This window comes from Parasteatoda tepidariorum, chromosome 7 (genome assembly GCF_982258835.1).
Source record: "Parasteatoda tepidariorum strain Cologne lab strain chromosome 7, Ptep-v5.0, whole genome shotgun sequence".
Classification (NCBI taxonomy): Eukaryota; Metazoa; Arthropoda; class Arachnida; order Araneae; family Theridiidae; genus Parasteatoda; species Parasteatoda tepidariorum.
The window spans coordinates 99,448,343-99,568,954 of record NC_141761.1 but is presented as its reverse complement, the minus strand read 5'-3'; the positions used below and the strand labels follow the sequence as shown (position 1 = coordinate 99,568,954).

The 120,612-nt window shown below is 28.8% G+C and overlaps 4 protein-coding genes across 5 annotated transcripts; 3 read left to right on the top strand and 1 right to left on the bottom strand.

Moving 5' to 3' along the window:
- The first annotated feature begins 2,844 nt into the window (after positions 1–2,844).
- Positions 2,845–4,068, top strand: LOC122269428 (uncharacterized). The gene has a single exon (XM_043042574.3). The coding sequence runs from the start codon at positions 2,845–2,847 to the stop codon at positions 4,066–4,068; it is 1,224 nt and encodes a 407-aa protein (XP_042898508.3).
- A 237-nt stretch (positions 4,069–4,305) lies between these two features.
- On the top strand, positions 4,306–5,316 carry LOC122269429 (uncharacterized). Its single transcript, XM_043042575.2, has one exon. It carries the CDS (start codon positions 4,306–4,308, stop codon positions 5,314–5,316), a length of 1,011 nt encoding a protein of 336 aa, XP_042898509.2.
- A 75-nt stretch (positions 5,317–5,391) lies between these two features.
- On the top strand, positions 5,392–6,237 carry LOC107457343 (uncharacterized). The gene has a single exon (XM_016075485.3). It carries the CDS (start codon positions 5,392–5,394, stop codon positions 6,235–6,237), a length of 846 nt encoding a protein of 281 aa, XP_015930971.3.
- A 13,647-nt stretch (positions 6,238–19,884) lies between these two features.
- On the bottom strand, positions 19,885–106,153 carry LOC107457341 (sodium/potassium/calcium exchanger 2-like). 2 transcript variants are annotated; one of them, XM_043042568.3, is made up of 9 exons: positions 106,055–106,153; positions 70,134–71,193; positions 40,235–40,337; positions 39,472–39,776; positions 32,788–33,000; positions 29,754–29,903; positions 27,114–27,233; positions 23,604–23,740; positions 19,885–21,086 (listed from the first exon to the last, which is right to left on the bottom strand). In XM_043042568.3, the coding sequence occupies exons 2-9, from the start codon at positions 70,983–70,985 to the stop codon at positions 20,837–20,839; spliced, it is 2,130 nt and encodes a 709-aa protein (XP_042898502.2). In that variant the 5' UTR covers positions 70,986–71,193; positions 106,055–106,153; the 3' UTR covers positions 19,885–20,836. The 2 variants fall into 2 exon arrangements, with proteins under 2 accessions (XP_042898502.2, XP_087024480.1); XM_087168354.1 differs by having other exon boundaries at positions 20,693–21,086; positions 39,481–39,776.
- Positions 106,154–120,612: the final 14,459 nt, after the last annotated feature.

Below are 120,612 nucleotides of genomic sequence, written 5' to 3'. Positions count from 1 at the left end.
ATAGACATATGAAAAAAAAGGGGGAAAAAATTAGTAAAAAAATAACAAACAACAGTTCAAAAAAAGAAAAAAAAGAAGATGAAATTTTATTTAAAATTCGGAAAAAAAGATATAATCTTTTCTTCAGCCCACACAATTATATCCGCAAAACAGAGTGCTTTCTGATATTGTATCAATAAAGCCAAATCAAAATATATTAATACAATAGTGTGAGGAGCACTCAAAATTTTTTTTAATTAAAATAACAACAAATAAAATAGATCACAAAAAGTAAAAATAACATGTAAAAACAGAAAATAAAATAAAATAAAAAGAAAAAACATTAAAAAGGGACTATAAAGCGAGTAGCAAAATCAGATCAATTTACATGGACAGAAAATTTTTCAAGAATGATTTAAAAATGTTTTCGCAGAAAGATTGCCAGATCGCAAAATATGGAAACAAATGATGAAATCAAAAGCGCAAATAAAATTTAATCCTTTTTTTTTTGGTATGTTATTTTTTTACTCTTATTTTTCCCCCTTTTTTTTCATATGTCTATTATTTTTCTTTGTTTTATTCTTCATTTTCAACTTATATATATATATATATATATATATATATATATATATATATATATATATATATATATATATATATATATATATATATATATATATATATATATATATATATATATATATATATATATATATATATATATATATATATATATATATATATATATATATATATATATATATATATATTTGCGTGTAATTTAATTTGTTTATATTGAAAACTGATCTAAATTTCGATTTTTGATCAGTTTAATTTCACTATTTATATTACAATTTAGCATCAGTTCAAGTTTAAATTTGAGAACTCCGGTTTCGGAAATTTGATTAACACTCAATTCAATTCGGTGATTAAATCACTGTATAAATTCTGCCTGTAGTGGTCAGGCTCTAGTTTCCAGCTAGTTGAAAATCATCGATATTTCGGTTGTATGATTCCTAGAGAGATCGAGGTTGCGTGTTGCAAAGCTTCGAATTTTGCACGTGCAAACATGTAAGCACACTGCCCCCTGTGCCGCCTTAGTTTTCAGAGGCTAACTTATCGCAAATACATTCGCAATGTTAGGCGGGATGAGTCTATTATTAGATTTCGATTCATTGATTCAAAGATGGCCGTCTGAGACTACAACTAATCCGTTTTGATTTTTTTAAACTACATAATCTTTTTATGTTAGTTCTTTTCTGAATGTCCCTTTATTTTATTTTATTATTCTAATCGAAATACTTTCTCTCACTTTTAAAAGCCACATCACGTTCTTACATTTATTTTTGGCTCAACTATGCATTAATTAAAAGCAGGACATTTTCCCCTTTATTCTTCGTGGGAATCACTCGACCTATTTCATAAACCAATCGTAATTTCTAAGGTTTCCCTCTTTTCCCTAAATAGAGACATTTACGGATTTTACTTTGCAAGATTTTGCCTAACATATAACCGAGGGGCGCAACTTTTCATGCACACTTTCCTGACTGTTCTGTTCTGTCTAATAATTAATAAATAAATTTTGTACCCTCCTTCCCTGCCTAAGACCTGTTTTAATCCTTCCACTCGCTAACGACGCTATATATATATATATATATATATATATATATATATATATATATATATATATATATATATATATATATATATATATATATATATATGTTTCTGTTTAAAGAACTGTGTGCTGCCATCTATATTTCATTTTAATAAGTCACGTGATTAGTGAATGTTTAATGCAGTTTAGTTCGCTTTAAAATGTCGTACAAATAGGTTTTGTGTTTGTCGTGTTAGTATTTTGTGTATGTTTTTATTTTGTGTTCATCATTAAATTATGTCAGTTTTAGGGGGTCGTTTTCAATTATTTAGTATCCATTTTTTGGTGTCAGTTAGCGGGATATATTAGCGAGCAATGAAATTTTGAGTTGTCGAATCGATGCTTCAATGTTGAGTTCCAGCACGAGGTTGATACTATGTTCTTGATACTAATGAGGATAGTTCCAGTGTGAAGGTTAGTGTTATTTTCTTGATCTGATTTATTGTGCTTTTATTGTCAATTTATTAAAATGTCGGAAATTGAAAAGTTAAAGGCTAGGCGTAAAGGTTTTAGAAATAAGGTCACCAAATTAATTGCTAAAATTGAAACGTATCTCAATGAGTGTGATGATTCGGCTGATACAGATAAAACTAATGCTTTAAAAGAGTTTTGAGAACAATTAATTCGCAAAGAAAGCGAGCTTATAAGTTTAAATAGCAAGGTTGAAGATTTGTGCGACATTAGTGAAATCGAAAATGAGGTTTCGATTTCAGATGAATATAATGAGAAAATTGTTCTATGGAAACAAAAGATTATAAATGTAATTGATAATTTGAGCGCAAAAGAAAGGGAAGTATTTCAATTGATTTAAGTATGAGAGAAAGTAGAGAAAATACACCCCCTTTAGCTAATTCAAGTAGTAACGCGCAGTTAATAAAAACTGTTAAACTTCCCAAGTTGTATATAAATAAATATTATGGTAACCCCGCTCATTGGTTAGAATTTTTTAATCAATTCGAAAGTGCTATACATAACAATAACAGTTTAATCAAAGTAGATAAATTTAACTATTTAAAGTCTGATGCATGTTCGCATGTTTAGCTGATGCATGTTCGAATTTCAATCAAGGTTTAGATATTTTAATCGGGGCTGATTTATTTTGGGAGATTGTTGATAATTCTAAAGCAGAGAAAATAAATAAATCTTTATATTGTATTCCCACTATATTCGGTTATACGGTACAGGGAATTCAAGAGGTAAATAAAGAGATGTCGAGCCGTGCTACTTCGACAAATTTAAGTTCAGTAACGGATGTTCAGGTACTATGGGATTTAGAATTGTTAGGCATTCGAGATGAAAATGAGATAGCTATTGAGGATAAGCATTTAATAAACAAATTCGAAAATAATCTTAAGTTTGTTAATGGCAGGTACGAAACTTCATTATTATGGAAAAGGTCACCTAAGGATCTTGCGAAAAATTTTTGGATAGCAAAAAAGAGATTCGATAATTTAAAAACTAATTTTGAGAAGAATGATTGGGTTGCGAGGGAATATAAACTTACGATACAAGAGCAACAAAACAAGGGAATAGTCGAGGAATGTACTAGAGATAATGAGGAATATTTTATGCCTCACAGAGCAGTTGTGCGAAATGATAAAGATACTACTAAAGTGCGAGTTGTTTTTAACTGTAGCTCAAAAACTAAGCAAAATTTATCTTTAAATGATTATTTAGAAATTGGGCCAAATTTAAATCCTAATGTGTTGGACATTATTCTTAAATTTAGAAAATTTAAAGCAGCGTTCAGTGCAGATATAGAAAAGGCTTTTCTCATGATAGGCATCTCTGAAAAGGATAGGAAATTTTTAAAGTTTTTATGGCTTTCAGATAATTTAAGTAATAGCTTTAAAATTTTGCGAATGACTCGCCTTCCTTTCGTTTGCACATCATCTCCGTTTATTCTTAGCGCAACAATTAAAAAGCACATTAAACAGTATCTTGAAAATGCACCTAAATGTGTTGAAATGCTGGACACTTCACTTTATGTGGATGATCTTTATTTTGGTGCTGATGATGGTGAGGAGGCGTTTGATTTATCGACTGAAGCTGTTCATATTTTGGGAGATGAAGGAATGAATTTACGAAAGCTGAATTCTAATTCGGAAGAATTGAAGTCATTGTGGATAGAAAAGGGTTTTAGTGATGTTAGTGAGAGTTCTAGTGGTAGTTTGAAAGTTTTAGGTTTGAATTGGAACCCTATAGGAGATATTCTGTCGTTGGAAATTTCCCCGTTATTGAAAAGTTTAAATAATTCGGCAAATACGAAAAGGTTTGTGTTACACGCTGCTGTAATGGTGTTCGATCCAGTTGGTATTGTTAGTCCTTTCGTTCTTAAGATCAAGTGTCTGTTGCAAGAGATATGGAAAAGAGGTTTAGATTGGGACGAAGAGTTGTCAGTAGATTTAAAAATTAAATGGACTGAATGGTGAGTAGAAGTTAAGCATTTAAAAGACATAGTCATTCCAAGGTATTGTTTTTTGTCATGCAGAAATCCAGGAAGTCGAAGAGTAGAGGTACACATATTTTGTGATGCGTCACTCGTTGCATATGGGACGGTTTCCTATGTTTGGTATATCAATGATGAGGGGAAAATCATAGTGTCGTTTTTGATGTTCAAGAGTCTTGTTTCCCCCTTGAAAAAATTAACTTTGCCACGCTTAGAATTAATGGCGACAGTTATAGGAGCTAGACTAGGTAATTATATTAATGGTATTTTTGGGGAAATGGTTTCTGATTATATATATTGGACGGACTCATTCATTGTTTTTTATTGGATCAGGGGAAGGGCTGAACGATGGAAGCAATTTGTTTGCAATGGGGTCCGTGAAGTTCAGGATAAGTCAAATCCAAAATCTTGGCATCATTGCAAAGGTATTGATAATCCTGCTGATTTGCTGACACGTGGATGCAATGCAAGCAAATTGAAAGAAGGAGAGAAATGGTTCCATGGCCCTTCATGGCTGAGACTTGAAGAATCAGAATGGAATAATGATAAAGGTTTCAGCTCTTTGAATAGCGAAAACTTGGACGAGGAAATTCGTATTGAGAAACGAAACAAGCCCGTGAACATCAACATGAATGTTTGCAAGGAAGAAAACCAGCCTGATATTATGAACGTCGTAAATAAAATTTCCTCATGGACTAAATTGCAAAGAGTTTTTGCCTGGTGTAGAAGATTTATTCTAAATTGCAAGTTTCCAGCTGCAAAGGCTAGTGGTTGTTTAACAACTGCAGAGATTCAGAGTACTAGAAATTCCCTTGTGAAGATGGTTCAAAAATATGCTTTTGGTACTGAGATGGAATATCTGCAAAAGGAGAAGACACTTCCAAAAAATAGCAATCTGTTGCCTTTGGCACCCTTCCTTGACTCATCCGGACTTCTCCGAGTTGGTGGAAGATTGAAGAATTCCAATCTTTCTGATCGTCGAAAACATCCAATATTTATCCCAAAGGGTCATCATTTATCAACGATAATTGTGAGATATTTTCATGAAATCCATCTACATGGAACTATTCAAATGACATTATCAGCATTAACGCAAGAATATTGGATAATTGGAGTAAAGAATCTTGTTAGAAAGATAATTTCCAGGTGTGTAAAATGTCATAGACAAAATGCCAAATTTTTTACCCAATTTATGTCCGATTTACCTTCAGTAAGAGTCACACCTTCTTGAGTTTTCTCTGTTGTTGGAACTGATTACGCTGGACCTTTCCTAGTGAAGCCCAGAAAAGGAAGAGGTGTGAAGACTATGAAATGCTATGTTTGTTTATTTGTGTGTTTATCCACAAAAGCCGTTCACTTAGAACTCGTAAGTGATCTGACTTCTGATGCTTTCCTTGCCACGCTAAGAAGATTTACTTCTCGACGAGGAAAACCTGATCAGATACACAGTGACTGTGGGACGAATTATGTTGGTGCATATAGAGAGTTGAAACGTTTAATGGCATCACTCTCTTCAGATGAAAGATTACAGGGTTATCTTGCAAAGGAAAATATCATTTGGAAATTCAATCCTCCTGCGGCACCTCATCATGGTGGATTGTGGGAATCCACTGTCAAATCTATGAAGTCTCACATTAAAAAAACTGTCGGTGAACAAATACTCACCTACGAAGAATTCCTAACTCTGATTGCAGAAGTAGAAGCTTGCCTTAATTCTCGACCACTCACTCCTTTGTCTGATGATCCTGCTGATTGTGAGGCATTGACACCTGGTCATTTCCTCATTGGTACTTCACTGACATCAGTGCCTAATTCTGATATTTCAAAGGAAGTGATAACACCTTTACAAGGATGGAAGTTAATGCGAAGAATGATCAAAGAATTCTGGAAACGATGGTCAACTGACTATCTTTCCACTCTTCAAAGGCGTGCCAAATGGCTCCAAGTAAAGGGAAATCTTGCTGTAAATGAACTAGTGCTAATCAAAGACGATGATTTGCCACCATTGAAGTGGAAGTTGGGACATGTGCTAGAGACCTTTCCAGGAGCAGACGGTAAAATCAGAGTGGTAAGGTTAAAAACTGCAAATGGTGAGTTAAAACGTCCTATTGTTAAACTTTGCCCACTACCAATAATAGACTTCAAACATTGAACTCATACGAACTTTGAACTCTTAATTACAATTTTCTGTGAATTCAAAATTTTTTGATGGTTTAATATTTGTCTTTTAGTACATTTCATTTGATTAATTTTGTTTATTGTTTGATTACGATTCACATATATTTCATATAAGGTTGTTTTAATTTTTGTGTACAGATTCTTAAACTGAAAATTTTCAGTAATTGATTTATTGCTGCATTACTTATGAAATTAAAGTTTGAATGAATGTAATAACATTTTATGAACCTCCTAAGTGTTCATAGTGGGGGAGGATGTTTCTGTTTAAAGAACTGTGTGCTGCCATCTATATTTCATTTTAATAAGTCGCGTGATTAGTGAATGTTTAATGCAGTTTAGTTCGCTTTAAAATGTCGTACACATAGGTTTTGTGTTTGTCGTGTTAGTATTTTGTGTATGTTTTTATTTTGTGTTCGTCATTAAATTATGTCAGTTTAAAGGGGTCGTTAGTTTCAATTATTTAGTATCCAATATATATATATATATTGGATTCACTGGCATATATATATATATATATATATATATATATATATATATATATATATATATATATATATATATATATATATATATATATATATATATATATATATATATATATATATATATATATATATATATATATATTAGTGCTAGTCTAGCCCTTTTTTTTGTTGATCTAACCTCATGCGATGCCTCATATATAAGAGTTGCGTTTAATGTTGTGTGATCAATATTGCATATGAGATATAACATTTTGCTGCTAACCATAATGCATTAATCTAAGGTCAATAAGATGCTTTTTTTCTATCATTTTTAGCAGTTTCAAATGCTAGTCAAGCCCTTTTGCTTGATCTAATCTCATGTGATATGTTTTTAAAGTGGCAACAGAAATTCTGCGGTTATCTTCATTTTGAGCGTATTCTTTGGCAGCTGGACCTACATTAATTTCTAATTGTTTCAAAGCTGTCAATAACCCTTTGTAATTTTTATTAAAAATTATTACAGTTAAATAAGTTGTAATTTCAACTATTTATTATTGTGTGCATGGTGCGTAGTCGCCAAAGGAATCAGCTGGATGTCGTGCACAGGATCGACAACCTTGTACCTTTCTTCAGTATTTAAGAAGCTTCGAACATATGGCATGATATTCTCTCTGTCCACACTTACACTTAACTTCTACTTTACTGTTTTTAGTTTATTGTTATGTTTCAGTTGGTAATAAATGTTTGTTTGATTTTGTCATAGTTGACCTCAACTTAATACGAGAGGGTTCCTCCCCCTCAATTGAAAGTACTGTTAATTATTTTTCTTACATAATTTAAACAAATTATTTTAATAAAATAGTTAAAATAATAATATTTTACTTTTATGTTTTAATTGGAACGAGCACATCCTTTAATCAACTAAGCGCACAAGTTCACAAGATAATGCAATGCATGACATAGCGCGTTCTGCGTCGCCTGTCGCTCTCTATATATTATGCTATAACATTAAAAAAATTTTCGAAAATCATTTCAGTATTTTTATACAGTAAAGGATAAACTATAGAAAAAAGCAATTTATTTTCAATTTTTTAAAATTTTACTGTGTTATTCCTATTTAAATGAACACAATTTTATGAACAACATTTGGAAGACATTTTCTAGTGTATTTTTTCTTAAATAAATCCAATAGTCAGGTTTAAAAAGAAGTTTTATTAAAAATGACAAAAAATTTCAATAATCTCTTTCGACAAGATATCATCATTCAGTTAACAATGATAAACTTTCTTTGACATCTCATTCTGTGAATCTATAACATCAAGATGTTTTAAGAATAAAGAATAAGAGTTCAATAACTTCTATTTCGTAGTTGTACAATAATAAGAAAAATATAACGAGGATATCTATTATTTCTGTTCTTCGATAACCTTGGCAAGACTTCTTCATTTATTTCTAAAACTAGTTAAATAAAATTGCGCATCACCGTAGTTATATTTAAATGAGTTCTTTTAAATAGTCTTTAATGTGACTTTTTTTCTATTATCATAAAGTATAATCAGCAAAAAGTTTCAAATTTTTTTTTTAAAAAAGCGACTTTAAAATAAATACTACTTTTAATTTTGATAAAAAACTTCAGAGTAAAAAGAAAAGTGTATGAGAGGAAAATGATTAGCTAATTATTATTTTCCGTATTGACTCGTATTATTTATTGATTTCAGAGATTTATAACACCTATAGTTCGTTTAAAGAAACTAAATAATCAGCAAACACAAAGTGGTGATATTAACATTGACATCATCCCTGAATATCCAAATTCTATTTATTTTTATAATTATTATAATTAATTTAAGTTTTGAAAATATTTCTTTGAACTATTTGCTACTTCGCAATAGAGTTGGAAGAGGTAACAATATTTTTTTTAATCCTCTAAAACATCCCTTCTTTCTTTTTTTTGCGAATAATTAAAAAGTTTACATTTCAGAAATGTGTCTTTACATAATGGGAAAAGAAACTTATTTCAGAACTGTTTTAGCTGTTCGTGATATTACATTTCAGTGTTAAAATTTTACTAAATTTTCACTTACACTAAATTCAACATGCAATTCAATCTACTGAGTCTAAGTTTACTTGAACTCTGTGGATTGAATTAAATGTTCATATATATTCCATTAATGCATTAAATGTGCACATCATTATCATCTAATTTTTTTGAATGTGTTTAATATATTTTATAAAAGGAAATAAATATTTTATTGCAGTGAAGATTTTTTTTAGCTTCTTGCACAAATTTTACTTTTTCTTTATCGTTTCTGGAATGTGTCTTTGCAAAATGAAAAACTCTCTGAAATGTTTCAAATATTTCAGATGCTAAATTTCAGCATCAGAATTTTACTAATTTTTAAAATTAACAAATTGTGTAGATTGAATTTAATGCTCAAAAATTCCATTAGTGCACTAATTGTTGACGTCATGAACATTAGAAACTTTTTAAAAAATGTTTTTTAAACATTTTATGTTCACCATCTTTGTAAAGATATATTTCAGAAGCATAAGAGCAAGATTTTTATAATGTTTATAGAAACTAGAAGTTTTAGAAATTGAAAATAAACGTTTCTGTTCTCTTAAAAAGTTTAAAAAAAAAAAAAAACTTGCTCGAAAACTGTTGGGTTGGCGCTATTATTTCAGTTTACAGCTACCAAAAAATTATGCGACTTTCTTTCAGTTAGTATCTGCTGTTGTGTGACATGATAACTGACAATAACCTGCTGATTTGCTAATATCCGTTTGTCTGACCAAGGTGTAGTTTATTGCTAATTAATGCACACTACGGTACAGATGAATGAGTAAACATTAAAATGCCTTCAATATGCAAAGCGCATACGTGATAATAAGTATAAAGAATGTAGCGTATAGAAATATTAATTGCTATTTATTTTGAAATAGGCTATAGATCTTGCCAAGTTTACACAACCATAAAACTTTAACAAAATTTATATTTAAACCAGTCTAGCAATATCTAATTCACGTTAGAAGATAGCTCAAGTTTACACACATAGAGTTAATCGTTTGTGAAAGTCAATTATGAAAAATGGCTTTTAAGTATATTGCCATTTTCACAAAATATATCTATTAATTTACAATTAACTTGACATTTAATCACAGTATTATCCATAAAAGTGTATCACACTTGATAATATACACTTTTTTAAACTGTTTTCCTTCTAACTTGTGGTCCACTTTCGATGCTTTTTAACAAAATTTGGGGGCGTTTGGTTTCAAAGCCAGCTCGAATTTTATCTTGGGTCCCTGTAGGGTTTATAATTGTCTGACCAATGGTCCTTTAAGAATGCGCACATACAGACATGACCATCCAAATTTCTCCGATAGGGATGGAAAGTTAAATACATCTCGACTTAATATAGGTTGAATCTTGCAGTTCTATAGAATAGAGGTGCATAGGAGCTGAGTGATGAAAATATTGGTTGTGGTTTAAAATTCGATTATATTGAATAAAAATGGTTAGACAGAAATTCTTGAAAATCGGTCCTATTATGGCCCAAGTCATACAGTTACTATAGTATATTTATTAATTTTCTGAAATAGGGCTCTTAATATATTTTATTTATGTTTTTTTCCTGGTAATTGTCATGCATGTTTTGTAACATCTTAGAAGTTCTGCGACAAAAACCAATCGCAATTCTGATTTCTTTTTTAATACGTATATTGGATTTTTTTTTAAATTTTCACTGAATATTTTTCATAAAACATGTTAAAAAATTAATTATACATATACTCCAAAAAATTTATAATAAAGTTATTTGGACTAAGTTTTTGCTGATAAGGATGGAAAACTAAATATAGGTTCTATATCCAGGGCCCCCTCTGAGGATTTAAAATTATTAGCCAGTAAATTAGCCAATTATAAAAAAAAATCCGTCAATTATCAAAAGTATTCGCCAAATACAAGTCTTAAAAATTTTTTTGATTAATTTCTTTCCCATAGAAAACTATTTTACGGTAGTTTGTTTCAGGCTTATATTATTTGGACCCAATTCTAATTGGTTCTGCGGTGCATCTACCGAAAATCACTGTAATCGAATGAAAAATACTGATTTGTTAAGCAAAATTCATTTTGACATAATTTTGAGAATCGAGTTAAATATACATTTTCCTTAGCAGTAGAAAAAATCATTCCCCAAAACACAATTTTATTCGCCGAATTTACGATTTTATCGCATTTGGCGAGGTGGTCAATGCTTAGGGCGGGCCCTGTATGTCTATGCATAGACTTAATATTGACTGAATTGGGCTGTACAATATAATAGACGCCTCCATGGGCTGAGTGATGGCTGTAAAATATCGATTGAAAAAAAGAATTCGGTTTAAGGCCTGTATAGGCAAAATAGTTTTTGATAATGGACTCGGGCCAAAATCTAGAAAATTGATCCTTTGATGGTCTGAGTCATATTACTACTATAGTATATTTGTCAATTTTCGAAAATAAGTTCTTTTTTTGGGGATTGCTTTGCCTATTTTGTAAATTCATTGAAGTTCTGTGGCAATAACCATTCGAAATTCGAAATAATGCTGTCGGACTAACTGTGGGAAGTTTTTATAGTTTTCCTCTTCATGTTACACAAATTTAACTAAAAGTCCACCTCAAAGTCTAGTTTGTCCTAATGTTTGATTCAAGAGTTTCCTTGTCTTCCGCATTAGGCTCAAAATTACAACACTACCGAGGTGAACATTGATAATCGTAAACTCAGAATTGTGTCGGCTGTTCAACATGGGTTATAAAATTCATGTATTTTATTCTAAACTCCAAAAAAATTTAAAAGTGTTTCTATGATAATAACTGTCTTAAAATAATCATAGATCTCAGATGTTTCGTGAAAAAAATCAAGTATCTGCTCTAATTTAAATGCCTTGAATATACATGCATTAAGTGTTACTTTCCCCTCCAATATTTCTGAAAATGATTCGAACATATTTTGAAACCAAATGCCGCTTTGATTACTATTTAGTTTAACGAAAGTAGTGAATAATAAATATTTAAATTAGATCGGTCACGCAATAAATAAATGTTACCCTCCATTCAATGAATCTTAATCTTTAGATACTTTAGAAATAAAATATAGATGATAGCAATATTTACAAAAACATAAAAAAAAACATATAAAAAAAGCATGTAAAATACATAAATCTTTGAATGCAATTTTCAAACTTTAGACAGATATTTCATTTTTAAATTACGATTAATTTAAAATGCAATTATTGGTAACACTGGAGAACAATTTTTTTTTTGCCGCATGAGATTTTTGTGAACGGATAGTGTTGCGTCAATGATTTTGAATCTGCAATTGCCTTCTTTCTACAAGCGGCAGTTTTATGCATTTCAAAGGAATTTTATGCTATTAGGAAAGATCAAATGCAGCAAGAAATTTGTTCCCCAGGGTAATTATGAAAAATAAAAATACTCAATGTTTACAAATTTTTAAAGTGTCATATCACTTCGTATTATACACATGATTATTATCAAATTAAAATTCAAAGTTAAGGCTATATATCAGTTTGCATTACCTTCACAAGAACGATCAAACTGAGATTAAATTTTATCTAAAATTTCAATAAATAACAGTGTTCAAAAAAGTGGTGCAAAAATTTTGAAAATAGCAAGGAAAAAAATCGCAGTTTCATATCTTTAAAATAGTGTATAAATTAAAATGTTCTTACTATCATAAGAAATTTAATTTCAAGCGATAGGAGAGTTTTTTGTAACAAAATTTACTCACTAAGTAATTAATTTGAAATTAGAACTAAAAAAACGGAAGAAAAGATATTTATTTATTAAAGATTTGAAAATACTAAATAATTCCAGTAGTTCTTTACTTAAACAGTTTGTTCTTAATACTTTAAATAAATGAATTGGAGTTTCGAGATTCCAAATTGAAATATAATTCATTATTTTATATTCCAGTTTTGTATTTAAATTTTTTATCTATATATAATAATAAAGAAGAGGTAAACTAAAGGAATCGAGTGAATGAAATAATATAATAAAATATATATTATTAAAAAGGAAATGCAAACTATACACGGAATTGAACACATTCAAAAAATAAACTAGGTTTACAAGTATGAGTCATTGTATACTAGTATACAAACCTTTGTTAACACTTACAAATGCAAAATCAATTGAACATTAGTACATTATATACTATACTAATTAGGTGAAAATGAAAAAAAAATATTCATAAAAGGTAAAATATTAATTCTTGCAGCAATTTCTATATGGTTAATGCAAAACTATTTAGAAATTGTCATTATTCATGATGTCTATTGTATGTGATATCTTATGTTTAAAGAATCAGATTTTCATAAGATTTATTTCAAAGATATTTCAGACAATAAACTATAAATTTTAATTTATCTGAGTACTTATTTTTATATCGAGTTGAACCTAGGTTTTTACTTAATCTATATTTGCAAATGTCTTGCTTATGGTTGGTTTCAGTAAGCGGATCAAAATGACTTCATCATGCTAAGTGCCATAAGCAAAAGCTTAATGTAAATTTGGAGCTTTTCTCTCAATGATTTTGAAATCCCTAAACAATTAATTGAACTATACAAAATAATGAAATTTTTTTTTGCCTTATACATAAAAAAATATTCAGCCATATAAATTTATAGTTTTATGTCAATTGATGTTGAATAATTTCGTTACTGTTTAAAGAAGTCATAATCATTGTAAAAAAATGGATAGGTATTTTATATGAATTTAACTATCACCATTCAATAATGAAGTACAGGATTTGTTTTTTTTAAATCTAATTGCTCTCTACTAAAAGATAAAATGTGAAATACGCACTTAAATAAGCGAAATATTTATGAAAGGTAAAATAGAAATAAGTAGAAAGGTGATAATAAAGGAACTTCGCCTATACATGACTTCTTGTCAAGAGAAGGAAAATTTTATGTAAATGTATTATAAATGTTGCACTCAAGAAAAAGAAAAGTGATGGATCAGCTCTCACAGTTATAGTTACAGGGATTGAATTTCAAGAATTTCTTTTCATCAAAATGTAATCTTCTCTTAAAATGTTTTTTGAATGGAGTTCAAACGATATTAATTGCATAAGCAAGGGTGGCGTCAAGCAGAGAGGAAGAAAAGAGTATTTTATCAATTATTGACGTTTCATTGGTTCAGTTCTAATGAACTGAACCAATGAAACTACAGGAAGGGGAAAGATAGTATTTTCATCACTGCCTGGCGTCGCCACTGCTTAAAATAGTATTCTAACTTCATCTTCAGTTTTTTATTGTAAAAATCATGTTGTCATGTTAAAAAGTAGATGTTGCTTTATGAAAATTTTGAAATTCTTTCTCTGCAATCATAGTCCTTAAAATTGGACAATGAGGTAACTTAACACAAAATTTTATTATTTTCCCTCCACCAATATACTTGCAAGAAGTTCATATGTTCGCAAAGTTATTTTTTTTAAAAATCATCTAGCATGAAAGACACACTAAAATTTCGTTGCGTTTAATTATTTTAACAAACTTTTTAAAACACTTAGAAAAGCGCATAAGATGAATAATTTCCCCATTCAGTTAATGAACCAGTCAGAATAAGGCATACAATATCCCTATTTCCTTCTCAGTGAATATCACACAATAAAGTATGTTCAACATTACAATCTACAGTGCTTTTCTAATATTGCTAAGTTATGCGAAAATATAAAATTCTAAAAGCCGCTACGAGATATCGGCTTAAATATCATACATTTCTAGTAATTGACTAGTATATAAATGATATAATTCTCTCAGCTATCAACATTTCTTTTAACATATGTTTAATTATATGTTATACTTTCATATGTTAGGATCTTCGTGAAAAGACTGATCATTTTATTCTAATTTAATCATCATAAAAAACGTCAAACTGATAAATCATAAATGTTGGAATTCCACTTTTTAGAGCCTAGATATAAAAGATCATAGACATCAAAACGATAATCATCATCAATTTTAGAATTCCATATTTTAGAACTTAGATTAAAAAACATAGATATATTAAAGCGATAATCGTCATAGTTATTGGAATTCCCTATTTTAGAGCTTAGATATAAAAGGTCATAGACATTAAAACAATAATCATAAGTGTTGGATTTCTGTATTTTAAAGCTTAATCAAAAAAGATCCTAGCCGGTTAATCAATAATCGTCATAAATGTTAGAATTCTATATTTAGAGATTAGAATTAAAAGCTGTCGAATTTGAAAAAAAGTAAAAAATAGAAGAAAATAAAAAAAATACTCTTGAAACTAAACTGTAAACTTTTTTTCCCTAGTGTCGTAAATATATCTAAATTCCTCTTTCCTAATTATAGAATATTAATGCCAGACACAAATTTCGAAATTTAATTTTTGATTTCTGATGGATTTTGCTAATTTTATGATATTATTTTTGTTAAAGTTTGGCTAAATATATTTACTTTTGCTCAAAACTAGATCAAAATTAGTTCAAAACTATATAAATTTAGCTTGATCTATACAGATAAATTCGTATAGTTAGTAAAAGTAGCACAGCTAAATTTTGTTAAGAAAATTAACTAGTTTTTTTGTTGCTTTTTTTTTCCTAAAATTTAATGATGACTAAATTATACTTTTTTTCTATTTTTGCCAAATTATGAGATTGGTATGAATTATGAGAATTCTGTAATGCTTAAATCTGTTTATTTCATTTGAATGAGGTGTAATTATTTTTGAAATATTTATATATATATACTTATGGTAATCATAGATGTTTATTTCACATATTTAGATCACTTTATCTATAAAATTTATAAGTATTTACAAATATTTATCTTTTTTGCATTGCCATTAAACTCTATATAGTTCAACCGTTATAATTACACTTAGATACACACATAATTATTATTTATAAACAAATTTCGAGGCTTTGCATTGCATTTAAAATTTTAATAATATGCTAAAAGTTTTAATAAAAAAATAAAATAGTTTATTTTAAATAGTTGCTAAGTTTCCATTTTGGAATCCATATTTTCAATAAATTTTTATCCAGTTGAGCTAAATAAAATAACTAAAAAATCTGGATACATTAATTATGCTTTTAATAGCATAATAAATTAATTTTAATGCATAGTTTTTTTGACAATGCAAATGCCATATGAAAAGCATCGTTTTCATTCTAGGACTGTTTGCTATTTTGTCAATGACTAGACTTTTATTTTTAAACTTTATAATTTTAAGTTTTTGTTATATACATAAATAAATATAACTTATTTTTAATTAATTGCTAATTTTTTTTAAATCCTCATTTTCTATAAATTTTAATTTTGTAAATAAATTTTTATTTCATAAAATTTTTTATTTAAATTAATTTTAATTTTGTAATAATAAAAACGATCGTTATCGTTTTTATTATTGTAATTTTTTTCATTTTATAGATGACTAGACTTTTATTTTATAACTTTATAATTTTCAGTTTCTATAAATACCGATATACATAAATAAATATAACTTATTTTTAATAAATTGCTAATCTTGCGTTTTGAAATCCTCATTTCCAATAAATTTTAATTTTGTAAATATAAAAAAATAATCCCATGCTCTAAATACATTTATAATCTTTGACATAGTGAGATATTTTTTATATCAACGCAAAATTTCTTTGACAAACCAAAGAACACATAGAAAGTATCGTTATCGTTTTCATTAATAGAATATTTTTCATTTTATAAATGACTAGACTTTTATAATTTTCAGTTTTTATAAATACTGATATATATAAATAAATATAACTTATTCTTAATTAGTTGCTAAGTTTGCATTTTGAAATCCACAAGTTCAATACATTTTAATTATGTAAATATAAAAAATGATCACCTGTTCTAAATACATTTATCATGTTTTACATATCGTGATATTTTTTATATCAATGCAAAATTTCTTTGATAGCATAAGTAATGCGAAGAAAGTATCGTTATCTTTTTCATTAATGGAATGTTTTTTCATTTCATGAATGACTGCACTTTATTTTTAAATTTTATAATTTTCAAGTTTTATAACTACTGATATACATAAGTAGATATAACTTATTTATCATTAATTGCTAAGTTTCCATTTTAAAGTCCACAATTTCAATCAATTTTAATAGTGATAATATCAATAATCTAAATAAATAATCACGTGTTCTTTATTAATAATATGTTATCCACAGCGGTATAATATGTTTAATATGTAATAATATGTTTTTTATATCAATATATAATTTTTTTGACAACACAAATACTATGTAAAAAGTATTGTTATTGGTTTCATTATTGGAACATTTTTCATTTCATAAATGACTATACTTTTCTGGAAGACCCAATATTTGTACTCAGTAATATCTTATACGACATTCTTCGGTTACTAAATTACGCTACTTTTATCATTGTACAAATTAATCTGTTTGAAATTAGAATAATTAACCAAAACCCCACACAGCACAAAAGTTATTTTTGTGTTTCAAGAAATAAACAGTCAGTAAATCGATTCAAATTTGAGCCATAATACCATTCAAATTTGCTGCAACCTAAATAAGGTAATAAATTGAACATCGTTTCTGTTCAAGTTGAACTTTATAATATAATCAAGTTTAAGATGTAGGATAATATAGTTCAACTTGGCAATCTATCTGTTTAAGATGAATTAAAGCATCATGTACTCAAGTTTAACATCTAAGACAATATGGTTCAACTTGGAAATGTTTCTGATCAAGTCGAACTAGAGTATCATATAATCAAGTTTAAGATGCAGTATAATATGCTTAAATTCGTAATGTATATTTTCAAGTTGAACTAAAGTATCATGTTATCAAGTTTAAGATGTAATATAATATGGTTAAATTTTCAACTTATCTGTTCAAGTTGAATTAAAGTATCATGTAATCAAATTTAAGATGTAAGATGATATGGTTCAACTTGGCTGTTTATGTATAATTTGAACTGAGTATCATATAATAAAGTTTAAGAAGTAAGATAATATATCCAAATTTGTCAAGTTTTGAAGTTCCAGCAAATTTGAAAGACATTATGAAATATCATTCAGCTTCTAGTAAAGTATAAAATAAAATTGAAACTTATCATAATGAATTTTTGAAACATAATTTTGTGCAGCATTTTATCTTCAACAGATTAAGTTAATCTCTAAATTGATGATAATACAATATAAAATATTTCTCACCATAGCATTTGAAATCACTTAAAGTGTTTTTTCGAAAATTTGAAGATAAAAAAATATAAGTAACAATAATAATATTAATCAGTTTCGAAAATAGTACATTTCTGCTTTTTGTATTGTAAGTAAAACACTGCTGGATCTGCTTGCATTTTTTTAATATATATGTTGCACATGTTACAAATGTTATATGTTATTGTATTTCCGTGTCACTTCATTTGTGCTGTGTTGGTAGTTAACAGAAGATACGTAAACACATAATATGTAAACATGATTAACACATATATAAATATATAATAGTGTTAAACAAATTTACAAAAATAAATTTAAAATTGCGAATGAATCAATTTAGTTTAACGTATGAAAAGTCATACCTAAGAAACAAAGATGAATTAATTCACAGACAAAAATTGATAACTAATGAATGGAGATGAATTAATTTACAGAAATAAAATTATGAGTAAGGAACGGGCACGAACTTATTTACAGAAAGTAATATTACAAATTTGTTGTAATTAAATGCTTGTTGATTAAATAAAGACAATTACTGGTCAGTATAAATTGATTACAATTGATTTCATTCAAGTTAATATCATGCAATTATTTTAAGCTTACTTAAATGTAACAACTATTTAAAATGTTACTTGAATGGTGCAATCATTTTAGATATTACTGTTTACTACAATTGAAAAAGTTATTTTTTATTGATTTTAAATGTTTTAACGTAGAGAAAATGCAGCATTAAAATAAAACCTTCAAAGTAAATTTGATATTTTTAGACTAATAATTATTAATTTGTTTGGATAATCAGTTTTAGAATTTTTACTTCAAATATTTTTAATAATTTATGTTTGATTAAATTCCCCTAATCAAGTTAACTTACAAATCAAAGCTGTTTTTCAGTAAAGACTTATTCAGTATTAATATTCTAAAATGTTAACCTTTTGTTTATAATTTTAATTAAAAAAGAACATTTATCTCGATTTTTCAGTTTTTTTACATAAACGTTGCTATTTTTCAAATTAATTAACATAATGAATTCATATAATCTAAGATGTAAAAATATACGTAAACTTTATGTGAAATGCAAAGGCTATGAAAAATCCTGCTTTAACTTATCATAGTACTGAGTTTTTATACGCAAAAATTATCGTTAAACTAGAGAGATGAAACTATTTAATAGCAAAACTACTTTAAAAACGAGCTGTTTCATGCGTTGTTTTATTAAGGCAATATTCTTTTGTTAAAACAATTAATATTTTAATTGGCTTATTTCGTTTGTGGTTCGTAAAAAAACTGCAACATAGAAAATTTCTACTATTACAATGCATAAAATAATATTACCAAATAAATACATTAAAACAAATCAATCGACAAATCAAATAAATCTAAATAAATTTTTTATTCGAATCAACTTAGTGTTTAAGAAGTATAAAATATGATATTTTAAATAAACTATGTTTATTAATATTTAAGTAATAAAGAATTTAATAAAAAATTAAAGATTAATAATTGAATTTAGTAATTAATATTTGAAATTTTAAATAATTTAAACTACTGTTTTAACCAAATTTACAATAGTTATTATCGGAAAAGATCAAATTTCATAAAATAGAAGTAATTTTCACATATTTAGGTAGAATCAATTTTGCTAATAACCATTAAATGGATTGCAAAATATATATTAATTGTAAATACAATTTTTCTCATATATATGTATTCTTTCCAATTTCACAATATTATACATATTTTTAAATAATGAATTTTTAGATATATTCTGACTTATTTACAATTATTTAACATTTATGGAAGATTTAATTTTAGACTTAGATGTATATTCTAGTGGTTTGTTTAAATTTACTACCACTGTAATGCTTTAAAATTGGAACCACATAATGCTATTCAAGTTGAAAGATTGAGAAAGTTATCGTTTAAAAAAGTGATTATTTTCTATAAAATTCGAAAGTTTCATTCAATAAACAAACGAATGGCAATGATAATTTAATTATATTTTTGCTATAAAACAAATTTATCAACACCGTAAATTTATATATACACTGTTAGAAATTTTAAAATGCGTTGAGCCGTATTATCGCTCAAATTTGTTACAACCTTAATACAGTGTCAAGTAAAACCATATTATCGTACAGATCAGAGCACGTGAAATAATTTATACGATAATATGGTTCAACTTGAAATTAAAGACGGTTCTGCTTAACATCTTACTGAGGTTGCAGCAAATTTACACGGCATTATGGTTCAGAGTGCCTATGATGAACCAGTTTTGAGAGTGTATAGATAAATTGAAACTTAACATATGTTTGATAAATCACTGAATAAGCTGTAATATATATAACTAACATGGTGTGTAATGTAGTTAATATATGAATTATTTAGCTTAACATACACTATATATATTTCTTCTAATATTCAAATAAATATATTATAGCGAGTAAGTCAATGCACGGAATACTTGGAAGGCACATTATCTGTTATTGACTACATTGTATCTGTAAGCACAGCATTGGTTAAAAATAAACAAAAAAAAAAAAAAGTGAAACTAAAAGCAACAAAGTTGCTAACTCCTCAACGGGGGTAGTAGCTTCTTTACTTCTTCATATTTGAAAGTTCGAGATTCTTCTGTTAACTAACAATGTACCATCCCAAATTGGAACTAACTATTTCATATATAAATAAGGTTTCAAGAAGAGCACGTAATTTAGAAATTGGCACAGCATTTCGAGTCACGCAGTCAAGTTGTCTGTTGACTTGAACCACCCTGCTCTATTAACCATCATTAGTGTACAGCACACTTTTTAGAGTATATCCACTTGGAGGAAGATGATCAACTTATTTGCCAGTGTCTTTCACCGTCCAAGAAGGGTATCGCAGTTGACCACGCCGTACTCGAGTAGGAGACTGCAGGCGATGAAGACGAAGTATAAACCGAACATCACCATTGCTAAACCGACGTTCATTCTCCACTTGAAAGCTGCAATAGATATTATGACGAACAGCAACATGAGGAAGAGCAACAGGAGAGAACATGCCATGCCGGAACTGCTGACTTCTACTGGGCCAAAAATGAGGCAAGAAAGAAACCAGGGTAAAGGCAACCTGAGAAAAGAAGTTGAGAAGTTATCTAACAAATTTAACAGTATAGAAATGTAACACCACGTAGAAAATAAACTGCGAAGCTAAGATAAGCGTTCTAATTTTTCTTTAGTTGAAAATATTTTGAATTTTACAGATACTTATTTTTCTGAAATTAAAGGTGTAATATATATATATATATATATATAAGCATCACTGGCTGCTGTCGGTGTGGGCGATCACTTTGTTTAGTCTGTGTAGGGACCAAGGGTACGCGGTATCGGTCCTCGTTAAACTGTGCTACCGTAAAGTGCTAAACATTTCAACAAAAAAATAGACTGAAAACGTAATTTTCAAAAAGAATTCCGTAGCTTTTTAAGCCAAACTAACTTCAGATTTGAAATTCCCACACCCGATTAAGGCAAGATCAAGTATTCGCAAAAATGCAACAGAAAATTTGTTTCTAAGTATAATCAACTCAATTTTATACTCAGCAAAAAAAAATCGATATTTTTTTTTTTGCTGAGTTATTCCATTTTCCAGTAAAGTAACTTTCATCTTCTAGTAAAGTATAAAACAAAATTGAAGCATCTTTATAATGGATATTTGAAACATAATTTTCTGCAGCTTTTTCTCTTCACCATAGCACATGATTTTTCATCATAGAATTTTGAAAACCAGAATTTCCGGTAAACAGTAACCATACGAGCAGAAAAATTACCAATTAAATGGTTTAAATATCGTATATTTTGGTTTTATTTCCAGGAATATGTTTTTGTTTTTTTAAACCAGAAATTTTACACAAGTGCAATAACTTTAACAGAATTTTTTCTCCGTGTATAATTGTGAATAACGAAACAAATTTAAATACATAAAAAATATATTTTTCGTATCATGTTTTTTTTAAATTCTTATTTTAGCTTTTATCAACCACCAGGATATTTCCAAAGAAAAATAGGAATAATATCTTGAAAAACTAAAAATAGATTTTAATGTCTCAGATTTCAAAATTGTTTTTATTTTTTTCTAAATTTCAATCTGACTAATTTGGATCAGTATTGATGAATTATTCTTTTAAAATGTATTACATCACTAACTTTTAGATACAGGAAAAGAAACTCCGCCTTTTATGTCAAAGCAGCCAATCGATAACATTGAATTACATGCGGCGCATAGCTCATTTTAGATAATGGATGACGTATTTGGTTGCCATAGGTCAAGGCCTAAAGCTATGAAAGTAAAATACCTACATATACCTTCAAATTTTTCATTAAAAAAATGCTAACTATCAAAGGCTGCCAAAGTTTGATAAGGTCCACTGATTTATTTGAATATTCCTTTCCATTTACAACGCGAATTTTAAAATGTGAAATATGTCCTTGTCATTTTGAAAAATGGTAGTATAAAATTTATTAATTTTTAAAGAATACTTAAACTTATTGTTGATGGAATAGGATATATTGGATAATATGTCATGTGCTTTTGATTAATAAAAAGGATGTAATTTAACTATTTGTACTAATTTTACTATAAATGGATGATTAACATTAAATCTTGATTTTCAAGCATTCAACATTTTTTAATTGAAAATTACTCGTGAATTTTCAAGGTTGTAAACAGTTAAATCATATTGTAGTTAGCTGTAGGTTAATTACTGTATTTAATTTAAATATTCATTACTTTAGTAAATGAAGCATAATTACAGCAAAAATATGTAACAACAAAAGTGAAAAATAGTAAATAAAAAATAAAAATTTCGAGATTTCAGTTTGGTTGATGACGTCACATAATAGTTTGAAAACTTATTAGTCCTGTAATCACAAATAAGTAAAAAATAAATAAATACTGCCCGACCTTTTCCCTTACTGCTATTCTCCCTGAGTCATAAAACGGTGGAGAGCAATTAGTTATTATATCTTAGGAACGTGGAGCCACGTATGGAAAATCTTTTAAGGGAAAAAAAACTTAACCATCCCATTAATTACATTGATAACACGTAATGTAACAATTACATGTGCTGCAATTTCTTTCAAATATATGTTTCTGGTTTGAGTCTGCGAAAAAGCGTGATTTTTTATTTATAAGCTGGTTATTTTTAATTCTGCAGCCTCCCTGATTTGTTTTTGCGAACCCCAAAGGGGTCGCAATGCCCTGATTTAAAAGTGCTGCTGAAGCATTTCACTAATGAGTTATTGTTGATGATCTGTGATTTATCTTTAAAAAAAAATCCGGAGCAATTACTGGTGCATGGGCGCATAACATTACCACATTTAAGGTCGGAGGGCAGAAAATTTTAATCAACCTGCCTCCGCACCACACAGCCCAACCACCTACTGATGCATGTATTTTTCTAGCCAGATTTGATCAGTTACTCAACCGAATACATCACCCGCATGTGGAATCGTAGCTCGTTTCAAGATATGGTAGTTGAAGGCTTGGGTGAATCAACACTTGGGATGGGTTCGATTCTCAGTGCTATAATCTAAGGCCATGTTACGGTCCTTAAAATAAAAATAATGCATAGTAAATTTTTTTAGTTACCCAACAGAGACGTCGAATATATTACTGCCGACAGAACTCGATACGGCCATATCTCCAAAGCCTTTTCTGGCCACCAAAACACTCGTTATTAAATCAGGTATGCTGGTTCCGGCAGCTAAAAATGTCAGTCCCATAACCTACGACAAAAAAACAATTCAATGTCTATAAATAAGTAACTTAAAAGAAATTTTTTTCAAAAACAATTAAGTAAATATAGGTTTTTTCTCGGAGAAAAAAACATTCTCAAAAATACAGAATTCGGTAAAATTTACTGCATTCCTTTATAAGAACAACAGAAAGCTCGGTAATTTTTACCGAAGTGCTTTGGTTATGATTTTGGGAAAATTTACAATAAAATATTATTTTATAATAAGTAATAAAATTTGGTAAATATTCTATTTTCAGAAATAAAGTGGTTAATCCTGGTACTTCTTTAATATTTCTTTAACTTAACAAAGGTATAAATACATAAAGTAATGCATAAAATATTAACTACTTTTATGTATCGCTTCTTCATTTAACAGAAAACCAGGCTATCTTTGCTACACTCGTAATCCTGTCTATTACTATATTGCTTTCTGAACTACACGTGAAAACTGACCAGCGGGAGACAAATTTGGTTTCCCGCACTTTGGGACACTTAATTTTTTTTTTAAATTAACACAATTTAAACACTCACATGTTTTCAATTTTCTGTCCAAGTATGCAAAACATGGATGTCATTGTAATCTTCAAGTAATCGTTAATTAAGCTGCTTTCATCCATTTAAAAAGGGTAAAAACATCTTTTTGGCATGGTTGTAAATTTCGTCACTTTTGTGGTCACTTTTTATCCCATCCCTTTGCGGGGGGGGGGGCAAGCAGTGCTTTTGAAATTGGGATCTGTAGTGTATTGTCCATTATATATACTATAGGTATACTTAAAATATATTTTAATAATTTTGCCGATGCATAAAATAATGCAAGAAATTTACCAATCTTAAAAGTGACCACTTCGTTCGTCCTTCCACTACTTGGTATCTTCACTTTAATAGTAACGTATATGCAATCGATTTGTAACAAATCTAGGTTAATAGGACACCAAAAATAAGAGATGATATGGATGATTTAATGCCGTCCTGAAATACTACATCATTTAGCAAATAAAAGTTCCCCCGAAGATATTATTGAGAGCTTTTTCTTTTGTGATGGAAGTAAAACGATAAGAATTATAATCATATTTGAGTCTGATATGCCAGAAAAAAAAAACTTTCGAGTATTCGCCTATGACATGTTAGTAAAGAAAGTAACGAAAAGATTTTTATTGTTCTATGCTAGAATATTCGAAATAAAAGAAGAAGAAACACAATATTAGGTGGTTGTCCATTTTTCAGGCTATGTTAAAGATAGATTTTTTTGATATTGTTCCACTCTCCTAAAATAGTTTTAATGCTTATTTTTTTACTAAAACTAATTCTATACCATAAGTTAAGATAATTAAATTATCTTTTTTCATAATATTTTAAAAAGCATTTGTAACTTAATTTTATATTAAATAAAAAAGATTCTTTTTTCAAAATTGACAATAAGCCATTTAAAAAACCAAACATTTAAAAAGTTTTAAAAAAGAGTAACAAATAAAATAATTAAAATTAAATAGAAAAAAAGTAAATTAACGGGCGGAATAGTCCACTTGGAAAAACAATGGTAAACCTGGTAGCGTAACCAGCTTTCATTAGAATTTACGAAAAACTTGACTATGAACTATTCGATAAAGATGCGACATCAACGGCAATGTCAACTATAATGATGTTTAAAAAATAAATAGTTTACGGTAGTGTTTACGGAATTTTTTTTTCAAAATATCGGCTACTATAGAAAAAAAGCAGGAAGGAAATGGCATAAGAAAATGGAACAAGCACCGTATTCTCAATCAAGATATATGTGAAATAAAATACACAAGAGTATCATCATTTCACACAGCATAGTACTTGAGGAACTAATTTATTATAAAGGAGTGGTCACAACAAGGATAACCATTATAAATCTGACTTTTATGTTCACAATTATCATAATATTGACTTTGCAACCTCGATAACCACCTTAGATAAGACTTTCACGTATTTAGTCCCCACGTGACTGATTCTGTAACCTGGATAATCAATAGATATGACTTTTGCATTCACTGTAACCAAAAACACTGTCTCTTGTTAGCAAGAGTCACAGCAATAATGTAGGTGGTTATCTTGAATAACCACCATAGACAGTGTTTCTGTCATTGCGATAATCGTCTTAATCGTAACTTTTAAGTTTATAGTCATCCTGACGAAATTACACTGTTAAAAATGCCGGATCTAATTACCGAATAAAGTACCGGAACTCTGTGTGCGACATTCATAGTACCCATTTTACCGTAAAATATACATAGTAATTTTTACAGTAATATTTAGTTAAATGAAGTGATTTAGTGATTTTAAGGTAGTTATTATTTTTGTGGTAATAAGATATATAAGATTTTTTGTTCCGGAACATGTAAAGGTAAAGATGGGTTTTTGGGTAAAAAGTACCGGTGCTCTGAATAGAGGCATTTTTTACCACAAATTGAACCGGAAATTTTTACAATGAAATTCGAAATAGTAGGGGTGGTTACAACAAGGATAGTCACTAGAGGCCCGGCAGTTATATCCACAATATTGATTCCGTAACCTGGAAAACCACCTTAGAAAAGACTTTTTTCGTTTATAAACATTACAATATTGCTTCTCTGATCTGGATAACCAACATACGTCATTTTTACATTTAGAGTAACCAAAACATTGAATTTTGTTTGTAAAAGCCACCACAATATTGAAGGTGGTTATCTTAGATAACCACCTTAGGTAGTGTTCTAGTGACTGCGATAATCTTCTTAGACATAACTTTTAAGTTTATAATCATCACTCTTTCTGACAAAAAGAGTCATTATATATTGAGGGTTTTACATATTTTTCGTCAGACATTCATTACGAATTTCATTATAGAAGTATAAGTACAAACAACTTTATTTTTACTATTTTAATGATATTTAGCCTTATAATTATTTGAGTACCTAATTTATAATTTTCTTACATTATTTTTATCTTCTGTTAAAGTTTTATTTTATAACCGGCGTTAAACACCCTACCCATTTTTTTTTAGTTTATGACTAACGTTCAACTTCATAGTCTTGTAAATTTGAACCCAATTCAGAAGACAAGCAATCTCCTGGATCAAGTAACGGGAAAAATTTAACTTCATGCAGGAATTTTTGATGGAACTAATTCACATTTGCGTTGCATTGAGAGGAAAACCACGTGAACCTTCCATGGTAAGCCAGATCCGTCCCCTAGCGGATATTTTTCATCAGCACTGTGGTCGGTGCGAACGAGTATGGAATTCGTATCGTCCAGCACTTGTTGAGATTTGAACCAGGATCACCTCAATGGTAGACGAACGCTATGTCCCCTGAGTTACCTAAACTCTACGCAATTGATCAAAAAAAAATGCAACCTACCTCATTTGGAATGCCCGCTGTTTGCCCAACAAGGGAAGCCCACCACACCATCAGGTAAGAAAAAACAGCAATCCAGCAGATACTGCCTATGAATGTCATATAGAAGAATTTTCTTTTTTCCTAAAATGACAGTAAAGGAAAATGCTTCACTTTAATGACATGATCTAAAGTATAATGCAATAAGTTTCGGATATTTCATATTTTTTAATTATTAATTGATGTAGTGTAATACTACATTCTTTAATAATGATGTTACGATTGTCCTTTAACTATACAATATGCGTGTTTTTAGTACTGCTTATGTTTCTGATACATATTCTGATACATACATGCATATTTCTCTTCACTCCTAATGGGAGCATAGAGCTTTTATTGTAGCTCTCCATTTCACTCTATTTGTGAACAAATGTTTTGCCTCTATACATGTCTTTCCTTATTGTTTTCAATTCACTTATAATCTCCCTGTGCCAAGCAATTTTAGGTCTTCCTCTTTTTCTATTTCCCAGAGGATTCCAATCAAACGCTGGTTTTACTTGTTTCCAATTGACTTTTCCAACCAGGGTTCTTATTAACTGGTGGGGACACATTTGGTAGAAGGCTTTCATCCACTTCAGAGATATGGATCCCTCAACCCCCAACTTGGAGGGCCAGGGTGTTACTCTTAGTATGGTGCCTCCCCACTGACCTGTACGGTTTGGAAGGCCCTACTAGTAGCTATAATTTGTCTAAAGTAAGAACTCTCCTAACAATTCGTCTGGATCCGTGGCGGTGACTATGGTAACGAGGTATAACTATTTCAAGTAGGGGTGTGAGGTCATTATTTAGGACAGGTTTTGGCTTCGGTCGGTGAGGAAAGAGGAATATTTTTCTTAGGTCTATTGTGTTGGCGCCAGAATGAAGAGAAGCTACCCTCCTTAAAATGCACTGTTCTTGTTTCCATAGCAGCAGACGGCTTCAGACTTTGTAGCGAGGGGAGTTCTTACCGTAGACAAACTATACGTTCCCACCGTCATAGCTCAGTGTATCCTTGACACTAATGGATGATCCGGGTTGATGCAATGTGGCTTACAAGAAAAGTTCGATGTAAAAAATACAGTATATTAAGAGAAGTATACTATTACGACAGGTTTCTAAGTAACCATCAAGATGCTAAGATAAAAGATACAAAAATTATATGCCTATAGCTAACTGAAAATATTTGTCACTCGCTATTGTGATAATTTTCTTTTGATGAAAATATATTTTTCCACTGATTATGTGAATAATATTATACGAAAAATGACGAAATGAAGGATATTTTTATTCATTTCTGGTATCAATACAGAAAAGAAACAATGAATATCATTTCATCTTTACACTGTTAGAAATTTCTCGAAAAAAATGGTTAAATAATGATTTATTGAATGGTTATTTTACCATATTTAATCAAAACAGTCAAATAACCATAAATGAAATGGTAACCAAACTGTTGAGTTTGAGAATAAAATGTTAAAAAATTGCTTTCACCTAATACGGTTAAACGACCAGAATTTTATCGCACCAACTAGAAACACCTAATGAAGCTACTTAGTTCTTTGCAACTGCGTACATATCATAGCCGAGCGGACTTTTCTGTCGATCTCATGACAGGCAGAACTGGAGTTCAAGCCGAGCTCCTATGTCTAGTTAAAAAAATTTCTTTACTTCAATTTTTGAATAATGCTAGTAGTGAACGTTTAAAAAACTGTATAGTTTTGTATCAGTGGTTATATAACCACACTTTTTGTAAATGGTTTCAAAACCATAAAAAAAAAGAAATGTTCTTTACCGTAAACTTTACGGTAAATCGGATGGGAAGACAGTTGCCAGTTATTTTACCTCAATTTTGGAATGAAAATTTTAACAGTGTATGTTTAAAACGTTATGTAAAGCGGGTACCGGATTTTTTGATTTCTTAAGAAGGAAAAATTCTTTTGCCATTTTTAGAAATGTTCTTTACATAATGAATTTTAGCAGTAATTTAAAATCTGTCCGGCAACAGTTAAATCACACAAACTACCATAATTATTGTCTTCGGACATTTCAGCATTGGAATAGGCATGTTTTTTCACCAATAATTGGTATGACAGTATGAGGTTCCATAGCACGGTTTATGTTAAAAATTTCTACAGCCATTTTAGATAGGATAAAAAACAAATCTAAATAATAAATACTTAACTTAAGTTTTTATTTTCATAAAAACGCAAAGTTTTTCTAAATAAATACTTAATGTATGACTAGCTATTCAACTTTACGTAAATAATTACATAAGAAAACCTAACAAAATAAATCTCAATAAATACTTAACGTGTTACACGTGTTTTAACATTACTTAAACTTTTACTTTTGACAACCTAACAGAGTGAATAATAACAACAGTGCTGCCAAAATATAGAGAAATTACCCTGTTTATGGTACCACATTAGAGAAATATTTATATAGATAGTAGAAAAATTGCCAAGCAAAATATGAACGATAAAGTTTAAGATTCGTTTATCGACCTGAAAAGTTTTAAATAATGTAAATACAACAGGAGAAATACATTGTTTCAGTTCAATTTCAACAATAAACAGGTGAATACATAGTATCACTTCCTTGATACGCAATAACATGCGCACTCACCGGTCTCCTTGTGTCTGGAAGAGTTAAATACAATGGAAATACAATAGGAGCAATTAGAACGTAATTTAGTCTTTTCTGCCATGTATCGGGCCATGATAAATCCATCGGCTTTTCACCATCTTCTTCCTCTTCAGTAGCAGGTTCTGGTGGCTAAACATAAAAAGGAGACATATCTTTTAACGTATCTGACTAGTGCAAAAACATGATTTTGGACAAAATTTTTAAAATTGAGTTTATTATGAATTTAGAATTCCTGTAGTGTAGCTTTCTATAAATAGTAATACTTCACTTTACTCGTAGTGTAGCTTTCTATAAATAGAAATACTTCACATTTGTTTGTACTCCAGTTGCACTGGTGCATGGAATTTAGAGAATTTGCAGACTTGGTTGATTATCTCTAGAACTACTGAGCCGATTTTAAGGAAATTTGATATGTACATACAATGATACAATACAAAACAAACAATCATTCAACAATTGTAATGCAAACTCATGATAGCGCGCATCAATTACATAGACAATGAGATTCGGAGTCGTCTAATTTGTTCAAATAAAGCTTTTTATGGTTTAAAACGTTTTTTCAAATCCTCTTTTTAATCAAAAAATACAAAACTTTTACTCTATAAAACATTAATTTGGCCAATACTTACCTATGGCTCTGAGACCTGGAACATAACTCAAGCTGGTGAAAATTAAATTGCCATTTTTGAGAGAAAAGTTTTGAGGGCCATCCTTGGTGGGATAAAAATAAATAATTCCTGAAGAAGACGATATAATACTGAACTGTATGAAATCTACAGAGAGCCAGATATTGTGAAATTCATAAAAATAAATCTAATGAACTGGGCAGTTCACATTTTCTGAAGGAATGATGACTCAAATTTAAAGAAAATCCTATTACACAAACCCCTAACAAACAGGAAAAGAGGTAGACCCAGGCTGAGATGGCTTACTCTAAAGGAGAAAAACTGGCGAACAAGTGTCAAAAGTAGAGAGAAGTGGTTTCGAATTCAGAGGATGGCACTGGCCCACCCTGGGCTGTCTAGCCAGATATGATGATGATAGTGCGCATTACTCGTTGGAGTCGGAGGGTATGAAATTGCCAGAAGTCAATTCGGGTCAATTACCACTGGAAATGATAAACTGCATTATTTCAAGTAATAAATCACGCTACAAGGCATGCATATCTGTAAGAGGGGACCATACCCCCCCCATTTACCCATTTTTTGTTTTGTTTATTCTGTTACCGCTGTTTTATACCTTCCAACTACAACGAGTGTTACGCACTATCATGCGTGTGTAATACAATTGTTGAATGGTTATTTGTTTTGTATTATATCAATGTATGTACTTATAAAATTTCATTAAAATCGGTCCAGTAGTTCTAGAGATAATCAACCAAGTCTGCAAATTCTCTTAATTTCTTACATCAGTGTATTTACAAAGTTATGGCAGTTTTTGTGCAAGGTGATAACAGTGGACAGACTATTGATTTTAAGTCTTTCATCATCATCATCAGCAGCATTGGCACGACAGCCCTTTGTGAGCCTGGGCCCTCCTCAGAAGCTTTTCCCATTCTGCCCTTCTCCCAGCAATTGTTTTCCAGTTCTTTACTTTTAGGATGGCAAAATCCTCATCCACACAGTCCTTCCATCTCTTTTTGGGCCTTCCTCTTGGCCTTTTATTGGAGGGGGCTGCATTAGAGACTCTCAATGCTGTTCGTTCTGGGCTCATTCTTATTACATGCCCGGCCCATCTCATTCTACTTAATTTAGTAGATTTAATGATATCATCGCCATCAAAGATTCTATGTATTTCTAAATTATAAGTCTTTAAATACGTTAATCTCAAAATCAGTTTTTTTTCTTCACATTTTACACCACCCTAAACGATATCTCACATTGTTTTCAAAATAATAGTCTAAAATTTTCAATGAGTGCTTATGATTTCAGCACACATGTTTTGAACTCCTGACTATGAGAAAAAAAGTAGAATTTTTTTTATACATGTTTTTTCGCAAAGACACGCGCGGAAATTGTTAAAACTTTACTTTTTTTTTCCTACATTGATCCCTAACTTAGTAGTATATGCACTTGCTTTGAAGGTAATAGTTCAAATCATAGTTTTGTCAAAAATTTTGCCTTCTAGATAAAATCCTCAAAGGATTTTTTTTGGGGGGGTGATAGAATATTTTTAACTTTGTTTAGCGTATATGCAAAAAATGACTTATTTTTTAACTAAAAATGGCCATTTTAAAAAACGAAACAAATTAATAATAATTTTTTTGCTAGTTTTATAAGTTTTCACACTTAAGAAAACACATAAACTAGTTTTATAAACTCTTATATTAATACTTTAAAAAAAATTGCTGAAACTAGTCGGATACCTTAAAAATGCAAATAACTATAACTTTTAAATATTATGCAACGAAGAAAGACTGTATACTTTTTTGGAGTACATAAACAATCAAAATAAAATAAATTAATGTTTGTAGTGTAGCCAATCTCGGAATATAGTGAAAGAAAAATAATGTCTGTAACAACTGAATTAGTTCGAAATTCAATTGAAGAAACAGGATTTGTAGTATTTTGGTCGTTAGAAATGATAGAGATTTAGCTCAAAAACAAATATATAGGTTCAAAATCGTACGTGAGTACACTCTAAAAAATTCTAAAAAAATTACGGTAAAATTTCATGCCGTAATTTTGCCAGTACATTTAATAAATTGCATTGATTCATTACATATTACTGTAAAAATTACAGTTAATCAGTTTGTTTCTGTTCCGCAAAATTTTATGGTAAAAAGTACTGCATCCTGAGTGCCGGTTCTTCTTACCGCAACTTTTCAGGATTTTTTTTTACCGTGTAGTTGAAAAGATTTATTACTTTTTATCTTTAGTTAGATAATTGTATTTGATTAATTAATTTATAATTTTAGATTTGATCAATTTTTAATTACTTTGATATTAATAGTATTTAAAGTGCATGTTTAATATTACAGAATAATCTATTATCAGCCTTTATTTCATATTACCTGTGATCCCTGTGAATTGGAATGTGGAATATTTTGATTCGAATTTTGCAACTGCGTTTTAGATTCGGATGGCATGACAATGTTGACATTCTGAGTGGAGTCAGCGTTGCTTTGAGGTATACTGTTGACTGAATCTGTACGAAGTACTGCAGCGTCACCAGGGTCACTCCGAATACTTCTGGTCATGAACGTACCAGTTGAGTTATTGGCAGTCTATAAGTATTTAAATATTTAACATAAATCTAACATAAAAATAATTCAGCTCATGAAGGTACCAGTTGAGTTATTGGCAGTCTATAAGTATCTAAATATTTAACATAAATCTGACATAAAATAATTCTGCTCATGAAGGTACCAGTAGAGTTATTGGCAGTCTATAAGTATTTAAATATTTAACATAAATCTGATATAAAATAATTCTGCTCATGAAGGTACCAGTAGAGTTATTCGCAGTCTATAAGTATTTAAATATTTAACATGAATCTGACATATAAACAAACCATGTAACAATTTTATTTTAGAAAAATAAGTACAATACTTTTAATAAATAAATTAAAACTTTATTTAAGCATAACATACCCGTAAACGTACTTCAAAATAATATTATTAAACAAAAGTATTTTAATTTAATTTTAATTCATAAAAATAGTTTTAAAAATTTCCGGTGATTTTAAAATAAATTTTGTTTAAATATATTCATATCATGTGATCCTATTCTATTATATCCATTTAATTAATTTCGTAATATTCTGCCACAGTTACCTGTATTTTTATTACATGATTTCTTCTATCGTACTAGAAACTCTCTTATATTCAAACATATTAGGAACTTGTTAATATTCTATAATTTTTGGAATTCAGTTATATTTTATAGCTTAAGCAATAATTGTGTGTTGAAAACATTATATGATACTGTATCCCGATAAAAATGATTACGTCATATAATCAATTCTATATCCTAATATTATCTATTTTATCACCTTCATTTCATAAGATTTTGACTTCAAAATTCTTCAAAAATTCAAAAATGAGGAATTGTAATCGGATAAAGAAATGATTTTCAGGTTGAAGCTTATTTAGTCATCTCTGAAATTTCAATCCAATTCTTCATCAGAATTTTAGTTCAATTCAGTTCAGACTTATCAAAAGTTTTATCTACAAAAATTCCGTGATAATGTATCCCAATAAAAATCATTTCATATTATATAATACAATCAATTCTAGGTTCTAGAATATTAACAATTCTGTCTCCATCATATCATTGGATTGTGACGTCAGACCTATAAGATGAGAAATTTCAATCGGATAAAGAAATTATTTTCAGGTTGAAGCTTACTTAATCGTCTCTGAAATTTCAATCCAATTCTTTATCAGAATTTTAGTTCAATTCAGTTCAGACTTATCAAAAGTTTTATCTACAAAAATTCCGTGATAATGTATCCCAATAAAAATCATTTCATATTATATAATACAATCAATTCTAGGTTCTAGAATATTAACAATTCTGTCTCCATCATATCATTGGATTGTGACGTCAGACCTATAAGATGAGAAATTTCAATCGGATAAAGAAATGATTTTCAGGTTGAAGCTTATTTAGTCGTCTCTGAAATTTCAATCCAATTCTTTATCAGAATTTTAGTTCGATTCAGTTCAGACTTATCAAAGGTTTAATCCACAAAAATTCCGTGATAATGTAATAAAATGAAAATCAATTCATATTATATAATACAATCAATTCTAGGTTCTATAATATTAACAATTCTGTCCCCTTCATATCATAGGATTGTGACGTCAGACTTCTAAGAAGAGGAATTTAAATTGTATAAAGAAACAATTTTGCAGTAGGAGCTTATGTGCTTATGTAGTCATCTCAGAAATTTCAGAATAAATTTATTTTCAAAATTCAGTAATATTCGTTTCAGATCTATCAGAAGTTTTGTCCCTAAAAAACTATTATTAGTAAATAGTACTTTATTAAACGACACAGAATCAATAATAAAAGATTTTTTCTAAATTATAGAGATATTTTAGTGTTAACCACGCGGAAGCAAACTCACCTTTTATGGATTTTTCTTTCACTTATTTATTTATTTTTGATTGTAACGAACAATTTTGTTGTACTGAATAATATAAATTAAACAAAATTAAAATATCGAAAACAAAATATAAAAAAAATTGAAATAGCTTGCTTCTGGTACAAGTACTTGCTTCCGGTAAAAGTACCATTATATATTAAGAAAATAAACTTTAAAATAAACTAAAAAATTGAAAGCAAAATTTCTAAAAGAAAATTCAAAAGCTCATCTCCTTACCTCTTCGATAAAAAATTATTTCTGTTGGAGAATTCCTGCAAGGGGTCTCTGTTCTAAGAAATTTGGAAGGATAAATCAGTTGTTTTCGAATATTCGTAGAGGAATTTTACAATCAGATTGTAAATTTTTAGAGGACCCTAGTCAGCTTACTCTAAACATATTCACTTTGCATGAGGTAGAAGGAAATTTTTCTCATAATTCATATTTCTATTTTTTATTTAGGAGGTCTTGTTGAAACCATATAAATGGAAGTTTGGCATCTCGCCAAAAGATCATACTATATAAATGTAAATATTATAAGAAATATATCATGTTTTGACCTAGTCATATGCAATATTCTGAGATTCTACAGTAGTTTATCATAAAACTCAACGTATTTGAAGAAATAATTGCTTATTTTATTGATCATTCATTTATAATCTGTTTATTTTAATTTGTTTCTATTTGTTTCAATTTTTTTAATACTTTAGAATGACTGAGCAATAATAAAAAAAAAATCATAACGTTCTCAAATAAATATATTGCATTATTCACATTTACTTTCATTGTCTTGTGCTTACTTCGTCTGAATAAGATGATAGAGCAGTTTCTCAGAAAGATAGGAATTATTAATTTGATTGGCTTTCAAAAATAAATATATGATGTAATTAATAAAGTTTATTATTATTATTCTGTTTTCGTTTATTCTGTTTATTTTAAATGAATCTTATAGAATATGCGCTTAGATTCCAGAACAGTTGTGCGTTCAGATAAGCAGTTCTCTTTTTAAAAATAATATGTAGTGTAACCAGATAGCAGTGTAACCAACAACTTTTATCACAAAGTCCAACAAGGTTTATAAATGTTTAAAAAATAAATCATGTAAGCTTGAAACAATGTTCAATTTCACTATGCTGATTTGCGCACTAAGAGGCTCTTTTAAACAACCTTTTCATATCGATATTGATTCTACCTTTACGAAACAAGGCAAAAAATCATGGGTTAATTATCATTTGCAAATCAAAAGTAGGAAGCGTTCTCAAACCAAGGATAAATTCACCTTTTTAAGATTTACTTCGGATTTTATGATCATCACTAAATCATGGATTGTTAACGCAAGCTTTTGTATATTTTTCTTAACAATTTAAAAGTGCAGGTTGGCATGATTTTTAAGTTTTGAACACAAACAAAATGTTGCATAGCCGGGACAAACGAAAATGAAAAAAATGCGAAAAAAAGTTTAGAATAAAAGTTAAAAAATGAGGAAAGCAAAGTTTTGTAAAAATTCTTACGTATCTTTGTTCAATCTTTAAGAAAACAAAATTTGCATACTAATATTTCTACAAAGTTTAAAAAAGGATAAATTAAACCAACTTTCTATGAAAATGAAAATAAAACTTTTGCCTTTGGGTCGCTTGCTATCTGGGTTTAGTTTAGAAAATTATTTTGTGTTAAAAATACTTTCGTTCTGTTTTGGTTCAAACTATGCTTTAGATATATGAATGGTAGCAATTTTTAATCAATATTTGTAATGAATTGTATATTAATAAATTTTTAGGAAACGTAAGCACGTAAGCATAGACAAATATGCTTTTCAAACCGTCTTATATATATATATATATATATATATATATATATATATATATATATATATATATATATATATATATATATATATATATATATATATATATATATATATTAAGACGGGGAATGTTGACAATCACACAGTCGCTTTTGTAAGTGTCCGAAATATACTAGGTCTAGTTAAGTGCCACTGCCCGGTATACATTTGCCCGGTATGCCCTATATCAAATTTTTATTTTTAGGATCAAGTGTTCTGCCCAGTATGCATTTAACAGGTATTCCGAACACTTCTGCTTCTCCTAATCTATCCTCAGCCGATTTTAAAATATCGAATAAATATAATAATATCAGTAGGCAGGTAAGTACTTTAGTTACGTCACACTAGAGTCGCACAATGAACTATTGGTGGCGGTTTGGGAAATATGCCAGAGGATGATACGAAGACATGCCATCGAAATTTTGATCCTCTGCAGAGGGGATAGCTCAACTACTTTGGTAGCCCGATGACCTGCGCGCGAAGTCGAGCACTTTACCGTAGAAGAGTGTAACGAGGACCCATACCGGGCACCCTCGGTCCTAACGCAAACTGATCAAAGTGGTCGCCCATCTGCTTACTGTAAATGTTGACATTCACCGGTAAAAGTCGCCTCTCTTTATTTTGGTCATTTACGGTGACATATATATATATATATATATATATATATATATATATATATATATATATATATATATATATATATATATATATATATTAAAAGCTTACAGATAATCGTTAATGTATAAACGTAAATTTAGAAATTAAAAATCATGTAAATGTTTAAGTTCATAAAATATCATATTATTTGAAAAAATTTATTACTAAATCAGAATAATTTGAGAAAAAACTTAAGCATTATTAATTTTCATTATTTAATGCAGAATTAAAAGTATTAATCCATATAATTCCGTATTTACAGCTGTTAATATGGAATTAAGAAATGCAATAATTTTTAAAACCTACAATGGGTGAGTTTGATTATGGGGTGCCAGACTGGCATGCTCTAAATTGTTTTAACAATTGCTTGACTGCCCCTTTTTTAAATAATTAAGTCTATAGTTTTGACCTGGCAATATTTCAAATCCTCTTATCTTGTCTAAATTTCAAATAATTCTGAGAAACATAAACTACAATAGAATGGTTTAAAATCATAAAAATAATTATAATGGTCTTCTCATGGTTTTCCGACGCTTAGAGAAATTCAATGCATATTTCCGAAACTTTTTTTTTCTAGACTGTTCTGCTTAAACTGATTCTCAATTTTCCAATGCATATTTAATATGAATTTTCATTTTGTCGAAAATGCTACAACTATAATTTTACAGACGGCACAGTGTTATAAATTATTTTGAATTGAATATTAAAAGTAATTTAAAATATTTCTTTTATCACGAAACTATTGATTGACACTAAGAAATGCAAGTATGGATGAAATTTCCAATGCATATTGATAATGAAATTGTATTTTATTGGAAAAAAAAATAAAAACGCAGTCCGCTGAGCGTTTAAAAATAATGCATTTTAAAGCCATTCATTATAAGTCAACGTAATTCATTCCTAAATAATTCATTTATCACTTACTTGCCTCATACAAAAATAAAAAGAAGGGAAAAAAAGGTGAGGTTATCCTCTTGTCCAAACTGTTGCCGTTCTTTAATGCAAAAAAAAAAAGTTTAATCTTATTAAAACTGATTAAACTTTTTTAACACTATAAGTACGGTGACAATCTTAACAACGTTGATGTTTCGGAGCGCGTTTAAAAAAACGGGACGAACTCAATAACTTTTGATCTAATTATCAGATCTTGACGTTCGATGACTCAATCTTAATGTTTCGGTGGGGGGGGGGGTAGTGATCTCGAATATGTAAATTAATGCTGACGATATTTTGAATTATAATATCAAAAAATACAGTTTTTTTAAAAAATTCGCTTTCCCAGGAGGAACTAACTATTCAACCAATTTTGCTAAAATTTCATATTTGTCACGAGTAATTACATTTCTTAAAATCATGTAAAAAAAAACCTGCATATCTTACAATTCAAAATTTTTTCGACTACTCTTAGATAAAACTATTAAAAAAATGAAATATTCTTAAAATTTATATTTTGCATTGAATTATCTTTGAGTAGATGAACTTTATAATCGTTTGCAAAAGTTTTTTAATCTGTTTAACAAGTTTTCAAGATATAGTTTAATACGCAAAAAGAAAAATTAATATTAAGGTGTCCTAACTTTAGACCACTCTTCTGACCAAAATACTAGGATCTTATTTCTCAGTTCATATATTTTTAGGGTGAGAAATTCAAATCCATCGAAAAAAAAAATATGTTTATTCATGGAAAATACATTTTTGGGTCTGATTTCAAAAGTTAAAATATCGTCCGCACTAATTAATTAACATATTTGTGGTCACCCCCTCGAACCGTTAAAATTGTGCTCTTGAACGTGAAGATCTGATCATTAGATTAAAAGTATTACAGAGTGGTCATTTTTTATTTTATTTTGCACACTGTATATTACCAATTTATGTTTGATTTGTATATTATTGCTTTGTATATTACTGCTTTTGTACACTATGGCTTTTGTATATTATCAATTTATGATATCCAATAAAAGTATATTTGGATTTTTGCTCCTTCCTTAATTTTTTCTACCTGGTTACAAAACCGAAACTGTATATTTTTATTCTCTTATATAAATGAGTGAAAAAGAAAGATAGAAAAAAAAAGGAGAAAGAGAAGAGAAAGAAGAAAAAGAAGCTGACCCAAATTACCCGGACGTTGCTTGTGGGTGACATTTCCACTGGTGGCATCTGGTCATCAGCTGAACTATCACCCCCACCCACATTCGATGGAACGATGTGCATCCCACTTGGAGATTCTACCATAGAAGGGTGGGTTCCATGGGTACAGTCTGGACAATCGGAACAAGCTGGACAAGATATACTGTTTGGAACACCCTTGCCCTGATTTACCCTCATGTTGACTGTTCCATTCGTTTTTTGTGCTTCTAGAAGAACCTTTAAGGAAGCCATTGCATGGAGTTGATTGGCTTTATCGTCCAATTTACCTAGAAAAAATGACGTAGTTTTCAAAATGTAACTATACTTATTTATATTATTATAATTCATATAGTAATAATATAAATCATTTGCATAACTGCCAACTTGTACGATGGTTTAGAAAGAGTTTAAAAAATGGAAGTAAAATAGGAAAGGTTTTTAAAAAATTGGGCAATTTCACTTTTATTTTAAAGCACATATGCTAAACTAATAGCTCTCATTATTCGTATTATATGTGTTTGAATCAGACGTGTGGAGTCGGTTGTCGTAAAACATGACTCCTGACTTTCCTGAGAGCTCGACTTAAACTCCGACTTCTATTTAATTAAAATTTCCAAGAAATCTCAGGAAAGTAGTAGTATTAACTATATGTTTGAACAGTAGCCTGATTATAGTGGTATTGATTTCCTTATGATATATTCTTGGATATTTTCTCACATACGAGAAGTATTTTTTTTTTACTTACCATCATGCATTGGATCAATCGTGTGTATCATAAGTTGTAAAAGACCCGAACGGAATTTACTTCCCGCGTGGAGCATCGGGGTACTCATCTTGCGCTTTGTCATCTAGAAAATAAAAAGAAATACAGATACAGTTATAAAATTCAATAAATTTTTTTTCAAATATAGAAAATAACACAACTGAACATTAATACAAATTTTTTATCTTATATGCTACACTTGCGACTAGGTACACAGCTTGTAGGTTAGAGCAGGCCATACAGTTCGCTTTTGTTTTTAACAAACATTTGTAAAATATTTTTTTTAGTTGATAATAGATAAATTTGAAAGGAAATACAACTTTTGTGCGATTTTCTTTGCGACAATATTTATTCAAACTCTTTTACAGCTGTAGTTTAAGTATGGTAATGAAACTTACTGTGGTATTATTCAGTTTAAAAATTGGAAAAGGGAAAAATCAAAGTAGATAAACTTAAATCTTTTGTTTTTAAAGAATATAAGCAGTTACTGATATGAAATTAATTGAAATTAGAATAGTGTGTTATGAACAAAATCACTTAATGCTTGTATGTATAATATGCAATGAAAAAAATTATTTCAGTTGAAAATGTGTTCATTGCATTTTTCACTCTTTTAATTATTAAAGAAATAGATTTTTACCATAAAGATGTATTGCTGTTGCAATATTTTCTTCGTATCTATATGCTATAAATGTTATAATGGAAAAAAAGTTTGAACATTTCGTAAATGCGCGAAACAACGTAAATAGAAAGATTTATGAAAAATATGTTGTGCTGAAGAATATAAATCTACATAACAACATAAGCTCAAATATTTAAGTTAAACAAGTTCAAGCTGAAGTAAATAAATCTGCGTAACAACATAAATACAAAGATTTGAGTAAAAAAAAATTAGATTTAGGAATACGAATCTGAGTAACAGTATAAATACAGTAATTTGCAAAAACTTTTTATGCTGAAGAATATAAGTCTATTTTACAATAATTGGATAAAGAATATGCAATTTTTTTTTACTAAAGAACGTATTTTATTTTCGATCTACGCAAAAGCAAAGATTTGAAAAAGTAAAGTTTTGTATGTGCAAAAAACGTTGAGAAAGAAACGAGCTCAAAATGTTTTTGTAAAGAAAGTTTAATAATATTCACAAAGTTTAACAGATTCAACCCAGATAAGATAAAAATAATCACGTGGTTTTCTCTGATAATTATCTTCTTCAAGGTACCGTAAAAACATCTTTCCATAGTATCTATATTAAAACTGCACAATATTGACGTAGCCTTAATAGATATTAAATATGCATGTTAATATATTACATTATACCTGTATTACTATACTTGGTACTTATTTAAACGGCACAAATTGCCATATTACCAGTAGTGACTGTAACCAAAATTAATTAAGCAACATTGGCATCAATGATAGAATGGCGATTTTTTGCAGTTCTTCTTAAAGAATTACTACCATTTCCCCACTTATTTACCTTTATAGCACATAGCTTTTTTTTTATTTCAAATAAAACCTATTACCAAAATTAAGTGAATATTATTGGCGTAAAAAATTGTAAGGCGTTTTTTTAATGTTCTTTTCGATACGAAATTTCAACCAATTCTCCCTTATTTTTACTTTCTAGAACATAGTTTATTTGTCATAGCTTTTTTTCAAGTATTGCCCATTATTAGCATCAATTAAGTATCATTGACGTTAATAATAGTTTAGCGACTTCCTTACGTCAAGCGAATTACACGTATTAGTATTCTTTTTTAATTTCGATTTTCAGTAATTTACTTTATTTTTGTTTCAAATGCTGCTGATTTTGAATTATTTAGTTTCACATCTTCTCTAAGCATAACTGCAAACAAAATAAGCTAGTGGTTTCAGATAACTTTGGAAATAATAATTTGCTGTCATTGTCCACCTATGCTACCACGTGCATAATTATCATTGAATTTATTGGACGTAACAAATAGAAAACAATTAAATTTTAAAGAACTTGCAATAAACTCTTTTTTTTTTAATGAGAATCTATAAGCTAATAAGCGTTACTGATATTTCTTCAAAATATTTGAAAAAAGAGAGCAAAATCAGAATCCCCTACAGCAGTGTTTCTCAACCTTTTTTGTGCCATGTCCCACCTAAGCCTTTCTAAAATTCTTATGCCCCCCTATGTAACATATACATAATTTTTAATGTTAAAAAACTGAATTGTTCACTTAAGAAACTTATATGACAGGTTATAGGAAAAAATCACTTGGAAATAGATAACGAAACACAGTAAGTAAATTTTGAAAACATATAATGAAAAACTAAAATTCAAATTCGAAATAATTTTAATAAAGATTTTTCTGTAATAATTTAATATTTAAATTTAGTGAGATCCTTGAGCCTGATGCTTGCTGCACAGAGATTTTATGTTAGGTTCCAATTTGGTTAGCTTCAGTCTCAAGTCTCCCCGCTATCCAGACGATTTCTATTTTTACCAGTAAATAATTTACAGCATAAGTCCAAATATGAAGATGGAAGTGGTAAAATTAGTTTTCTTGCACATTTGAAGAGACGCTCACATTTGGCATTAGCTTTAATAGCATTGATACACTTTATTACTGAATGTAGTACTTCATTTAGAACAGGCAAGATGTTCTTAGCTACCAAGTTTTCCCTATGAATAACACAATGCACAAGAATCATTTCTAGATTGTCATCTTTCATCAATTTTAAGCAAAAAATTTTCTTGCCCATCATATTAGGAACACCATCTGCAGCACAAGATGTTATATTTTTCATTGGTATATTATTGACATCTAAGTAGTTTTTTAGCTTATTGTATAAATCTTTGGAGGTAGTGGTGCTTTCTAATTTTTAACAGAACAACATTTCTTTTTCAAAATGCCCTTTATCAATATATCTTACGTAAGTTATCAATACTGCCATGCACTGTCTATCAAAGTTGATTCATACATTTGCACTGAGAATTTTCTTGTTTTCAACAAGTTGTTTTTCAATATCTTCACTCATTTCGTCTGTTCTTCAGATTCGAACAACTGCATTGTTGAGCGAGATTTTAAAGCGTCCGGGGGTCCACGCGGAGCCTGCCGTCTGCCACAGGGAAGTTAACTTGACGCCGCCAAAAACCCAGTTGATATTTTGATCTCGCCAAACGAATTTATAATATTTATTGGCCGCAATTATTTAAGAATTTGCTTTTTTCTTTCAATTTTGCCACCATTGCACTTAAATGGACCAGAGCAAAAGGATGAAACTCGTGTCGAGTCCATTTTCGAATTGCCCCCCTTAACAATCAAAATGCCCCCAAGTGGGGCGTGGGCCCCACGTTCTTAAATACTGCTCTAAAATGTTATTTTCATCAATGGCCATTTTTTAAATGTATTTTCCGAAAAACGAAACTGAAATTTTTGAATTTCGGGATAGGGATTTCCTCTCCAACCAACTGTTCAAATTTCAGGATAAGAGAAAAATTAACTCTGGGAGTTATAAGAGAGGCACGCAGATACAAAAACTATTCATTACATAATTAATATTAGTTCTATACTCCTTCTTCGTAAGGGGTGAAAAAAAATAATCTATCAATAAATCAGTACTGAGCAATACTACGAAATCATACAATATACTGAAATATGTATACCAACATAATTAATAATGCTAAAAAAAATCCAATTTTTTAAAATTTATTTATAAAGATTATTTTTTTTGTCCTTGCCGGTGGTTTTGCGTTATCAGATTAAGCAAAGCACGCATTTAGTAGTTCATTCCATCTAATTAACGGTTAGTTGTATTCAGTATCGTTCGGAGTGATATTAATGCTCAAGACCAACTCGTGATGGTCAAATTTAATCATAATTAAGAAATTTCCACTGGTACTTCCAAGGCCCGTAAAATTTTTTTCTCCACATTATCTGCATTAAAATTCTGCAGTATTAATACTAATTTAATAGGTATCAAATATATTAATGTCCCCTACATAAGTATGCTTGGAACTGATAAAACTGCACCAATTATCGTAACACCCAAATTGCCTTTTCTCAAAATTAAGCATCAATGGAGTCAATAATAGTATGGTGATTTTTTATGTTCCTTCTGAACTAATTGGTGCTATTTCTAAATTAATTTTGCTTTTCATTATGAAGCTAATTTTTTTATTATTTCGAATTGTACCTATTACCAAAATTAATTAAGCATCACTGGCACGGAATTTTTTTTAACGTTTTACTTAAACGATTTAGAACCATTTCCCCATTAATTTTTCCTTTTAGTACACAGCTTATAGTTATATTTCAATTCGTACCAATGATAAAAAATAATTAAGCGTAATTAGCGTCAAAAATAGTATGACGAATTTCTGCTTTTTTCCTAAAAGAATTAGTGTCTTTTACTGCTATTACTGCTTTTTAGTATGTAGTTTGTTTTGTTATAGTTAGTACCTATTACCATAATTAATTAAGCATCATATGTATTAATAATACTATGCCGATTTACTCGATTTACAACGAACTTCTATATGAATTAGTATAATTTCACCATTAATTTGTCTATATACTATTTATAAAAAGTTTTTATAAAAAGAAATTTGAGTAAATCAAGCGATAGCATTCTAAATCTTTAGAAGAAAAAAAAAACAATGGTGAAAAAATACAATTTAGTTTGAAACAAAGTTGGATCACTTTTGTTTCTTTACATTTCAAGCTGCGATATTGATCGTATCGTGAAAAGTAACGTGAATTTTAAGAATCAATAATATCGCAAAAAAAATACTTGTAATATAACAAACATTTCTATAAAAAGAAGTTATAAATAAAATGGTTTTTCATTTCATATAAACAAAAACATTAATTATTTTTTGATGATCCAAAAAACAAGACTGCTTAAGATCAATGTTTCAATATAAACTGAAGAATATTGATTTATACATGCATTGAATACAAAAGCAAAGTAACGATAGGTCAGACTTCTAATGATTACAACTTCTATGGTAAATGCATTTTAAAATTTGAAGTCTTAGGTAGAGTAGAAAGTACAATTTTTACAAGCGAAATGTTGTTCGAATTGAAAAATATATTACGCTCTCTTCAATATTATATAAATTTAAAAATATATTGTCTGAAGTAAAATTTAACGCTGATTTGAAAATATAATTTTAGATAGTTTTGTTACGTAGGTTGAAATTAAATATTGCCTGATAAAAATGAAATGAAGATTTAAAAAATATTTTTCGGTATAAAATGTTATGTAGATTGAAAAATATACCGACAGATATACAATGTAATGTATTTAAAATTTAATAAATTTTCTTTATATTTGAAAAATGTACACTGACGAAAAAAAAATTCCAACACTAAGACGGAGGAGTTGTGATAGATAAATTAAATTTGGTAGGCTTGTTTATAGAACTAAAAAATGCTCTCCTTTCAAATTTCGCACTTGTCGCATAAGCAAAAAATAGTGAACATGCAAATCGGCGTTAACATGCAAATCGAGCTTGCTTTATTTAAGTGTTCTACAGTTCGTAAGCTTTATTTTTCGTTAAATTTTGACAGAGCGAGTTCATCAAGAATGCCTTCGACGGTTATGAGCGAATTCGACTCGCAATCGTGCTTCATAATGCGCGCAAACGAGTTCCGCTAGGGAGCAAGATTTTTACCGTAATGGTTAGTAACGAGCACTACTCGCGTAGTGAAAATTTTCCCCAATGCTCGCTGACGAGTTGAGCTCGTTCGCCATTATTATTCTGCATTGATAATGTTAAAAACGAATCTTACTCACGAAAAGTAGTTAGTTATTACTCGTTATACGTTTTTTTAGGGTGTTTATTGTAAAGTAAAATGGCTGAAAAGCGAAAGTTAGATAATTACGATTGTGATACACAGTATTTAGGTAATTACTGTATTTAAATGCTTAAGCTATATTTAAATGCTTAAAGTTTTATTTTTGTGTTGTATTTATTTAAAGTTGTATTTATTTAGTCCTCTCAATTTAATATTAGTCTTATATTTATAATTAACTATTATTTATATAATTGATCATAATCATTTATAATTTACTATTAATAATTATCATTTATTAAATATTTTAAAGCAAGTAAAAACTGTTATTTATGTACTACAAGTACTTTAAGAAATTTTTAAAACGCGTGAGGCGAGCTATCTACGGCATCGCCAAAGAAGGGTGACATTTTCGGAAGAACGGCGGGGGACAACAGCTGCCATTTTCGACTACTGTTTGCTGGTAATACTGCGCGAATTAAGAAAAACTGCTCATTTCCCTAACCGTCAAAGGGTTACGAAGACGAAGAAGCCATTATCAACAGCTCACTCACTTTGAACGTGGTCGTGTAATAGGGCTGCGAGAAGGTGTATTTTTATTCCGCGATGTTGCAGAAAGTCTGGAGAGAAATGTATCCATTGTGCAGGACACTGAAATGGACACTTTTCATTTGTTGAAGGGGAGGAAATATTGTGGTGTCAACTCTGGGACTCGAATCGTCGTTTTGTCGGTCATGAGATTGACAGATTAGCCCTCACGGCTATATTATGTACCCAGATACAAGGAACTAAGTGGCTTTACTAGGTGGGCCTAGTTGGTGCTATAAAATTCTGGTTATTTAACCGTATTAGGTGAAAGTATTTAAAAAGCATTTTTTCTCACAATTAACAGTTTGAATACCATCTTATTTATGGTTAGTTGACTGTTTTGTTTGAATATGGTAAAATAACAATGAAATCGATTGTTATTAAACATTTTTCTGAGAAACTACTGACAGTTTATTGAAGAAAGCATCGTGAAAGTATTTAAATAAATAAATAAAAAACTATTGTTTGAAGGGGGAAAAATCATTTTTTTAATAAATACAAACATACCCGAATCATGCGCAGACTCTAATGTAAGTTTTGCTCTTAAGAAAATATTCTGAAATAGTTCATAAAGTTTGGCTTTTTTTACACTGGTTGATTCTTATAATGAATTAAATTTTTCATTACATTAAAAATAATGAGCGTTTATTTTTCAAAATAACTCATAAAAGATGTAAGATCATTTTTTATTCCTTTTGTATGATAAAATAATATTAAAAAAAATTCGAATATAAATTTGTGAAAAAATTTGGGATTATTTTTTAAATTTTTGTTTCATTTTATTTACGTATTTATTTTATTAATTTTGCTTCCAAACTGCAAGATTACAAAATAACAAGCATGCAAAACTTGACCTTCAGTTCCAAGCTCTCTCTCTCTCGATCAGGAGAGGATAGTTATATATTTTTTTTCTGGTGAAGAAAGTTCAGGAATGAATGGCATTCCCAACTTTGTTTCATTAGGTGAAAATTAATTGTTTGGCATTTCTAAATGACTATTATGCGGTAGACATTTTTCTAAATTAGAGTTTTTTTTACAGCAAAAGGGTATTCTTTTCCATGGCGGTCATAACATCAAGATTAAAGTCTCAGGTTTCATACCAACCGGCATCCAAGAACATTTATCTCGCGCTATTTCTACATTGATGACCACTGACAATGAGTACGCAATTTTCTTACTACTCGATAGATGGCAGCACCACTTTATTTCGTCCCGGTCATTTTAATCCGACAAATAATCCTCTAAACGATTCTCAAACGACATTAAGGTCTGACCTGAAGATAATGTTTGTGAACATAAGGTTAATTTATGGTCAAAAGTCATATACGCTGCTGGATAATTGCTAAGGAACAATTGATTTATGCAAAATAACGTTCTTGACAACTGACCAATAACAGTAAAATGAATTGTAGGGGGTGTAGTAGAATAGTACCCGTCATCTGTATGAAAGGCAGTGCACACTATCTCTTTATTCATCCGAAAATTCATAATGTTAGGTGTTTGACCAAAGTTGTTTAACTTATTTATGTGAAATTCAGTGTGGTGTTGCAATAATTAATTGCAAAATGTTAGCAATATATCTATCATTTAAGTTCTTGTGATCGGGGACAAGCAGTTAAGGCCTGGTTTCTTAGGACAGGTCGGCGTTATAAAACGTCAGCTTGAACGACGATTGACGATCGAATTAACTGCAGTTGGATTACAACGTAACGTTAACGACCGAAGCAATGGCGGACAACATCCAACAGAGCATAGAAATCAGCCGAGATTTTGATTTCAACATTAAACATAGCTTCTTCATTTAGCCAAGCTATAATATGTTTTTTCTTGGACAAAGTCATTATTTGTTCTCTAAAGCACTAGTCGACAATAACAAAATCAATACAAATTCAAAATAAGTATTTGTTTACGTTATTACCGCATGCGCAATGCGAGATAATGTCTGCGTTGAACCGACTGCTCACGCTGAGCTAACAAAACAGTATTTTGTTGGCGTCAGCGGCACGTCAACTTCCCGCTGACGCCCAGAGAGTGCTTGTCTTAAGAAACCAGGCCTTTAGACGACAGGAAGTAGGTCAAAATATCATCACTAAAGTCGCAGTATCGAGAGTGTAAAAAAGTGTCATCTCGTTATTAAAAAAGACTGCTGAAGGTGGATAGCATGCCGGTAGTCATTGTAGGAGCAAAACACCTCAAGAGTCACTGTATGTATACCCAGTATCGAAAAGAAATAAAAATGTCATTTCTATGCAGATAGCTGTAGTTCTAGCAACCACTTCAATCTTCTTTATTTTTAATTTGATTAATTTTCGATAGGTCGATATCCGATCTATATTGCATAATAATAAATGCATATTGTCGCTACTAAGTATGTATTTAGTTTCATTTAATCAATCACCGTCTATTATTAATTATTCCGAAAAATGTAGCTGTTGCTTAGCAATTGTCAAACAGTGTATTTCAAGAGTAAAAACTTAGGGTAGACCTGTATTTTTATGGTCATGATAACTTTATTTGTGTACATTTACTGTTACATTAAGCAACTGGAACACTTTTTTTCCTATATCTAACCGTAATCGAGAGGTGAAATGTTTTAGTTTCTAAGTGTTAGTTTGCTTGTAATACCTAGTCGCCGCTAGGAATCCAACCCGGTCCAGCTGCTTGTGAAGCATACTAACTAGATATTGCTAATGGATTTATAATCAAATAACAAAATGTCGGTGAATGTGCAAAGACGACACACGTGCGAAGAAACAGTTACGTAAAATATTTGGAATACAGAGTTTCGTCGATAACTACTGGATTTTTCGATGTAATTTACTATCGAAAATAGTGAAATATTGCTCAAAGATTGCTGATCGTAAAAAATGATATTTTTATTGCTGATATTAAGAAAGACAAAACTGTTTCAATATTTAACGCAAACTACTATACGAAATAAAAGCAGTAACTTTTTATTCTTCGAGTATTGTGAAAAATCTTATCTCTGATTCTATCACGGTCTGATGTATTGCCAAACGGAAGTAAAAATTTAGAAAAACATCTGAAATATTTCCCGGCTTTCCTTCTGAAAACAAGAAGGTAAAAAGGAATTGTTGGAAAAAGATAAGTGGCATATTTATAACCTTCATAACAGCTTTCTACGTGATTCGAAACTGAGTATACAATCGACTGTACCTTTGGTAATTTGCCAGAGAGCGGTTTTAATGGTGTCGATACATGCTCTTGGGTCATGTAAAGGGTACGATTAATCGATATTACATATTTTTAGTTCCTTTTTTTGTAAGAAAATGTCGAAAGAATAAAATATTTTTCTTCATTGAAAGTTTCCTTCGCGAAAATTTTTCGTAATTTATATTTTTTATTGATTTCTCTTAATTTGTTTTTGAAATTCGTGATAATAAAGGAATGATGTGTTTTAACATTAAATCAATACTTCAGTCAAATAATATGCTTGAACAAACATCCCTGATAGAAGTGTAGAGTTGATTTTAATGTCAGGAACAACATTTATCACAGTGCTCAATAAGGTTCATTAATTATTAGCAAGTAAACCATGCAAGCTTGAAACAATGTTAAGTTAAATAATACTATTATAGGCCCTCTAAGGTTCACATTAAGCTTGCATAAAAATTCTTTTACGTCGAGATTGAATTTGTCTTTACAAAGAAAGACTAGAAAAACGCTTTGAAATCAAGGATGAATCATTTTTTTTTTTTTTTTTTGGAAATCAAGACCATGAAGCGTTCTCAAGCCGAGGCTAAATTCACCTTCTCAAGGTTTATTTAGGATTTTATGATCATTAACGTTTATTAGCACTGGCATTTTTAAACTTTCTTTTTCCTTTTTAAAATGAAGGTTGGTCTTATCATTAAGTTTTAATAGAAACAAAATGTTGCATTTAAGAGCCTAGATAAAGCTAGAATAAAAGAAAAAAGCAAAAACAAGAATAAAAGCTATAAAATGAGATTATTATTATTATTATTTTTTTAAATTTTTTTCACTCTTTTATATTGATCTATAAACTAACAAGCTTGGGTACTAACACTTCTATTGAGTTTTGTAAAAAAAGGATTAAATAGTCAACTGTTTTTGACAACCACATAAAAAGGAAAAATACATCGTTTACTGTAAGGTTGTCTGCTACTTGTGATGTGATGGGTAGTAGTTATTTTCTCTCATATACTCTATTTTATTATAAGATAATTTATAATAGGTTATTATTCACATCCTATTTTTATCATAAATATGATAATGAGCATATGATGACCTAAATATGAATTATCCTGGCATAAGTATGCATCATGATGACTTAAATACTCATCGTTATGACGTTAGTATGCTTCATGTATGATGGCATCATCATGCATAATAGCATAATTATGTACCATGATGAAATAAAAGTATCAAGATAACATATGCATGAATCATGGTGATTTAAGTATGCTTGGGAAATTCACTCTGAAATGTATCATTGTTTAAATTGTAAATAATTTATCGATTACCTGCTTTTCGAACAATCTTGTCAAGTATCATCATAATTATTTTATAAATAATGCAAATAATCTTGTTTGAACACAAACTTACTCAAAATACATTAAAATCTTAACAAATTAAAACATTCATTTCTGATATAGCTTTTTATAGACGTAATGCAGTTTGATTCATTATTAAAAAACGGTCCGGTTCCATAAAAATCTTCAAAATCTGTCACCATCCGTAAAAACGTTCCCCCCCCCCCAATAGAATAACTGAAATGACTATAAATCGAATGATTTATGACATAAAAGTTTAAAAGTCAAAGTTATGTATTCAAAAATTGCAATATATTTATTTCTTACGACAAATTATTTGTTTTCATGACAAAAAACTCATTCATTTTTATTTCAAGTAACACACAAATATCTTACCCTTTCCCTGAATATAGGGCAGACAACATCGAGCTTAACACTTACATAACAAATATTAACATAAATAAGCGTTTTAAACTACAGCACAAACTACCAGTATCAACTTCAAAATTTATTCAACAACAATGTTTCGAGAAATGTTGCCAGATTTATTTCATGCAAATTTTATATCTGCAATATGAATACACTTTAGTACATAAATCTAATATACACTCTCAAATTTTGTAAATATATGTCGCCTCAACTGGATATTTATTAATATGTAATTCACAAACTAACTAATCCTTGAAAACAAATACTTACAAGTATTGGGAAAAATTCTTTCTAAAATAAAATGTTTCACAAATATATCACAGCCTAATTCTTCTCGTCACAAACAATAATTATACGTCACGATTGCTATATATTTTACAGATCAAAAGTTTTTCCAATAAAAATACCTGTTCTTTTAAAAATTGTTATTTTTGTTGATGAGAAGGAACGACACCCATTCTTTGGTTATCATTAAGCATTCATTATTATGTGAAAAGAGAACATGCAAAAGTATCAGTCACAGTTACAATAAATCAATACCTGTTACCAATAAAGACTGAGAAAGTTGCGTGTCGTAAACATTAAATGAATAGGAAGTAGTGTCTTTTTTCTTTGATGTTTATGTGAATAGGAATCACGTAATTGACTTTATTCATATATTCTTATCGTTATTCAGTTTATTTGCGTAAGATTCTATTTTTTCTGCTTGTTTGCAGTGTTATTTATTGCCTCATATATTAAATTGATAATAAGTCTTTGACTATACAGAAACAATGTCAATGTCTAGGTAATAAATAAGAAATTTTGATCGTAGTCAATTAGTAGAAAAAAAATTGAAAGTATATAGACATTAATTTGCCCAAAATTTACTGATTTTTCATAAAAAAACAGTTATAATATTGGGCGAAATTATAATAATTAAAAAGGCGAAAATAAGTAAGCAATCCTTTTTTAAGTTTGAGAAGAAGAAAAATTATTTAAGGAAAAAAAGTTTTTTATTTTTTATTTTGCATAAATAATCGAATAAAGTATTGAAGAACAAATATTCTTCTTTTTTCCCGTCGATTATGTGAAGAATCACGTAATTAATTGTATTTAATTATCGTCTTGTCGTTATTCATTTTATTTCGTGTCATTCAATTTTTCGTAGTAACATATTATTTATACCTATATGCTTTAAGTAAAAATATATATAACCAACTATAGATGAAAAATTTCAAGGTAAAGTGACAAATTTTGATTGTAGCCAATATATACTAAAAACAATACTAAAAATAATAAATATACTAAAATTAATACTAAAACACAATGGAAAATACATCTAAATTAATTTATCCCAAATTGATTAATTTTTCAGACCAGGGTGTTTAGAAAAAGGATAGAAGAAAAATGAAAGATAAACAAATGAATGAACAAAAAAAATTATTGACAAACAAAAAAAAATATTGTAAGGCAGAATTTGAATTATTTTGTTATGCTTAAAGATACGTGATAAATTTTGATTGTAGTCAATAACTAAGGAGAAAAAATGAAAATATATTTAAAATAATTTATCCAAAATTGATTAATTTTTCAGACCATGGCGTTTGGAAAAAAGATAAAAGAAAAATTTAAAATAAATAAATGAATGAACAAAAACATTATTGACAAACCAAAATAAAATTATTGTAAGTTGAATTTTAATTATTTTGCTATGCTTAACAAAATACGTGATAAATTTTGATTGCAGAGATGAAAAAATTTAAAACATATATCTAAAATAATTTATCCAAAATTGATTGATTTTTCAGCCAATGGTGTTTAGAAGAAGGGTAAAATAAAAATAAAAATAAATGAATGAATAAACAAAAAAGTTATTGTTCGACAGAACAGATAATAGTCAGTAAAATAAGAATTATTTTGTTATACTTAGCAGGAAATGTGATAGATTTTGAGTGGTCAATAAATGTTGATAACAAAATTGAAAATATATCTAAAATAATTTATCCAAAACTGATGAAATTTTTAGACAATAGTTAAAGGAAAAATAAAAATAAATGAATGAATAAAGGAGAAAATTATTAATGAACAGAAATAGATAATCGGGAGTAAAATTTGAATTATTTTGTTATGTTTAGTTTGTTTGTTATGTTTAAAACTTATCACATGTGTTAAATTTTGATCGCATATGAAAATGGAAAAAAATTGAAAATGTCTAAAATAATTAATTCGAAATTGATTAATATTTAGGACGATAGTGTTTAGAAAAGGGTAAAGGAAAAATGAAAATTAAATGAATAAACAAATTTTATTAAATGAATTAAATGAAAGGTTTATGAAAATGAATAAACAAAAAAATTTCGATAAACAAAAAGAATATTAATAATTATGAGTAAAATTAGAATTATTTTGTTATGCTTAGCAAGACATGTGATGAGTGTTGATTGCAGTCAATAAACCATGAGAAAAAGTGAAAATGTATCTAAAATAATTTATCCAAAATTATATAATTAATCAGCCAGTAGTGCTCAGAAAAAGAGTAAAGGAAAAGCAAAACAAACGAATGAATAAACAAAAAAGTTATTGATAAACAGAAAAAGATAATTGTGAGTAGAATAGGATTTTTTATGCTCAGTAAGACATGTGTCTTACTCACTTAGTCACTTACTCACTCAGTAAGACTTGCTGAGCAACAGTCGAATTTAAATATCACGATTTATCATCTGACAATGTCTATTTTTACATTTTTCTAAAAATCAATTCATTTATATTGCATTAGTTTTACATTGTATTATATTTTTATAACCAAACCGAAGAAAAAAAAATTTTAAACATTTTTATAATTATAAATTTAAAAGAATCATTAAGTAATAATAAAAATTTAATAATAGATTTCCTGAATGTGTAAGCTCCCTCTAGGCATATTGATATTTATCACTATATTATTGTATTCAACAATTATTGTTCTCAGTAGTTATTGCGGTATTATTGTATTCGATAAATATAGTTGAGGGCAATGATCACATCATGATCTTTTTTTTAATATTTGCCGTTGTTCTGTAATGCCGTTGGCATCAATTCCCACTGGTGACTTCAGGCCCATAACATTTGACAGATGGGCACCTTTCAAGTTACGACAATGCTAATCGTATTGTTAATGTCATATCATTTATACATAAATTCTGCTGCACTAACCTCTATGACTCCTTAGTCAATATTTGGCAACTACTTTTTCTGATGCTAAATGTAGTCGAAACTTCACCATGTATAAAATAAGTACTATGCAGTAATAATTATATTTATAATAGAATGTAGATACTTACAACGTACGAAGCACAAAAGTAAAATAATGACCCTGAATAACTTTCGATCTAATGATCAGGTTTTTAGCACTAGGACTCAATCTTAATGGTTAGAGGGAGAGATCTCTAATATGCAAATTAGTTAGTGCTGACAATATTTTAGGTCACGAAATCAGACACGTAAACGTACTTTCTCTGAATAAACGTACCCTTTTTTCAACGGATTACGATTTTTGACCACTCAAAATATAGGGATTAGCTGCGATCTCGGACATACGGTCCTAATAGTCAGGAGAGATGTCGAAAGTTTAGTTAACCGTTCTGCCAGTGAAAAGACGTATTTTAACTTGCAGTCTTCTTCGCATAGCAAAACCAATTTTTCCATGTACTTCGATAGAGAAATCGTGTATAGGGGAGAAACGTTCTCCCAATTTTGCCCTTTTGCCAATCCGCTAGAGGAATAAAAAGCCAGATATTTAATATTCGATTTCTCAGGAGCTGTTCGACTGATTTCGTTCATATTTTGAATTTTGCCATTTAAAATAATGCGACTAACAAATTTCCTCCTTGACGAACTCATATAACAGAGAAATTTTAACAAAATATTCAGAAAAATGCATCATTATAAAAATTGCACAAAAGCACATACGTGAGCAATGTATACAGTTGTATTTAAGACACAAAAAAAATCGCAACTTTCGTCCATAAATACTTCACGCATTTCGTGCAAGGCGACATTCATGTGAAAGTTTAAATAAAATTAAAAACCAAAAGCGTACTTTCAGGTATAAATCTTTGGTATAAAATATCGAAATTCACGACACGTATTTCATCTACGTGTCAGGATTGTGCGATACTTATGTGTAGTAACAAAAGTTTCATATCACGTAAATAGGTAGATTTCTTCCGCCTTTAAGAGTGTGAATCAGGGACACGTTTCTTTAGACAAGCATTTTATGATTTGATAGATATACAAAGTTGGCAGCAAGAATATAGTTTTCATTTTATGAAGATGGAAGGATATATTTTTATATTTTTCTAAAACATAGGGGAGTGTTTCCTTACATAATCCTCCTGTAAAATTAAGATAAGAACGTAACAATTATTATGATGATCCATATTAGTATAGTTAATGTACGTATCTATAGGAAATAAAAACAGCCTGTATTTTTATAAGAAGCAGGGGAATGGTTCCTTACATAATCCTCATATAAAATTAAGAAAAGAACATAACAATTATTATGATGATCCGTATTAGTATAAATAATGTACGTATATATAGGGAATAAAAACAACTAATATTGCTAGAATCGTCAGTTTTTTATTGTTTTATAGGCTTGGGTATATTTTTAGATGTGACAACTAACAACCTTGTTAAAAAGGTTACTTTAGCATGTATAGAGGGTACCAAAAAAAAAAGAGGAAGACATGGTAGAGGCAAATCTCAAGACATTAAAAGTCAATCGTTGGTGGAACATAGCTTCAGATCAGTTCCGTTGTAGGAAGCTTATTGAGATGACTGGTGTCTATAAAGATCTGTAGGGCAGATGAAGATGAAGAATGCACAGTGCACAAAAAAAATGGACCCCCTGAATAACTTACAAAAAATTATAAATCTTAACTAAAATTTATATTTTCCATGGAATTATCTTTGGATAAACGATTTTTATAGTTGTATGCAAAACATTTTCAATTCACTTAAAAATTTCTCCAGATATGACGAAATACGCAAAAAGTAAAATTAACATTGAGGGGTCCGAACGTTGGATCGTTCTCCTGACCAAACTATGGAAACCATATTTCCCAGATTGTGGCTACTTCTTATATTTTGGGGGTTAGAAATCCGAATCCGTTGGGAAGAAAGGTAAGTTTATTTAGAGCAAGTGCATTTTTGAGTCTGATTTCGTAATTTAAAATATCGTCTGAGCTAATCAATTAACATTTTTGTGTCACCCCCTCAAGCCATTAAAATTGAGTACTAAAGCATGAAGATCCGATCATTAGATCAAAAGTTATTCAGGGTGGACCATTTTTTATTTCGAGCTATGAACAAACGGCCGGTTTTAGTTATAGGAGATCATTGACCAGATCTGAAAACAATAAAAGCAAAGAAACGTTATCTCGAAAATAAATAAAAATGTTAACAAAATTGGGAAATTTATAAAAGGTGACCTAAAAGGAGAAAGTAACAAGATTGTACCAAAACATAATAGATATGCAAACATTAATTATTATAACCATGGTTCACGATTACATGTATACAATTTTATGACAAAAAATGATGTTTCATTTCATCAAAATATACTAAGTAACTAACTGAAAATCTCAACCAAGAAATGTACCGCGCCCGCACTACAACCAAAAGAAGGCTTTTGATTTTTCACAGTCATCTTCACGCAGCTTTTACGTGTTTTATAGATAGTTTCATAGATTATTTTCTTGGATGGATATGTCACTGTGAATAACCGAAATTAGTGGTTGTTGACTTCCACTGGTGAATGTTGACAATCATATAGCCGCTTTGCTAAATGTCCGAAATATATACTAGGTCTAGTTAAGTGCCACTGTTCGGTATACATTTGTCCGGTATGCCCTGCATCAATGGCTTTTCAAGGTTCAGTGCCACTGCCCGGTATGTTCTACATCAATGTTTTTTAAGGTCAAGTGCCACTGGCAAGTTTGCTGTTAACCGCTACTCCGAATACTGATGTTTCTCCTAAGCTATCCTCAGCAGTTATTAAAATATAGAATAAATATAATAATATCAACGAATAAATTAATATCAAATTAGATATAACAAAGACATTCAATAGAGCAACTATGAGGTGATTGTTGACATTCAAAGGGAGAAAGTCGACATTCTCTTGATTTTGTTCATTCACGGTAACATATACACTATCTCTTTCTGCTACAATAGAAGCGTCACATATTAGAGAACTATTGTCAATTAGGTACCTTTTTCCATGTATACTGGGTGAGACTGAACAAGACGGAAAAACTTAACTGGGTGACAGAATGCATGTACGCGAGCAATATTCGTCATAGAATATATGATCACATTTAAATAAAGAATTAACACCAGAATGGATAAAGATGCTTCAGAAAACTTTTTATTCACTGGAATATGATCAATATAGAAATCGCTCAAAAGAAAAACAATGTAAATGATGTACACGATTGATGCTTAAAAAAATTGCTCAAAAGATCTTCCGCCAGCTGCAATGCAGGCTTCCCGCCTGTGACGTAATTAGAACCGTTCATTTGTGACAACAGCAAGTAATTTCTTTGATCATTTCTTCGAGCAATTCTTTGTACATCATTTACCTTCGTTTTCTTTCGAGCAATTTCTATATCAATCATATTCCAGTGAATAAAAAGCCTTTATCTTTTCCTATTCTTGCGTTAATTTTTTAAATGCGACAGTAGAAAACTACCCTTTAGCATCTTACTGCTTGTGTTCTGATCATACATTCTATAAAGAATATTGTTCGTGTACATACGTCCTATCACCTAGTAAAGCTCTGCGTCTTGTTCAGCTCACCCTGTATAGTTAAGCTGCGCAGGCTTTGTATTAAACATTTTTTTCCTATTACAAATTTTATGGAGAACTACTTTTTATTGTAGCTACTTCTATTTAAAAAAATGGCACTTAAAACCTTCAAATTTCTTTACCTCTTTGCATGACATGTGAGAGCAAAGTAAAAGAGAACCTCCAGGAAAAAAGTTTCATAAATAAATAAATAAATAAATAAATAAATAAATAAATAAATAAATAAATAAATAAAAAGTAAATAAATAAAAATTAAAATGTTTCCTAAAAAGTGATCTTTGAGCTGCATTTCAATGAAATTTAAACGTAACTAATCTTAATATATTATTTTCAACATGATTATTTTAGAGTAATTTTAAATAAGTATTTCTTGAATATTCATCGACAATTATTCAGTTTGCTTTATTTTTTATTGCTTTTTTTTTAAAATTTTTTCCTTCAGAAAACCATAACGTTAGACAAATCTTTAATGAAGTGTTTATAATTTTTTTTCTATAAAACAAAGCGAATGAGAGCAAAACTAGAATATTATTGTCGAATTTTAATTCATGGTTTTCTGCGCGGTACTTCCACATTTTATTGTATTTCTCGTAAGGTTTTATATTGTACTTTTATTTTTTGTTTTTAATTTACAGTTTTCTTCATTTTATTGTAATTTAAATGCAGTTTTTTTTGCATCGTATTCAATCAGTTTTCAACTATGAAACTTTCTGATTTTCTATTACTTCGATCTAGGGCTCCACATTTAAGTTCACACTTAATTGTTATTTTAGTACAGTTTTCAGCACTGTACATGGGCTTCAAATTTTCTATGGCTTATTACATTTTATTTACTTTCTGAATGACTTTTTACATTAAGTCTATACAATTTACTAATAATCCTGCACAATTTTTCAAATTTTATTTTCACAATTAATTGCGATTCTAGTACGGCTTTCTGCATTACGCTTAAACTTCCCTCACAGTTTTTTAAATTTCTCTTCCACGTTTTATTGTACTTTCCATTAAACTGATAATGTACCGTTTTCTAGATACTTTATCAGTAATAGGTTTCATGTTTAGTGCCACGTCATCAACAGGAAAATTGATCTCTAAAACCAATTTATACGAATTTTAATTATGCGATGCATTAACAAAAATATCGATAGTTTGCTATTATATCACAATGTTTTTCCAATTTAACTAATTTATAATATTTTTACATAGGTTAATATTTTCGTTACCCAAATAAAATTTGTTATATCTTACAATAATATCGTATTCATTAATTATCCTAACTCATAATATTTATGAAAATATCTGACTTTTTGATATTACATGTTATCGAAAAGAATAGCGATATTTTGCTAGTCGATATTTGTTGTACTTGATGCACCCATACATAATCGGTCACCAGTTTGAACCAAAATCTGGAGTTATTCTTATATGTCACCGAAGTTAGATTCATAGTCCCTATATTTCGTTGCGTCTTCTATTTTAACGTATTTCCTTAATAGTTTGCATTGTACCTTCATACTTTTTGTACTTTCCGCATGGCTCATTGTGCGGATAAAAAATTGTTGCAACTGGTTACTATTACTTTTTTTTAAGTGTAAGCAGAATAACGATAAATTGGTCTTGAAACAGTAGGACAATACATTAGATTACGTTTAAAATTAATTTCAAAAATTAAACACCTATGATACTATCTCCCTTTTTTGGTTTAAATGTTATCGAAAAGAATAGCTGTATTTTGTAATTCGATATTTATTGTTGTATTTCATATACCCATTTATAGTATCAGTCACCAGTATAAACCAGAATCTGGAGTTATTCTTGTGTGGTACCGGACTTAGATTCATAGTGACTATATATCGTTATTTCTTCATATTATACCGCATTTCCTTAACAGTTTACATTGTACCTTTATACTTTTTGTACTTTTCGCATGGTTCATGGAGCAGAGAAAAAAGTGTTACAACCGGTTACCCTTACTTTTTATAAATGTAAACAGAAAGTCCATAAAATTGTCGTGAAAGAGTAAGGTAACTCATTTGAAAACGTTTAAAATTAATTACAAAAATTAAAATTACAGTAAATGCAACATGTTGTTTCTCAAAAAGATAAGACGATTTCCTCAATAAATACAATAAGTTTTTTAAAAATGTTTCTCCCTCTAGATTAACTTTTTCCAAATCCAACTATCTTGAAAAATATACGGAATATATGTTTTTTGAGTCGTGCATTTCAGTTTGCGTTTTATATTTGAACTAAAGGTTTCCAACGCAACAGACCTTCACCCAAAAAAGAAGAAAGAAAAAGGAAACACAGTGACATAATTCTGCATTTCAAATTTAGGGTTTCCTTAGAGACAAATATTGAAACATAATTTCCATCTAATAGGATTCTAAAGAAAATGAATCTCCCTAAATCTGAAAATAATGAATTTGGCTTCTCGTAATTCAAAGTAGGTTATTTATGCGGCTGAAATAACCTTGCATAAACCTTTTTTCTTAAATTATAGCGACAACATTAGTCTATTTTTTTCCATTTTGTAAAATCTTTCTAAATTATGCTAAATACTTGCCTTACTTTCGTTATTTTCTATCATTATATTTCAAAACTAGAAGTAATAATCATAATCGAAACTAAGTTGCTGCAAAAATAATATTTTTTATGATTACATATAGTGAAGTAAAAATAGGTTTAAATAACATGGAGAAAAAAGTTTTGGTAAAATTATAGTAGTGATACTTTTGGGCAAAATGCGTCATTACCATACACTGGAAATTCTGGCTTTCAAAATTATAATTCTGATTACCAAATATTTAGTAAAAAATGCAAAACTGAAAAGTAAATTAAAAGTAATCATGGCCTTATCTAAGATATCGTAAAATAATTACCAAATTTTATTATATTTACCAAATTTTATCCTCATTACAAAACCTTACCTTATTATATATTTTACCAAATTCATTACCAAAGCGCTTCGGTAAAAAATACCATGCTTTTTAACATTCCCATAAAGCTAGAAACACTGTAAATTTTACTATATTCTGGTAGTTCTGACTATACTTTTTTCTCAGTGCAGGAAATGCAATTAGAAATTCTAAGTTCTATCAAACATAAACTTATTATAATAGTGAGAGAGAGAAAAGCACGCCAATACACAACTTGGGAGCCAACACTTACAAAATTAGGTAATAAGTTGAGCTATCAATTGTATGATTTTGTCTCTTTTTAACAAGTACTATTTTTAGTTCAGTGTGTGTAATTTGAAAAGACAATTTTTACAGTAGAGGATAATTTAAAACCTCATAGAAAAGTAAAATTTCATGACACCTTATGATTGATATCTGAACTTTTCCGAAGTGAAACACATTTGTATTATTATAATTAGCAAGTTCCAAATTAGTATTTTAAACTATTTGAAATAAGTCAACAATTTCGGTACAGATTTCTGTAAGTTTTCCTGCTTATACTTTGTCAATATCTTATCCGATATAAAATATAAAAATACTCTTTTCCAATTCCGTTGGCAATTTTAAACTCATTGTGAAAATCACGTTACATAACACCTTGTGATTGCTTACTTGGTTTTGGAAAACGTAACGTGTGTGTACAGGCAACATCGGTTTTGGGAATTGCGATTTTAAACTTCAAATATTACATCGGATTTAATTCTTAAACTTTAAATTAAAATCGGGCAAACTATTTTTGTATAGTTGTCTAAAAGTAATTTTGCTTATATTTAGGAGATGACAGTACGACTTGGGATATTTATATTAAGAAAAACGACTGCTAAAATATAGTAAAATTTATCGTGGTTCTACCTCTATGAGAACACCAAAAATTTCGGATATTTTTATCGAAGCGCTTTGGTAATGACATTGGTAAAATTAAAAATAAAAAATGGTTTTATAATATGTGATGAAATTTGGTAAACGTGGTAAAATCTGATAATTTTATCACAATTCCTTAAAGCGCTGCATGAAATTCATTTATCCTTTTAAATTTACATTTCAGTTTTGTATTTTTCGACTAAATTTGTGATAATAGGAAATATATTTTTGTAAACCAGAATTTCTGGTAATCCGTTACCATATGAATAAAAAATTACCAAATGAAGGATTTAAATATTTTTTATTTTGGCTTTAACAATCAGAATTATGCAATGTTAGAATTTTCATTCCAAAATTATGGTAAAATAGCCAGCAACAGTCTGTCCATGCAATTAATCGTAAAGTTTAAGCTAAGGAACATTTTCTACCTTTTTGATTTTGAAAGCGTTTACTTCTGTTATGGTTAAAAAAAAGCAATGATTGCAAAACTATACGATTTTTAACCATTTACAACTAGAAGAGTTTCAGAACTGCAAAAAAGAAATTTAACTAAGCATTGCATCTAGGCTTTCCTTTAGGTAATGGGCATTGAAGTTTGGTTGTGGTTGAATCGTGTTTTAACAAGAGAACCGTGGAATGTGGCTGAATTTGTTTTTAGTACAGGGTCACAAATTGGGGAGTACAGGGCACTAGAAACTACTCTTCATGCGGTGAAGGGAATGGAGCAAATATTGTGTTGTCAAAGCTGGGATTTGAATCCTCGTTCTATCGGTCATAAGATTAACAGATTAGCTCTCACGGCTATAATATGTACCCAGCTTCAAAAAAAAGTTGCGTCATTATGTGAGCCTAGCTGGTGCGATACAATTCTGGTTGTTTAACCGTATTAGGTGAAGGTAGTTAATAATTGTTTTGCTTAACTAAAATTGAACAAGTAAATTGTTATTTAATCATTATTTTCCGAAAAATTTCTAGCAACGCGTCTGTTTGCTGTTTAACCCTGTTGCCCCCATCATGATGTTGGTCACGAAACTGTGGAGCCTTTTACCATATTTTGGTAGTTCTTACCATGCTTTTAACTCAGTGTATGCCTTTGGGAAGCTTCTCAAATAACAAAAATTACATTTTAGTTAGTGAAAATCCTATCATTAAATGAAAGGTAATTCAGGTTGCATCCTTCTTTTTTTTTTTTTTTTTTTTGCTGTTCATGTTAGAGTTAATATGAACTCATGTAAGCACTATGCAAGTTATTGTATTCTATATGAAATAATTCTATTGACAAGTTATTATTATTATTGTTGTACGACGTGCCTTGTATTTCAATACTAAAGAGGATAGTGAACATTTATAATATTTTATTTTTCTTTTTGATGCAAGAAAATATTTATAACATGGCATTGATTGGATTAAATAGTATTATATTTCAATTTGAATTTAGTTGTCCTTCACGAACTTTTATTAGCCGATTGTATAACCTTTTTCTTAACATTGGTTATGTTGATTTATTTTACATATGTTTATCAATAATATACTTTTATAATTTCTTTAATCATACTTCCAAAATTTATGAATACAGCATTATAGGGGAGAGGGGGCTGGAGTGGTTTTGCACTAGCGTGGGCATCTTGGATAATTATTTTATTTATGACTGAAATTTCCCCTGTGAGATATCACAGAATGATGTGCACTTCCACATTTCATAATCGGACTGTGAATACTTCGTAAAGGAAGGTGTTTAAGGTGCAAAAGTAACTTTTAAATTTTCTCTTCTATTCTTTTATTAACAAGTTTTATTTTCAGAATTTCAACATAAGGTGACAATATGTTATAACTTATACGGTTTTCAATGTATTTGATAAATTGCTCGATATACTTTCAATTAATTATCATTAGGCATAAAACACGCGTATCATGGACGTATCCATACTGAACTATAATATTTTTAATGGAAGAATGAATTGGTTTACATATTTAACGTAACAGCCGGACTGTGTAGGGATCAGGAAACTGGAATCGTATCAGAAAGGATTCTGGGTTCAAGTCCAAGACAAGACATGGATGTTCTTTCATTCTCTGTACTATCTGTGGAAGCAACGTTGGCCAACTTAATTTGGCGCCCCTGAAAGAGTAGCCAACAAATCTGTCCTAATACACCCACCTCAATCGACGAATGTAAGCCCAGGTGGGCATTGGAAAAAATATATATTTGACTTTATTTTCTAAATTAGAATGATTTTGACGAATTTTGTACCTTTACAATCATCAATCAAGTTAATATCAAGTGTTAATATCAAGTAAAACACTTACCACGAAATTTTTATACTAATTCATTTTTTCAAGGTTTTAAGAAAATTAAATTAAATGAATGAGTATAAAAATTGTATAAAGTTGGTTCAAAGAATATAATTTTGATTCAATATAGATGAATTAAATTAAAATTTTTGACATATCTTTTGAACTAAAACAGAATATAGGCGAACGATACCGTCTTTCCTTAGAGAACTATTTTAAGCCATGCACTTAAGGCGTTGTCCATTTGGATCAGTTCATCAAGTTAAAATAATGGTTATTCAACTTACAGTTAACTTTGTGCTTTCAAATAAATCAATTAGAATAATGTGTCAAATTTATTGATTTGCTATTGAAATGTCTTTCTTAACATAGTGAAATGCCCTATTACAAATTAGTATTTTAACTAAAATATGCAAATGCGTATTCTCCATTAAGGCATAGAGTGAAATCTATTTTATTTGTCTTTCGATATACCTCACTGAGTTGTAATAAATGATTATTTAATTAGTTAACAAACTTGACCACACTTGGTCTATAGCTTGTTCACACCCCGTGTAGTGTGAACAAAAACAGCCTTTTTTTAAAAAAAGAAAGAAAAAAAAGAAATTTAATATGCAAGAGCTAAACAACTTTGTAATTCTAGATATAAACCAAAAGAGAGCTAATCTTTCAAATTACTTTAAAAAAATAATTCGTAGGTAAATAATTATATTAAATATTATTTTTTGACAAATTTGTAAAAAAGGTCCATACTAGACCCTTTCACCCTTAAATCATATAAAAAAATTTCGTTGACTTTAAGAAAATTTTAATGTCCAATGTTCCGTACGCAATATTTAGATCATTTTTGCTCGTTAAAAAATTGTCTAGACTCATTTGGTAGTAAAAGTATGCAAAGAATGCGTTGACACATAATTTAAGCTTATTCTAAGAAAACAATCTTTTCACAAGGAATGCCAGCCTGCGTTGCTAACCAGGATTTTAGTACTAAGGATCGCAATTCTTTTTTGGTAGTTCATATGATTAAGCATGTTATAGGAAATCTGATCTTTGTGAATAAGAGAAAACGCTAATTAGAAAAGAATTTTAAGTAATAATTAATTTAAAAATATTCGGATATTTTATAAATGACACCAATTTTTACTTTTGATTCATTTGTGATGATTAAAATAAAACAAACCATCACAGTGAATCATTATAATGAACTCCCTTTACTTAGTGAATCAATCAATGATAAACTAACTGAATAGATGTTTGAAGGAATCAATCAATGATAAACTAACTGAATTGATGTTTAAATGAATCAATCAAAGATAAACTATCTGAACTGATGTTTGAATGAATCAATCAAAGATAAACAAACTGAATTAATGTTTAAATCAATTAATCAAAGATAAACTAACTAAATTGATGTTTGAATGAATCAATCAATGACAAACTAACTGAATTGATGTTTGGATGAATCAATCAAAGATGAATAAATTAAAAGGATGGTTAAATAAACCACCCGATGTTGAAAAAATTAGCTGATGATTGAATGAATGAGTATCAGTTTATTTAAAAAGTTAAGTCAATAGTATTAACTTTGTTTGATCTTATTTAATTTATCAGAGTTTTGTTTCTTAGTGCACCAAAATAGAAATATCAAAGTAATCAGAGGTAACGATTGATCGAAAAAATCATAATGTTTTTTTAATTTGCTTTTTCTCGTAAAAATTTATCTATTAAGTGTTCGTTTTTTTTTTTTTTTTTTTGAATCAGAAAAACATAGCAAGCTAAATAAATAAAAAGCGGAACTAAAAATCATAATGCTTTATTTTTTTAGCTTGTTTTGTATCACCTAATCTATTAAGTGTTCGTTTCTTATAGAATCATAAAAGAAATATCAGGAAATTCAAAGAAAATGCAAAATCTAAACCAAAGTTGTGAGTTTATTTTTTCAAAAAATTGTTTTATCCCACTTATTCCATTACGTGTTATTTTCTTATTGAATTAGAGAAGTAACAACTAGTTATCCAGAGAAAATGTAGAATTGAAACTATAATAACTTTTTTTAATTGTTTTATCTCACCGAATCTATTAAGTGTTAATTTCTTATTGAATTGTCGAATTGAAACTATAGGAACTTTTTTTAATTGTTTTATCTCACCAAATCTATAACGTGTTGATTTCTTATTGAATTAGAGAAGTAACAACTAGTAATCCAGAGAAAATGTAGAATTAAAACTATAATAACTTTTTTAAATTGTTTTATCTCACCTAATCTATTAGGTGTTAATTTCTTATTAAATTAGAGAAGTAACAACTAGTTTTCCAGAGAAAATGTAGAATTGAAACCATAATAACCTTTTTTAATTGTTTTATCTCACTTAATCTATTACGTGTTAATTTCTTATTGAATTAGAGAAGTAACAACCAGTTATACAGAGAAAATGCAGAATTGAAACCATAAAAACATTTTTAATTGTTTTAACTCATTTTATCTATTAAGTGTTCGTTTCAGATAGAATCAGGAAAGAAATAGCAAGAAAGTCATGGAAAATGTGGAATCTAAACCAAAATTATGAGTTTATTTTTTTCCAAAAATTGCTTTATCTCACTTAATCTATTAAGTGTTAGTTTATTATTGAAAAGGAAAAGAAACAACGTGTTATCCAGAGAAAATGCAAAATTGAAACCATAATAACTTTTTCCAATTGTTTTATCTCACATAATCTATTAAATGTTCGTTTCTGATTGAATTAATAAAAAAATAACGAGCTAATCAGAGAAATTGTGAAACAAAAACTGCAGTATTATATTTTTTTAATATATATTATCTCCTTTAATCCATTAAGTGTTCGTTTCTTATTAAATAAGAAAAGAAACAACTAGCTAATGAGAGAACCATTGGATTTGGATTGGAAGTACCATTGGATAAGAGAACCATTGGAACTGATTGATCTGATGACTGAACAGATTAAACTGATAATAATCAGAATTGTCTTATACAATAATGTTTTTATTAAAACGTAGAAAATTAAATTTAAATATGAAGAGAAAAATTGTTCAGAAGCTCAACTATCTATAGTTATTCTTTAAGTTAAAAAAAATTTAAACAAAATCAATCAGAAAATGTCATTTATTTAAAAATTTTATTTTATTATGTAAACAATCTAGAGCTAATTTTGGTCTGAAAATAAAACAAAGTAATTATTTTTTCTTTCAGCATAAATGTTTTGCAGAAATCTCATTTGAAGCACGAATGCAAACATGTTTAATATTTTTTTTTTCTAGAACTTAAAAGGAATGATAAAAGTTTAAAATTATTTTCTGCCTCGAAAAACAGGATACCGAGGTACGTAAAAATAATTCTTAAAAAGTAACTATTTCTTCCCCTTACATAATTACTCGGAAAAGTTAGAAAAATAATCTGCAAACTGAAAAAGTACCATTTATCTAAGAAACTTAACTCAAATATTTAATCTCAATGTTTCGAAAGAGTGTGAAAAAGAAAAAAGAAGTTCGAGATACTATCTTCAGGTCATTAAATTTATGGTCGGTAGTTTTACCTAACTCGAAAGAAGTTATCGATACACATTTTAGAGAAAACGAGACAAAAAAAAGAAGAAGAAAAGAAGAATATGAGGTGGAATGTTTATTTTAATCATTATTTCTGGGTGACTAGTTCAGCTTGTTCTCTAAGAGGAGAATAAGATAAAAAGTGTATAGTTTCCTTTAGATGTAGGCTATGCCTGGTTTTTCTTAAAAGTTATTAATGTTAATTGCGCGTTACAGTCAATTTTGTGAAAGAAATTTATAAAAAGGGATGTTAAATTTGATAGAAAAGATTTATATGTGGCAAGACTTTCAAGATTTTCTTTTCTTATTTTAAGCCCTTTTTGTTAAAGAATCAATTAAATAGAAGATGGGTTAAATTTTTATCGAGTATTTTATCAATTGATTATCTCTAAATTGCACACGTTACTAGCAATGAAAAAAGGTCGGCATTCTATTAAGTACCTAAGTCTTTTATAGAATACGGAATGCCTTACGTTTTGGGATAAGTATGTAATCTAAGAATTTATATTTACTTTACCTAGACATTTTACAATATGTACTCGTATTATTTACATATAATGTACAGCGGTATGCCACTGATGGTACCATTTGGTGCCAGTAATTTACCCCTTGCTTCCAGTAATGTGTACTAATGTACCACTTGGTGCCAGAAATTTACCTCTTGCTATCAGTAATGCGTACTAATGTACCACTTGGTATCCGGATACATGTTATGTACCCGGGGCATGTTATGTAAGTGGTATGGATTCGGAGAGTTTCGAGGTATGCGCTACTATGATACTGGTAATTTTTTCACATCAAAGATAGCTTGCACACGCCTGATAAGAGTATCCACTAGATTTTGATAGGTGGCCATTGGAAATGAATTCCAAGCGTTCATTAAAGCTTAAGTTCTGACAGTAAGGATGGTCTATTTGTCTGGCTATGTAATTTGCTTTATAATTTACTACAAAATGCTCTATGAGAGTTAGTTCAGGACTTTGAGAACGCTCAGTGCAGTTTTTGATCACTCATATCATCAAATTATGGTGTTTGTACAATAATAAGTGAAATCAAGCAATTATTCTTCTCGAAGAGAAATGGAGTTTCACCGAAATATTGCCTTGGAGTTTGAAGAGCAACATTGCCTAGAATGTTCATTACTAATGCTTAATAAGCAAACAATGCTTGAAGTTTCTCGGAAAAAGGGTTAAATAACTATTTAACTAATTGTTATTTTACCATATTTGAACAATACAGTCAATTAACCATAAATAAGAGAGCAAACAGATTGTTAACTGTGAGAAAAACCGCTAATTAACTGCTTTCACCTAATACGGATAAATAACCAGAATTTTATAGCAACCAACTAGGCCCGCCACTTAGAAACTACTATGAAGCCACTTAGCTCCTTGCAGCCGGGTACAAGTTTTAACCAAAAGAGTTAATCTGTCTGTTTCATGACTAAGATAAAGTTACAAGTGTTGATAAAGTTACAAAAGTTGACTAAGATAAAGTTGTTAAAGTTGTGTCATGACTAAGATAAAGTCATAATAAAGTTACACTTTGGAGTAGTTTTACATTTCGTAAGTTAGCTGTGTTTCATATGAAATATTCAGTTTGGTCTGGCTCAGATAATATTTTTTATTCCTCGATTGAGTTTGCATTATAATTTCTCTAATTTTATGTTCACTGAAATATACATTTTTTCCCAAGACCAACCAATCTGAAAAAAAGACTTATATATTTTAAAAAAATTATAATTTTTCACGCCATATATTATTTGCTTTTTTGTGAAAAGCAACTAAATCTATAACTCAAAATACCAATACTTGCTTAGAATTGTATAGACAAAACACCGCTTAATATTTTGGTACAAAATAAAATGAAATTACCATTATCATAAAAATTTAAAAACCAATAGAAGAGGAAATTATTATTTCAATAGAGTAAAATAAAAATTCATAATAAATTAAAATGTTAATAGATGAGAATATTCTATCATGTAGAATTGCAGTATCAGATAATAAATTTTAAGTAAATAAAGATAATGTTTTCAATGAATGAAGGAAAAAAACAAGCAAGTACTTACATGTGGCATCAGCTTATCAGCGCTACCAACGCGCGTTACTTTATTGCGGTTAAGCAACTTCTTGATGAATTTCTCACAATGTTCATTAAATTTCATGAAAGTGACATAACAAATGTAGCAGCTCAACAGCACAAGGGCCTCCCACCATAAGATGACATTATCTTGGAAGAATGTCATGAGTAGGATGAGAATTATGGCATAGAAAGTGACATCGCGGAAGAGAGGCCACCAGGTCAGTTCCAGTACAGTTTTACTGAATATGGCACACATAGAAATGACAAAGAGGATGTTGAAGACTGCAGAACCAACGATGGTGCCTATTCCAACGTCATCGTAACTGATGAAGACACCAATAATGCTAGTGAATAGTTCCGGAGCACTCCCTCCGGCGGCCATGAAAGTAGCTCCAGCTACGTCCTCGGATATTCCAGCCTTTTCTGTAATCACATCTAAAGAAGGAACAAAGAATTCGTCGCAAACAATGGCCAAGGCGACGAACATATAGACTAAACCAAGACAATGAAATAGTACAGCACCATTTTTTCGTTGCTCCAGAGTGAAGAGATCTTCAGGAAATTGGGCAGTTTTGTTTTCATCAGCTTTTTCAGATAAAAGATGCCTGTCGAAGTTTGGTATGGGAGGCGTTGTCCTATCGGGGCAGGGTCTAAAAGGTAGTTTTGAAAGTACAGATCCTATTAAGGTAATTTGGCCCATTGAAAAGTAACCGATGACGAAAAGCGTTGAAACGAGTACTAAAGCTGGATTTCTCCATCGTTGTTTGTAGAAACGTTTTAAAGTTGGCTTCTTTTTCAACATGGTCGCCAACTGGTTTTGCTTCAAGTAGTAAGCCATTTTGTCTAACACTTAATGAGAGAGACAGGAATGTGCAATTAATTTCTAGTTGTCATTTCATCACAAGTAACACATGCTCTGTACCAAAATAAAACTCACGACGAATAGGAAATATCTAAGCTCTATATATTTGAGAGGCAAAACTGTTGAATATTTGAGGCATTGTGGTTTTAGCATTGTACGTTTCACACTATTTCTGCTAAACAATCTGTAAAGAAAATAAAAATTCATAAGCAAATAATTGATTAACTAATTGGATAAATTATTAATTAGAAACAAAGAATTTTTAAAGATTTGATGTTTATTTCTTGTTTTATTTTACCATCATTATCATTTCTCTCTATATAACTGCAATAATAATTCTATAGTTATCGAAACATATTTTCATTAATTATTTGTAAATACTTTGCTCACTAAATCTAATTATGATTTGGTTGTAAGAGAATTGCTATTTAAGAAAATAAATCTAAATATAATATGTTTGTTTCTAAAACATATTGCTTTTAATTGGTTAATTGTATTGAATAAGTCCAATTGATTTCTGCAAATTGAACTATTTAAAATGATTTAATAAAAAAGTTTAAAAGGCAAAATAGGGTTGATTTAATTATATTGATGGAATGAATTGATTGATTGAATTGATTAACTGAATTAATATATTGAATGGATTAATTAAATTGCTTAAATTGGTTATTAATTGAATGGATTAATTGAATTAATTAATATAATTTATTAATCCAATTGTTTAACATTATTGATTAAATTAATTAATTAAATTGGATGTACTAATTAAATTAATTGAATAATTAAATCATTGGATAAGTTGATCATTTAATGCTTGTTTGTTTTGAGTTGTTTCCTAATTATGATATTATGTTTGTGATATGAAATTCTTGAAATTTCTTTTCTCAAGCGCAACTAACTAGCGTAAATTGTAGCGCAATATTGCCAGTAAGTGAGTCTCTTCTGAAACAAGCTGCAAGTTTTTGATCAAACAATGTATCCGTGTGATATTTGATTAATCAGAGAATTAAAGTAAGCAAAGATAATTTGTAAAAGAAGTAATTTGAATAATTGCAATAATTTATTTGCAATAATTTAAATATTATGCCCTTGTCGTAAATAGTTTCGAGCTTCAACAACGTGAAATTCGATAAAATTTTTTTGAAAATAATCTTGAAAAGATTTATGAATTCTCAAAATTCGAGAAAAATTTTATTCTACTGTACTATTGAATTCGTGATAGATAAAATTAGTCAAATAATTGAAAAAAATGTCAAATAATGAAACAAATACTTGAAAAGATTAAATTTCGTTTTTATAGTTTAGATAAATTTATTTAATCATTTTCTTTTATTCATTAAAATCGGAACTACTTATTATCTTTCAAGAAGTCATTCTCATATAATGTTCGAAACTATCAAAAATAGCCACTTTTAAAATAAATTGCAAGCATTTTATGGGGTTTTGAAATACTTTAGACGTTGCAATTATTCTGATACATTAAAACATTTTCATTGTAAAAGTAATATCGTGCATGCCATACAATAGCAGTAGGTGACGATTATATTCTTCAAAATATAGGCCAATGAATGTTTTAAATGAACTCTGTTTCTTTAACGTTCAATTTCTCAGTCTGGAATGTCTCCAGGCATTTAAAGCCTCGCTTCTAATTAGTGAACACTTCATTGTACGATTTTTCTTCAACGACTATTTCTTGCGAAGGTATTCATTACCAAATCAGCCTTGCCAAATGTACGTTTAACTCATATACGCACTTTATCCTCCCGCTCAATTTCTTTCGCTAAGAGAGATTGAATCTCATGGGATCCAAGGGCGTATCCTCTAACAAAAATTAAAAGAAAAAGTTCTACAACCATCGCATGGCAAAAAGAAGTAATTCATTTAACACTCTGCATATAGCCACGAGGCAGCAATTTTTTCCCCTGCAAAGTGTTCAACGTAAAATCTTTGGCCAAATCCCTGAGGTCAGCGTTTATTTGAAATGCAATGAGGAAATAGACGTAATAATAGTTACTGGAATAGCCATTAATTACATTGATTCCACGAAGTCCTTTAAGAAAGGACATTGATGAAGGGCTACAGACGTTATTAAAGGAGAAAGTTAAAACGCAGATGTTATTGTATTTCGCTGAGCAATGAATGGATCGATGGTTTAATGTCTTCGAATCGAAATATGTCTTAATGAGGAAATTAATCACAAGAATTATGAATGAAATAATGAATGGTGAAAACATCCCTCGAATAATGAATGATATTTGCCATTCCCATTGGAAAATGCAATTTATTTTGAATACTAAATCGAGTTTTGTTACGTTGCTTTTCATAGAAATAACTTAATGATTTCATGAAAATAACTTTTTATAACTTATTTTGAACCGTATCTTGCGTTCTAAACGCAGTAGTTTAAATGCTGGGTTGTTAAAAAGATAGACCCAATTTAATTAATTGGTATTCAATAGAGTATAAATTGGACATGAGTAATTTACAAACAAATGAAAAGGCGACTATTCAAAGGTTTTTCATAGGTTTTTCATAGCTTATAAATGTTTAAGATGCCCTCCCCTTCTCTTGGTTAATATCTAAGACGTAGTGTAAAACCCGTCCCACACGTGAAACTGCATAACTTGATAGTGACAATCTTGTGTTACTGAGTTCTCCGCAGTAGAGACCGGTTTTGTAAGTAAGCTGGAGTTATGAGACTAAACTAAGCAGTATCCTTAACATAGCCTCACCCTCACAAGAAAAAGTCAAGGGGTGTGAGATCAGGAAATATCGAAGCACTCGGACAGTTGAAACACAATGAGAAGGACGCAGAAAATCGTTTGCTACATAATTGATAACTGACGGTGAAACGAAGAACCTTCCTCTGACGACACAAACCAACCAAACTGTCACCATCCAAGTGGTGATAAAAACAGTGAACCCCTTCTCTTATTAGCATGTGAAATGTTCATATACAATATATATTTCGTGAAATATTAATTAACTAGTCGCCTATATCGACATGTCATCATTATCAAAATTTATGTGGGTGCCTAAGGCCGTTATATATCGACAAGTTTGATAACTTTTCAATATTATCTTGTGCAACTTATACAATTTAATGGTAACCAAGCCCAGCCTGAACTGTATTTAAGTACTCAGATTCCTCAACCCTTATCCCGATCCGAAGACCTTAATTAGTCTTAAAAAATGTATTAACAGCAGTTTTCATCGTCTAGCTGTTACCCGCGATTTAGTTCTTGGATTTCGATTTTAATTATTCTCAAGAAATGGCAGCGGTATTGTTAAATTGTTTATAATATTTTATAAAATCTGCCCGACAGACATTAAATCACCCAAACCAGCGTAATTTTATAACCGTCGTTGAACAGCCTACCCAATTTTTTTGGTTTACGATTACTAATGTTCAACTCCGTAGCCTTGTAATTTTTAATCTAATCCAGAAGCCAAGGGACCTCCTGGATCAAGTATTGGGAGAAATTTGATTTCATGGAGGGCTTTTTTGATGCAAATAACCGGCATTTACGTTACAAGGAGAAGAAAGCCAAGAAAATCTCCCATGGTTAGCCTGACAGCAAGGGGATTTTAACCCATGATCCGTCAACCACTGAGGATATTTTACTTCAGCACTGTGGTCGGTGCAAGCCGGATGCGCAATTCGTATCGACCTGCTGTCGTGGGGATTCGAATCCGGTTCACTTCATTGGAAAGTGAATGCTCTATCTCCTGAGACATCACGGCTGAAACCAATGTAATTATAAGTTTTGGACATTTCAGCCTGGAAAGGCCCGACTCCTGGCAGCAGAAGTATTAAAATTATTTCTATATCTGTCGTGAGATAGGATAGAAAACTCAAGCTCATCCCAATTTCGCTCCATTTCGGGCTGTACAACTTCCTCTCGCATTGAGCCACAACTTGAGTATTGTATAATCCGTTCCCATCAACTGGCATGATAATAAGCGGTAGACATAGCCCTGTTTATGTTTAAAATTTCTACAGTCATTTTAGAAAGGATTAAAAGTAAAAATAAATTATTATTTCTTAACTAAGCTCTTTTTTCTATAAAAAAAAAACATAACTATTCTAAATTTATGCCAACAATTTGTTGAGTTGTCAATATCTTGTTATGTACCTTCATGCAGGATTTTTTTATGCAAATAACCCGCATTTGCGTTACATGGGGAGGAAAGCCAAGAAAACCTCCCACGGTTAGCCTCACGGCAAGGGGACTTTGCCAACAGTTGGCATAATCAAAATCACCAATATACCATTACTTTGTTGAGTTTGCCAACATCTTGTAATTTGAGCTGCCAACAATTGCTATAACAACTCTAAATATTTACAAGGATACCAACTTGCTCTCTTTTAAGGAACATTTTAATAAATTTGTAGCAAATTAAATACAATAGCTTGTAGAATAAAAATAATTACGCCCACTCTTTGAAAGAGAAACCACGAGATAATTGCAATTAAGTTGAATTTAATATGATACTTCGAATATTTGGTATGTAGTGGTGGAAAAAATTAATTACTTAAAAGGAAAAATACTAAACTAAAAATAACTTAAATTTCGTCACCACTAGATAATACTTTTTACAAAACGGAGCAAGTTGGCATCTATGTATATATTGACCGCTATTCAACACTACTTAAATTATTACTGAAGAAAATACTAATTTATGAATGGTATTTATATAGTGTTGCCAATAGAGAATTACTCTACTTTATGGTGCCACGGATGAGAAATATGGAATAAATGGAATTTAAATGGGTTCATCTCTTTGTATTACGTTTTTCTTTTGTATACGGCACCATATTTATATGAAACAAGCTTGAACTTTATATTCTACAATAAACTGTAAAACTTTACATGCAGCCACAAGACAGAATTTTTTTCCTATAAAATTATCCATACAAAATATTTGATCAAATCACTGAGGTCAACGTTTATTCAAAGTACAATGAGGAAATGGATGCAATAATGGTTATAGGGATAGCCATTAATTACACTGATTCCATGGATTCCATTTAAGAAGGGACATTGATGAAAGATAACGAACGTTATTAAACTGGAAAGTTAAATCGCAGATGTTATTGAAATCATTCAGCAATAAATGGATCGGAGGTTAAATGTCTTGAAATCGAAATGTATCTTAATGATGCAATGAATGAGATTAATTATTGAATGTATTTAAATACTGAGTGAAGAAAATATTCATAGAATAATGAGGTTGGTTGTCTACTCTCAAAGGAAAATTAAACTTATTTTGAATATATTTGAATCGCAAATCTAAGTTCAATTTCAGTGCTAAAATCAATAAATTTGAAATGCAGACTGCGCTATTTCAATGGCAACGAGTAACATATTTTATTGGTTCAACAAAACTATGGTATATGAAACATTGAATAATAATCCAGTATAAAATCGAATCACCATTTTATAAAACGAAATCTTACATCTTTTATATTGTATGATAAAACGAGGATTCGATTTTATGTTGTACTTATTGTTGGGTTAGGTTCTATAATCAAAAAATATTTTATTATGGATATTTTTTTATTTTTTTTAATTACAACTAGCGTTTCACATATAGTACCTAAGATATTTTCTACAATATGCTATATATATACGTATATATATATATATAACATTAATTGTTTTTCATGCAGTACTCATCATTAGAAAAAGTTTCGAATTAAACTTTTCTTATTACAAAAATTATGCAGATTTCTTAGGTATTAAAAAGTTTTTTTTTTTTTCATAAACAAAGAATATTTTTATTACAATTTTGAAAATTATGCTGAACTATTATAAACATTTTAAACAATTTTGTTTCATTTGCAAATTTTCATTCAGTATTAGTAATAAAAATAGCTGCAACATGCATAATTTAGTCATTTCCTAATCCAATTACGAGTGATAAATGTTATTGATTCTTCTGAGGTATTTAATAAAATTATTTATTAGAAAACAAAGGGCAGGTAAGAACTTAAACATTGCTTTGTCGACTAATAATGTCTTCCTAAAGAAGTTTTTTAAAGCTATATATATATATATATATATATATATATATATATATATATATATATATATATATATATATATATATATATATATATATATATATATATATATATATATATATTTATGGAAAATAATAGAGATATAAGGATTAATGAAAAGAGAGGAAGAAAAATTATTAAAATAAAATAGTTTTTTAATGAAAAAAATTTAAAAATATATATTGAAAAGCCGAAAAACAAAAAAAATTCAAAGATATAATCTTTTTATCAGCTAACATGATTATATCTGCAAAAAGTAGATCTTTCCAATATTGTATCAAGATAAAGCAAAATATATCAATACAATAGTGTGAGAAGCACTCAGAAAATTCGAACACATTAAGTGAAAAATATATCACGCATAAAACGGAAATAAAAATGTAAAGAAAAAACAGAACAAAACACAAAACGAAATCGATAAAACGAGCAGCGAATTCAAATGAACTTACATGTAGCTGAATTTTTCAAGAATGATAAAAAAATATTTTCGTAATAAGATTGTCGGATTACAATATATGAACACAGATGCGCAAATGGAGCTAAAAGCTTAAATAGAGGGATTTTGTTTTAGGGCACGTTCTTATTGCAGTACTAAAATGCGTTTGATTTGCTAGTCACGAAGGATTTGCCCGAAAATGGATGTGCGCAAGGTAATAATATTATGCTGGATAATTTAAAGAAGTTTATAATTAATAAGGTTGATATTTTATTATGCAATTTGAATGATTTTGGAAAATTAATATTTATTTAGTGCAAGTTTACAGAACTAATTGTTTAAAAGTTATAAAGATGTCTTGTGTATAAAAAGACATTCATATATTTGCATGCTTCTTTCTGGCTTATTAAAGGATAAAATTTTTACTTTCCTTATTTATCATTAAACAGAAGTATAAGCCTTAATTCCTCTTAATAGGACTTAAAAATCACGTCTATTAGCATTTTTAGGCAATTAAATCTTGATTATTCAAGGATCAGTGCTATTCCTCTCGTATTCAAAATGGTGACAAATTACTCCAGCGAAAACTTCTGATAACTCTTCCGGTTCTTCTTGTAACAATAGGGGATGAAATTTTCATACAAGTAATTACCAGTAAGGGAGAATCCTTCATTGCGAAATAAACAGGCACTCAAACTGATGAGAGAATGCTTAAAGGTAACAGTGACATCATTACCATGGAAACCAGAAGCCAACAAAATGGTTTTCAAGTCGAGCGAGGCTATATATATATATACATGAGCAAAGAAGAAAAGCATGCTGGAAATTGAAAAGATTCACTGCAAATAATAACGCATAGCTGCAGACTTAAAATAGCTAGATTGAAAATTGAATTTAAGTTATAAACTGTTTCAGTTACAAATTGTTACTAACATTGTGCGGAATAAAAAATAAGTTCTGGAACGAATTTCCACTGATTCTTATTAATTATATTTTCCTAAAATGGAATATATACCGTTTTTCATCTCATTCTCCGTTTCCTTAATATTTTTAGACCATTTGGGGTGAATCAAGTTTATCGATAATTCAATGAACTCGTATTGGAGGTGGAGTAAGAATTATTTTTACTGCTAAATTTCTTGGAGGAGTAAGAATTATTTTTACTGCTAAGTGACTCGAGAGATGAACATGAACATTTAAAGACTAAAACATGAGCATTTGAAGCAAGAAAAAATTCTTTAAAATGATTCTTTTCTCTGTTTTTTTGTTGCTATTTTTTATTTATTATCTATATATTCCAGCTTCCACACTGTAAAAATTTCCAGATAAAATTACGGAAAAAAGTACTGACACTTACGGTGCGGTTCTTTTCACTGTGATATATACTTTTACCGGAGCTTGTAAAGGAACAAAAAATCTTATAAACCATAATTTTTGGCGTAATAATTACAGTAAGATCTCTGAATCACTCTAATTAAGTAAATATTACTGTAAAAATTATAGTATAATATTTTACGGTAAAAATGGATTTTACTGTAATAATGGATTAATGGATACGGATGATGCACCCATAGTACCACTATTTTATATTGTAATATGATCAGGATTTTCTTGCAGTTTAATTTTTTAATTCATGTATTCAACGTAATATTTAGATCGGTTAAAAATTTTTTTAACGTACTTTCAATTCAAACGAATTTTTCAGATCAACATAAACTAAAATATTTCTTTCTGAATACCTAAAACTGTTCGATATGCGCAAATAATCGTGGATTTATTACTTAAACAAAACATTATGCATTTAGAAGAAGAACGTTTTCCCCCTTTATTTGGTATTGTTTTTATAATAAATAATAATTTGTACTTTTAATTTCCCTTTTTTAATAATTTTTACAAAAAAAACAACAATAGAATAATAACAACTTTAGACAAAATATAATCAAATCTAACGGTATAAACTTGACACATTAAATGTTTATTAGTTATCCTATAAAAATATTAGCATACCTTAATTTTTTGTGACTTTTTGTGCATAAAATGTAATGCTGGATACAGTATATGTACAAAAAGTACTTAAGTGCTTTTTGGTAATAACTTTACTAGAATTTCTTAAATTCTAGTTAAGTTATTACCACTTTGCGTTATTACCACTGGGTGTAAGTTATTACCACTAGTTAAGTTATTACCACTAAATGAAAACAAAATCTTAAAGGTGTTTTTTTCTTCATTTATGGTAAAAATAACTTTCATAAATGAAGTGATGTTTTTTTTTAGAAAAAAAGAGTATTTACATGCGTAAGTTAAAACGTAATACTTATTTATTCTATTCATTTAAATTTTTCTTATTCGTTAACAGTTTTTCGTTGAAGTTTAGAACAATCATTGAATAGGATGACTTTATCTTATTACTCCGCGAAAAGATGGAAATTAACACTAAAAAATGCGAAAGAACCACACTTCGAAAAAAATTGGTTAAACATTTAGCAGTTGTGCAGGTACCTTGCGCCATGATATCTTGCAAATTTGTTTATTTCTTTATAATGACTTAAACTTAACAATGTTTTTGAAGCAGCATAATATAGTTATTGTGTAAAAGAACTAATTTGCAAGATGATACAGTAAAACTTAGTAAGGTTTCTGTAATTTACACTATATCATCACGTTCAACAAGATCTAAAATTTTGAACGTTGCCATCCACTATCCGAAATATCGATTTATTGTTGAACCACACGCAGTGGAAATTATCAGAAACCTTATTAACATGTAAAACTGAGCCATGTTTCTGTATTTGTAGAATTATGCTATCGTGTAATCAAATTAAAGTAGTCTGATAATATGGTTCAACTTAGTATCATATCACGTCAATATTGAATGCTATTACAGTTAAATTTGCTGATAAATTTCTAACAGTATATAAGATCAAACAAGCTACAGTCCCTTGCTAAATTATTCGATGCACTATAAGATTTTATGTAAAATCTTAATTATCCGGAGTTACTATACAGCTTTATTGTTCTTAAGCGGCTGAAACCAGTTTGCACTTGTTTATGTTCGTGTTTCAATTGGTTAGCATTGTAATGCAATACTTTAAAAGTAAATGTAAATAAGAAGCATATAAAAAAATCTCCTGAATAAAAACCCATTACATGTATGTTTAAATATAAAAGTATTGCATATAAACTCTCTCAAAATATGTAATTATTAAAATAGTACAGTGAGTCTAATAATTTGTTCTAATTATTACAATATACTAATAAAATACCTCATTTAATAAATATTCTATATTTGAAAAACACATCGTCTAATTTATCCAATCGTCGAATTTATATTATGTATCGCCTAATTCAACCATTTGGTACCCGAACTTAAACAAGTGCAAACCGGTTTCAGCCGCTTAAGAACAATAAAGCTATATAGTATCACCTGATAATTAAGATTTCAGAGAGAATCCCATATTGGATCTAATAATTTGGCCAGAGACTGTAGTTAAAAATTTCTAAATAATCTGCACTAAATCTCATCGAAATAGTATATGGTAAAGGCGAGTTATGAAAGTTGCACTAAGAAAATAAGTGTGATCAAAACTACCGGAAAATAGTAAAAATTACTCTGTTCCTGGCTCAATAATTGTATTTTTAACTAGATGTGTGGTAATGGAAACTATGATTTTGATAACTAGAATTTCTGGAATTTCCCTTCCAGAAGCCATTATCAACGAAAGGAAAAGTTACCAAATGAATTATTTAAATACCGTATATTTTGGTTTTTACTACTATAGGTATGGTTTTTTTTTTTAAGGAAAAAAATTAATTTCCTTAATGTACGATAATTTTACTAAATTTTTTTTCCGTGTGTAGACTGCCTGATTTAACCCATATATTTAATCTCAGTTAATTGAACCTGGTTTTAAAATACAAACCAAAATGATGGATTTTGGGAAAAAAATGCTTAAAAAAATACATGTATATTAAAATGAATATGGGTAAACTTTGTTGTCCTTCTAATTATGCGTCACTAATAGGTCCCTAATAGTTATAAAAAGATAATTGTTTACCAATTACTTGTTCAAAGTTTTACTACATTATAAAAAAAAATGCAGTTAAATTATGATTGATCTAGCTCAATATCATATATTATAAACTAGACATATTGTAGTTCTATTATAGTTAGTAACATTAAACACTTGAATTATACCTTTAAAATAGTCCATTTAAATATTAGGAAATATTACCTTCCAAAGGGTAATACACTCATGGACAAAAAAATTAACGCACAAAGAAGAAGTCGTCCGAAAGAAACGAAATTTTGCATACGAACAACGAACAAACAAAACGAAATTAAAACAAACGAAATTTTACTACTTTTATATAAGTAAATGATTAGAAAATCAAAGAAAAACGATAATCTTTGATTTTATAATCATTTACTTATATCAAAGTAGTCATTAGAAATGTAAAATTTCGTTTCATTTTGACGATTCCTTCTTGGTGCGCTAATTTTTTTGTCAATGAGTGTATTTCCTAATATTTAAATTAGGAGATTAAATTAGGAAATATTTAAATTAGGATTGTTAAAAAAGAAATAACTTGAAACAATTTAAGAAAAGAAATCGATCGTCAAGTTAAACACTTTTTTTTTTCAAAATAAAATTCTAAGAATAACCACTTAGTGCTTTCAACAATTTATTTAAAACAGTAGAGAATAAGTTAAGCCTAATCTTAACAAAGATAATTCCTTTTGAATGTAAATAGGCAATGTCAGAAACGTCAGAAAAATGTTAGTCATAAGCAAGGCTTATTATCTCGAAGAGCTTTTCAAAATAGAATTAAGACCTCATTAGGCCTTTCTGAGTCCTTATTAGCCCATCATCAGTTTCAGTTTTGTATAATAATGTTAGACATAATTAACTTCATATAATGAATAATTTATTAGAAACTTAAAAAAATCCAAATAAAGTTTCTCAATTCTAAAATTTTTGAATTTTGAACTGGTTTACTATAATATTAAATACGATGTTTAAATTGATTCAGAAACTAAATTATTCGATAGACAAGCACATGGGTTCATATTTTTATAGGATATCAACCAATTTTTTATTGCCTTTCTTAAAATATCATTCGTTTTCTAACTCTTCCAATACCGAGTGTTATTATTTTTTTCTTAAATACCAAATTCTACAGCCTCGATTTTATTTGAGGATCATTACTCTTACTTTTTAGTTTGCCTATTAATTTTCTCTCCTTTAACTTTGTGTTAGATATAGTTCTGTATTATTGTTTCTTTTCTATTTGGAGTAATACTCATAATACACATCATACACAGTAATACACATCTGGAGTATACTCATAACTGTAAGTTTTTATCATGAATATAGGGTTGCTTGACGTATTATCTCATAAAATTCAATTATACATTTAATTTAACTCTTAACTTCTAACTTATTCTACAGTTTAAAAGCTTTACACACTTCAAAAATGCATAAAAAGTAAATAACACTAGACATGTTTCAAGTACTTTAAAAATAGGCACCCATTTTCAAGAATTTTTAGACGTGACATGTTGACTTTTATTTACTTTTAATGCAATTCTTAAACGAAGAAAGCTTTTAATCAGATAATATCTTACCGCTTCAGTTACTTGGAATTATTTATTTAATTACTCTACTGTGCTTGAAGCTTTGTGAAATATATATATATATATATATATATATATATATATATATATATATATATATATATATATATATATATATATATATATATATATATATATATATATATATATATATATATATATATATATATATATATATATATATATATATATATATATATACATATATGTATACACATGTAACACATATATATGTAACACATATGTGTGTGTGTGTTATTAGAAATGAAAATACATTTCAACTAAACTAAACATAAAGAAATATATCTATATTTTATTGTAATTTGTGTTGTTGCAAAATTTTGTATAATTCGTATCAAAGATGATTAATAACGCAAGACAAATCTGGGAGTTTGTTTCCTTTGTGCAATTTATTTTTTAAGATCAGATAGAGGAGCGTTTATAACACCACTATTATATTAGTTTTATATTAAAATGTAATCTCGTGTGCCAATTAAAATTGATTGCAATGAAGAAAATATATTTGTTAATGTTTTTTTATTTTAGTCCCTCATAAGGGGTCGAAGGCAAGGGAAAAATGAATAAAAATCGGGAATTTCTTTCGATGTTTAAGAAAATGATGCCATTTTTCCTATTTAAAAAGGTTAAAGCCAGATTAAATTTTTCTAATGTTTACTTAAACACATACTAAAGAGTTAGTTTGGAAAACTTTAATTGATATAAATCAATATTAATTAGCTTCAAAGCGTAACAATTTTAACGCATACAAAATATCACGTATCTAAGATTTGTAAACTTTGAAACTGTTTACAGCCTTGTACTCTATTTTTAAATAAATTAAATACCGATTACTCACTGGCGTTTAGCGAAAGGGCAAAATTGGGCAAAATTTTCTACCCTATACACTATTTCTCTATCGAAGCACATGGAAAAACCGGGTTTTCTATTTGGAGAAGATTGCTTATTAAAATATGACTTTTTTCGTGCACAACCGTTTGGGGGTTAAATGGTAAAGCAGCACAAGAAATTCAATTGAGTCTAGGAATTGTTTTAAAACAAAATTTAAAAATCGTGTAAAAATGTCATAATATAAAGTTGTATATTTTATTTAAGTTTGAAGTGCTAAAAACGTTCTATTATTTAATGTAACTAAGCGAAAATATTTGTACGAATACCTAACTTACTCTGGAAAGAAAGTTAATTAGAATAGTTTAAAAAGTTAATCTAAGGTTTAATGGAAACAATTTATGTAATCATATCTAGTGCATATTTTCTGAAATGGAAGAGTAGAGAGTTATTTTACAAACACTCTTCACATAAATGCATCATTAAATGGAAACACCATTAGTATAAGCCTTTCAAGTCCAGCAACTTGCAAATAAATTGACTTAAAGCCTATTAATTTAATGGAGTTAATAAAATATTTAAGAAATAAACTTAATTTATGAAATCTAACCGGAGTAGAAATTTATTTATCACAGCTAAATTCATAAAAAATATTTTAAAATTTTAAACACTATGAAGGGTATTGAAATATTATATTCAATAATGCATATTTTTTGGTCTATATTTTTATCTTAAATATTTTAAAAACTTAGGTACAAATACGGTTTAAGACCTTTAAAAAATCAAATTTAGTTGAAATAAAATCTCTTTAATAATACGCCACTCTGACACTGTTTACTAAAAGTTAAAGAAAAATAAAATAAAATTAATTTATTTATGAAGTAAAAATTTCAAAGAACAATATTTAAAAAAGATCATAATGAGCAACAAACATATATTTTTTAAAACGGAGATGAAATTTTAACACTTTTTTGGACAAATGAATTGCCATAAATCTTTTAATACTTCGTGAAATATCCTGTCGTTTAGATTTTTAAAAACTAAATGTCTTAAAAAATTATGTTTTTAATATTGAAAAATATTATGTTTTCATTTAAAGTTTTTTTAATTTCTTTTAATATAAACACCTTCACTTTAAAATTAAAATGACAGTTTTAGTAAGAACATGTTTTTTTCAAAAAAAAAATTCCGAACTAAAAATTTATTTTAAAACAATTATTATAATTAACAATAATTTCTTGAGATTTGTAACTGCTTGTTTTTCCTTCTTTTATTTTTTTTTTGAAACTTTTATGTATCAAAATAAAAATAAACTTTTCCAAACGCATCACCAAATAAAAAAACATCATTAATGTAAAACTTCCAAATAATTATTATATAAATTTTTAATAATGACTGAAGTTAATAATAAATAATCATCCTTGAGTTAATAATAAGTTAATAATAAATAATCATCCTTGAGTTAATAATAAGTTAATAATAAAGAATCATCCTTATATAAATGTATTGATATAAATGCTATTAATTTTATATTCATTATTTTTCTTATTCTTATTTTCTAAATTGTTTTATTTTCGTTTATGGGAATCGGTGCATTCTTAATTGCCAACTGTATATAATATTAGCAATTATGTCAGAAATTTCAAATGGTTATTGTGTAAATTATCAAGAATGGTTGATGAATATAATAGTGATTATTATAGAAATAATTGATATAAAGCCTATTAATTTAAGTATATTATTTGCTTTATTTTTGTTTTCAAAATTGTTCAATTTTCGTTTAAGGTAATCGACGTATTCTTAATTGTCATTTGTATCTAACATTGGTTCTTATGTCAGAACTTTCAAATGATTATCACAGGAGTTAATAATAATGTAAGCTATAATAAAGCTTATGTATATGACAATAATAATTCTTATAAAACTAAATTGATTTAAAAGCTATTGACTTTACCCGCATTATTTGTTTTGATTTCATTTCCCTAATAATTCAATTTTCCTTAAAAGGAATCAGGATACTCTTAAAGACAGTATCTAATTTTAGCTATCTTAAATTAGATATCAGAAATTTCCTTTTCAAAATAATTAAACCTTAATAAGAACTTTTACTTTGCATTCCAGACCTATAATCTTAAAGTTTTGATTTCATTTAATGTATATTGTACATATTTATGTATATTGCAAATTAAATTAAATTCACACTACTCAAAATTAATTCAAACTTACGACATGCGCATCGTACATATTATATATATTTAGGTTATTGATAGAATTATTTTTATAGGCTAATGTGTATTAATTTTATAGCTAGTATCAAAAAGTATCCGAATTCCATCTCTATCGGCCCATCAACTTTTGTTGGAAACAGTCCAGTTGCTGAAGAATAATGCAAATGGTACTTTTCAATTTCTGCCACGATCAGAAATATGAGTTATGAGTTTAAAGAGATTAAAGTACTGGAATGAAAAGAAGATGAAAAGACTCATATCATGAATAGAAGAAATTTGTATGGCTTTCACGAAAAAGAAATACTTTTCAACTCGATTTCAAGAGTTATTTTCAAATGATATAGCAATTATAAAATATTTATAGCATGGAATAAATATTTTCAATTGCATAAAAGAATAATTAGGCAAAGGCATAATGGCGCAGGAAATATTGTTTTTTAATAAAAACTGTAGTATTTTATGTAAAGAGTTTTTTCTAAATAATCCTATTTCAATCTTGAGTCAGAGATTTTTTAATAAATTTGTTTATAATTGCTTATTTAGGGAGCGTATACAAGTGTATAGTTACAAACATCGTATTTAATTGAAAAAAGTGACTATATTAATGTGAGATTTTACATAATTAAGGCTTACTTTTATACCGTATACTCGGTAACGATAATGAAAAATAGGAGTTTTTTTATTTATTTTTACGAATAAAACTATGGGATTGTTCCTCTAAAACGTTGGATAATGGATTTCAGGATTTAGTTTAAGCTTCATAAATAAGTATTCAGTACAAAAAATACCCGTTTTTTTAACTTTCTCCTACATTTAAATGTTTAAAGCCGTTTTGCTGACAAAATGGGTTTTATCCGTTTTTTACCATAATCATAAGTGGATTAAAACCGTTGTCGCAGAATGATTCAGTGGTGAATTTGTGCATTAATTAAAGAAATCATATTTAATAACAAGCAAATTTAATAATAAAAACAATAAATCAATATGATACGAAAAGGGATAACGAGACACCCAGTTCAAACCATTGCCTGCCACATAAGTGATTACAGAATTATTGTGAGTGATTACAATGCCCTCTTCTGGTCAGGCAGAAAATCGTAACAACCGTCAGCTAAAAGTCAACAGATAGACAAAGTGAACTGAGACAACAGATTACAGACATCAGTTAAATAATTTTGAATCCCAGCGATGACTTGTTAATAAAAATGAAATATTCTCTGCCGAATAAAATATTCTCTATTGTCTAAAAGTCTATTAAGGCCACAGATTTATTTTGATTGTTAAAAAGTGCTATGTTGTGGGAAAAAAATCAATCTGAATAGACTAAAAAAACTATTTTTGTTAAAAAGCAGATTAAGGTTATGAGATTTATTTCATAAATTTTACAGTTTTGCGAAACTAACCCAGTTGCCTGTCATAAACGGTAAAATTTACAGGAATTTTTTAACGGTGTTTTAGTTTATACAATCACTTTAAAAAATTCGTTACATTTTAAAAACTATTTTTCTTTCACAGATAATTAACTGAAATTTTCAAATTACCAGAGAAGTAAATATAGCATTGTCTGAAAATAAATGCAATACAAATTAGGGACATCAAAAAATAGTTAAATGACATAACAGTTAAAAGCTGTATTTAGATGCTAAAAGCATGCCAGCACGAAAGCAATTGCATGCTCTATAACTATGTTTGTTATTTTTACTCTCTATGCAATTACCCTTACAAATCGGTCCTTAATAACTTCTTTTCAGCATGCAACTTCAAATAGAGTAACAAAAAATTAAAATAATAATAATAAATGAGAATTAAGCACCTACCGTTACCAAATGCTGCTCTTCTAAATTTATAAGTCCCAGCACGTACTGTCACTGTCATAAAATATTTGCGACACCGCTGTTCTTATTTTTAATATGCTTCTAAAAGAAATCTTTAAAATTCTGATGTAGTCTTAGACGTCTCGTTTTGTTGTTAAAGTTAGGTTTAAGTAAAGGTTAGGTGATTTAGTAAAATTTGAAATAGTAACTTTCATAAAATGTTAATAACGTTGAAAACAATTGCAAAAATTAAACAATTACTATATATATATATATATATATATATATATATATATATATATATATATATATATATATATATATATATATATATATATATATATATATATATATATATATATATATATATATATATATATATATATATATATATATATATATATATATCATCTTATCAAGCTTCTGCAAATCTGATTTCTTCAATTTGCTTGACCGTCCACTTCTTTTTGGTTTTGCATTATTTTGCATCGATCCAAGTTTTGAATTCTTGATGCGACTGATATGGCTGAGTGAAATCGCAATACCTTTCTTTTTAAAATGGGTTTCTATAATCTTGTGGCTCCATCGAAGTTCTAAAAATGCTTGTACTTGACCAATTAGCTTTTTGTCAAATTTCTTCAAAAGCATTTTTGTAATTTTATGAAATAGTATTACAATTGAAAGTCAAATAGTAGAGCTTTAGATTAGTATGCTATATATGTAAAAAGGTTTTAAAACTTTAGTGGTAGATAACCACAAAAGTGATCCCTATAATTTTTTGTTACCCTGTACATTAACGATTATCTGTAAGCTTTTAATATATATATATATATATATATATATATATATATATATATATATATATATATATATATATATATATATATATATATATATATATATATATATATATATATATATATATATATATATATATATATATATATATATATATATATATATATATATAGATAGATAGATAGATAGATGGATAGATATAGATACATATAATACTAGGTATGCTAACAGAAGGGAAATGGGGTGTTAATTATTACTTTAAAAACTTTGTTTTCAATAATAAGGATAATTTAAATAACAGCAACAATTCAACAAATTTTTCTAAAATTGTTCAATCAATTAAGCAACTTCAAAAAAATTTTGTAATTACTCTCATGAACAAAGCTAACAATAATTATGCAATCTTCTGTAAAAAATTCTATGTTGAACTTTTAAATACGGAATAAAAAATTAGTAAAAATTTTAAGCTTAGAAATTTAAATAATACTATTGTCATTAAAAATATTTTATCTTTATATAAGAGGTTAAAAATTAAAATTAGCAATGTAGAATTTCCTTACTTAATTATCAGTCCTAAATTTCATAAAATTCCAATAAAACTTAGAACAATCACATGCGGATCTATTACTTACCTAACTAAACCTGGCACTATTTTCTCTAACTACTTAAATAAAATTAGTAACAATATTATTAAAGAAGAATTTTTTTTGGATTATTACTAATAATCAACCGATTTTAGAATTCATTAAACATAATAAAATTAATTCTATTGCGACTTTTGATTTACAGGATCTTTTCAATAGCATTCCCCTTTCTAAACTAAAAGATGTCCTTTCGAATTATTAGTATGATTTTAAAAATATCCTTTATTGCAATTTTGATTATTGAGAAATTCTGATTAATTTTTGTCTTTTAAATAATTATCTTTGCAATGGATAGGATATTTTCCCTCAAATTAATGGAATACCACAAGGATCTAATTATTTATCTCTCTTATCTAACTTATTTCTGCATTACTATTATGAAACAAATTATACTCTTAATATTAAGTTTGTTTTTAGGTTTATTGATGATTTATTTATCTTTAATTTTCAAGATTATATTACTTTATTAAATAATATTTACTCCGAGGAATTAATCTTGCTTCGCTATCATGATAACAATATTAATTCAAATATTTTGGATTTGGGTATTATAAAGGAAGAAATTATCTGCCTTGCTGATTTATACGATAAAAGAAATGATTTTAATTTTAATATAGATAAACTAATTACTTGGAATTCTATTATTTCTAGGAACATATATTAAAATTCCACTTTTAATGAAATGAATAGAATTAAAAAAATATGTAGTAATATTCATTTATCCAAGTAGCAAATAGATAAACTCTTTCAAAATTTAATAAAAAACAATGGATACCCAACTAAAGTAATTAAATTCTGTATAAAATCATTGAATTAATTGTATATTATTGTAAATAAATTTACTAAAAAATCTCTTTGTTAATTTATAAAATTTTCACCATGTGCAAATCCTTTTCGGGCAGATCCGTGGCTAAAATTATGTGCAAAACAGGCAATTCATGTTCCTCTCTCTATTCTCTGTTTCTCTCTCTCTTTTCTCTTTTATTATTTTTTTCTTAAATAAATGTTAATTTTCACGAATTATTAATTGTCAACTTCTTTAAATTTTCCAGTATAATATTACCTTGCGAGCAATATTTCGAGTCCATCCTTGGTAACTAGCAAATCAAACGCACTTCAATACTGTAGTAAGAACACTCTTTAATACAAATCCCTCTATTTACACTTTTACCTCAATTTGCTCTTTTGGTTTCATAATTTGAAATCTGGCAATCTTGTTACGAAAATATTTTAAAACATTCTTGAAAAACTTCCCGTTCATGTAAATTCATTTGAATTCGCTACTCGCTTTATAGATTTCATTTCATGTTTTATTCTGTTTTTTCTTTACATTTTATTTTCTGTTTTTATGTGATATTTTTACTTATTGTGCTCTATTTTATTTGTTGTAATTTTTTTGTTAAAATTTTCTTGAGTGCTCCTCACACTATTGTATTGAAATATTTTGCTTCGGCTATATTGATACAATATGAGAAAGAACTCCCTTATGCGGATATAATAGTGCGAGCTGATGCAAAGATTCTATCCTTTATTTTATTTTCCGGAATTTTATTATTTTTTCCTCTTTTTTTCGGATTTTTTTTCTTGTTATTTTTATTATCATTTTTCTTTCCCCCCCCCTCCCTTTTTTTTCATTGTTCTGTAATTTTTCCCATGTTTTCTCTACATTTTGAATTTTAATTTATCCCATGTTTTCTTATTTGTCGATACGACTCAATTTTTTATTTATTTATTATTATTAAAAGTGTTAAAAGCTTTCTCTCCTACCTCTTAAATCTCTTAAAATGAAACATTTGATGTATAGTCTGTCAATTACAAGATGAGCCACAGGTCTCAATAAACTTGATTGAGCTTGATGGCAACTGGATTGAGTTTCGTGATTGCCGAGCAGTAAAATGCAGCTTTTATAATTTTCAGATGAAAAATTTTTTTAGATTAGAGCAAAAAAGCTTATACAACCGACATTCCCGTTCATCTGCTAATTCAATAGAATAGGGCATCGATTCAAAATGGAATATATATATATATATATATATATATATATATATATATATATATATATATATATATATATATATATATATATATATATATATATATATATATATATACCTATTCTACTGTTCTACAGTTTTTTTTCGGCTTTAGAACTATATGCAAACAAACAATCAGCTTGATTATCAGCAGACAATATATGTATATACAAATTGTATATACAAATTTCTGCCCCATGCAACTAGTTTTTATCATTTCCATTAATATTACAGTAATAAAATTGTACTAAATTTTCTATTTCTGATCTTAATTTTATTAACATGAAATATTTATCATAACGTAATTTGCATTTTTAACAGTTCCTTCCGAAACAAAACAGTTTACTTCAGATTAAGTATTAGACACCTTCATCAGCCTATATATGTTCCAGTATTTCAAAGAAATGTTACAAGAGTCCAATCAAGCCCTAACATTGAAAACAATTAAAAATAGAAGATGATCCTTAACGGCTTTGCGTTTTATCACTTTTAATATTATTACAAAAGTACTGCATTTTTTTGTCTTCTTTTGTAATTTTGTTTACCAAAAACTATTTTTGTGCTTCTTGTATTTTTAATAGGTACTTCTAAAAGAAAGTATTCTTTTTTCTAAACATTGGAATCGTTTTTTTTTTCTTCTAAAACATGCTTTTTCGAAAAGAACGAAAAAAAATGTTCTAATTTTTAAATAGTTGATGCCATGCGTCAGACAAGTGCAAAGGAAAGGGTTGCCTGATCATGATCGATTGCCTTCTCTCACTTATCTCCTTCAGGTGATACATTGGGAAATCAAAGTGTCAGGGATCTTATCTCCCTTTGCGGCGACTTTATGTATAAATGATGGCTCCGTTTCAAAGTAGCATTTTAGGTCAACAAATTGTATAGGATTTTTTCAAACACTGAGCATAAAGGTTTGGCGTTAAATTGAAAATTTAAATTGAGTATAATTATGTATTTAATTTACATCTAAACTGCTGTTTTTTTTAATTTTAAAAATTGCTATCGTTATCTTGTTCAAGTAGTGCAGAGGCGTCCAAAACAGTTATGGCAATGTCAAAGAGCTTTGACGAATGGAGCAGTTGATAGTCTATATAGTTTAGGTCATGCATGTTGTAGAGTTTAGCCAGTATGGAAGAACAATTAAAAATATGATGCAAAGGTTTTGACGTTAAATTGAAAATTTAAATTGAGTTTAGTTATGTAGGACATTGAAGGACATTGAAGTGTTACCAGAGATTCTTTTTAACTGCTAATACTGTAAAGAGAGAAGCAAATATTAACCTAATAACTACCAAGTTTATGCATGATTGTAATATGCTTGGATGTAATCAAAGTTATTTATTTATTTAATGATTGATTATTATACACAATTTTATTCTGTACATATCAGCAACAAAATTTTTTTTGTTTCTTTCTAGAGTGGATAAAAAGAATTAATTTAAGCAATTTATGGTCCATCTAACATAAAGGCTTAAGTTGAGTTACTTACTATTAACTTAAAATGAATGTTTTTTAAACTTCTAAGGTTATATGTCATTTTCAAGGTGGCATTCAAGATTTGGTGAATTTCTATTTTATTTTTTTTCTCGAGCAAATGTCAATAAACTACACTGCTGTCTGTAAAATATTCATAAGTGTAGCCAAAGAAGTATACAAAAAAATTTTTAGATTATTTTGAAGACTTTAAATTTGAAGAAATTTTTTGGTCCGAATTGTCATGTTTCGGGAGAATCACCTCCCAAAACATGACCGAGATAAAAAAAAAAATTATATATATATATATATATATATATATATATATATATATATATATATATATATATATATATATATATATATATATATATATATATATATATATATATATATATATATATATATATATATATATATAATTTTTTTTTTGTTATACATATAGAAGTTCAAATTAAAAAGGGCTTTAATCATTCTTGAGTTTTTTTACAAACTGCAATATTTTTTGAGTAAATTGGAAGTTCCCGTATTAAGCTCATAAATAAAAAAATATCCCTTTCAGCAGATAAATTTCAATTCTGTAGTTGCATTTCTGTGACCCGCAGAGCATCCCGGATGGTATTTTTTACAACAGGTTAAATAAATAATTTTCGAACTACTTATCGAACGTTAAATTTTTTTTCGTTTCATCGTTCTGTACATTTTATAATAGTAATGCATACGTTTATAATAGTAAATTTCCAATTCGTACAGTCTTTGCAAAGCAAAGCAAAATGTCACCTAAAGTTGAACAGTCTAAACCGTTGTGACGCTTAAACATTTTCTTACAGAAAGATTATTCATCCATTTTAAGTTTTTTCTCTTCTCTTAATGTTGATGAAGCTTGTTCTTTTAAATAAAGCTTAAATCTCAGCCAAAAAAAAATAATCTGGCCATAAGTTCCGGATTCAAAAGAGAACTATGTTTGAGTAGAAATTTATGGCGCAACTAAAAGTTAGTTGGTTAGATTCAGGCGTAAAATAATAGTATAAAGTTTAAAACGTCTCTATAATTTTCCGCCTAGTGAACTTTTAATATTTTACACCCTTTGTTCTAAGCAATAAATGTGTACAGCAAGTTTAATGAAAGAAAAATCGAAGAAAGGTCGAAGTTCGAAAAGGCTATTTTCCCGCAGAATCAGGAAAAGGGGTTTTATGATCTTCGGATTTAATTATCTTCAGTAAAAAACCAGCAAAATAATATCCGAGTTTATTTTGAAGAATAGCTTGGCTAATAGCGCTATTTTCATTATCTGCTTTCAAAATGGTTCGTTCATAATTTTTCTTTCGAAAAAAAAAAATAAATAAATGAAATGACGTTTTACAAAAATAATTAAAAACTTAATTAAAAATTTATGCAAGAAAAGTTTTGAATATTAAAGAGATAAACATGTCATAATGGATTTATTTTTTATTTTTTACTATATGACCAGTATACATATTCAGTTAAATTTTTTAAAAAGGAGGAAAGTTTGAAATAAAACTCTTTATATTAACTCGTATATGAAAGGAGTATGCTATCACAACGTTTATACAGCTCTTTATCAACTCCTGAATTTTATCGCTCAGTTTTTATCCAATTGAATTAAAATTTAAGGATGTATAACGAAAACGTAATTTTAATCGTTGAGATATATTTTAATTGCATTTACAGTTTTAGCATTCCATAAGACACAACCTTCATAGCAGCATCAAACATCACGCATTATTTCCTAGATATACTAGTGGAAAATGCGTATTTGTGAGATTATATACTAAAATTATACAACTATAATCATAAGAATAATAATTCTAATTAATTGAAACATTTTTCACTTCAAAAAGAAATGGAGCAATACAAAAACGTAAATCACGATGAAAAAAGATTTATGGAAAGGATTTCGAAATAAAATTAATGAAATATCTGATACTTAGACAGAATTACTGACGTTTTCAATCTTTAACCCTCTGACTCAGTGGGACGACGGCGACTTTATGTATATATGTATATTTATATATATATATATAATTTTTTTTAAAATTTTTATTTCCAATGAGCTGCACAATCGGTTTTGCAGATGAGCAAACCTAGTGCATTCTCCAGAGGTGGTATCCACTCTTTCAGGACCACCACAATGGGTGAGATACCGTTGGTCATGTTGATTTGGACGTCTAGTTTCTGTCACACTAGAAGGCAGCACCGAGACTCTATTTGGATGCTAAAGTGTAGGGGAGAGTGGGGTCAATTGTAAAATTTTTTACTTAACTATTTTTAACTAACAAAAAATCCAATATATTATTAGTATTAATTGACAGACGAGTAAAGTAGACTATCCTCTACTAGAAAAAAAATAAAAACCTGATTTTAAATATTATTATATTAGTTATTAACAATTTTTGACAGTCGCGCAGTTTTTACAATTGTCCCCACTTACGGGGTCAATTGTAACAGTTCATAAATTCAACAAAACATAGTTAATTATACATATGATCATAGTTGTGATATATTTTTTTATTGATCAAAATAGTAGTGATATTTTAGGAGTAAAAATAATAATGAGCAGAAACCTAAAGGGTTAAACTTTTAACTTTAAGGGGTTATAAATTTTAATTTATGCTGTGAAAGGTGACAAATAAAATAATGCACATGCAGCATAATATAAATGATATAAGAAACTATTGGTGGTTCTTAAAGAGTTAAGTAATGGTTTGTAAACATAAGATTATTTATTTTCAGCTGTTACAATCGTCCCTTTACTTATTGTTACAATTGTCCCCAAGACGCCATTTCAGCTTCATTTGTTAAAAACAATGCTAGTTAATTAGCAAAACTAATCTTTTTTTTTATTGAAATATTAATTGAAGTGTCCACTTACATATTCGGTTACTAATTTTTATTTGTTTAAACAAAATTACTTTGTTACGATATAATATTCTAATACCAAAAAAAGTACTTGCGTGGCGTGAAAATATCTTTTGTGATGTAACTCTTTCAAAAGTACATAAAAATGGTTGCCATCAGGGGCGTACATGTAGATTTATTAAATACACCTTGTGCGCCACCTAGGAACCAAATCTAGAACCCGACACTCGAAATTTTTGCTCTGTTACAATCGTACCCTGTTACAATTGACCCCACTCTCCCCTACTAGGGATTTAATTTTGCCGGAAATGCCAAGAGCCAATAAGACACTCCAGGGATCTTTTACATGCCGCATAATCATACGACATGGCCGCTGAGGATATTCTGCATTCCAAAAATCCGGTGTCTGGGCCTGGGATCTAACCCGCAGACCCGAGCTCAGAAGGCCGACGACAAACCAACTGCGCCACTTAGCCTCTATGTATATATGTGCAAAATAATAAAATAAAAAATAATAATGCAAAGTAATAAAATAAAAATAATAATGCAAAATAATGAAAAAAGTATGAAAATAATGCTTCATAAAAGCTTTGCACCTAAAGGTTAAATGTGAAACGCAATAGTAACCTAAAATTTGTAAGCAAAATTTATGTATAAAAAACGAGATATTAATTCTATATTTACTTCACTTTAGAGCTGCGATCACAGCAAATATGCTTAGAATGCCCTTAATAAATATTAATTAAACATAAGCTTCAAGGAATTATCCAAGTATTCGAAAGGAAGGCAGTGAAATAATCAAGAACCAGAATTTCGCGGCACCAACAGCATTTACCCTTAGCGGTCGTATATCTACTCTAAAGACACCGAATCTTCTAACGCTTACAGTTGCATCAGAGAATCATGCTTATGTTATAACATTGAACAATACTGCTTTAGTTTATTTACTTTTTGGGGTACATAAAATTCAAATTAATATTTTAGGAATGCAAATGGCAGATTTTCAGCATTCTAGGTTTGTTTGGTCTAAGTGCTCTTGGCAACGCAGTTTGAATAATGTTTGATAAATTGTGTTTGAAGTGCTCTTGAGAAATAATATTAATTGCAAAATCTTCAAAGATTCATTAAAATTATACCCTATGGAGAAAGAGGAATAGCCAAGAAATTTGTTCTTCAGCCCCTCCCCTTTCTGTCGTATTCTACACTAAATCAACCACTATAGCAAAGAACCATACTTATCTGATAGTACTGAACAATGATGTTCATACATAATAAGAGTACCTTTAAAGGACATGTTTAGAAGACCTTTAGAGAACATGTTTAGAGTCCTTCCAAAATAGGCTCGAATTATTATATTTATTTTATTTCATAATTTGTATTATTTTATATTATTTTATATTTTATAATATTTTATATTTTATAACCGTCGTTGAACAGCTGACCCAATTTTTGGGTTTACGAATACTAATGGTCAACTACGTAGCCTTGTAATTTTGGACCCAATCTAGAAGACAAGGGAACTCCTGGATTAAGTATTGGGAGAAATTTGCCTTTGTGGTGCACTTTTTGATGGAACTAACCCTCATTTGCGTTACATGGAGAGGAAAACCATGAAACCTTCCAACGGTTAGCCTAACGGCAAGGAGACTCTAACCCATGTTCCGTCAACCCCTGAAGATATTTTACATCAGCACTGTGGTTGAGGCAAGCCGGATGCGGAATTCGTATCGACTGGGATTCGAAACCGATTCACCTCTTTGGAAGGCGAATGCTCTATCCCCTGAACTATTGAGGCTCGCATCCTTCTTCAAAATTATTCGCGCGGGGTCTGCGAATCAGTTTGAATGGTTCACAGACAAACACGACTGGTTCAAAATCAAGCTACTTTTTTTCGAGAGTATAAGTCTGAATAAATTTTAAAATTTATTCAGAAATAAACAAGAGAGGTTTTTATCATTCTTGCATTAAGTTTATTTTTTGTTTATAAATTTTAAAAATCTTAACATCAATATAGAAATTTTCATATGAAGAACATCAGAAAAGTTTCTACATAAATATTGAAATTTATATCTGGCAATATTTGGCCCCTATCTCTATTTTTTATTGCCATTCAAATCAACTCTAGCGTGAATTCATAAACTAAAGATCTCGTTAGAGGGAATAAAGTTTTCTAGATTAATGTATAGCAAAATAATAAAACTGAATATAGTAATAACAAAAAAATTGTTATAACACTTAAAAAAACACTTAAAAACTATTCACAAAAAAACATGTGAACTTTCAATAACTTTTTATCAAATTGAAATTTCATATTAAGTTAATAAAAAAAAATGGCTCCCTCAGTGTGTCACATTTCAACTACGTAATTTCTGAAATCTGTTGAGTGGCTTACGTGGAATTTTTTACTACGCATTTAATAGTTAATAATTCTCTAATTAACTCTTGAATTTTATTTTTATTCCCCATTTTCCTTGCATATTATTCAACAAACTTTCGTAATTCAGATTTCCTAAATCGAATAGTTTTTGTACAGTGAAACAAAATATAATGTTAAGTTGAACGTCTAAAACAGCAACAGCAACTGCGCTTGTGATTGTTTTCTCTAGAGAGAAATAATAGTTATGTTGCTACTTCCCAAAAGAACATTAAATTATTTTTGGTGTTTATATAATAACGGTTAGGCTAGTAAACTAGATTAAAAGAGTAAACTAAAGAGTACTTAGAGTTAACTAAATTAAAAGAAAATTGCATATTTAAGCTAGTAAAAAAACTAACATTAAATCTTTAACATATTTGCAATTCATGGGGAGCGTGAAACGTATTTATCACGCAATGCTTTCAAAAATCCTTTTCAAATGTAAATGTTTCATTTTTTCCAAATGAAAAAATTACCGCAAATGACTAAGTTTATTTGTAGTTCATAAACTATTGTCATTTGTGGTTGCTTAGATAAAATAATACTGCAAATAGTTAAAGCATTTGGCTTATTATGCATAGCTCAGCTTTTCATCTAGTGTAATGAAACTGACTATATTTGAGAATATTATAAGTAGAATAATAATATAATTTAGAATAATAATAAAATTTAGAATAATAATATAATTTAGAATAATAATATAATTTAGCTAATGTTATCGCCTATTATGAAGCCACATTTTATTGTTAATTTTTCCTAAATCATTGCATAAGTGCGGTAAAAACTACAGTGCTTTTTGGCGTTCCCATGATGTGAAAAACATAATAAATTTTACCATGTTCTGGTAGTTTTGACCATACTTTTTTTTCACTGTATGCTTTAAAATTGCAAAGAGTCAGGCAAATAATACAGTAATAAACTTTATTTTATTATTATAATCAATGTTTAGGAAAACTTTATTCTATTACATTACGTATTGGAAAAAAATGGGCAATAAGAATTTATCCGATTGTTGTGTTATAAAATAGTAAATAGACAGGCAGAGAATTAATTTTAACTATGATTATCATTCACCACATACATAAATTTTACAAGCTTGAAATATAAATTTTAGAAGAACTTTATTTAGTTCGATACGCAGCAGTTGAAAATTTAAAACCAATCTGGCATCTATTGTAAAAATTTGTTATAAAAATTTATAGCAAAAGCTTATATTAAAATTTAAGTTTTAAAAATTGAACTTCATAAGCGGATAAAAGGTGAATGGAAATAATTTCATACAAATCGTTCTTGATAGTTTTAATATTTTACTGTATTATAAAAAACAGATTAAGACTTTTTTGAATTTTCAAATATTTCATCTTTTTTAGTGTCACATTATACTATAAAAATATATGCGTGTTTATTTGTTATTATTTAAGATTCCCTACGTTTCGTTTATCTTTTGATATCAGGATATATTCAATATCACATTATTTTAGTATTGCTCCATATCTCAAAAAGTGTTATTTTGACATTAAAGAAGATTAAAAGAGCAAAGCTAGAATAAGATAGATATCTTATTAGTCACTTATTATATGCAGCGAAATCAAAGTAGCAATATTTATAAAACAAATTTAATTGAACTTATGAATTATTTAAGAGATCAATAGTAAATATTAAAATAACAGAAACAAACTTGTGCCTTTTAAAAGTTTCAATTAAGCGTTTATACTTTCATAAACAACGTAACACATTTGAAAAGGTTGCTTTTTTTCATAATAACGTATCGCTTTTAATAGAAAAACCTAAATAGCTATTTTGTAACATTATTTTAATAATAAACATGCATATTTTAAACAAGGCAACCCTTCAAGTTTGTTTTTAACTACAAAAACAAAGTAACGCATGTATAAATTTGTAATTAAATTTTTTTTCAACAATGGAAACAAAATTGCATATTTGGAGATTTGAAAATCAGTACTTTTCAGTAAAAAAAAAGAAAAAAAAAACACATTATTTTTCTATAGATTGTCATCTAAAACGGATAGTGTTTCAAAAAAAATTTTATTGGTTGTATTCTAGGTAGGTAGATATTTTATTTACGTCACTCGAAAGCTGCACAATAGTTGATGGTTAGGGAAATATCCGTTTTTTAAATAAAATGTGTTTATTTTATATAGTTTTGCATATTTCTATCGAAGAAAAGCATTTTCATTTTTAACGGTTATAAGAATTCAACTTAACTGCATATTTGCTCTAAATTGTTTTTCGGTCTAACAAAGCCTTGAAATGAAAAACTTTAATTTTCAATAAATAAATGGAATAATAGAATATTATCGTAAAATTATCTCACTGTGTTGTAATGAGATTTCTATTAAAAAAACAACATAATTTTATTTTATAAAACCGAAAATGAAACAAATTTAAGGCATTCATTTGGTAATTTTTCCGTTCATTTGGTAACGGTTTACCAACTATTCTGGTTTTCAAAATTACATTTCTTCATACCACACATTTTATAAAAATACAAAACTGAAATGTAACCGAAAAAAATGCTTTTATTCCACGCGCTAAGGTGATAAAACTGCCAAATCTTAACACATTTACCAAATTTTAGCACACATTTTAGAACCATATTTAATTGTTAATTTTTTCGAAATAATTATAAGTGCTTCAGCAAAGATTACAAAGCTTTTTGTTCTCATAGAGTCAGAAATGCTGCAAGTTTTACCATATTCTGGTAGTTTTGACCATACTTTTCTCATATAGATGTGTTATAGCTCAAAATAACTGGCCTACGATGCATCGCTTATGCCAAACGATTGTCACAACAAGATTTTAGATAACGTTAATTCCTCAAAAAACATAAACATTAATTAATCAGTAAAATATTTATATTTAGGACTTGAGTCAATAAAATAGAACAATATCCAATAAATTGAGCCAATAAATAGATGTTTTCATATAATTCAAGAGAGCATTGCTCGGAGAAAAACATAATGCTTTTCATGTAAGATATCTCAATGTGTATTAAGCTGATATTTAACGGAAATTGAGCAATCCTAAATCCTGAATTTATAGTAAGGAACAGTTATAGTAATTATCATATTTTGGAGAAAAAAACTGCTACATTGCTTTAAGCCCTTTATAAGTATACTATCTGTGACTCACTTTAACTTCTGACATTCGAAATATTAAGTAACAATGATCATAGCACATGTAAATGCGCAAATATTATAATTATAACTGTCGTTAAACAACTAACCCTATTTTGGGATTATGACTTCTGATGTTCAACTCCGTAGCCTAGTAATTTTGAACCTAATCCGGAAGACAGGGGAACTAGAGGGAGAGGAAAACCAGGAACAACTCCCACGGTTAGACTGACGGCAAGGGGGTTCTAACCCATGTTCCGTGTACCAATAAGGATATTTTACGTCAACATTGTGGTAAAACAACGGTAAAAAGGCACTAATAGGAATTTTGAAGCATATTAAACTGTATCATTGATTAATTTTTATCCTCTTAAAATAAATCTGAATGAATTATCGTGCCTCACACGCATCGTAAACTGTAAAAAAATATGCTGTAACATCTCTCCGAATTCAGTGTTGAGAGACTCAAAAAATTGTGTAGATGATTACTTTATTTCAAGAAAATACCGAATTAAGCATTTTTACACGCCTTAAAGTGTGTAGTTAAATCTTAATACAAATAATTTATAAAGCTTGCACTAATCTGTTCGTAAAGAATGTTGAGTTTTTTTTTGAGCTTCGTAAATTTAGCGAATAATCAGTGTATATTTAAACTGTTTAACTAAATTCATGTGTGAAATGATGGTAAGGAATGTTTATTGTGTATAAGAAATGCTTTTGGACCATTGTTAGGAGCTTAAAGGCGAGTAATTTTATAACCGTCGAAGAACAAACCTAATTTTGGGTTTACAGCTATCAATGTTCAAATTCGTAGCCTTGTAATTTTGAACGCCATCTAGAAGACAACGGAGCTCCTGGATCAAGTAATGGGAGAAATTCACCTTCGTGGAGAACTTTTTGATGGAAATACCCCGCATTTGCTTTACATGGAGAAGAAAACCATGAAAACGACCCATGGTTAGCCCGACGGTAAGGGGACTCTAACCTATGATCTGTCTTCCACTAAAAATATATTACGTCATCACTGTGGTCGGGGCGAGCCGGGTGCGGAATTCGTATAGACCAGCCGTCGCTAGGAAACGAATCCGGTTTTCCTTATTCGGAGGGAAGCTTTCTATCACCTGGGCCACCATGCCTCAAAGATGAATAATTGGGCAATTTCTAGATATTGTCAATATGGTAGTTTGCTTATATTTCTTGTCAGGTTTAATCGACAAAATCGTTAGTGCCTATTTAATACCAAGTAAGTTTCCTTCATCTTTTTTGATTGATAAAAAATATTGTCTATTATTTACCTAGCAATCTCAATCTTCTTGTTTAATTGATTTGACAAACTACTAATCTAAGCAGTTATAGAATGGATGTACGTTTTTAGTTTTTGTCTCATAAGATTCACATAAATCCGCAGATTCTATAAAATAATTTTATATAATTTTACCGTTTCATTATTCCATTCACGTAGATTTTGTATGAATTCATAATACTATTCTATCTGAGCTGTGTGTCTGTTTGATTAACAAGCTAATTTTACTTAAAGAAATATCGTATATATCTATCCTAAATTTGTGATTTTTGCTTTAAATTGTATCACAAAAGTAACTTTACTGCTATTTATGTGCATCACGTCGTACTGTAGTTAGAAACTTAGTGTTAATGAATTAAAAAAAACATCGTGTTGGCTAGATTACAACAAGTTGTGGTTTAAGAGATTATTTTAGGTGCTTAACTATGCAAAAAACTATCCCATCTTTGGTTTTCTTATTGGGAAACTCTTATTGAAACACCGCATGGTGCTAAGTAGTTGCCACCATTTCTGGTGTTAAGATACACAATTTCTTTTCACATTGTGCAATTCATGGTACGCGATACATGGTTCAAATTTAGGCTTTAATAAGGCTCCTGCAAAACATAGTTCACGGTATCAATATTATAATTCAATATCGAACATTATTTTTGAGAGTGTGTTCCTATCCATGAAATGATTAAAAAAGTTGGCTAGCTACATTGTTAAAAATTGTTGAACCAATGAACCATGAAATAGTGTAAATTTGCGGCTAGCGAAGTGGTCTAACTAAGTTTTAATGCCTCATAGTGTAAACTAGTTCTTCTACACGATAAGTCACTTGATACTAAATTAAAAACATGGTTTAGCTCAATACGTTATAAATTTTAGCAAATTTGCAAGGATTTATTGTTTAGGGTAGCGATATTATAGTTAAAAAATGAACCAATTTACTTGGAAATGAGTGATTTAAATGAGCCAAATAACCAACTGAATAATTTAATTACCGTAAATTGTTAGAAAGTTTGTGGATAAAAATGGTTAAATAACAATTTATGCAATTGTTATTTCCCCATATTCAAACAAAACAATCAAATAACCATAAATAAGATGGTGATTAAACTGTTAATTGTTAGAAAAACCGTTTATTAACTTCTTTCACCTACTACGGTTAAGCAACCAGAGTTTTATCCAACCTAATTAAGCTACTTAGCTTTTTGCAGCTGCGTACATGCCGAGAGGACTAATCTTTCAATTTCATGACCGATAGAACTGGGGTTCGAGTCCCAGCGTTGACACCACAATATTTCTTCTCTTCCTTTCAACTTATGAAGAGTTTCCAGTGTTCTGCACTCCCCAATACCCTTTAACTAAAGAAAGCTTCTATCTCCAGTTAAATTTCTTTTTTATGGTTTTGAAACCATACCAGTTGTAAATAATTAAAAAACATATAGTTTTGTATTCATACTTTTATAACCATACTAGATGTAAACGGTTTCAAAACCTTAAAAGTAAAAATTGGTCTTCACCGTAAACTTTACGGTTAATTGGAGGGACAGACTACTTCGGTTACTTTACTATAATTGTAGAATAAAAATTCTAACAGTGTATATTAATGTTATGTTTTTTTTTCGTTTTTTTTACCAGGAATGTCATTACAATGCAGGTCGTTAATTTTACGAAATTTTTTTTACGTGTGTGAATTTTGAGAAGTTGTGCTTTTCTTTTGTAATTTTTAGATTTATTTATTTTTTAAAAAAAAATTGGATATAATCTGAAATAAATGCAATTGCAGCAATGATCCGGGCTGGATTAGACTTCTCCTAACACGAGAAGTGCGATCGAAAAATCATCGTAAGTGACAAAGAAAAAAAAAATCAAATTTGAGCTATTACAAAAGATTGATTTCTTTTTTAAAAACTAAGTTTTTTTATCAGTTTTCTTTAAAATTCTATTTTAGGGTTCAGAGCATTAGCAATAGAAAGAAAATAGTTATCTGGCCACTTTTCTCGAAATCAACCGCTACGCACTTACGTTGTTTTTTTAATTTGCACGTCAGTATTTTATACTAATTAATGCGTAATTTAATCTAATTTTTACTTATAATACAGGTGTACGTATATAGTCGCTGGAAAAGTAAACATTCCGACAGTAAACTATTATAAGCATCATTTTGAATTGAGGCCAACCAAACTATAAAGTTCTTATAAAAATATTCCGGGAAAAAGCTAATTTTCAAAGTAAGCTGCTATTTTTATTTATTTTTTGTTTCTTTTTTCTATTTAGACTTGCCAATAATTTTTGCATGAAGTTTTTAAAAATGGAAAACACTAAAATTATTTTCAAATTGATTTTATCTGAAGAAATTTCTTTGTAGTTATTTTTTATTACATATTGCATTGCATTTGCAGTTCTGTCCATAATCGGAGAATTGAAGTTGACAAGTGAAGTTAAATAAGTATTATTCAAATAATGCATCATAAAAACTTATATAATTCATCCAAATTGAATTAATGGATTTATTGAATAAAAGGATATATTGAATTAAAGGAATTAATATTTTTTAACGAAATATGCCGTTCTCATCGAAGAATTTTTTAAAATATTTTTCCCAAATAAATTAACTAAAAACCTTTTTTTTTAAATTGTAAAAAGGAAACAAATTTAAATAAAACTTTTTTAAAAATATATATGCAAATACCCATATTATTTTAAAAAAATCTCGTATACAAGATCAAAAAAACATACTTTAAACTTATAAGAGTACACATATCTATCCTAATTAGTTAATATGAGCATGTCAAAACAATATGCTCTTTATATGTTATAATAAAACACGTGTAAACATAAATTATTTTTTTTAAAATTATTTGTGCTAATTAATTAATAAAACTTGTGCACAAAGCCAAAAAACTACATTTTAAATTTATCAAAATATTAACAAAAACCATTCTTTTTAAAGGTATTTAACCAAAAAACTTAACCAATTACTCGTTTACAAGACAATTATTTTTTTGAATTCACAGAATTAAGTATAAGAATGAGCTTAGGGCAATTTTTTGAAAGAAAAAATATTTGCCATAATCAATAAAACTCCTTTCCAATTCCAAAAACTGCATTTTTATTTTATATAATATTTCTTTTAACATAAAGTGATAAAATTAAACCAAAAACAAACACGTTTCAAAAATACACAAACCGTATAGCAACTGTCCCGGGACAAACAACCAATGAGATCAAACCTAATTGTCCTCTACTGTGAAACAAGTAATCATATGTTCGCAAGGGAATAGAAAATGTACTTATAAACACTAAAAAGTAAATAATTCAGAATAAAAACCGGAAAAGCAACTTACTGAAAGCTTTTCCAGATTTCGAAATCTCCCCTTACAGCCTTAAAGCAGGGGCTGCGACCGGAGGGGCTGACCGGCGTATAGAGTATCCCGGCCGGCGCCGAAAAGAGGGTGACGAAGTAGGGTTGCCCCTGCATGTCGCCAAAAGCGATCGCCAAAATTTGCCCTTTATCTCAGAATTCAAGGAAACCTTCCGGGAGAGAAAAACTGGAAAACTTTCGGGAGTTGAGCTAAAAAGTAAAGAGTTAGCATACTCATTTTTCATGAGGATTTTGCAAACTTTTATTTGATGTCTTTTCCTGCTGCAAGATAAGATAGAAGCATTTTGTTGTTGTTTTGAATGGAAAGTTTTATTTATGGGAAAAAATATCTTTAACATCGTAAAAACAATTGTTGAAAGTCTCATAAAACTGAGATAAATGACTTACCAGTTGTAGTTTGAAATATATTAGCATCAATATCCTTCTTAAATTCAATATTTTAAAAACCATTGTTTTAAATTAATAGAGAGTCTTATTGTTGGGATATGGTAACTATTGACGTTGTTAAATATTAAATAAAACCACTCAAGTAGTATTTAATAACGAACCTTTAAATATATCCTTTCCATTTGTGGGATTAATTAACGTTTTATGGTTGAGTGGTTAATTTAATATTGTTAGAATTTTCATCTTTTTTTTTGTAAAGATTTTGTAAACTTTCAATTGATGTTTTTTCCTTTTGCAAGATAACATCGAAGCATTTTTTTGATGGTTTGTATAAAAAAGTATATATTTATGAAGAAACTTAGGGTATGTCTAAATTATTTGATGACCAGTATGACAGTTTTGATGTTTGTTAATTATAATATTTGTTAATATATAGCAGCAGATGCAATTTTACAGGAAACAATTAATTTGTTTATCAATTTTTACAAAGCGTTGCTTTTTGTGACAGTGAAAATTTTGCAAATTTTTAAATTTTTTTAGGGGTCAAATATTTTTTGTGACATAGGTATTTTGTTTCTTTTTCATTGCGTAGAATATTTTTTTTAACTAGATGGAACTTAAAAGCACATATATAGTCCTAGTCCAATCTTTGTTTTTGTGTAAGAGCGAATGAATATAAAGGCGGAATGGCATTACAAATACAGCCATCTCATTTTCAATTTCAGGAAATATAACATCACTTAAAAGCGAGAGTAGTAATGACCACCTTTTAATCATGTGTATAGACATATCAGGGATCGTAAGTTCCTTATGTAGTAAAAAAGGCTGAAAAATAATATATATTTTAGTAAATTCATATACGATGTTTAATATTTTTAAATTAATAAGTCTAGTTAAAACATTTTTGGTTTCTTTTATTGTTTTTGTTTGGATTGATCTTAAAATTTTGAGATGAAAGCCAATACAAATAAATCCTTAGTTTTGTTTTTATAATACTGAAACCAATTTTTTAATTTTTTATAAACAGTACAGAAACATTCATACATATTACTTACATTCTTATTCTACCGAATTATCATATTATCTAATAAACCCTATAAAATTGACAGAAGTCTACAATTTATCCAATTTTACAGACTCAGAGTTTGTTGAATATTCTGAGTCTTTAAATTTATCTATCAGTGTATTAACAGTGAAGAAGAATTTTCCGCAACTAAAAATGAAGACTGGATAGGATGTGACAAGGTGCATGCAATGAAACATGAACAAACTTTAAAAATCTTTTGCCAAGAACGTGATAAAGTTTTTTTCGAAAGTGATAAATTAAATCTATATATTAGATTTTGTTTATTAGATTCTTTTTACTTATTTTCATTAATAAAATTCATTCTTTACAACTTATCCTAAATTTTTGTTGGTTAACTATGCAAAGCGTGTTAGTTTTCCATATTTTAGCTTAACTTTTTTTAATAAATTGAACGGCCTTTTCACCTCGACATAAGAAGAGATGACCACATGTAAGTTTATTTCAATTTTTTTTCTTCATATTTTGTTCTCAATATTCCATCATTTTTTTGCTCAAAATATGTAAACTACTTGTATGAGAATTTAAAATATGCATAAATATTTTTTGTTCTCTAATTAATTTCATTACTTTTATCTCGATTTAGAAACACTATGGCCACCTATTCTAAATTTACCCTTTTTAACATCATATAAACGATTGGTGAAAATCCTCAATCCGATATAAATGACTCACGAATAGAAACAGAACTTTTAAATCCTTCCTAAATTCAATATTTCAGAAACAATTGCTTCAAATTAATAAAAGGATTTGTTGTAGGATATGATAACTTCCAACATTATTGAAATTTACGAAGAAAAATACGAACATTAGTTTTAAATAACGTATAATGTGCTATATTTAATTATGCAGTTAATTTAATAACGTTCTTTTTTTTCTTTCAGATTTCTTAAACTTTTATTTGATGCATTTTCTTGCTGCAAGATAAAACAGAAACTTTTAGTAGTTCTTTTTTAATTCAAAGTTTCATTTATGGCTAAAATATATTTAACATCATTAACACATTTGCTGAAAGTCATCAAACTAATACAAACGACTTACTAGTTAACTTGTGAAACATATTGGCATCAATACCCTTCTTAAATTCAATATTTTAAAAACAAGGAATAAATAGAATTAGTAGAAAGTCTAGACTTTGTGACGTTGTTGAACATTAAAGAAAACTGCATATATGATATTTTATGCCATATATTAAAAAAGCTATTTCATTTGCTTGATTTAATAACATTTTATGATTGCGTTTTCCATTTAATGATTGAGTTTCAATAACATTTAATTTAATAAGTTTCGAACTCTCATTTTTCAAAACGATTTCGAAAATTTCAATTGATTATTTTTTCCTATTGCAAGATAAGATAAAAACATTTTGTAGTTGTTTTGTATCAAAAATTTCATTTATAAAAATTTATTTAACATAATATAAACACTTGAGGGATATCATAAACAGATATAAATGATTGATTAAAATATAATAATTGATAAAACTATAACAACTGATAAAATATAATAACTGATAAAAATATAATAACTGATAAAAATGTCTTAAATTCAATAAATTTAAAAAAATGTTTTGAATTAATAGAAGGTTTAATATAGTAACTTCGAACTATGTTAAACTTATAGAGAACAATGCAAATATTAGTTTTAAGTAAATTTCACTGAGTGGTTCAATAAGATTTAATGATTGAGGGATTAATTTAAAAGCGTTAGCATTCTCATTTTCCATGTGTATTTTGAAAACTTCCTATGAATTTTTTCCTGTGACAGGACAAGATAAAAGTATTTTGTTATCCTTCTGAATTGAAAGTAGTATTTTTTAAAAATATATAAAACATCATAAAAAATTTTTTGGAAATTCTTACAACTGATACAGACGTATTAATTGAAGTTTGCAACATTCTGCTTCATTATCCTTCTTAAATACAATAATTTTAAAAAACATTTTTTTTAAATTAATAATTGTTCTTAAATGTTTTGACGCATAAGGAACATCAGGGTCCCTTTCATATATTTTTTTCTGACTCACCAAAAAATATACAAACAAAAAATATTTTTTAGTATTTTTAATCATAAAAAACAGTTGAATAATAACGAAAAATTAGTTAGATGATCGGAATTATATTTGTATCAAGATATAAAATTTAAATAATTGAGCTTCAACTTTTTTCCATGCATATTAAAAAAATTATCAATGATTTAGTAAACTAATGAAATTTCAATGATGAATATCTGTTTCTCTGAGATCTAAATATCGGCAAATAGGTGCAAATTTAAAAATATTTATTGTTTGGAAATGAGCCGTGTTTGAACGATTTTACCTTTAACGCAGTAAGTGTTTCTTGCTATATTTTATGTACATGAGTTTTAAAAAATCCAAATGTACCATTTTTGGTTTTTCTAAATTAATACGTAATAATGTAGAAAGTATGGAAAATATGTTTAATAAAAATTCCGCATCAAAGGGTTAAAAACAATTGTTTTAAGTCAATTGAGAGGTTTATTGTAGAAAAGTGCATACCTTAACATTATTAAATAAAAAAGAATTTACGTAGATAGTATTAAATTATATAGATATTAAAATGAACTATTTAATTTGTGCAGTTCATGTGTTAACGTTGTTATAGTACATTGATTAATTTAATTACGTTAGCATTCTCAATTATTTTATATTGATTTTCAAAGTCTTATTTGAAGTCTTTCCCAGTTGCAAGATAAGATAGGATCATTTTACTAATGTTGTTTTGTATAGAAAGTTTAAATATTTTTAGGTACATTTGGTTTAAAAACATTTGTTAAACTCATGATGATAGAAATGACTATCATCATGATTTCACCAACTGATAGAAATGACTTACTACTTGAAGTTTGAAAAATAATAGCATTATCAACTGAAACCAAATGTTTCACAGAATTGTTTCGTAACAATAGAATATTTAAATATAAAGGGAGACTGCATATATACTGTACACTGCTAAAATTTTCATTCTAAAATAGCGGTAAAATAACCGACAGCAGTCTGTCCATCCAATTTACCATAAAGTTTATGATGAAGAACATTTCTTAACTTAAGGATTTTGAAACTAGTATGGTTATAAAACCATGAATACAAAACTATACTATTTTTTAATCATTTACAACTAGCATGGTTTCAATACTGTAAAATAGAAACTTAACAGGACATTGTATCTTATCTTTTTGGTAGGTAATAGGCATTGGAGAATGCGGGGCACAAATTGGGAAGTGCAGGACACTAGAAGCACTTCACGTGTTAAAGGCAATGGAGACAATATTGTGGTGTCCGCGTTGGGACTCAAACTGTCTTTTTTTTTTTTTTTTTTTGCTGACTTTGAGATTGACAGATTAGCCTTCATGGCTGTAATATGTACGCAGTTGCAAATAACTATGTGGCTTCATTAGGTGGACTCATTAGTTCGTTAGTTCATTAGTTCGTTAGTTCGATAAAATTCAGGTTGTTTAACTATATTAGGTGATAGCAGTTAATAAGCGGTTTTTTCACTGTTTACACTTTGATTGCCATCTTATATAATTATTTGACTATTTTGTTTGAAAATGGTAAAATAACAACTAAATAAATTGTTATTTAACCATTTTTTCCGAGAAATTTCTTACAGTGTATACAATATGATTCATCGTCTCTCCTTATTTAAAACTTCGGAAAGCAACGTGAGATATTTTAAAAGTGTGTGAAATATTGATGACTATTTTGTCTTTGTTTTCAAAACATTACCTGCCAAGAAATATGTTCTCATAGTTCTGAAGTGTGAGGTGTCCAGAGAGAATCTCATGAATCAAAACTCACAAACAGGGTGTTTAAAAAAATTAATGATAAGCGATTTTGAAGAGATAAACCCATCGTAGAAAGTAAATTGTAAGCAATCAAGTTGTAAATTTTGTAAGTCAAACACGCTTTTGATAAATTAAATGAATTAGATAAAGCTTAATATATTTATTACCTAATTTATGCATAACACGATTTTGCTCTGACGGATGAAAAATTTAAGAGATTTTTTGAAGGTGAAAAAATATTTATGCTTACACACCCTTCACTGCCAAAGCTTCCATTTCAGGAACAATTTGCGAAAAATAAAATGAATATTTTTTGTACTAAATATTTTGTTTCTTGTGCATTATTTTTCAAGCATGTTTAGTGCGCCAAACAAAAAAAAACTAACCACCTTGAATAACCTTTGATCCAATGATCTGATCTCTAAATTTTAATGGTTTAAGAGGGTATCTCAAACCTGCTAATTAATAAATGCAGTAATGAATTTAATTACTGCATGAAATTAATTACTACTAATGAAATCAATTTCAAGTGATGAAATCAGGCACAAAAACGTACTTTATCTGAATAAACAAATCTTTTTTCAACGAATTCGGTTTTCTGACTCACAAAATATAGGGGGTAGCCGTAATCTGGGAAATATCATCCCATAAATTTGTCAGGAGATCGATCCAAAGTATAGACCCCCTAATGCTAATTTTACTTTTTTTGCATATAGCGCCATATCGTGAGAACTTTTGAAACGAATTGAAACATTTTTGCGCGTAACTATAAAATTCGGTTGTTCATGGATAATTCCATGCAAAAAATACATTTTAGTGAATATGTATCATTTTTTATTATTTTAGTTCTTAATAGTCGAATAAATTTGGAATTGTAAGGTAAGAAACATTTTTACATCAATTTAAACTGCCTAGTTTTACATGACAAAATATAAAATTTGAGTGAAATCGGATGAACCTGAGAAAGCGAATTTAAAATGTACGACTTTTCAAAAATTCAATTTCTTTAGAACTATTCAATTAATATTGCTCAAATTTTGTATTTTACCTTGTAAAATTACATACTTTATAACGATGTAAAAAATCGTATACCTTACAATTTAAATTTTTTTGATTATTAATAACCAAAATAATAAGTATTTAGCAAAATTTATTTTTTGCATGGAATTATTTGGACAACCGAATTTTATAACTGTGTACAAATTGTTTTCAATTCGCTTCAAAAGTTCTCGAGATATGGCGAAATACGAAAAAACTAAAATCGACAATACGAGGTTCAAACTTTGGGCCGCTCTCTATTGGGACCATATTTCACAGATTGAGGCTACCCCCTATATTTTGGAGGTCGGAAATCAGAATCCGTTAAAAAGAAAAAAAAAGGTATGTTTATTCAGAGAAAATACGTTTTTGTGTCTGATTCCTTAACTTAAAATATTGTCTGCACTTATTAATTAGCCTATATAAGGTCAACTCCTCGAACCTGTAAGATTGAAGCCGAGGACGTGAAGATGCGATCATTAGATCAAAAATTATTCTGGGTGGTCCGTTTTTTTTTGGTGCACTGCTTATTGTTGAGCTCAATTATTTGAAAAAAATCTTATAAAACTAGCTATTTTATAAAGCGGCAGGCTTAAGCAGAAAAACGTAAGAAAATTAAAAAAAACTCATTCAGTTTAAAAAATTTAGAAACGATTTTTCTTAATTGATGAATAAAAAGTGTAAATAAGTAAGTGTAAGCAATTACACGATTTATTAAAGTCCCATTAGCACTTTTTGTAATATATGGAAAAATGAATTGTATTTTTTGTCGTGCAGAAAAATGTCAATCATTTTTTTAAAAGAAAAGGAACAGAATTTTTTTTTTTTGCAGAAAAAAGCATTTTTATTTTAATCTATACACATGGAATAGTAATGAATAAGGCATGTAATAACAATGTTAATATTTGTTTTGCTAAATAAATTATCTGAAAAATAATGATTTTTTTATTTTTATTGGACAGCTAGAATGATCAATTTTTTTTCGCAAGGTTTTTAGTAATTATTCTAATAAGTTGTTAACAAAAACACGGCTTATTGATTGGCAATTCTTTTTATCAAGTGCATTTATGGTTATAAATTACTTGATATTTGAAAAATAATGTAGATTTATATCTAATTATTTGAAGTTCTTGCCTGCTTTGTTAATTTATTCATTTCAAAACTAATTTATAATAGTTATATGTCAAGTAAAATTTGTTTTTGGTAACCTTGTGATTGTTATTTTGCGGCTAAATGTGATAGACAATTGTATAAAAACAAAATTTAAATGGAATTAATTTTATGTATAAGTTGAAAAGAAAAAAACACAGCAAAATAAAGCAATATTTAGGGTGATCATGAAGTCCACTCATAGTCTATATATGTATTTTTTCAATTCTTTCCAAAAATAAAAATTAAATGCTCATTTGGGGTTGCAAATGTTAGTTGAGCAAGGATAAAACATACACTATATTCAATTCGCCGAAATCACAAGTAAGGAAGGCAGGTGAACCGAATATTAAATTCTCACTTGAAGTTATGTACAATAATCACAATTTAGCTTCTCTTTTTTTCCTACAGTAACTGAGCAAGTTTTAGTGTTTCACACGCCTTCTTTAATTATGATTTGTCAGATTTCAAAAACTTTTTTGTTTCTTTTTTCAGCTCTTAAATATTAATTTGTGAAACTCATTGTGTGTAAGTTTATAACTTCATAAATGACAAGGATCCTGGAAATGTATATTAAGGAATTCTACAAAATTATATTCTTTTAATTTTCACAGTTCAAATGTAAATATTAATTTAAAATGAAATTTATGTGCCATTTACAAGAAAGCAGTTTTTTTCCAACTAAATGTATTTATCAAGAAGAAAAATTCAACTTTCTCTCTCATTCTACGGAAATAATAGGAATGAAATTTTATTTCTCGTAACCACTTTTAGGGATAAATTTCAACATTTTCCGGAAAATACGAACACAATATGAAATCATTTAGAAAGAATTATCGTTGCTGTTAAAAGTCAGATGTGTTTTCGGCTGAAATATTTGTTTCTAGGAAAAGATGAAGAACTTTTTCTCACTCATAATAATTTTATTTCTATCCAATATTAATTGCTTAATTAACTTTCTAACGCGTGTTAAAATAAAAAGAAGATTAAAGTTACAGTTACAAAATTGTAGAAATAGCTTATGAAGGAGTCGTTAAAATACCTCTTTACCCTTGAATTTTAAGTCAAATTTTTGATGATCACTTTCAAGATGTTCTTGTCTTATTATTATTTAGATAAATATTTATAATTCAATAAGGAAACTTATCTTTAGAATCTCCCTTCAGAAATTTCGTCTCTACTAGTTCTCTAACAATAAAAATGAACTGTAACTAAGGGAAAAAAAGATGTAAAACTTTATATTTTAGTGGAAGTTATGAAATAATTACTTGATAATACTAATGAATAAAGTTTAATAAAGTTCATATATAATTCCCTTCTAAATAATTAATATTTGGAAAAAAAATATCTATGCACTCTATAAACAAAAGTATAGCTATATAATTCCTCCCTAAATTGATAATATATGGAAAAAAATTTTGCATACAATCTATAAACAGGAACATCACTATATAGCTAGTCCCTATAAATTGATAATATCTGGAGGAAATTTATCTATACAAACTATAAACAGGCACATAACTAAATAATTCCCTCCCCTAAATTGATAATATCTGGAAGAAATTTACATACATAATCTATAAAAGGGAACACAACTTTATATTCCTCCATCCAAAAAAAATTGTCTCTAGAATTTTGCTTCAGATGTTTTGATTTTACAAATTTATATGCAATAAGAATTGACTGAAAGTATGATACTTTATTATTTGATAGGAGATAAAAAAAATTCTATTTAGTAACAATAATGAATAGAGATCAATTTGCATAAACCTATTCTTAATAGATAATATAATTTAGAGATATATAGAATCAATTTATGTGAATCAAATAGTACAACAAGGAAATTTATCATTAGAATTTCTCTTCAGAGGTTATGACTTTTCTAAGTTTTGTTTTTAAGACTAGTTTTTACTAACCATAAGAATTAACTAAAAAGCTGGTAAAGTAAAAGAAAATACTGATCTTAATCTTTGGGTCAGGGAGAAAGGCTGAGATGAAAAATAACTGATAATATTTCGGACATACATCCATAGAATCTAATATTATTCTATAAGTATAGCAAAAGAAGACATTATTATTTACCGATTAAACATTTTATTGCTTTGCTGGTGACAAATGTAATAAGCAATAGCATTAATAATAAGTGAACACTCCACTCTCAATTTTATTTTATTTTATAACCATCGTTGAACAGCCGACTCAATTTTATGGGTTTAAGACTACTAATATTTAACTCCGTAGCCCTGTAACTTCCAGTCTAATCCAGAAGACAAGGGAGTTCCGGGATCAAGGATTGGGAGAAATTTGCCATCATGGAGGACTTTTTTGATGGAACTAACCCTCATTTGTGTTACATGGAGAGAAAAACCATGAAAACCTCCCACGGTTAGCCTGATTTCAAGGGTACTCTGATCCATGATTCATCGACCACTAAGGATATTTTACGTCAGCTCTGTGATCGATGCAATCTAGTTGCGGAATTCTTATCAACCAGCCATCGCTGGGATTCGAACCAGAATCACCTCATTGGAAGGCGAACGCTCTATCCCCTGAGCCATCATGGCTCCTCCACTCTCAATTGATAGTATCTGAAAAAATAAATATAATTACCATATATAAATAGGAGCATAGTTGTAAAATTCCAAACAAATATCTCTAGAAATTCGCTTTATATATTCACTTATTCGTTATCGGTAAGAATTAACTTAAACTAAGGTATAGTGAAAGAAGACATTGCACTTTATTGTTTGATCGGAGATAAAAGAAGTAATAAATAGAGATCAATTTAAATAAACGACTCATTCTTAATGGAAAATATAGTCTGGAATCAATTTATGTAAATCATATGTAAAGAAGAGCCGGGCTAAATAATAATGCAAAGAAATTTGTCATTAGTATTTCCCCTCCGAAGTTTTGACTATACAAACTCCTTAACTATAAGAATTAACTAAAAAACTGATATAGTAAGAGAAGACACTGAGCTTTATCTTTGGGCAAGGGACAAAGGCTGCTATGGAAAATAACTGATAACATTTCGAACATAACATCCCAAGAATCTAATCCCATTCTCTGGTGGTCCTGTAATGGAATAATGAGAAGTTTAAAGAACTTCAGCGACAAAATTCTTGAGATCGATAACTAAGTCCAAGGTTGGTTTTCTAACAAGAAAGTTGGATTCTTGCCAGAACCGAGATTCAGAGGGAGTTCTAACTTTTGTCATAACCCAGAATTCAACACCCCTCCTTCTCGTTTGCGAATTGCTTTTTTTTTTTTTTTTTTTGGAACAAGCGTTTATTCTTTTCTCTTTAGAACTTTTATTAGAACCCGAGCCTATCAGACAATTTATCCTAACTTACAATATACTCGCATTTTTAGACGAATAAAACTGGGAAAGTAGGTGGGAATTTGAAAATAAATATATCTTTGCATTGAATCGCTGAGGCAGTAAATTGAAATTCCTATTATATTTGAACATGACGTCATTTTACTATGATCCAAATATATTCAAATCTTTAAAACGAATTGGAAGAAAGCAATGAAAGAAATTTTCCCTTATTAATTTTTAAAAAGTCAACCATCAATTGATGGAACTATATATATATATATATATGGAATTATATATATATATATATATATATATATATATATATATATATATAGAGAGAGAGAGAGAGAGAGAGAGAGAGAGAGAACAAATTCTAAAAGATATTTGCTTTCAAAAATAAAAAAATACAAAATAATAAATTTTTCAATACTTTGTTTAGATTTAAACGATTGTAATTTTCCTAAAATTACTAAGTGATTAAATTTCTTATGAGTTGATACGGTTTACATATACATAATTTATCATAGAATAAAATTTTAATTTAGATTTTATTTCTATAATCTTCGTTGAACAATTGATCCGACTTTTGGTTCACAACTATCAAATATGACTTCCGGAGACTAGTAAATTTGAACCAAACTCAGAAGACGAGGAATTTCTGGATCAGGGGGTTCAATGGGATAAATTAGCCTTAGTGGAGAGATTTATGACTGAACCAACCCGTATTTGCTTTATATAAAGAGAAAGAAACTCTAACCCATGACCCGTCTACCACTGAGGATATTTAACGTCAGCAGTGTGGTTTTATGCAAGCCGGGAGCAGAATTCGTATCTACCATCTATTTGTAGGATCCAAATCCAGTTTATTTTGTTGTAAGGCGAGCGCGCTTTCCTGTGAACCACCGTGACTTTAATATAAGATTTTTTTATATAACTGTCGTTGAACATCACACTCAATTTTGGCATTACGATTACTAATGTTCAAGCCCGTAGTCTTGCAATTTTTAACCCAATTCAGGGGTTCCTGAATCAAGTTTTGAAAAAAATTTGCTTTCGTGGACTTTTTTGATGGAATTAACCCGTATTTGTGTTACGTGGAGAGGGAAACCACTAAAATCTCTCATGGTTAGCCTGACGGCGAGGGGACTCTAATCCATGCTCCATCTATCACCGTGGATATTTTACGTCAGCACTGTGGTCGGTTCGAGCTGGGCTTAGAATTCGTATCGACCAGCTGACGTACTCGTATTCGTACCGACCAGGTTAGTGGCGTCTGGTATCCCAATAATACAAAAATCAATGACAAGCTTAAATCCATTCAGAGATCCTCCTTGATTACCATAACAAAAGCCTACTCTACTACAAGTACGGAGGCTCTCCAGATACTGGCGGGAGTGATACCTATTCACCTAAAGATTCTTGAAGATATCAGCGCAAAAAGATTGACCTGGGGCTGGGGGTTGGCTGACTTGGAAATAGTTTTGGGCCACTCTCTGGACTCGATTGCACTGGAACAACGACCAGTAAGGCAACACCCCTCAAAGTTTGTTTCGGTGCCTTGGGGTAGGTCACTCCCCACTAATAAGGGGTTGGAAATTTTCACGGATGGTGCAAGAGTGGAGTTCGCCGAAGAGACCGATAATGGAAGTAGGATAAAGCACAAGACCGGCTATGGAATTATCATCAAGAGAAATGGGATAATCATTAAAGCGGACTCCATAAGAATCTCCAACAATTGCAGTATTTTTATGGCTGAGCTGATGGCAATTAAAAGTGCATTTGATTGGCTGGCTACTAAAATTTGATTGGATGGCAATTAAAAGTGCATTTGAATGACTACCCGGATTCCACTCTTTTCACTGATTCGCTCTCATCGTTGCAAGCCCTAAGTGACCCAACTCCAAATAACAAAGAGACAGAAAATACTAAACAACTATGGAGACCAAACATCGCATGTAACTGGGTCAGGGCGCACATTGGTATCCTAGGCAACGAGGAGGCGGATCAGGCAGCCAAGGAAGCCGTCAGTCTCAGCCAAATCAATTTAGAGGTCCCAAGTTCCAAGGCCCAGATCAAAACAATCATCAAGTCCAACAACCTAAATAGATGGAAAACAGAATGGCAGAGCTCCGAGAGAGGTCGACAAACCTATATTTTTTTTAAAGACCCTTCCACCAAACGACTACAGGTCAACTTTTACCTAAACCAATTACTTACTGGACACGGGGTGTTTGGAGAATACCAAAATAGACTTTTCAATAAAAACCCAAATTGTACCTACTGTGGGGACAATCAGACAATCGAACACTTGATCATGAACTGCCCACACTTCCAGACACTCCGTGGAAGCCATTTTGCAAGACAAAATTTGCATCAATGCTTTGCTAAGTTGGTCTGTAGAAACATTGTAAAAAAATTATAAAGGTAACATTGGAGGACATTCTGAACCACATTTAACTATGCTCGGAGCCTGCGAACACTATTGCTGGTGTCTTGTGTTTCTATCTAATTTCATTTTAAACTTCTCTACGTTTTAACTTGTATTGTTTTTATAAATTTTTAATTTAACAAGTATTGTTTTTATCAACTTTTAACTGATTGTTTTGATTCTTAACTTGTTCTGTCTTTTAACCTTTTTATTGAATTTTAACTTCTATATTTTATCACTGTTTTGCATGTTCCTGTAAAGTTTTAACATTTATTGGTTTTTGGGTGATTTTGTTTTTTTAACCTTTTTACTACTTTATTATTTTAATTGGTTTAAACTTGTTTTATAGAATTGTATTGAACATTATTTTAGATATTCGGATTTTTATATTCACTGTTGATGTAACTTTTAGAGATTTACGTATTTTTAATGCATGATTTGTGTATGTATCAACTCTCGTATGCCCTAAAATAGGGCGGGGCGGGTAAGAATAAACTCATATATATATATATGTATATATATATATATATATATATATATATATATATATATATATATATATATATATATATATATATATATATATATATATATATATATATATATATATATATATATATATATATATATATATATATATATATATATATATATATATATATATATATATATATATATATATATATATATATATATATATATATATATATATATATATATATATATATATATATATATATATATATATATATATATATATATATATATATAATGCAAGTAATAATGCATATGTGACTACGTGTATGATTAACAATGTAATTCAGAATTTTGGTGTTGAAAATTGAAATAAAATTATTATAGAATTGCCTATTAATTATAATATTAATTGCAATATTAATTATAATGATCTATTTGGTTAAAATCAAATATTTTAATAATGAGAATTGAAATAGTAATATTATACGAAATAATTTAGCTAAATTTCAATTTAAGTTTTTTTTCCATTAAATACATCATTATAATCCTTGTAGAGCTAAAGCAATCAACCATGGTGATTCTAAATAATATATTTCGAAAAGGAATTATAATCAAAATTTTTAAGAACTATTTAAAAATATTCTAGAAGAAAAAGCTTTCAAAATTCTTAAACAGCTTTACTTGTAATTTTGATAAAAATATCCTTTACTCAAAAATTAATTTTTTCTTTTAAATTTGAAGAGCAGATTGAAATTACAGGTTTAGGTTTATACTTTACATTCAAATTGAATGTCAAAAACAGAACATAAGAAATCACTTTCCGCA

Coding starts and splice junctions, on each gene's coding strand:
- LOC122269428 (XM_043042574.3), top strand. CDS start 2,845: ATGTCGAGCCGTGCTACTTCGACAAATTTAAGTTCAGTAACGGATGTT.
- LOC122269429 (XM_043042575.2), top strand. CDS start 4,306: ATGGCGACAGTTATAGGAGCTAGACTAGGTAATTATATTAATGGTATT.
- LOC107457343 (XM_016075485.3), top strand. CDS start 5,392: ATGAAATGCTATGTTTGTTTATTTGTGTGTTTATCCACAAAAGCCGTT.
- LOC107457341 (XM_043042568.3), bottom strand. CDS start 70,985: ATGGCTTACTACTTGAAGCAAAACCAGTTGGCGACCATGTTGAAAAAG. Junction 39,777..40,234: donor GATTGATCCAATGCATGATG/GTAAGTAAAAAA, acceptor CATTTTTTCTAG/GTAAATTGGACGATAAAGCC. Junction 27,234..29,753: donor TTCCAGACACAAGGAGACCG/GTGAGTGCGCAT, acceptor CTGTCATTTTAG/GAAAAAAGAAAATTCTTCTA.